General features: G+C 41.2%; 4 protein-coding genes across 8 annotated transcripts in view; 2 read left to right on the top strand and 2 right to left on the bottom strand.

Annotated features, from left to right (window-relative positions):
- Nucleotides 1-4,662: 4,662 nt before the first annotated feature.
- Nucleotides 4,663-18,617, bottom strand: EIF2S3 (eukaryotic translation initiation factor 2 subunit gamma). Its single transcript, XM_058018614.1, has 12 exons — nt 18,509-18,617; nt 16,240-16,303; nt 15,658-15,785; nt 15,420-15,541; nt 14,011-14,105; nt 12,655-12,813; nt 11,324-11,458; nt 10,341-10,435; nt 9,318-9,462; nt 8,727-8,896; nt 7,586-7,758; nt 4,663-5,408 (listed from the first exon to the last, which is right to left on the bottom strand). The coding sequence occupies exons 1-12, from the start codon at nt 18,575-18,577 to the stop codon at nt 5,345-5,347; spliced, it is 1,419 nt and encodes a 472-aa protein (XP_057874597.1). The 5' UTR covers nt 18,578-18,617; the 3' UTR covers nt 4,663-5,344.
- A 364-nt stretch (nt 18,618-18,981) lies between these two features.
- On the top strand, nt 18,982-44,158 carry KLHL15 (kelch like family member 15). Of its 4 annotated transcripts, XM_058045046.1 has the most exons (5): nt 18,982-19,123; nt 19,539-19,628; nt 21,629-21,725; nt 31,384-32,095; nt 40,523-44,158. In XM_058045046.1, exons 4-5 carry the CDS (start codon nt 31,391-31,393, stop codon nt 41,630-41,632), a joined length of 1,815 nt encoding a protein of 604 aa, XP_057901029.1. In that variant the 5' UTR covers nt 18,982-19,123; nt 19,539-19,628; nt 21,629-21,725; nt 31,384-31,390; the 3' UTR covers nt 41,633-44,158. The 4 variants fall into 4 exon arrangements, with proteins under 4 accessions (XP_057901029.1, XP_057901030.1, XP_057901033.1 ...); XM_058045047.1 differs by lacking the exon at nt 18,982-19,123 and having other exon boundaries at nt 19,443-19,628; XM_058045050.1 differs by lacking the exons at nt 18,982-19,123; nt 19,539-19,628; nt 21,629-21,725 and adding an exon at nt 23,096-23,152.
- A 12,493-nt stretch (nt 44,159-56,651) lies between these two features.
- On the top strand, nt 56,652-85,537 carry APOO (apolipoprotein O). 2 transcript variants are annotated; one of them, XM_058018979.1, is made up of 9 exons: nt 56,652-56,709; nt 61,143-61,250; nt 63,477-63,596; nt 66,204-66,258; nt 67,339-67,434; nt 69,368-69,459; nt 74,451-74,558; nt 82,362-82,457; nt 85,236-85,537. In XM_058018979.1, exons 1-8 carry the CDS (start codon nt 56,701-56,703, stop codon nt 82,428-82,430), a joined length of 657 nt encoding a protein of 218 aa, XP_057874962.1. In that variant the 5' UTR covers nt 56,652-56,700; the 3' UTR covers nt 82,431-82,457; nt 85,236-85,537. The 2 variants fall into 2 exon arrangements, with proteins under 2 accessions (XP_057874962.1, XP_057874964.1); XM_058018981.1 differs by lacking the exon at nt 85,236-85,537 and adding an exon at nt 83,470-85,226.
- An 18,248-nt stretch (nt 85,538-103,785) lies between these two features.
- The window catches only part of SAT1 (spermidine/spermine N1-acetyltransferase 1), a 2,701-nt gene continuing 1,209 nt past the window's right edge, over nt 103,786-105,277 (bottom strand). Inside the window, exons 4-6 of the mRNA XM_058045256.1 lie at nt 104,635-104,736; nt 104,506-104,546; nt 103,786-104,301 (exon numbers count right to left, since the gene is read on the bottom strand). Of these exons, the coding sequence (XP_057901239.1) occupies nt 104,131-104,301; nt 104,506-104,546; nt 104,635-104,736 (314 nt within the window). The 3' untranslated portion in view covers nt 103,786-104,130. The remainder of the gene's footprint in view (nt 104,302-104,505; nt 104,547-104,634; nt 104,737-105,277) is intronic.

The raw sequence follows: 105,277 nt of genomic DNA, 5'->3' as shown, positions 1-105,277 counted from the left end.
AGATTAAGTGCTGTGTAATCTTAAAGGTATTTTTAATTAGGTAGGACGGTTAATTATTTATTCTACGATTTCAAATAACAGCTCTTAGTTTGGACTCTCATTGGTTGTGGGGGCAGGGAGTGGGGGCAAACATTAAAAAATCCATGACTTCCTCCATAATTCTGTAAACTCACATTTCATTTACCTTATTTGCCCGTGAATCAAAGATACAGCCTGGAGTTGTTGGTGAGTACATGTAACAAAGGTAAAAGGACTGGTAAATGTTCAACTGACACAGTGTTAGAAGTCAGCACTGATGGATCTTGAAAAAGAAAAGATAGAAAAGATTTGGAGTGTTAAGAGTTCCTTTCCTCAGCTGGTGGAGCTGTAGATGGCCCTGAGGTTTATCTGCTTTGGTAACTATATGAGTATTGTGTTTTGGAACAGAAACAGCCCCTCCCTGTTTCTCTAGTAAATCCTTTAACAAGAGAGCAGGACATTGCAAACCAAACCATTACACTGAGGGACCAGCCTTCTTTTTGGGAAGCCTTCAGTGAGACAGCAGTGAGTTTTAGTGTTTGTCAGTTCAAAGCTGACAAAGTTCAATTAACTGTACTCCCCTTGAGTGGATGGGAGCAGCTTTCACCAGCCCATAGAGCAGCCAGGTTGCTCTGGAGTGTACCAAGAGTCCAGTTTCCTGGGATGTTATGTGTCTAAACAGACACTTTCCCATAAGGCTCAAAATGCTTTCAACGACAAAATGTCTGGTTTTAACTGCAAAAATAAATTCCCAGCATGAACACAGGTTGGTAGAACAGCAACAGTGTGAAGTAGCAATGAATTTAAAGGAGGAATTAAGCTTTTAGAAAAATGGAAGTAATTTAAGATCCCAGTTTCCAAACACTTAAAGCACAAGCTCACCTTCAAGTGCACAAGTGTCCCAGCAGTGTTGACAGGACAGTTTGTGTGCCTGAAGCACACAAGTGGATAGTTCACAGGGCTGTACCAATGTTTTTAATACATGCTAACAGAAAACAAGACAGGAGGCAAAGAGCCAAAACCATATGGAGAATATGTGAATGCTGTGATTGCTGTGGAAGGACTAATTATACCCCCATACCTCTTTCTGGTGTGAAGTATGACTCCATCTTAGATTTTTAAAGGATTAAGTTGTATACAATTACTGGCAACACAATAAATGGGAGACAATTTAAAGAAAAAAAAAGAATTGTTGCTAAACTTTGTTATCAAAAGCATTTTGGCTGTGTCCAAGAAAAAGTACAAAAGATTATTCTATTTCTGTATGCCCAGTGCTAGTCACCAAGGTTAAAAAAAGCTGCTTTAATGAAAACTTGCAAAAGCTGAGACTTAACTCTGTTGTGTGGTAGTTAGGATGATGTTGCAAATGAAGTATTTTGAGATACATAATAGATTACCTAATCAAATGGATGATTAAGCAAAACCGGGAAGAGAAATTATTTCAGAGAACCCTAAGGTGCTTTTGCAGGAGAAAACACTTTTCAGGTCTTCATTGAACAACAAATAAATGAAAATAACTAAATATAGAAAAGTTTAATGTTTGGCAGGAGAAGGGGTTTTCTAAATAACATAATGAATCCAGTCTAGTATGTTGGATTTTTTTACAAATGCCCACCCAGAGGCAAAAAGGGAGAGCTGCTGCCCTGATTCATTTGAATCCTTAGGATTGTGTAACATGAGACTTAATTAAGTGAATCTTGATTTTTTTTCCCCCCAACTCTACTGAAATAGTAAAAAAAACCATACTAGGCTTTAGAAAGAAAATGTTTGAACAGAAAAGCTGGTGTTTTATAAATGTACAGCATGCAATTTCTTGATGAAGCCTTCCTCAACACAAGTAAATAACATATATTAACATTATTCAACTAAAATATTTCAACAGTTTTCATCTGTGTTTGAGCACAGTGTTCCAGTGCCTTGTTTTATAAAAGACATTGAAGAATATGTATTTATTTAAATATTTGAGGTAATTCCTTGAACAAGATGTTTGTTCCTTGGTAACAAAATTCTCTTGCTAATTTTGTTCTTTCTTCATTGCATATATAGTGCCCATGTTAGGCGTTCTTGTTTGGTTGGTTTTTAATCCTTTCAGGGTAAGAAAGGAGAATTTATTTACATACTTGTATCATTTACAAAGTTTTTGACTATTACAGCTTCTATGTTATTCACCATAAACCAAAATTTCTGTAGAATTGGTTATTCTAGCTGGGTTTTTAGTCTGGAAAATATGAAACATGCACTTTTACTACACCATGGGGTGGACTGGAGATGGATGGAACATTGGACGAGCACGTACAGATGGAGCTTTACAGAAACAGAAGCAGCAACACGAAGCCAGAGCACGTTAGTGATTTTAGCACCGTGGTAAGGGAACATCAGCCACTAAGGCAGCTGTGCCAGAAGAACGGTGGCAGTGGAAGAGCTGATGAAGAAGGAGCGGTGCTAACACGGTCCGGCGATGTCAGGAAAGGGCAGCTGGACCTCGTGGCTGCCCACGGGCCGTGCCCGGCCAGGAGGGGCGGGAGCTGGGGCCGGCACTCAGGGCTTTGCCGTGCTGGGTCAGGGAGGGCGTTTGAAGCTTTAGAAATGTTTAGCCCCAGCCTGGCAGCAAGAGGTGACCCAGAACGGCACGGGCGGCGCAGCTGGGACTTTACCCGGGCAGAAACACCGATGGGAAAGGGGGCGGGACAAGTTTAAACCTTTCCTGAGGCAGGCTGGAGGCTCATCCACATGACTCAGCACGGAAAAACAGCAGGAACCCTTTCTGTAGCACTGAGCTAGAAGGTAGCACTTTTCAAAGTGCTGCAAAACGAATGCAATAAAAATATAATTTAAAATTCTTTCCGTATTTCGTGTATACTAGGGCCGAATCAGCAAAGGTGTTAACTGAAAGTTTTTTCTTCACCCTTTCAGAATAAAATCTAGTATTTGGCTGGAAATGGCATTTCCCAAATACACAGTGAAGTCTCAGAAATAACTGCTGCCACACTTCAACTCTGTACCACTGCACAAGCTATCTATATTTGTGTCTCCAACCCATTATAGGTGCAAATGCACACCTCTGTTCAGGTAGCTGAACAGAGTAAAAGAGGGTAAAAACAAAAAATCACACTGAAACAAATCCTTGGTAAAGTGAGAAAGCTCACAAGGCATCTGTCACTATTTTCATCCTGGCCAAGAAAATTAAAATAATTTTCAACTTCCTTAGCTGCACATGATATTGCTTTCTCTTGTCATTCAACATCTCAGCATCCCAGCTCAGTGATGAGGAGGGCGTGGTGCACCCATCAGCACCCAATGTATTTGCACTTACACTCTTCACACTTGTTCCCCAATGCTGCAGAGACACGTTCCATGTATTCAGCAGTCTCAAAATCCCATTACTTATCACTCATGTCAGCAGTGAGAGCTAGCATTAGAGGAAATCTAACATTTTGATGGCAGAAGAACTCTATATCCTGGTCTGACAGGATATACAGCAGGGTAGAAAGAGGTGATCCTTGTGATACCCTCACCCCCTCCTGGAAAAGCCACAGGTCAATGCACAACTTCTGCAACATTATGGCACTGGTGTTCTTTAAATTGCAGATCAAGAGAGACACAATCTCCAATATATCTGAATTTCTAAGAATCTCTATGGGTGCTTAAGCAGTTTCTCAGAAGCTTTCTGCATGTGCTTCATTAGAGCCAGAGGTGCAGTGCACTGAGAAAGGGCTCTGCACTGAATTTCTCCCTGGAGCTGGTGCCATCCAAGCACTCTGCTGTACCTCACATTCTCTTTCATGCTCACCCTCCTGCCACCAGACTAGGCAAGGCTCAGGTTTATCCAAGTTATAGAATTCAGTTACAGAAAGGAGTTGCCAAAGCATGGAAGATGCAATCCTTGAAACAGACACATTTAAGATTGTAGATTGGTCAAGTACCTGCAGAGTCAGAGAGAACTACAGCTGACTCCTGCTTTTAAAATGGAAAAGCACTACTCAAAAATTAATGCATTTACTCTCAACACCATGTAAGGTAGTACTTTAGAAATGGAAAAACTGAGTACAGGAATGTAGACAGAGTAAGGGAACACAATATAGTGCAAAATCAATAATAAAATGCAAGCTGTTTCATCAAATTCCAGCCTGATGAGTGAAATAATATTTACCTTTAGAAAGCCCTTGAAGATACTGAATAAAACCAAAACCAAGCTTTGAAAACATGCAGTACTTTGTACCAAAACATGTTAAGTAGCATAACTTGCTAAATAGTACATAAAACAGCTAGAACTATGTATATTAGTACAAATAAAGAAGTGAAATCTAAATGGATCAAAGTATTAGCACCCTACAGTAAGTTTATTATGTTATGTTTTATCCTGAGGCATGTGATTCAGAGTAGCTAAACAAAAGTGGGTTTATACCTTTTTTCCTCATCCTATTCACAATTCCACCACCATTACTCTGCCCCCACCCCAAATCATCCCTTTCTACAGCCTCTTCCCAATATTTTGTATTTGCTCAACAAAATTTTAAAGTCGTTTACCCCTACTGTATAAATAACTCCCAGGTCATTCCCACAGATTTTCATGATGACAAAGTTATGTTGCAATTAATCACATTCTTTTCATAAATCCATACTAAAATAGGCCAAAACCAGTACTGCCAGTTCAGATCCAGTTTACTTGTGGTTTTTTGGGGGGGATTTAAGAAAACATGTAGTAATATCAGAAATGACAAATTCAAGTCAGTCAATACTGCCATCCTAATTACAAAATGTAATACTTTGGAATCCTAAAATCAAGAACCATAGAAACAAAGAAATACAGTTTTTTGTTGGTAACAGTTGTCTAAACAAAACAAATTGTGCAGAAAAGGTACTAAGTCTTCCAAGAAGAGTTTGCTTGCTTTTAATTCTTGTACTTGAACAATCATTGCAGTCTTTTGTTACTCAGAAAAACTGTATGAATTAATGAAAATAAGCAATATTTTATTTCAATACCAGATTTATGGTTTGTGTGTTACACTGGGGCTGGTTTGACTGATATTAAACAGATATGTCTGAAACACAAAGTAACATAAATTAGACATGCCATGAGACATGTACAATTAATTTCTACTAAAAAGTAGATAATGAAACCCCACTTCTATGCCAATTCTTTTACACTTTTAATGGTGATAGTGACTAGTATTTTAGTAAGAGGGTAAAATTCAATAAAAGGTACAAGGACAGCCATACAACTCCAAGATAGTGTTTGCACAGCTTCCAATTCCACTGTGAAAATACACCCCTCCAAAATAGAAATAGGCACTTCATCTTTAAAAATGAAGCACTCTTTTGTTCTTCAGTCATCATCAACAGTTGGCTTGATTGTCACTCCTCTTCTGATCTGACCCCAACCAATTAAACTGAAATAAAAAAGAAAAGGTTTATATTATTTTTACCAGTAGTCAGAAATATCCTGTATAAGTCAACATCCTTCTGTCCTTCTTATGCCTTCAGTTCTTACAGTCTGAATTTTCTACACTTGTCTCCCACTCAAAACATTCTACAAGAACAAACCTGCTTAGTGGAAACACAGAATAGAAAAAGGTGAAGGACAGAGGACATTTGTGACCAGCTAAGTGTGTACTCCTGAACAGAAGCTGAAAATCTGAAAATATTGTAACTTATGTTGTACTGTTGGATGGTAAATCTATGCACAGCTTGATCTCTTTCACCTGTGTCTGAGGTGTTGCACTACTTTCAAAGAGAAATAACAATTCAGTAAGATTACAAACAGCTGTAACTCTCAATGATAGCCTGTGATGGTAACTCAGCTCTCAGATGAGTGCTGCTATTTATATTCAGCAAAATGAAGGCCTTTTTAATAGGCCACTATTGCCTCAGGAAAATACATTTGCAAAAAAAAAATTCAGAATACATCCATTTCCACAGTCAGCAGGCATTTCATATTATTAGTAAAACTGTGTTCAAAACCTTTCCAGTTCCTGGTGAGAAACCACACATGCATCTCAATTTACCTTGCAGTAGAGCCTGTCTTGGACACCAGAAAAGAAACTGAAGTTTATCAGAGCAGCACTTCCCACTTTTTAGTACCAAACCATAGGTCATAACTTGACCATCTTTGAATTCAGTGATCCTTGGAATCACTGCTGTATCCCATTTGCTGTTTAACCTCTCTCTATTCCTCTGTATATTTCCTTTTTACTTTACATCTCTTTTTAGTCTTGCTTTATGATCTTCCTTCTGTATTTTCAGTGCTCCATTGTCTCAGGCTGCAAGTTCCTTTTCACAGTACCAACTGTACATAATCTTTACTGTAATTAGGTTTTACTCTGCAGGTTTTCCCAGTTTGCCTTCTTTTCCTTTTCTCAACTTTCAGTTTCCTTATATTGTCTTTATCTTTTTAATACAGCATAGGAATCAGCTTTCAATAACTATCTTTACAGGAGGCTGCCACTCTGTGCCCACCTCATAATCCAGAGACAGGTGGGCTTTTGGGCAAAATTTAGTCAAGTTTTTTAATTGGGAAAGAATCTACAGAAGCAACAAAAGATACATTATTATTTGCACAGGCTATCAGTCTACAGCTTAAAAAAAAGGAAAAACCCCATAATTTCTAACATAGTTTCTCCTCTTCCTTCTGCTTTACCTGACTTAATTTGGGTCCTGCCTTTTTTTTTTCCCTCCTGTTCAAGAAATGTTATCTTTTGCCTTGGGTTTTTTTCAGAGAAATAATCTCTTCCCTAATTTGTCATTTTTCTCTGAGACAGCAAGCACTAAATTCCTGTCTACATTTTCTTGTCATCTGAAAAAGAAACATGCATCCATGGATATTTAAAACTTGGCTCCTTTCCATACAGTACAGACTTCTTGTAAAAATGGCTGTGCTTTCATACTACAAGAGCTGTGCAAAGCCAACAAATCAAAAAAACTTATATTCTTATCAATCCAGACATATGAGACCTGTGACAGGTACAGTATATGTAATCACCTAAAGAGAGTCTGGCACTGCAATAAAGCAATTCTGTTCATCATTTTCAGCCTTCAGATGCTTCTGCAGTCAGACATTTTATATTTGTAATTTGAATAGGTCAATCCAGTTGATACTTTATTCTTTCCTCTGTGCTTGTAGAACACAAAACATTCAAAAATCCCTCCTCAGTTCCCCTGTTGTTATTTCCAGGCTGCACTAGAAATCACATGCAGCTCCACAGCTAGAAACCCACTGAAGTGTGCATAAAGATGGCTATTTGGCTTAACATGGTGAGAATTTCCCAACCCCTCTGCCAAGATTCCCTACTGAGCTCAATTTACAGCTTGGCAGTTTGGGCAACAAGCACAAACCTCAGGTGTTTCCTTGGCTGTTAACTAATAGATGCCCTCTCAATTGTGGGGTTTGTTTAAAAAAGGGATAGCAATGAAATGAGGCACTCCACAACCATGATGCCAATCTGTCAGGAGAATCCAGAAGAATTTTTAAAACAGACACACACTTACCTATTCTAGTACAAAGCCAGATCCATGTATTTTTGTTAACAATGTAGCAAGCAGGTACCCTACCAACCTCACACCAACTTACCGCCAATGCTTCTCAACTCTTCGACTCAGAGCAATTTTTTCTCCCACTTCTGTGCACACAGGGTTAGTTAGCACAATCTTCCCCAAATCAGCCTTTACAGCACTGACTCTCCCTCCAGTAGATAAGGATCCTATGTTTACCATTAGAACTTCATTCTTCGATAATTTTTGCACCTGAAGACAGACATACAACACTCTGAAACCTAAGCTTTAGTACCAAAAACAAACAGCACAGACAGTACCAAGTTATCTTCTGTTACCTTCTTGCCACAAAAAAAGATACAGATGAGAAATACTATAAATACACACACACAAATTATGGGCAGCAGTCAGTAGATAAAAGTTTTATATGCAAAAGGACAAATACATAAAGATGTTGTACATGTAGTTCTGAGGTTCTTGGTATGATGTACTTTCTTGGGATTGATCTACATTTTCTATAAACTATACTGATGATTTCATGTAACATATTAAAAACACAAACAGTCAGAGATATTGTTACATACAACCTGTGATGTTATACAGATTATTTACTAGGATAGTGTATTTTCATTTCCATTATGCCTACATAAAGAACCCCACAAAATAATTAATTTCACAGGATAAGAGAGTGCTAAAGCACTTTACTCACTGTTGCATGAAGCAGTTTATAATTTTAAATGCTAACAGGGGAAATTATGATCTTTTAGTTGATTTGTGTAAAACAGATCATGTTACACAAGTTTGTCCTGTGCCTCAAGTTCAGTTTTTTCCAACCAGAGTATTTCAAAAATATTTAAACTTAAAAAAATTCTTCAGTGAAAAAAAAATCTAAAAAAAGCATGTCAGTAGGAAGTAGATAAGTACCACTATAAAACTAATTATTGCACAATGAATAGGATGATAGAAAAAGAAAACAACTACCAGCATGCTTAGAAAAATACCTAACATGACACATAAATACTTTATGCTGCTTTAAACCAGTGAGATGAATTTGTACTCCTCTGAAAACCATCCTATAGTATTAAACAAGCAGACAAGTTTTGTGACAAGCTTATATCAACACTGAGACAAAACACCTCCATATGATCACAGCAATATATTCACTAATGAAAATTAGCACAGGAAGCAAAATCAGTGCAAACAAAGGCAGGGGCACAGACCTTGGCAGCTTTCTTGTCTCCCTCGGTGCGCACGCCCAGGAGCCGCCTCAGCAGGAAGTAGGAGATCTCCAGCTCTGTAAATATTTCTGGCAGGGCCCCAACTGCACCAAGAACCTGGCCCACCATGCGGTCAGCCCGGCACAACGTGGGGTCAATCTTTGTGCCAACACCTACAGACAACAGGAGAGGCAGAAGGAGTAACTGAATTCATCATTTCTAATCATTTCTATGTGCTAAAACATTTGAAGATGCTCTTAAAAAGCATCTTCAGAGAATGTACTGGGAATTCCCTGCCTGGGTACACTTTCAGAATGTCAGCAAGACTGTGAGCTCTGTCTAAACAGATGGAGAAATATTCTGCTGTTAAAGCTGGTACAATTTACAGTGCAAGCTGGTCTGCACTGGCCAGTGACATTCAGGAAAATTATTTCATTCTTAAATACCCATTTTTCACACCAACCCTGTCTCTCTCTACATATATGAATTATCTAAAAATGCTAAAAGTGGTATTGTTGTTAATTACACTGAAATTCATTGCTGAATTTCAATAAGCATGAAGAAATTAATCTTTTCGTAAGACAATATTCTTACCTATAAGGCCTCCTGGAGCAGCATATTGTAGATCATTGTGTTCAGCAAAGAGTGACACAATTTTGGAAAAGATTGGCTTGCACATGAGTTTGCCTTCACTGTCCTTGGACACAATACCAGGCCTCACCTCAATTTCCTGGCCCACCTAATGACAAAAGTGAAAAAGTTTAACTGGTTATTTCACAGGAACACAAAGCTGACTAGTCACAGACAAGACTTACATATCCCAAGATCTATTTTTTATAAGTCCTTGGTTCTGGGCTACTGAAGAACTTGTAGGATTTCTGTTGCACTGTTTCATGCAAATTGAACAATACTTACAGCAAATGTAACACCTGATTTTCTTTTCAATACAATTTGTAAAACTGCTTTAGCAACAGATCTTTATCAGCAATAATTCCAACAATTAAATTTCAGTTTAATTTTTAAACACTGTATTTCATTTAGAAATATTTCAGCTTTGAGAAAAATTGAGTTAATTGACTCAATTGACATCAGTACACTGCAAACCAGAGAAAATACAAGCTGTATAAATGTTCAAAGATATAGTTTGCTCTCCAGCCTAACAAAGCAATTGTTTTAAACTTTCTGTCTATTACTAGCAAGCAAGCAAAATAAAAAAATCAAAATATATAGAACACTTAAATGGGGAAGTGGGACCTGTGAGAGCCCATACACACTTCTAAAGTGCTTTTAAAGTTCTTTTGCTCTCCTCTTCCTGACTATAATTCAGCAAGTGGTAGGACACAAATAGCTCCTCCATTTTTGTGAGGGATTAAATCTGTTAGCATTATTAGCAAACGTTAAGACTACAAAAATATATTTAAAAAATTAAAACCAGTGCTTCTTGTTCTGGTATTTTAAAGCTGTGAAGTAAAAATGAAGTACACACAGAAAGAATAAGTGCAATGTGACTGAATTAAAGTTTGAAAAAATCAATTACATAGACACATTTTGTAGCAAGTGTGGAAAAACTCTACTCATTGTCATTACAAATTTCAGTCAAGAAAGAGAAAAGTTTACCTTTAAAACACCCTTTAGAATACTGCCACCAGCAACACCTCCCTTAAGGTCATCAACTTCACAGCCAGGCTTGTTGACATCAAAAGATCTAATTACTGAAAAGAAGAGATCATAACCAGGTTTATATTTACCATCAGATTTTTAAACAATGTCTTTCTTCAGCAACTTTGACTGCATTTGTTCTTATGAAAGGATACACATATTTATAAATATTACAAAACCAGATCAATATTTTATTCCCAATTTTTAGACAGACAGTTAATTTTATTCTCAAAACCATTTTAACTACTCATATATATAAATGTTTCAAAAGACTTTTTCTGCATAGCAGAAAGTAACTTAAAGATCTGAAAAAGAAGGCAATGGTCAACCATTTTACAAAACCCCTTTAATATTCACAATGTTAATTGTGAATACCAGAACTTTGTTTTAATGTACTCATAGCTGAACACTGTAACCTTGATGTAATTTTTATGGTCAATTTTTATGCATTTATGCAATGTAGGACTTCCTTGGATTATTGGGAAAAAAAAGGCAAGCAAATGAATTCCTTGTAGGAACTGCATTTCATGCTGGACAAGAACTGAAACTTTGACAATTACAATCAGGAAACAGGAGACTAATACAAAAGATTTAACCAAGCTACCCAAAAATTTTCCATGGAAATAAGTGAATTATCAAATTGATCAGCTTGCCAATATTTTGTTCAACCAAAACTAAATTCATAACAACTAAAGGGATGTTTTTAAGATAGGCATATTTCTCACTTTTATTGCATTTTAGTGCTGTCATATGCACAGAATATACACAAAACCAACTAACACTGAACAAACAATACAGCTCTCAGAAGACATGCAAGTTTTAAAAAAGAGCATCCTAAATACTCCTTTTAAACCCACCTGTGTTTGGGCAGGTGCTATTCTAAGTGCAGACACATTCAGAAAATGTTTGGCCACCAACACCCAGGCCTGACTCTTACGTACCAATGAGCCTCGGCTCAGATGTGAAGTCTCGCAAAGGGACCGGGATTTTCTTCACTATGTACTCACAAACCACCTCTATGTTGTACTTCAGCTGTGCTGAGATTGGAATTATTGGAGCTCCTTCTGCAACTGTGCCTAAAACAAAGTGAAGTTCAACATTTAACTTTAATATGACCAAGTGTTCTGTCCTTGTTAAAAATACGAATCGATTTCATGGCATGGTCTGTGTGTATTTCCCAAAGCGACATCAGAGCATCCATCCCTCCCTTCAACATTTTAGCTCACATAGCCACAGCTACTTTTTGAGGCATTCTGAAAGTGTGGAAGATAATCTTCCATTCTAAGGGAGAATTCACTTCCTACACTGTGATCAGCAATATTTCAAAGATTTCTTAAGAGAGGTCAATATCTCAGTATTGGATACAGCAGTGTTAATTTTAGTCAGGTTTCATTATGACAAACTAAATTTCCTGTTAATTTAATGATGTATGTTTTTCAAATTTTGCAATACAAATACATATTTTAGAAAAATGCTTATTTTACAAAAGAATGCATTTAGTAATCCAGGTTTGTTAGACAATCATTAGTTTTAATTATGTCTATGTTCCTTGTGATAACTCCAGTTTTCAAACTCCAAATTTATATGTCAGGCCACTCTGACAGAGTTATGTACAGCTTCTGAAAGGCAACAATTATGAATTACAGGGAAAAAAAATAACAAAACAGGAAAAAAGGAAAAGAAAGACCCACTGGCAACTTCTGATGGTGACAATCTAGCTCTGCAGCTTGTCACAAAGCCCACCTGCTGCAGATAAACAGGGAAAACAATGGAAGCTCCAGGGAAAGATAAAACTCAAATCACTCTAAAGGTGAGCAGACCTTTAGAGAGTAAGATAACACTGCCCAAACTGGATTTGCACAGACAGATGAAAGAGCAGTCTTTTGTCATTAGTTAAAAAAATTAATATATTTAAACCTACAATGTGCCCCTAACAAGTACAGCCTCCTTCTCTCCTGCACAGCAGTAAAACCACAGTGAAATCCCTACCTAAGAAGCACTCCAGGAAGAAATCACAAATCCACTGAAAGCTACTATGTAAGAGTGACTGATGTTAGTTTTACATCTCCAGCTCAGACCCAGAGCCATAACACCGCTGTATGCAAGCAGGCTGAAAGAACCACAACCCCCATGGTCTAATTTCCACATTAGCAGACCATGTGCACCTGCATTGCCCAAGATAAGCTTTTCTATCAAATACAGAAAACCACTATCTCCATGTCTCAACACTGAATTTCCACCACTCATTGGATTTCTGCTCATGAAAACTTACCTTGTACAAATGCAAGAATCTGTTCATACTGTTCTTTAGCCTGGCTCTCTTTCACCAAGTCAATCTTATTCTGTAGAATCAAAATGTGCTTCAGTTTCATGATTTCTATAGCAGCTAGATGTTCTGAGGTCTGAGGTTGAGGGCATGACTCATTACCAGCTGAAAGAAAGAAGAAAAGTGAGTGGAATACAGAAACTATGAAGATAGATAAAACTGCTACAGTTAGGATATCTACTTCCATCTACTATCAATATGTAAAAAAATGTAAAAAAAGACAAGACAGTTATCTCTCAGTAATCTACATGTGAATCACCAAGTCAGTAAGCACCTCTTCTCCCCTGTAGCTGCTGGCTGTAGCCTCCACACAATGCAGGATGAGAGGCTGCCACAGAGGTTCCCCCATTCTGCCTGCTCCCACTAGGAACACCCACCCAAAATATCCAAAGATACCCACACCTAACTTGGCTTACTCCATCCTTTAGCTCTTCAGATATCTCAGAGCTGACTGTAGCTTAATACACAAATTACCTTTCAAGAAGTATCTTAATATTTTCTTATCAGTAAAGTCATAAAAATACCAAGATCCCCAAACTCTGCTATAATTCAATCAAGTATGTGAATAGAGCTGCTATCAGCATGGTTTAGACTTCAGCTAAGAAGCCATCATTGGCTGATGTGTTATTATGGTGGTTAATCTGCCTGAAGTTTGGTCTATCACACTTTCTGGAGATAAACAGGCAGAAGAAATGATAGCTCATCATCTATCTCAGACTTTAAATTACAATATCTGAAGCAGTTGACATATCCTATCAAGGTAAGGTAATTGGTATGTATCACTACAGAACACTAGAATGTTCTACAGACAGAAAAATCCATTCTACTCACTTTCTGTTGCTTGCAAATCAGAACAAAAGTCGTCTGGATTATATTAAATCTCCTGTTCTTAAATGTTGCCTATATTTATCTGGGCTACTGTTGGTACTGCTGTTTGTGAACTCTACTGCATGGCAAAGACTCCATGCATATTTAAAGGAAACTGAACCTTCAGAGAAACTCAAAATGCAGCTGATCTGTTTCCACAAAGTGATAAAATTTTACAGTACTGTATGACAAGAGGGTTTTACATTACCTATCTCCTATCAATGGGGCCAGCTACCAGACTAGTGGGTATGGATAGCTGTGTTTAAAACAAACCAGCTTGTTACAGTACAGTACCATTGTAGCACCACTTTAACACATCTCAAAAGCATTCACTTGTTTGCACTGCTCACCACATCCCAGGAGATTTTAAAGCCCACATAAAGCTGCCTCATGCTACTACAAAACAGAGCTCTGCATTTGGGGAGCAATCATTACCTATCAAGAGCAAAGCTGCATCCATTACTGCTGCACCGTTCAGCATGGTAGCCATCAAAATATCGTGGCCAGGGCAATCCACAAAAGAGACATGCCTGTTGCAGGAGAAGGTGAAAGAGAGATCCAAAAGCCCATTATCAGCAATTCCTCTGACTGATTTATGTCAGTGATTACCCAGACACAGAAGTTAAAAGTATCCTTAAAATAGTACTTTCAAAAAAGTTCTGAAAGAACACAAATGCTACTGAACAGCTACTGAATACTTTTTCTGAGTTTTCAGATTTAATTCCACATGTCCACATTAAGTACCTCTTTAATATTTCACCAATTTACTCTAAACTAGATTAAATGCACCAGGATAAAAGCCCAAAATCAAACCAACCCACCACCACCAACCCAAACCTCAACACACCACATGAGATTTCTCTCAACTCTTTTAACAGGCACCTCCCATTCCTCATTTTTAGGAAACTATGCATCTTTAATAATATGGTTATAACTGCACTTCAAAGATTTGTCTACAGACATGATGTTACATTTCCAACCTTATGGTTTTATTGTGCAGACCAAGACAGTTGATTCACTACATTCTTTCCTGAACCTATCTACTGAAGAATCCTTGTTCTTAGTGGCAGGCCATCAAAAAGCAAGGGACTAATTTGGTGTTTTGCTGATGATGTTAGGAATCTCCTACACGCAAGTAACCAGTAGGATAAAGAATGCAAAGCTTTTAAGCAGTTTTTTCACAATGACTGCCTGCCTGTCGCACTCCAACAGAAATTAATCTCAGTACAAGTGCTCTGCTGGCAATCTGAGAAAAGGACACATGGTTACACCACATGTATTGTGTCACAAACACAAACCAAGGATCTGGTACAAGTCTTCATGACTACTCTCATTTGAGCAATTGTTGTGCAGACTCACATCACTGCATAAAGACAGTGCTATACTTTATCAGAAATCAAGTAAATAAAGAACACCTGGCCTCCAGTGAGAGGCCTGATCTCACAATTAAGCATCAGGCTTTCATATATTCCTTTAAAAAGCTTTGGAAACTCTGCCCTTAGGAAGAAAAAGTTCAACAAAAATCACCCTTCCAAAAGAGATTTTAAAGATGTGTTTGTGAGGTCCACATTAGTTCTCAATCTGCCTGGTTTAAAATGTACCTCTATTAATAGCAGAAATATTTAACTTCAAAGTCCTGCAAGTAGCTGAGGGCAGCAAACACAGCTGTGCTGTACCATGGAGTGCTCACCACCACCAATGAATTGAGATTAGACAATGCCTTAGCCCAGGGTGCCCCATCTAAGAATGTGCAGTGTGCCAGAACCCGTTCAGCTCACAGCTCAATCCTGTTCTCATACAAAGGCAAGTAAACAGCATTTATTGCAGTAATTTAAAGCAGTTACCTGACTAGTTTAAAGTTCCCTTTGGTGCCAGGAATATCTGTAGGGAACTCATCTGGGGTGCTACTTCCACAGGACCGGTAGCACTCTGGTCGAGAGCAGCTTGGGTCATCCAGCTTGTAAATCTGGGATTTTTTAAATTGAAAAAAGGTTTAATTCCTCAAGGATTAGTTACCTGTAATCTTACATCCCCATGAAATATATTAGTAACAGAGATGCTACAATTACAGTGATGACTCACCTTTGCATTAGCATAACCCAGTTTGATTGTGATATTTCTTTCCAGTTCATTTTTAAATCTGACAGTGTGAACTCCAGATATAGCTTTGACTACTGTTGACTTTCCATGGGCTACATGACCAATTGTGCCTGTGTTGTAAAAGGAAATGTTTGTTAATAAACTAGTTTAATTTTGTGGAATGCTCCACTGCAACCGATTCACAATTACCCCAAATTCTTCACAGCCAGTAAGTCCATATGGTATACATATGGAATTTGTAATCATTTTTGTTTAAACAAACAAGACCTGAAATTGTGCTCCCAATGGACTGATTTTTGCATTTCAATGAATCCCATTTCAATCCTTTACTTCAAAGGTAAAAAAAATTCTGCTTTAGCAACTATTCCCCATGCCATTCAACTATGCTGAAGTAAAATTGGTGCTTTTCAAGTCAAAAGGGCTGGACAAGTCCCTAAAACTACTATGTAACTGTTTCTGCACAAATTTCTTGAAAGTGTTACCACATAGGCACCATCTGCTACTGCATGAGCATCAATAAGAGTCACCTTAATGCACCCCTCTTTTTTATAAGGTTTTTTTTACCTATATTAATTGTTGCTTGTCTGCTGATGACTTCTGGTGAAAGAGGCGTCAGCTTGGTAACATCCTGTATGAGGGAGATTTTAGAATTTATTCATCTTGTATAGAAATGTTTGCACAGTTAAAAATTAAGAACTTGAAAATTAACTGATTGTTCTATTCAGCAAAATCCAGTTATATTATGTGCACTCCAGTCTTTTAAGTGTGTGAAATATATGGGTAAAAGTGAACCAAGTCCTGCTTGTGAATCAGTACAGGCTTCAATTCAAAACCCATCAGTCTTGGCTACAAAGTGTTAAAGATGGGAGTAAACAAAACAAGAAACCTCAAAAAAACTTTTAATAAAACACCCCAAGCCCCTACCTATCCCTGAACCTAAGTTACACATAACAGACAAATCCATTTTCAACAGTCTACATGACAAACTGCACTAATATTTTATAAACAAAGCTTTGTCAATAAACAGTTGTTTAATTGGTGTAAGGTTCCATTACAGCCAATACTTAATTACAACTAACCTTTGGAGTCACTGGGTCCAGAGATTTCATTAGCACCATGGCTTTTAATTCTTTTTAATGACTGTTTTTTTCCTCAGATACTGTTATTGCTGCTTTAGGTACCAGACAAAAATTCTGCTGTCCTAAACAGTCTGTTGTGGGAACTTATTGGTAGCCACTGGCAACACAAAAACCTCACAAATACATTCTGTATAGATAAAGAAACAACTCTGAAAGAGTTGTTTAGGTTTTTTAAAGCTGTTTGACCCAATAATGGACAAGTGTTGAAATCCACTGAAATGTTCCTCTGTAAAGCTAATATCCATCCAACATTGAATTCATATGGATGAGCCACTCAGTTCAAGCAAAGATTCACGATGCCAGAAGAGTCCTCGGTGCAGGACAAAATTTTAGATACAAATAACACAAACATTGAATCACATATTGTTTACACTGTCACATGAAGGCTCTGTGCAAAATGATCAAACACATCTGTGTAAAAACGTAAGCTCAGTCATTCTGTTCTCAAGTATGACGTGAATAAAATGTTCCTCTTCAACACAAAGCAAGTTTTGAACACCTAAGACGCACAGATAAATTTATATTTCTCATATATCTAACTTTAAATTACTTCCCAGGGATGGGAACGCGACCTGCAGATGGCACCATGTGGCCGGGTGACCAGAATTTCAGCGTGATGCAATTCCTGCCACCAGGAGAACGCTTCCTGCTGCACGAAATCATGCACGCATGGAGGCTTTGCCTCGAGCCTGGTACAACGCTATTGCTCAGCAAGAAGCTTCACTCAGCCACAAGCACTCAGGGGCCGGCAGAACAGGCCTTAAAGAGAATTCCTGCTGATGTTCCAGCCAGTCTCTACCTGCACCTTTTCCAACTGGGAAACGCCATAGTCAACAATGACAGGAAGAAAAGAAGCTATCTGAAATAACTAACATGCTCACAGTAGGGAATTCCTGTGCTCAAGCCCAAAAACCATTGAATATTATTATTGTAAAGACAAATTAGCTGCTCCAGTTTAAACACCGGGCACACAGCAGGATTTTTGACTATGTACATCATAACACACTTGCATTTGAAATATACATTATAGATACACTTAGAGTAGCGTGTAAGTGTAATAAGTGAGGAAGCCCAGGTGAGATATTTCATAGGCAAGGAGACCACTGCAACTGGCTGCAGTGGTAGCTAGAACTGGTATTTCTCGGTAGTTGTTAACAGTCGAGAAAATTTTCTTGGCAAACCAAGACAGGGCTGGTAGCGAACTCCTCGAGCTTGCTGTAATGAAACACCTCAAATCTATGGTTCCGCTTCGGAAAAACAGAAGTCTTCAATACCACAGAACAGGCCAAACCCTACATGAGGAAAACTGCAGCCACCAGTGAGCCATGAAAGCTTCAGCCGCGCCGGCGGGACACGGAGCCGCTGAGCCTCGCACCCACGGGCGGGAGAAGCGCCTCGCCCGGCGCCCCCCACCCACCAGGGTGCACCGGCAGGACCTGCTCCCCGTTCCCTGCCCTCGGTCCCCGCTCCCTGCCCGCGTCCCCTGCCCTCGGCCCCGTTCCCCGCCGCCCCGCGTGCTGACCGCGGCTCCCCGAGGCGCCGCCGCCTCCCGCGCCCCTCGGAGCGCATCGGCCACGGTGGGGCCCGGCAAAAGGCTCGGAGCCACTCGGGCCGCAGCCCGAGCCCACCCGGCCGCCCCCGCCGAGCCCCGGGAGCCCGATGTGGCTCCGGGTCGCCCCGCGGGCAGCGCTCACCAAGGTGCCGAGATCCTGCCGGCTGAGGTGCGGCTGCCCCAGAGTCACTCCCGCCTCGTCCCCCGCCATCTTGGCCCGAGTAGGAAGTGAGGAGTCCCGCGCGGCCGCCTGACCGCCGGCTCCTCTCTGCACCGCCGCTGCCGGCCCGCAGCCTCCGGCCCACAGCGCGGCACCGGCCGGCCCGGGAGCGGACACCGAGCTCAAGGACAAACAGCGATCAGCGCCGGCGAGCCTCCACTGGCTCCGTGGCGGAGCGGCACGAGTCAGGCGAGTCACCGGGCAGCCCTGTAAAGGACCCCCGGGCGCCCTTACGCCGGGTGATGCAACCGGGGCCTGCGGCGGGGCCGCGCGGCGCGCGCGTGCACGTGCACGTGCACGGGGCGGGAGCGCGGCCGGCGGCAACGGGAGCGCGGGCACGGCGCGGGCACGGCGCGCCTGCGGGAGCGCGCAGCTCGGCCCAGCCGGAGCCCGCCGGGACGGACGGCCCGGACACCCCGCCAGGAGCGCCAGGAGCCGGCACAGGCCGCGGCGGTGAACAGCGCCGTGGCTGCGGGAAGGGGACGGGCCCGGTGAAAGGCACACCGACCGCAGGAGGCTTAGGGGGCCGGGCTCAGGGTTTGTGGCTGTGCGGGTTTATTTGGGGTCTCCCGGGGGTGCGGTGCAGAAAGGCACCCGGGGGGAGGACTGAAGCACGGTGCCCGTGTATGTACCGAAAGGGAGCGCATCGACCGCAGAGTCTGCTTGAACAGTAACGTGGTATAGCCTGTGGTATAGCATGTGTTATACCTGTGCTATAACCTGTGGTATTACCTGTGGTATAGCATGTGTTTTAACCCGTATTACAGCATGTGTTATACCTGTGTTATAACTTGTATTATAACATGTGTTATACCTGTGGTATAACCTGTGGTATAGCATGTGTTTTAACCTGTGGTATAACCTGTGTTATAACGTGTTATAACCTCTGCTGGCCAGCGGCATGAGGAGATCTTTCTAATTTCGGCCTTTTTTCTTGTTGCTGTCTTTGTAGACTGGGCGACAGATATTATTGTTAGGGAAAGCATGTGGATGTGAGAGCTGCCCCAGCATAAGAACAACCTGAATGTTTTGTATGAAACAGGTAAAAATCCCACCAAACACTTGCTGTTTCCAGACTTGGGTATGACAGAAATGCTTTTTAAATTGAATAAAATCCCTAATTCAGTGATGAGAGCCAGTTTAGAGGTTCACCAGGGAGTAAAGGCCAAATTCCCAACCCTTCCCTGTGGGAAATCAAGCGGACTTCTTCATGGGAGCCTCTTACAAGCACAGAAATGTTGCTGATAGTATTTCCTCCGTGGTCAGGGATGCAGGTTTCATTGCAGGTAACCAGTTATCTCAAATTCCTGTGTGTTGTGCCAGCAGCAGCGGCTTTGTCTGTTGGAAAACACGTTTGTTCTCAGACTTAGCCTGGTTTGCAGGTCAAAAAAGCAGGTTTGGGGCAGACAACCACGTGACTGCAATGTGACGATGGAAATCCGTGTGAAACTGGTGTGCCTGGTTTAACAATGTTTGTGACCTCCCACTTTCACCAATGCTACTATTTCCATGCTTTCCTGATCAAAAGCTAGAAGTGAGTTTTGCTGGATATACCTAGAGCAAGCACACTGCCACTGTTCTTGATCTGAGGAAATTAACAGAAACACATTGTAAGAAACCTTCCAATATCTATGAAGGTGTTGCCAATGACAAAATGTATTTTGTCTTGCAACCCTATCATGTCATACATTGATTTGGAAAATAAATGTTCATATCCAATCTTCTGTCAGGCCACATGTTGTTTTCAATTTTGTATTAAATATCTCACTGCTGGGAAAAACAACTGAGATGCACGAGGTGCAGTGGGAACATGATGCAATACTTGGTTGTAGTTGCCTCCATGTTCACACATGTATAATCCCTCTTTTATGAAAATGAACTGAAAATACTGGACTCTGTAGTTACTTAGCTGTTTAAATTATGCAATAAATGCAGTGCAGTGTGTGTAAAATCATGGAAATAGTTTTTGTCACATTTGAAATAGTCTTTAAAAAGAACTTAATCCTTGCCAAACACCCTGTCAGAAATATGAAAAAAATACACAAACTGTTGCTTCTATTTTAATAATGAGTTTGTACATTTTACATATTCTGAAGTACTGTTGCTATTTTGATTCACTTATCTGGAAATGTTTGTAGTATAAAGAAAACCCAGAAAAGTCTAAAGTCTGCAAATGTCCAATTATTGTAGGATCATAGGTTTAAGTTCTAAGGGACATCAAAGACCATTGAGTTCAAATCTTCCTGCCATGGGCAGAAACACCTTTCACTATCCCAGGTTGCTCAGAGCCCCTTCCAGCCTGGCTTTGAACACTTCCAGGGATGTGGCATCCACAGCTTCTCTGGAAACCCGTGCCAGTGCTTCACCACCCTCACAGGAAAGAATTTCTTCCTAGCACTAATCTAAACCTGCCCTCTTTCAATTTAAAGTTATTCTCCCTTGTTCTGTTACTACATACCCTTGTAAAAAGTCCATTTTCAGGCCTTATTTTGAGCCCCCTTTAAGCACCAAAAGCTTCTATAAGGTTTCCTCAGAGCCTTCTCTTGTCCAGGCTGAACAACCCCAACTAAAATAGGTAAGAACATTTCTAGGAGTTGACATTATGTCATATGTCAATATATTTGTATTGGACATTTATATATGAATTAAATCAAGTTTTAACTAGTATAACTAGTGTATTAATATAGCTCAAAAAATATATCCACAATTTTATTCATTGCAATAGTCTCATTTAAGCCAGTGGTAACAGCTTAGCCACTGACTTTGTAGAGATGCCTAAATCAGAGGGGTCAACCCAAATCTCAATTTAAATTCATATTCAGTAAGGTAATCTTGATACCAGTGGTCATTGTCAGAGGCCTAAGTGTAATTATTTAATTTTATTCAGGAGACTAGAACTGAGACACTATTAACATATTTTGATTTTTTGATAGAAGCAAATTGTTCTATGTGAAGGGGAAGGGGACGGGAGGGGTTTGTTGTGCTTTGAAATGTTGAGCTGTTTTAAATGTCAAAGCTCTTGTGGTTTTGCTTTGTGGCTAGGTTTGAGGTCCTCTTCTGTGACAGTGTGTAGGAGAGACCTGAAGATCATCTCACACCTCAGCTTGACACAAACTGCAGACAGCAAAATGACAGTCAGGTAAAACATGAAAGTCTTGCTTAGCTTTTTCCACCCTGGCTGACCTGTGAAGGTCAAAAGCCTGAGGGGTGCAGAAGGATGCATGAAGTTTTGCTTGTATCATTTCTGTATCTGATAAACTTGGTTTCTACTCATTTTTCTTTGTTGAAGCATTTGATATGGGTGGGTACATGCTTGCTGCAGCAGGAGATGTCCCTTATGGAAACGGGAGGGAATGCCTCTCCTTTGAGGCATAGGTGGCAGGAACACCTGGTGCCTTGGAAGAGTCAGTCCATAAAGGCTGGTTTTTTCACCAGAAGTGCACAAATAACAGGTTTTAAAACAGTAGCTGGGGAGATGGGGCAGATTTATTGCACGAGTGAATGAGATGGAACAGTAAGGAGTGGCAAAGGCCTGGCCATTGGGATGAAGGAGAGAATGGGAAGCTGATTGTAGCAGAGGGAGCAGTAGGTGGGCAGGTGAGCAGAGTGGGAATAGCATTGGGAAGTCCTTGTGAGGCACTACATGGAATAGCTGGTTCATTGTGTGAAGCCCTGAAAGGTGGGGAAGACATTCAGCTTGGGGGTGGCAGGTATAGAGATGGTACACTTGTTTTGTAAATCAAGAATGGGAAGGGGGTGGTAATGAGAGTCTGAAAATAGGCTGTGAAAGGGATGTGAACAGCAGTAAATTGGGAGAGGACGGCAGCCTGTGGCCTACTGTTTATAGCAGTGAGTGACATGGAAGGGTAGCAAATGGATTGCGGGTGGTAGTGGCAAACCAAAGGTCCACGTAGGTTAGTTCATCTCTTACAATAAAATCTGAGCTTGCCAGGCAAAGGCAAAATAGCGAAAGCTAAGGGGTGATGGTTGTGCTAAGGCAGAGCCCTGCTCACCCCATTCAGGGCAGTGCTCCCTGTGTACAGTGTGTTCGCTGCTCAGGGGCGGCTCGGATGCCCCGGTGCCCACGCGGGCTGGGATCAGCTGGGATCAGCCCGCAGCACCTGGGCTGCCCGGTGTCCGGGGAGGAGCCCAGCTGGCACCGAGCGGGGATTGCTGCAGCGCTACACCAGGCAGCTGCCGTGGCAAACCGGGGGCTGCCGTAGCCTCGGAGGAATTGGCCGCAGCCCGGAGGCAGCGGGTGGGAGAGAGCAGCGCAACTCGGACCCTCTGCAAGCGGACCCGTGTGGATGCGCGTCCTCGCGGGCCGGACGCAGATGATGCTTCTCGGTGTCGCTGTCTCCAGCCGCGCTCCTCGGGGCGTGCCCGGCCTCCGGCCTCTGGCTGAGCCCGCACGGGGCGGTGCCGGTGCCGGGATGCCTGTACCGGGGGCCGGTGCCGCTGCTCGGCCCGGGCCCGCCCGCGCCGCTCAGGTGCGGCGGAAGTGACGGCCGGCGCGGTGCTGCCGGGGGAACATGGCGCCCGCGGCCGCGCGGGGCAGCGCGGAAGGTAAACAAGCGTGAGGGCGGCGGGGACCCCGGGGCGAGGCCGGGCCGGGAGCGCCGGTGCCCGGGCGCCGCGGCGGGGGCGGCTCCCGCCTCCCCCCCGAGCGCGGACGGCGGGGAGGAGGGAGCCCAGGATCCCCCCTTCTTCCTCCGCCTCCTTCTCCTCCTCCTCCCGGCTTCGCCTCAGCCATTGCCCCTCTCCGCAGCCCCCCGGCGCCTCCCTCCGCCGCCCCCGGCTGCATGGTACTCGGAGCCAGGGCCCCTCTCCGCCGCTCCAGCGGGAGGAGCCGCGTCCTCAGCGCCGCCGCTGCCGAGAGGTGGGTGAAGGATCCCCCGGGCCCTCCCGCCGCCGCCCGCCCCACAGAGGGCGGCCCGGGCGCTCTCCTGGCCCTCAGGGACCCTCCTCCCCGGGCTGGGGCCGGCGGGCCGGGGGCCGGCAGGCGGGGAGCGGGCGGGCTGCGGCGGGGATCGGGCGGGCACAGCGAATGCCTGGCGGCTCCGGGGCGGCCGCAGCCCCGCCGGCCCCTCGGGTTCCTGCGGCCGCTCGTGGCGGACCCCGGGCCTGGCAGCCCCGCTTGGGGGGAGCTCGGCCTGCGAGCTCTGCTCCCAGCGGAGCGGGGCTCAGCGTGCCAGCACACATCTGAACGAAGTAGGTCATCCGAGTTCCTGCCCCGAAAATGGCCATTTTACCTGGCCCCCCTCCCCCCCTCGATCGTAGCTGATCGTGGAAAAAGTATCCGTGATCTGTACGAGTAGAGCTAGGCAGGGTTGGTACTGGAGCTTGGATCCATTTGGTAAATGCTGGAACATCACTTTAAAATTTAAAGTTCTTGCCTTTTTATTGTTTGGGGTTTGGGTTTTTTTCTTCTCCTTTAGAAGAGGAATAGGAGCATCATAAAGCTATTACTGGATGAAAGGACAGAACTACTGAAGTCTGGCTTCTGTGGACTTGTTACATAAACTTACCTGTAGAATAACCCAGCTCTTCCACCACCATTGCCCCAGATCCCATTCAGACCCCCTGAGCCTACCACCATGCACCAACATACTTCCTGTGTTTTCTCTTCCATCACCTAGAAAACCTGTTTAATTTCTACCACGTCCTATAAACTTTCCCACTGACACTCATCTCCTTTCACTTTCCATAATTATACCCTGTGGCTGCTTTGGATCTGCACATGTGTTGATTTACCTTTCAGCAGGCAGAGCACAGCAGATAACCATTGGGCTCACACTGGAGACATCAGACCTTTTTCATTCATCTAGCTGCCAGTTTGGGGGATATGTGTAGAAATGAAATATGTTTGAGATTTCTGTGTTTCTGACAAGTGAGTTTGACGTTTGCCAGTGAGGTTAAAACCTTGTGTGTCTTGAACAAAGGGCACAATTCATGTCATTTCTCAGAAGATGCTCAGAGTACTTACTAAGTTAGCAATAAGACACAGATAAAAAGACAAATGGAGGGAGTAGTTTAGCAATTCTCATTTAAATTTAAAATATTTTTACTAATGTAGTTTGAATATTACTTCTTGTCATTTTCAATCTTATTATACTAAAAAATTATAAGTCAGAAAAGATAGGATTTTTTTGTAAGTAACAGATACTTAGCTTGCTACTTTTCTGTATAAAATACACTATAATTTTCTTCATAAAAATCTTCACAGTGAGAGAATCAGGCTTTATTCATACCTTTTTCTTGCATTTGAAAAGATTAATCTTTCTATAAGACACAAATATATATATATATGTATGTGTATATATATATATATATATATATATATATATAAAAGAAGCACTGATATCATTCAGGATAGAGCAGTCCTGTCCACTTTGAGAGCAATGGCAAATCTGTCGTTTTCAACACCACTAATTATTTAACTTTTAGATATTAGTAATGTAAGTATTTCCAGTTAAAGATAATTCTCATTTTGGTGGATATATCAACTGTTTTATACAGGGCACCTGTTCTGGTTTCAGTGCAATTGGAAGAGCATTGAGCTGAGCTTGCTCTGTGTTTGGGAGCAGGTTTTCTGTGCAGGTGTTGTGATGCAGTGACCCTTCAGACAGATGGTTCAAGCTGCCTTAGTGTCTGTGAAGTGCAGTTGCAGGTCCTGGCACACAGAGTGAGGAATAACCATGCTGAGCCCAGGCACAATCCAGGCTGAGTTTTGGCAGCTTTGCTTGTAACTGCTTCTGATGCTTCTGCCACAGCAGTGGTGACCACAGTGACACCGAGTGCCACTGTTGCTGTGTGCTGGTTCAGCAGCACAGGCAGAGATGGTCAGGGGAGCTGTCCTGGCCAGCTCTGTGTCCCTAAGGAATGCAGCGTGGGCAGCTTGCAGTTCTGGCAGTCTGATTCCTCTGCCTGGCAGGGGTTTATGAGCTCCTAACTTCTCCATTCTCAGGTAATCTGCTGCTTTTGCAATTCTCAGGATGGATTGGATGAAGTGTTAAACATGAGCATACCAACGTGTTGAAGATAAAGTGTTTCCCAGATTTAGTGTACTAATGACAAAGGATTTCAGATAAAACACATGGAAACTGGATGTTTTGCTTTGTTCCCTACATTTGCAATTGTTGTAGCAATGGAAAACTTTGATAGCCACTGGTTATTGATCTATCCCACACGACATCACTCCTTCTGTTGCTGTTAGTGGGGGATTGTGATGAAAAATGGTGGACAAAATTTAATGGTTTTAGTTTTAAACCATGTAAACAAAGGTTTAATTAGGGGGATGAATTACTTATACTGTGTATGTTATAGTTGCATTCCTACTCAACACAGTACACTGCAGTTGTGAATGTTTGCTAGTGTGTTCAAATACTTGTTGTGTTGTATTTTCATATGTGTCTATAACATTTGACTATGGAGAAATGTCCTCTTCCTGCAGAAAAGCATGTTAACAAAAATAGGGTCAAAGAATTCTGCTCTAGGCAGCCTTTGCTGTGCACTCCACCAAATAAAGCATGCATAATGGCTTTAAAATTTACATTTAAGTGCTTGCATTTGGTGGATGGAAGAGATTATTGCATTTTAAGCTCTATTTTAGTACTTTGTGTAACCAAAGCATGGTTCTGTGTGTCTGGTGAAATATTTTTATGGAGTAACTCAAAGATAATAGTGTTTTAGTATGTGAAAATTTGTGATTCAGCCTGTCCACAAAGATGATTTCTTAGAATATCTTCTATGGGATAGGTAAAATGAACAAGTACTCCATAATTAGTAAACAAAACAAATCTTGCTTGTTCTGTCTCAGCATCCCAAATGAGTTACTAAGGAACAGCAGTAAAGGAAAGCTGAAATTTTCCTTTGAGCTGGTGTGCTAGACTTGGTAAAGGACAATAAATTTCTGTCTCTAATGCATATAAGGTTACATATCATATAAAAAGTGCATATTCAAAGGGCCCTTTTTCAGGTAGTACTGCTTTTGGAGAGGTTTTAAATCCAGGAGGGCATGAGTCAAAAGCAGATATTGTATATCTTGCTTCTCAATAGCCAGTGCATTTAGAGTCTGTTTCTTCTGCTTGTGACTAAGAGCCTCAGACCCCGAGGTCTGAGGAGGAAAGAAGGTTCTCCTTGTTTAGCAAGAAAAAGCAGTCTAGAGGAGGGCTGTCAGACTTTTATTACAGCTGCAGAATAAAGATGAGGAATCAGTGTTCCAAGTAAGTGCTTTTGCAGTTAGAGCACTGCAGAATCTAATGCATGATGTGCTTAAAGAGGAAAAAAATGTAAGGAACAGGTAATAAGGTTAAATGTATTTCTCTTTTGGCTTTTCAGCAGAGTCTTACTTCCTGTGCTGCATTATCCTGATCAGCTCTAATATGTGCAGAACAATAACAAATGTCAATGTACATTGCCCACCACCTCCCCTTCATTGTTTATACATTGGAATTTTTTTGTTCCAGTTTTCCTATAGACCACTGCAGGCTCCATGTCTTCCATTGGATTAAGTGTGCAGCTGTGATTTGCATGCATGAAGAAAATCTAACTGAATTTTCCATTTTTATTGAAAATATGAAAAAAAAATTGTTATGTATTGTCCTCTGGGAAATAAGTGCAGCATTTGAATAGTGCTCAGAATTACATCAAAGATTGCAAGTGTGTGTGTGGGAGGAATGGCATAGCTATGCTTTAGGAAAATTACTTGGTTTGAGAGTATTTTGTGTTGCTTTTTTAAATGTTTGAACTACCACATTGCTATTTGCTTTTGATGGAGGATGTTAGCTTTAGAAATGAAGATTTTTACCAATTAAGCATAATATGCATTTAATTATCTACTTTCCCAGTTTTTGTACTGTTTTAACCCCTTTGTGTATTTGCACTGGCAATGCATTTTTTTGATTTAAAGAAGAATTTATCTGCTGATAACGTGTATGGCTTTATGCCAAGAAAAGGATATTTACTCCTTTTATTTAATGCAGGGAGACAAGTAGTCCTTTTGCTTTTCACTCCTAGAATTCTGAAGCTTCTTTAGATGGTGTAAGGAGAAGTCTTACTGCTTTTGTGGCTTCCTAAGTAATCCATTAAATGCTCACTGCTGTTTAGGAGGAAAAATATGTTAATGTTGAAATCTGTAGATTTACTAAAAGTAATATCAGCAGGAATGAGAAAAGAAGGATTAAGTGATTTAAACACCCACATTTTTAAAACATTCAGAAATAATTGTTTCCAAGTGTTGACCCCTTTGTTACTGTTATGGAGATTTGTGGCTGACTCAGTGTTTTAAATATTTTTAATGGAATAGCCACTTGTAGTGAGATGTAAAAATTGCAGCCCTAAAGGGTGTTCCCTAAATACAGGTGGATTTTATTTCTCAGTATTTCAGTGATTGCTGCCTTGTTAGATTTCAAATTCATAGGACAATAACATATACATGATTTTTTTGTGTATGTATATTTGTCTTATTTTTATTCAATCAGAATTAAAAAGAAGGTGGCAGAAAAATCCCCACATCGTTGCAGTGTCTGTGCAAAAGCAACAGGATCACAGATTCACAGACTGGCTGAGGTCCTGAGGGACCTCTGGAGGTCATCTGTGCCACCTGCAGGGCCACCTAGAGCCAGTTGTCCAGGACTCTCTGGTGCTGGCTTGGTTGGGGTTTTTTTGTTTTCTTTGTTTGTTTGGGGGTTGTTTGTTTTGGAATTGGAGTTTTTCTTTGATTCTGTTGAGTATTATTTCCTTGTTTTGCTCCTTAAAGGCAACACTGGAGGTGTGTCTGCCATGTCTCTCTGCTTAACTTCACTTCCAACTTTTTTCCTTTTGCTTCTTTGAGGGTGGTGAAAGAGGCCTTTCTTTTAGGGCCATCCTGTGTACAAGTTAATTTGTCTCCTTTTTTTTGAGGAGTACCCATAATGTCATTACCTTTGTCAAGGTAAGGGCAAAGATCCTCCTGTGTTTGGAGCTTGCTGCTGTGGGTTTTCAGTGCTGTTCAGGTACACAGATGTGCACATACTCTTTTGAAGAGATCCTTTCAGTGGGATTACCTGTGGGATGGGAGATCCCATCCTTTCCAGATGAATATACAGTTGCTTCTGTCACTTGGGGAATGTTGCTTCATTTTTTACTTTTCTCCCCTGATACGCTGTTGTGTCATTTTGTTCTCCTTCTCACATTTGCAGATTCCAACTGTCCTTTCCCATTTTTAATCCTGATCATGGAACTGATGCTGAGCCAAGTCTTAGCTGGTCTCCTGAAGCTCTGTAACTTCCACAGTTGTACTGTCTGAGAGTCCTTGTGACCACTGAAGCTCTTGGCTCATTTCAGACAGCAGTGAGAGTTGCTTTAGGTCACTGTATGTTCTATGAAAATAAGTGGCCCATTTAAAGGCAAGTGATCATTAAATCTCTGAACAGGAAGGATGAGCTCAGCTATGATTTAACATCAGAGAGCTGGGCATGGGTGGAGAGGAGTTACAAGTACTCCAATGAAAGATGGAAGTAAGCTGATACTGGTTCTTACTTTTTTATTTGATATCAGAAATCCAGTTAGAAAGCAAAATCCTGTAGCAAAGTCAGGCTCCTCTTCAGTTGGGTGCTTCTTTCTGAGGTGGTAAAAATTCATGAAGTGGTTCTTTCCTCATCTGCTTTTCTGTAAGAGTTGGCAACAACAAAGAAATATATCTGATGGTATTTTTTCTTTCTGGTAGGCATTTGATGTTGAGGAATGAGAGACTCACAGTGTGAGGTTGCAGAGCAGTTTGCATGTTTCTCTTTGTCTTCAGTGACACTGAAGGGAAGGTGCTGTCTTGGATACTGGTGAGAAAGTGATTGGGTTGCCATCTTTGTTCTTTGCTCCTGCTCTTACTTCCAGGAATTTGAGTTCTGTGAGAACGCCTTAATTGTAAAGAGCACTCCCAGCATTGGCTTTCTCGTGCCCAGAACCCATCATCAGCTTTCAGCAGTGTGGGAGTGCTGCTGAGGTGTGGCTGCAAACACCCATTCACCAGATCAGTTTTGCACAAAGGGTATCTCCAGTTTGGTTTTCCAGGATGTGTGCTGAGGAGTGAAGGAGAGGAGGTGATTAACCATTGATGAGTCTAAAAAAATGCATTCCTGTTACAATGGCAGCAGCCAGAATGTGGTGCTTGAGGAAGTGGGGGTGAGTGGAAACTGCTCTCTGGGGCTGTGAAACACAGGCCAGCCTGGAGTCACTTCTGGCTCCATAGACTTGTGTGAAGTTTGAGAATATGCAGGTTTTTCTAATGTATGGTATTATTTAGATTTTCATGTGGGTTACCAGTACCAAAACATTATCAGCTTCATTTGTTATAGAAAATTCAGAGTTAAATGCAACAAATATCTGAGGGAAAGTTGAAGTGTAATTTAAGATGGGATGAAGTGGAACAAAAGTAGCTGGACCAATTCTAATAGGAAATGAATGCCAAGTAGGGAAGTTGTTGATCTTTCTCTCTCTTCCTGCACAAGTATGTGTCCTCCCCTCTGCCTCAGGTTGGTTCTTGTGCCAAACCCCACAGTATCAGGTCAGAAGTCAGCTCACTGGGAAGCAGAAAGATTTCTAGTTTTGAGGGTTTGTGTGTGCTAGGGAGTGGGGTGGTCATGTTTGTGTCATGTGTCTTTTTCACATCTGTCTCTCCCTGCTCTTAGTTTAATTTTTAGCCATGTTTATGAGTTGAATTGACTTTCTGGAGTAGCCCAATGAACCCCAGAAATGGCTCAAAGTAGGCAGCAGTAGCTCAGGTCCTGCAGTGTGACAGAGAAGGAGAAAGCAGCTGCTGTTGTCCTTTGGTGAATTGTTAATCGGTTCAGGCTGCATTGGGCAACTTCACCCTACCTAAACCCAAAGAAGTTGAGCAACATTTTGAGAAGTTTCTGAATTTTGAACAGGTTTTTATTTTGATTATGTAATAGACTTTAGCAAGGTAGGATCCTGCACCTCTTAGATTTTTTTGGTTTATTTGCAGTTTAATTTTAGCTTGCATATAAGTAACATTATATCTGCAAATGCTTAATGAGCAATCAAGCTTCACTAAGCCCACTGTACAGAATATTATTTTTTGTGACCTGTTCTTGTCAGTGTTTCTTGTTGCCTTAGTATTTTGCCCTTCATAGATTTCATAACTTAGTATCAATCACTATAGTAAGAAATGGGGGGGAACATGATGGGACTGTGTTGTTACAGGAGAAGTGAATCACACAATCTCAAATAGTATCTGTGAAAATGTTCATTTACCTACAAATAACTTTGGAGTAAATTGACATAGATTTTAAAGCATAATAAATGTTGGGGGTTTTTTATGATCATACCATGTACAGATCTACTGGAGCTTGTTTCTGAAGTTAAGAAAGTTTGGCTTCCTTTTTTTGAGACCTTTGATATCCAAGAGTGGGTGTTTTATTGCTCCCCTGAGATAAATTCTTTAGAAAGATTGACGGGGGGAGAGGAAAAAAACCATGACAACCTTCTTAGTTCATTATATGACCATGAATTAACTTGGAGTAAGGAATCGTTTTGGCAGTATTGCATAGTTATTTTTGTTCATTACCCTGTCTTTAAAATGAGAATATTTGGTTTGGGGAGGAATATTTAAAGTTTGTGTTTTAAGTTATTTCCTAAGTTGATTTTTCAGCTGGAGATAGAACAGAAAGAATGGTGAAAACTTTTAAGTCCTTCAAAGCAATCTCAGTTAGGATTTATCTGGTCAGGAAGAGCTTGTAATATGTTATTAGAAATTATGATTTATTTTTATTTTTATTTATTTTCTTTCTTCCCCCCAGGTGATTCATGGCAGGGGACGTGGAAGGGTTTAGCTCCTCCATCCATGACACCAGTGTCTCTGCAGGATTCAGAGCACTGTATGAGGAGGGATTGCTTCTTGATGTCACACTTGTCATTGAAGACCACCAATTTCAGGCCCATAAAGCACTGCTTGCCACCCAGAGTGATTACTTCAGGATTATGTTCACAGCAGACATGCGAGAACGAGATCAGGACAAAATCCATTTGAAAGGTCTGACAGCTACAGGCTTCAGTCATGTCCTCCAATTCATGTACTATGGAACTATTGAACTGAGTATGAACACTGTTCATGAAATCCTTCAGGCTGCCATGTATGTCCAGCTTATAGAGGTGGTAAAGTTTTGCTGCTCTTTTCTCTTAGCTAAAATCTGCTTAGAAAACTGTGCAGAAATTATGAGACTTCTGGATGATTTTGGTGTAAACATCGAAGGAGTCAGGGAAAAACTGGATTCCTTTCTGCTAGAGAATTTTGTGCCACTCATGTCCAGACCTGACTTTCTTTCATACCTGAGCTTTGAGAAGCTCATGTCTTACTTGGACAATGACCATCTGAGCAGGTTCCCAGAGATAGAGCTGTATGAAGCTGTGCAGGCCTGGCTGCGCCATGATAGAAGACGCTGGAGACATACGGACACCATCATTCAGAACATCAGGTTTTGTTTGATGACACCATCCAGTGTTTTTGAGAAGGTTGGTGCATTTGAAAAGCAGTAGGCAGGATTCTCCATTTAGCTAGGGCAGCATGCCATTAAATAGGTAAGATTCCAGAAGCTATGCAAAGGAACAAAATGATAGCATTTATTTTTCTAATAAAGAAAAGCAGAGAAGGCAAACATCTAGAAGTGTTGTCTTTGGTTATTAGACAATAACACTACAGTGGCTGGAGAACAGGTATGTTTGCAGTTCATGTTTATATGTGACTTAATATGGAAAAGATCTTTTGAAATAAGGTCACTTGTATCTAGTTTGATTTTTAAATGTTCTTAACTGTTTTCCACAAGTTGTTTCTTGCTTTCCAGAGGCTCTAGACCTGCACATAATATGTAGGGTATATGTTATGATGGTTGTTACCAATACAATCAAAAATAGTGACTGCAGATCTTCTGTGGCTTAAGTACAGAGGAGAGTTATTTACAAATGAAAAGTAGCATCTGCTCTTAAATCTGCAGTTTTCTTGCTATATCTTCAGTGCTTGTGCTATTACACAGCAGTTAGAAGTAAGCCTTGATCCTGCAAAGTTATTCATACACTTGGTTGTACACAAGACATAATACAGTCAAAAATTATTGATGGTGTCAAATGTAATGATTTACTTTAAATACCAGAGGACTCAGAGGACTCTTTGTAACAGGTGATTTATAGTTAACTTCCATTGTATGTAGTAAGAGTTAAATGAGAACTTGCCTTTTCTACTATTGAAGAACAGACAAAAAAAATTTGTTTTTTAGTTTTTCAGATTCTCTGAATATTTATTAACAGTACAGAGATTACAATGCTTTGTAAGCAGTTCTCTTACAGGCCAGTAACAGTGTTCAGGTTAGGAATTACTTGATTTGTGCTGTTTTAACAATGTTAATTTTGTGTTATAAGATACAACTTCAAGTTCTGTATTTTTCACCTCTCAGCAAATTAATAGGAATTCAGAACCCATGTTTTTGTTGTGCTTTTTACAAATTAATCTTCCATATATTTTTATGGAAGATTTATTTTAGTATCTAGTGAATCTACAGACAAGGTTGTATTGGTTTTAAGAGCCACTGGATCATCTAAACAGTAATTCTTATTTGTATTTCATATTATAAGAGCTATTAATTACTTCAGACTAGTGACTTTTTATATTTTGGATTTCTTTCTGTGTGTGTGAACTGAGTATAGGAAGTAATAATACATAAAATATATTTATTATGCTATATTGGATTATAGACATAAATAAAATAAATACCTGAACATATTTTAGAACACTAATGTAATGTTTCTATTGGGTTAAAATATTTTTAACTAGTAGGAGCTGAACTCTGCAGGATACTGTGTAGTGTCTTGTTTTAAATGGGTACTTCAACCATATTATTACATCATTTAAGCCCTTCAGTAATAAAACTACAGAATTCACAACATATTTTTTGAGGTTAATCTGATAAGGCATTATGAATTTTGGGGATGCAAGCTCAAGCATCAAGCTGTCTTCAGTTAAATTTCTGTAAGTGCATGTGAAAGTGTATGTTCAGCATTATATTTGGGTATAACTTCTGGAGCTGGTTTTGGGATCATTGGCATAAATCCTGCATACAGTGCTCCTCATGTTTTATCTTGACAGTGGCCCAATAGGTACAACTTCAGGAGAGCACTTGGTTTGAGCATGCATGGTTATATCCTACATGTAAAAGCTTTATCTGCCAATACCCTCTCTGTGAATTGTGTGTGGGAGCAGAGAAAAGCCCGTGCAGGTTATGGAGTGAGACAGCTCAGCAGAGAGAAGCAGAGCTAATTATGCCATTTGTTACTGCAGCTAGCAATGCATTTGTGTTCTGCCCTGGCTGGAGACTATTGAGTTATCCAGCAGGACAACTGCAGTTGGAGCCAACATCAGAATATAGAACACTTTATTTTTTTAATAAAAGAGCATGTCTGTTCACTGTTCTGGCAGTAACTCAGGGAAAGCCTCTTCTCTGTGTGCAATGGGAAAATAGTGGTAAAACTCCCTTTTTTGGAGATCCACAAACAGAATCCTCCCTTTTCCTGAAGCCAGGACATAATAAATGCATGGATGTACCAAATACAGTCTGAGGTGGAGTCTTCCAGTTCACCAAACTCTGTATTTACTGCACACTGGCTGACTTGTTATGTACTTTTGTGTAACCTTTCTAATACCTATTTCTCAGATGCCTGTCACTGTAGGGTATAAATAACTTCTATAACTTAACTTTGCAAGTTGTGGTAAGGATACTTTTGTCCTCTTAAGCCATTCTGTTCCATACATCATTTTTTTTGGAGAGATGTACAATTTAAAAATTAAATCAGTGAGTCTAGATTAATCCTGGAGGCTGAAGTGCATTTAGAGTGCACAAGTGGAGGTACAGCATGTTTGCTTACTACAGAATGTCCTGGAAGGATGACTTCTGAGCTATGACTAGGTACTCCTTTTGTTCCTCAGCCCTTAAGGTACATGATGTATGGGAAAAAATGGGAATATAAATCAGATAAGGATTTAGGGAATAGTTAGAAAGTAAAGGCAAAGTATTTGGGGAAAAGCGCAAGTTTCACTATCCATGTGATATTATCCATGTGCTTTCCTGTTTTTACTAAACCTATCCATGGCTCTGTAAGTCTTGAGGAAGTTTGCAGATAGGAGTTGGAGTGCCTTTCACCTGGATCAGAGTTAATCTCCATGTTACTGGAGGCAACTATGTCATGATGTCCCTGAAATATACTGTTTAAGCTCCATTTAGGTTCTGTGCACTACTCAGATTGAAATGTTGTTTCAAAATCTCTGTCCTTAAAACCCAGAGATTTTTTTTATGTCCAGTCTGTAAGGTTTATTATGACTAGCTCTTTCTTATTAATTGCTAGTTTAAATCAAAAATTTACTAATCACTAGGTTCATCAGTAGAGGTAGGATAAATAGCGCATTATATTTGAATATCTGCTGTCCTGTTCCTAGAAAATAGTATTTTTTTCCTGGGAAATAGTAATTTTTGAGAAGATGTCGTTGTAGTTTTGTTACTGTGACTTTGCCTTTCATAAATGTGTTGATTTTTTTTCTCCCGTTTACCTCCATTTCTAGTAATACATATGTATCTACTTACACAACTTTGTTTGCTGAAGTGTAGAATAAGAAGAGTGGATGAATTTAGGGGCCCCTTTTATTGTAAATAGGTGCTGGGCTCAATATTTTTGGGTGTTGGCATCACTGTTGATGTGAATAGATTTGCTAGCAGCATTTATTACATGCAGAGCTTCTTAATTGTGGCATATAGATTTTTGATTCCACTCTCATTTCAGAGGTTAGACTGAGTTAGACTCCAGCTTGATTTTGACAATTTCTCTTTCCTTCTAAAAAACTTCTAAAAAGGAACAGCTGAGTAATCAATTTAAGGGCATTGTCCTTGCTGCACAGAGGCTGTGCCTTTCTTTGGTTAGGCTGAAACACTTCAGTGATTTCTGTTCTTGCAGAATAGCCCTTCAAAGCCCTTCACTGGTACTGAGCAGTTCTCATACCAGCTTGTAATTGTGGTTAGAATGTGGCCAGAGATAAACAGATGTGAAAATAATAAGGATCCTTGTTAGTGGAATTGATGGGTCTTTGGTTTTGATTCAGGTCAATCTCTAGTAAAATAAGTTCAGGGTTTTGTTTTGAGTAAGAATTTGGTTATTAGAAATGTGATACAGATGCCACCATGGTTCATTGGAAAGGTGGAGCATTGCTTCTGTACTCCTGGTAGCTGAGTTTGAGCTGCATCACACATTCAGAATTGGCAGGCTTAGAAAACATAAGCAAAATAAGTTGGAATCTTTAGAACAATTCTCTGTTTCATGACTAGAGATGATAAAGTGACATTATGAGCCATTGGGATTTTTCTGTGCTTTTGTTTATGTTCGCCTTTGTGGTTTTTTTACGAGTTCTACATAAGGAAGCAAGTTAATAGCTACCCCATATAATCACATACTAAAATTTAGTTACCAGGTGCACAAATAATAGTTGTTTAGTTTGAGCACTTCAAAAGAAGCCAGTTTTCTGATTTTTAAAACTTTTTCTTATAAACCTAAGTAACAAGAATACAAACAGAGCAGTAGCTGTAAGTGGTTGTATGAGGAATTTTTTTTTAAGTCTGTATACTGAAGTCAGATGTGTTAGAGAACACTTACCTGGCATTTCATTGCTCTTCCTGCAGCTTATTAATTAGCATAATTGATTTTGGGGAGGGGGAAAGCTGATGAACATAATGTGGGACACAGCTGATCTTCTGTGGAGATAAGTTTTCAAATTAGAAAGTAATGGCTTAATTTTTTGTTTTACTTCTTCATATAATATAAATGGAAGATTCTGAGACTTCCATAGCTGCTACAACTAGAAAAGCATGCATTCAGAAAAATAGGCAGTGATTAATCACTGCATTAACTTGGAAAGCCAGCACTTTTTATGGAGTGTTTCACTGGTTTAAAATGAAGAGAGGAAATGCATTAAAGCTCAAATGCATTGGAGGGATGCCCCAGGGGGCAAGTAGAGGGATGGATGTTTCTAATTATTTTTACATCTTTTATTATGGAATAACACGTTTGATTTTGTTTATGCTGTTCTGTCTGTGTAGCAGAAAAACTGTGAACCACTGGTAGTTCATACACTGAGATAGTTCCCATCCTTCATCTCTGGAGATCTTGTGGAAACTCTTACATTAGGTTTTGTCCCAGCATAACCTCTTTAAGGGGATTTTCTCCAGAAAATTAAAGAAAGATTTGGAAAGAATGTAAAGTATGTAAAGAAAATCACATGAGCAAAGCTTTAGACTTGGATTAAATTCCTTTTTTAACAGGTATGACTGGGGTTGATAAGCAAGTCCAACTTAAAATGCCTCTGAGACCTTTCAGCAAGATAACAGAAGACTTTAAAGAAAAACTTTGAAAATGCTTTGAAGCATTAATATTTTTTAAAAAATTTGGAGTTGATGATGTACTCTTTAGGAATGCACATTTGTTTTACTTCAGGGTTCCTGACAATTGCTGTGCATTTCCACCTGTTCTGCTGAAATCCGTGTGTTCTGTTTGAGTGTTGTTTATTGTGGACACATTCCTTCCAGAGCTTCTCCATTTGAGCCTAACAGGAAAATTGGTCTGTTGATAAGGACTTTGATATTTGCTGATCAGCTCCTTGTTGCTCCTTGCAGGTAGTGGCAGAGCCTGCTTTTGAAGGCTGAGGGCTTTCCTTCTGCATGTTTTGGGTGTCAGATAGAAGTTCCTGCAAAAGGCCATGGGCATTCATCTGCTGACATTCACAACTTAGAGATGTTTTAAATACCAAACCACCTAAATTTTAATGCTTCTCTTTTTTGATAATATACACAAGTAATGAAAATTACTGTAAAATTAGTTGAAAGTGTAGGCAGAGGGTTTTTCTTACTAGGGACTGAACAGGGCTTTCAAATATTTCTAGAACATTGCAAATATTTCTAGAACATTCTAGAATATATGACTGAAAATGGGTCAAATGACCTACATTTGCTTTGTTTTCATTTGCATTAAGCAAGTGTGAGCAGTCTGTACTTTCCTATAGGCATGTCCTAACATTCATCATTTGAGCCTCAGGAGAGGTGCTGCCCCTGTATGGCAGAGGTTATGCTGGTGAAAGGTGCATGGTTGAAGGTGAATGGTTAAAAACAGGGATATTTTTCCTTGACAGCCAAGTCTAAGAATGCTCCAGTTAGCTTTTCTTACCAGAAGTGAGCAGTCAATCACTCTTGTTTTGTGGGATTTTTTTTTTTCTGCATATTGTAAGAATTGCTAGTGCTTGTGTATTTTCATGTTCAGCTCTTCCAAGCTGTGCTTGTCAAAGCTTCCCTGCGAGCTGCAGTCACAGAGGGTGTAAATAACTGGAGTTGCATTTGCTCCATCATGTCTTTGTCATTTAAGGTAAGAGCTTGAGGCTTGGCTTTGACATGAGTGCCTTTTTCAGGATAAGCAATAGTAAACTAAGAGATTGATTCCCTGGTCTTGAGGGTCCCTCTCTGGAATTAGAGATACTCCTTGTTTCCTTTGGCATGTTCTCATGGGGTGAGATTTAGGCTATGTGGAGGAGTACACTGATGAGGTTGTAGGCTTATTTTAATTCCAGTTTCTGGCTGGCATTCCAGTTTCTAGATCTAATAACAGAGTTGTAAATGCTGAGGGAGAAAGAAAAAAAAATTCCATTTCTGCCAGGTTCTACTGATAGACTTCACATTGTAAGCATGTTGATCCTGTTGTCTTCCATAATTGTCCAAGAAAACCTGAACTGCATATAGGTGGAAAAAAAGAGAATTTATATTTTTATTGAACTCCAAAGAGTTCCAGTTTGGGAATACATGAAGTAGTCCTGCTGGTTTAGAATTTGAAAGTTCCTTTTAAGGATAAAGGAGCCCAGCCACGATTCTTTGTTATTTTAACTTCTTTTTTCATTTTTTTCACCTGTATGTGTCACCATTTTCCTGTGCTGTGGTTCTCCCTGCCAGCATATTTTCTGTAATTTATGTTCAGTCTTTTCAGTCAGGCAAGGTAAATGGTTTCTTTTAACAAATATAATATGAGCAAATCTGTCTTTGTATGATATATTATTTATTTGCAACAAGAAAACAGAGCTGTTGTTCCCAGAAGAGTTGGGCCTGCTGTGGGTTTTCTGTGAGTACCATACCTGAGTAGACTTTTTTGCTCCAAAATCACTTTTGGTAAAAACAGTAGAAAGAGGCTGGACATTGCTTCAAGAATAATATATATGATCTGCATGTGACCATCCTCCTTTTTTTCAAACAAAGATAAGTTAAACTTGTCAAGATTTAAGTGGAGGAAAGAAAAAGTTTAAATAAAAACATTAAGTCACTGTAACTCTTGAGCAATACATCACTTTACAATAGTAGGTTAATATTTGGCTTTCTTTTTGAAATTGGGTGTTTCAAACTGTCTCAAAAACTGTGCAAGTTGTGTTCAATAATAGCAGTTCAAAACATTTTTTTAAACAATCATTCTTTGACAGCAGAATGCCCTAATTACTACACAAGGAAGATATGATTACCAGATGGCTAACAAAATTTTAATGGTATGTGTTTATGGAACAAGCAGCTACTTTATTCACAAGATATAAAGAACATTAATTTCCAAATTGCTTTCCATATATGTCAAAATTCATACCACCATGCCTGAGGCATTTATTCTTTGGGACAGAGGGTAGGAGGAGGTGGAGTAAAAGATACTTAAAAACAGTAGCTCCTGGTGTTACCTTGTGATCACTTGAAATTTCAGAGTGGCCTCTGATTTTTTTTCAGAGCATTGCTTATTCGGAGCTGGTGGATACTAAAGGCTTTTAGACTGTTTGAAAGCAATCCAATTTTATGTGAAAGAAAATGGCATTTAGGATCAAATCTGATTGAGGGTTTGTGGATTTGGCAACATCTAGCAGGTTTTGATTTGTTTTAGAAGTGTGATTCAGAATGCTGTGTTACACCACACTGTACAGGAAGAGTGAGGCCTCTGAAGAAATTCCCACGGTGAGCTAGATTAATGAAAATGTTCAAGACAGGAATATGTTTTGGAATAGTCTCAGGACCAGCCTCAGGCACTTGAATAGGCTCAGATAGTAGGAAGGGTCCCAGAACGAATTCCTATTTTCCCCTGTGCCTGCAATTCCAATAAAACTGAACAAAGATGGCTTTTAGGTTGTAACTCTCAACCTGGGAAGTGGAAGTTCAAACCTACCTCTGCAATTTGCCAAAGAAATGCACAACCAAAGGATTATAGGTGGAGACATTTCCTTCTTGTGTTCAAGGCATGTGTTAACCTGGAGACTCACACAAGGGAAACACTAAGGTCGTCACCATGATGAGTAGTTGGTGCAAGCACATATTCTGAAGGAAGGCAGTTGGGTACCTTCCCTTCCACCCCATGGCAATTCATAGCTGTGTGAGCAGAGCCTAGCATTTGGGAGCTCAGGCTTTGTTTGTGAGAATGCAGAAAAAAACCAGACTAGAGTAGACCTTGGTAACCACAGAATGGGTGTGTAGAGTGTCTTTGAAACCCAGGAAAATATGGAATTTTTAATTTGGGTACTTTATGGATTAAGCAGAAGATGAACAGAAGTTGTTTTCAGGAGAAGGAATGATTCTTAGACTTGGGGATTTCAGTTGTGCCTAATTCCAGCATAAATTCTGCATGTGATTATTCTGCTGAAAATGTTAGTCACTGCTCTTAATCACTAAATTGCCTTCTGGATTTTGGATAACAATACATCACTTTAAACCTTCATGCATAAATGCAATTGCTCTCAAGATTGCCTGAATGAAACAAAGTAAAATAATCTTCAAATGACATATAGTGATTTAGGTTTTCTGGATTGTTTCTCGTGGTCAGAATTTTAATATCTTTTAAATGTATTCATAGGTAAAAACATCAGAGTTTTACCGATACTCCCGGCAGCTGCGACATGAGGTTGACCAAGCCATGAATTACTTTCATAGCGTTCACCAGCAGCCTTTGATGGAAATGAAATCGAACAAAATTCGTTCTGCCAAACCCCAGACTGCAGTATTTAGAGGAATGATAGGACACAGTATGGTAAACAGTAAAATCCTTCTCTTGCACAAACCGAGGGTCTGGTGGGAACTAGAGGGTCCTCAAGTACCTTTGCGACCAGACTGCCTTGCCATTGTCAATAACTTCGTGTTCTTATTAGGTGGGGAAGAACTGGGGCCAGATGGCGAGTTCCATGCTTCATCCAAAGTGTTCAGGTACGACCCAAGGCAGAACACTTGGTTACGGATGGCAGACATGTCTGTGCCACGCTCCGAGTTCGCTGTCGGGGTCATTGGCAGGTACGTGTATGCAGTGGCTGGCAGAACCAGGGATGAAACCTTTTACTCCACTGAGCGCTATGACATCACCGAAGATAAATGGGAGTTTGTGGATCCCTACCCAGTCAATAAGTACGGACATGAAGGGACTGTGCTTGGAAACAAGTTGTATATCACTGGTGGAATTACATCCTCTTCAACTTCTAAGCAAGTGTGTGTGTTTGATCCCAGTAAAGAAGGGACGGTAGAGCAGCGAACACGGAGAACTCAAGTGGTCACTAACTGTTGGGAAAACAAATGCAAAATGAATTATGCCAGATGCTTTCACAAAATGATTTCTTATAATGGTAAGCTCTATGTCTTTGGTGGTGTTTGTGTGATCCTGAGAGCTTCCTTTGAATCTCAGGGATGTCCTTCTACAGAGGTTTATGACCCTGATACCGATCAGTGGACTATACTGGCTTCTATGCCAATAGGCAGGAGTGGTCACGGTGTGGCTGTTCTGGACAAGCAGATAATGGTTCTTGGAGGCCTTTGTTACAATGGTCATTACAGTGATTCAATTCTCACTTTTGATCCAGAGGAAAACAAGTGGAAAGAAGATGAATATCCAAGGATGCCGTGCAAGCTGGATGGCTTACAGGTCTGCAGCCTGCACTTCCCTGAGTATGTTTTGGAGCATGTCAGACGTTGCAGCTAAAACAGAATGAACAACCCAGTCAAATACAAAAGAGCTATACTAATTTGTTGAAAAAAATTACAAACCAGTTGAATTCCTGCAGAGACATTTCCTTGTGTATAAGAACAATGGCCAAATGCTCAAGAGAAACAGGATGTACAGGCAGTGTACTTACCAAGTTAATTAGAAAAGGTGATAGTTGGTCTGACCTTGTGAAAGCTTTGTTGTTTGTTTTTTTTTAAATAAATGTAATTGTAAGTATGAGAAAAAAATATATTTTTGAGTCTGCTTTTTTTTGGTAACATTTTATGTCCACAATGTGTTCTGTTTTTTTTAATGGCCATTATACCACTATGCTTTTGAAGTAAGTTGAGTTTGACAAAAATATTTGTGAAAGGAAGAGAAGGAGGATGATATTTTCATTTTTTTATTGAGCATCAAAATACAGTTCATCACCTGTACTTGGGTACAACCAGGTATAAAGTAACAAGCCAACCATTTCTGTATTTTATGTTGTCTTTTAGATGCTTTTCCTATTAACTGCAAAGTACTCTCAAATTTACTAGGTGTTTTTGTTTTTCCTTATTTACTTTGGAAAAGAATTTTGACCCTTTTGCATGACCCTTTTCCTGATTTTGTATAGCTGTACCAGTAAGTCTGCCAAAATGCAAATTACACATTTTCTACTAAATTTAAAACAAAGCATTTTTATATTCAAAACTCTATTTCTATGCTGCCTTCTATTGTCTGTGTTGTTTGTTGGTGAGTAAAAAAATGTATACACACATGTGCATACACTGTAAAAACTGTATATAAATGCATCTTTTTATGTGCAGTTACAATATTATATTTTAACTAGTGCACACATTCAGCCATATCTGTTGAATTTAGGGTATTCTTTCATGAGCTAAATAGTTCAAAGTTCCTAAGTGAAACTGGAAGCCTCATTTGGTATCAAAGTATCTTTAGTATATACTGATTGATCCAGTAACCTTAAACTCTTTATATTGTTGCTACATAATGAACTGTTGGTTATTTGTTATTTTATAAATTATTTTTTAAAAGTAAACTCATTTTACCTGAGTTTCTTTTTGGTTTCAATGTGCTGCCCAGTTTTCTTTTTTTGTTGAAATTGAAAACGTCAATAAGCAAACGCTCAGCACTGCTGTAACCCACAGTTATTTCTGGAACTGGATACTGGATATGCTACAGTTTATTGTCAATACTTTATTATACTCACACTTCAATATGAGTGCTCATATTGAAGTGATAAAATCTTTTTATTATTATTATTTAACTATTAAGTGTTAAGAACTACTGTGTTTGGAAAATGTGGAGTTAGGTGATTGGTTTGTTAATGTAATTTCTGCTTCTTTTATAAAAACCTCCACAACTATGGCTACTGACCTTGGAGTGCCTGAGTAGAGATGGCTGGTCCAAGAGGGCTTTGACTATTCCATTGTGCTAACTTGCAGGTATAAATGACAGTAGATTGATAAAAATTATCTGCCAGGACATAAATAATAACAGTATAGTCCAAATAACATTTGGACTATCTTTGTGGATGTAAATTAGCCACTTTTAGAACCCACAGGAGAGATCTGGTGAAGCTGAAGGCTCACATGTAGTTCAGGTGCTGAAACATGAGCTGCATATTTTGTAAAATCTTATGCTGCTGTGTTTCATTTTAAGCAATAGACTTTACTTTATATGCAGCAATGCAAAACCACTTTATTCAGCATCTTCCAGTCAGAATTCACTGTAGAAAAGGAATGTACAGTACTCAGGGAGTTCAAAAGAATGCACTTACAAAGGGACCAAAATCACCCTATATTTTCTATATAAAAATAACATCTGCTTGTGTAAATGAAATTTCAAATAATAGAAGTTAAAACAATGTGTAAAACTTCTCCTGTTGTGTTCCTGTATCTTTGTAGGAATTATGTTTTGGGTTGAAATGTGAGTATTTGGAGCTATATGGCAAGTCAGCAGATTTTTTTAGGGTTTGTTTATTGTTAGAAATGATTTATTAATCGAGTATATTCATATATTTTGAAGGAAGGAGGTAATGTTTGCCATCGTAGCTGTAGTGATAAGTTATTTACAACAGAAGGGACTGGACCAAATATTGATATTCAGCCTTCTGATGCAGACTAGTTTGCAGCTAAATTTTTCTTTTTTAATAAGAATTCAGTTTACTGAATTAGAAATCTAATTTACTTTCTTGATAGACTAACTTAAAAAAAATGTGGCTTACACTAAAACCTCAGTTTCACTGTGAGAGGTGTACATCACCCTACATGGGGAGAGATAAACTGACTCTGGTAGGAGCTGCCTGTGTGCTGACTGTACATAATTCATGGAATATTGGGACACGAGAAAAAAACACAGGTTGAGAGATTTTTGTTTGTTGGGGTTGGGGTTTTACAGTTGGTTTGTTTTAGTGGTTTTGTTATTTTTTTTTTTTTTTTTGTCACCAGCTCATTTCTTAATGGGGCAGCAAGCTAATCCTATGTGAGGCAGCTGTCAAGGGCACGTTACATAGAGTAGAGCACTTCACTTTGTGTGGGGCCAGTGCCAGTGTGGGAGCAGCCCTGGCTCTGGATATCTGGTGTTCAGGAGTCAGATGTCCTAGAGACATGGCCAAGACTTTTTTAAAAGTAGTGGTAAGGATAGGGGTGTCTCAAGTTACATTTTTGAGTCTGCATTTAAGCACCTTCTGAAGCTCTGTGTACTCAGCAGCTGCCACTAAAGTCATTGGTGAGTGCTGACACTTGAAAAATGAAGAACCAGATGGGTTTTGGTGCTCTGCTTTTAAGCTCATGTTTATCTTCAGGTGCCCAGTTCTGAAAGCTCTTGTTCAGGATTGTAGTAGTAATTGTTCTGTGAAATTATAATTGAAGTGTTGGTTTCAGCTTCCCTGAAGCTGTGTCCCCATTGAGAGGCTGGCTGTAAGCTTTCCAGCATTAGGGATGCTTGGGATTAGAGTGGTGGGGATAGGGGAGCATGTTTTGTCAGTTTACATATCTACTGTGCTTTCATTGTTTTGGACCTGAAATATAAAAATTAGCTTCTCCTTTATACTATAATGGAACTTTTGAGACAGTTACTTTGGTTACTTGAAGGGATTTTTTTAATTGAAATTTTTTTTTAATGTTCGCTCTTAGTATTTAGCTCCAGATAACTTAGTACCTTACTAGGAACAAACCTAAGATGGCTGATAAGAATTGCCTGTTACTATCAAATTTTGAGCGTTATGGTCAGATTAAGATGGGGTTTAAAATACATTTAAATGCCTCTCATTTGTGAAGGAATAGCTAAGTTGTGATCTTTGGTTATTAGATTTGGGAAGGTTCTCCTATTCCCATCCCATAACGGAATACCAGCAAATCTAATGTCACCCACATATTTAAAATGCAACATATGACTTGCTTTTAAAAGCAAATGTACTTGCCTTTTTTTAGAAGGGTGGACATAATGAGTTACAATCTAGGGGTTTTTTTTCACATCTATAGAAAAAATATATCAGCTTCATTTCTTAATTTAGCAACCAACTTCAGAAATAAATTTTCTTTTCAAACAAGACAATGGACAAAAAGCACAGTGTTCCTGTAAAGGGACTGGATACTGCCAGTTCCAATTTCACATGCTCCTAGGTCTGGTTTTAGGGGACAGATTTTTTTTTTTTTAAGTACTGCATAAGGAAAAAATAGCTCACTTTCTGCCACAAAGTGTTTGTTGGTAGTTTCATTGTGGGGAGGCATCAGCTGGCAAAAAGAAACTTTGGGTATTTTTTTCCCCATGAATTCAGCTGGAAGAAGACAGGCCTTGGTTTTACAGAGGTCCTGCTGTTTCAGAAAGCACTGCTAGCAAGTGGCAGCATATGAGCTACCTGGCAACCTGCTTTTATGTTACTTTTGAAAAATGTGCATGCCCTACTTCCTGCAGTATGATAGCAGTCCTGTTAGAACTAGCTCTGAGGGTTTGACTGCAACACTTCCCTGGTTCCTGGGCTTTGAAGCTATTGATTCTTGAGGCCCTCCTGCCTCAAGAATTCCTAGTGCTGCATTTCCTCATGCTGAGAATATGGTACCTACTTGTGTCAGGGATGAAGCTTCACTTGACACTCAGGAAACAGATAAAATTCAGCAGGTGCAAATTCAAACTGATGTAAAAAACCCCATTGCTTAACTCATGATGTCCATTCTTTAGCAAAGGGAGAGTAAGCATTGTGGGGAGACACTAACAGTTCTTTAAAATAAACTTGTAGTTTGTGTCAGCCTGCATTTGTCAAAGTCTATTTAGAAGTAGTTGCATTTGTAGAGGTATTTTGCCTTTTTAATATACTTTTTCTTAAAAAAATAAATAGTGAATTGGGCCCCAGATTCTTCAGATGTAGACTTCACATATGTGAATAGTCCAATACAAAGAAACACAAAACTCTAAGGTACTTAAAGGAAAACATGTAAGCACATGTGTTACTCTGCCTGTGCTTAAGAGTTTATAGGGTTGGGGCCATCAAAGAGAACATCCCTCCTGCTCTCCTGCTAATGAAAATATATATCTAGGTGGTGAAGCTACTTGAATAAGCATCTGTCACACATGGCAGGGTTTGCCGAAGGAGAGTAGGAAAGAACATAACTGGAAAACATCATAAAGCATCTGTTTAAACAGAGCGTGCTGGTGTCCTGTAGCTAACATTCTGAGATTTTCATGTTTGTTAAACACTTAAAAGCTGCTTAAAAGAAATGCTAATGACTACTTCTGCATTTGTATTCTATTTTTGAAAGTTGGTGAGTAACTTGAAAATTTCCATTTTGTGTGGGTAAACGTCATAAAACAGTTGTATGTGGCATGTGGCAGAAAAACTAATTTGTTTTGAGCACAGCTTTCCTGTGTGTCCCTCTACTAATTTTTTTACACTTCTCTAAGTTCAATTTATGTAATCTTCTAGAAACAGCTTTCAAAAATCAATTTTAAATACTTATTGGATTAATATTATGTTGGTAGCTAGGGGAAAATAATTTCTATGTGCAGATAGTTTTTATTTATGGCTCTGGTAGAAAAATCTTACTGTAAGTCTAGGAAATGAAGTGCTCTATAGGACTGTAAAGTTAGCTATATTTAGGGGGGCTTTTATTACCTCAGAGGGACCCACCTAACTTTTATGTCAGTGTTGGAGCAGGTGAAGGGAAGAGTGAATTATGTTTTTATGTTAAATATTTTTCCCTACATATTGTTATTTTTGTATATCTTTCTAAAATAAATTATTATATGCTGGAGATTGCAATTCCACTATAATATCCCACAATTCCAGTGTACAATATCAGATTGTTTGTATTGAAAAGAATGTATTTGATAAGTTAACAGGAAAAGTTATTTTCAAACTGTACTGTGCTTGTGTCTAGCCATTGGAAATACTTTTCCTATAGAAAATCAAAATTATTTGTATATGTCCTCATATATACATTTGGATTACCTGTCTAATGATTACCCTAGGACTGCTATAAACTTGTCTAAATAATTTAAGAATTGCCTCTTTTTAACTGTTTTAAAGCATTTTTTCTTGTCTTTTTTTTTTTGGCAGAAAGTAATTTTCCCTTGTCATGGATACAAGTATGCTCAGACTTGCATATGTGCTCTGTTTGGGTTTCAAGCTGAAAAAAATGTATAAAATGTGTATAAAGAAAAGTGTAAATAAAATATTTTTAATCTTTAAACACTCTTGTGTAAACTTTGTAGTACTCAAAAATGTAGTGGACCTGGATTATCTTCTCCAGGACTTCAGAGATGACTCAGTTAAACATTCTTCAAAACTGTCTTGCTGCAATGTCTGTGTAAGATTTTGTTAGTTGCCCCATCTAGTTGGATGTGCTTATATGAGCAACTTCAGGCTTTTCTCTTTAGCTGCATTTCACTGTGTCCCCAGTCTAATTGCTGTGGTGTGTTTATCTGTTCACTCTGCATTTCAGGCTTGAATCAATGTTTGGAGTTGACTTGGTTGTCACACTTGTCCCCTGGTGTGGAGCTCTGAATTCAGACTGCCGCGGCTGAAGAGGCAGGGCAGCCTTTGGGGCTGGTCAGCAGCCAGGACAGAGGTTCCCTGCTCTGGGCTCCCAGACCAGGTGTGCATCCCCCCCGGAGCTCAGAGTGCCACAGCACCAGGGTGTGCTTCTCAACATTGCCTGTAACAGGAGGGGGAAGCTTCATTTCAGGATTAAAGTGTCAGATCAGCATTCAGTGCCAGGGAGGAGGAGCAGGCTGGGAGGGCAGGTAAAACAGGTTATAATCCTATTTTCTCAAGCAGTCTGATGAAAGCCTTCCTTGTCAGTCCACTGCCACACTTTTACTTTCTCTGTCACTATTTTGTCAAGTCTCTCTCAGATCAAAGCCCCTGGTTTAAAAGTCTGAATATTTGAAGGTTGTCAAGAATATTTGAAAATAACTGTGATGTCTTTATTTTTTTCAATATTGAGTTCTAAAATAGCATTTTAATTTTATTTTAATAATTCAAATTACTTCAAACTTCATTTGCATAAAGTACCTTTTCCCACCCCCTCCTCCTTCCCCTCCTTTTTTAGCAACTTTTCTTCATCCTACACAGTGTACTGTTTAATGGGAGACTGCTGTGGATGAATTAAAGGGAGGAAGGGCCACTTTTAATTGTAATGTGTCCCCATTTTGAGTTCAAGAGGAGACTAAATGCATTAGACTGATACAGTGGAAGAGAAGATTACAATCTTGTCACATTGTAAATATTACTTACATTTCTTTTCATTTGCCTTTTTAGTTTCCCTTCTCAGTGAGCCAGGTGGAATTTTTGGCAATACCTTTTTTCCAAGATGTCACAATGCCTGACATTACTTGTTAGCACCTCTGTAGTTCATCAGGCATCTCCAACAAAGTTCCCATTATTTCACTAAGAGCTCTCACATTTTGACTGGTTTGTACCAAATTCTTCATTTTGTTTTGTTTAATATGTGGCCTTAATTTTGACAGTAGTTAGTAATCTGTGTTCATTTGTTCTGTATGGTATGAAATTAATGTTATTTTGGCAAAAAACTTGTTTGGTGAATGCTTTCTGTATTCTTTGCTATAAATTATTCTTGTTGACATGAAATTCCTAATTTCAACAGCTGTTCCCCCTTTGTTATAGGTTAGGGTTTTGGGGTTCTGCTTTTTGTGTTTGGGGTTTTTTGTTTATTTGTTTCTTTTTCTGAATCCATTATATGGATTCATATAATGAGTTCATTCATTGATATAATAATATGGAAAGGCAGAGTGTTGCTTTGGCCATTGCACAGATTCTGTATCAGTTCTGTACCTTTTGAGTCCACAATACTCTTGTGGATACATGATACCCTACTCACCTCTAGCCTGTCAAATCTTGCTGATGGTTCAGTGTCATCCTGTAACTGAGACACCACCTGGACCAAGGCAACTTCCTTGGCATGTGCAAAACCTTCATTCAAGGAAGAGGGCAGGGAATATGTGTAAAGGCAGCTTCAGTTTCTTGTTTTCATGAACACTTGCCACTGCTACATTCAGTTCTATAGTTGTGCTGACAGGTGCTGTGGGCAGTGTTTACAGGTAAAAATGAACCTCATCATGATGTCTGGTGAAGCCTGCAGTGACTGCTCAGTCATCTGTCCACTGGAATGAATGCATTAACACCATATGCTGAGCACCAAACATTCGAGATTGATGGTATGTGGTCTGTAAAGGAACTCAAAAATACTTTTTGCTTTGTGTCTGATGCCTTCAGATGTCTCCTGGTGGTGTCACCCTTGGTAGCATTTCTCCTGTACATTACAAATAAATGTTGTTCAGTAAGTGGTGCTGAATAAAATATCTGTTTTCTAATGAGGTAGAAGGCTTTTAATGGTTAACCCTTATATTGCACTATTTAATTTTACCAGACAGTTATGTCTGTCTTTGGCTTGAACTGGCAGCCTCCTTTCCCACAGACTTTTCCATATGTCCTCAGGCATGTTCTAAACATTGTTTGGACTTTGTTTGGACTTTGTCATGTGCTTCACCTCACAAGTTTGAGTTACACCATGCAATTTTTTTCTGTGTGAGAATCTTTTCTTTCCTGTGGTGAATTTTTCATGGTATGGGTCTGTTTATGGGTCTGTTTATTTACATCAATAGTACTTGAGTGCTATTGATGAGACTTCCTGGCTTTACCATCCTTTCTTTGTCAAAGGAATTACATCATGCCAACAGAAACCAAGTATTTACTCTGTGTTCAAGTTCTGTCACTTCAGGGTAAGAATTCTAACGTGGCCAGTGGGTTCCTCTTGTGTTTACCTTCCCAGATTGCCCAAGTCATACAAAATGCATGGGATTGTGCTTCTGGTGTCAACAGAAGGCATGCCTTTAGTGCTTCCCCTATGTTGATGTAGAGATGACCTTTATTTTCACTCCTTCAAGCAAGGAGTTGCTCTGCTATCATGCTCCACGTCTCAGAAAGCCCTTCTGGCAAATTTATGCCCAGGAAGAGTCCAAGTTCCTCAGGTGTCCTTGGTCAGCTGAGGATGTTCCATAGGATTTGCCTTGTGCCACACATGCCCTCACTTCTTCCTCTGGCTCTTACAGGCAGTTCTGCAAGGATTTTTTCATCTAACACAGGTGGCAACTTGATACCAAGAACTGAATTTTAACTTACTATAATGAAATCCAAAATACCAGTTTCAGAAGATGTTTCAGAGGGCAAAAACTTTTTTTAAAATCTATATATTTCTTCTCCTGTGGATTTGGAGTTCGTTTAATTGCAATCAGGAAGTTACTGTCAAGTAATAACTTTCCTAATCATTCTCCTGACAGATTATCCAAAGCACTGCAAAGTATTATGTAGTCAGAAGAAAAAAAAAGGTGATGATAATTAACTCAACTGTAGCTTTTAGTTGAGTGACTTTTCATGGTCTTAAAGTTGGGAACTGATCCAATTAACAACGTTCTTGGAAGTGTTTTAGCTGTTTTCTGAAGGAGGTGGATTTTGGATTAGTGCTGTTCTCTGAAAACAAGGGGAATGAGATTGACCCCTATGTAAGTTAAATAAACTAAATACCTCAGCCAAGGAAATCTCAGTACAAAATTGTTAACACACAAATAATAACCAACTGTACTCTGCAGAATATATGCTCCTTAAAAAGTGATCAGAGTTTCTCAATTTTAGTTCTGTCCCAGCTTTGCTGTGCAGAGATTTTTTTTTTCCCATGGTAAAATCAATTACAAGAATGTATTTTTTGCTAAACTTGTTAAACCGGAGTAGAAAGCCACAGAGAGATCTGCTCTCAGATCTGCAGCCTTGTTCAAAGCAGGGCAGAACACATTAAAGTGGCTGGATGGGTTAGCAATTTTCCAGTACTTTAACTTTTGATGATTTATGCATCTGCTGTGGATGGAAATAATCCAATATCCTCCAGAGATAATGCCTGGAACCAGACATACAATTTACCTGTTTCATATTCCCATTTTCTGTAACAATGGATTGATCCCTCAGGCTTTTCAGTTCATGAAATTGCCACTCTTGATGTTCAGCAAAGCTGCTCCTATTTGTAACACCCAGTTTCTGGGCCTGTGTGGTACCCTGCACTGCTACATGCACAGAGGAGGGAGAACCTATTTGATCACACTTGAGAAATGTGACATTTTTCTCATCTATACCAGAGCCAAAGCAAGCTAAGGCACCATATTGTACTAATTGATGAGTCTGAGGTAGTTTCAAATGCTGTACTGGATAGGAGCAGTTAAAGTAAAGACTGTCAGGCTGTGCCCCACTGCCCTGTGCCCCTCAGGTCCTGCACCACGAGCTGCAGTCATGCAACCATGGCCCTTCTCCAGAGGGAGTGGGGGTAGGCATCAGTGGTGTCACATGAGGAGAAGCAGGGGATAAAGCGTGTTAAACAGAAAAGGGGTCATTAGGGGAAACCACTGAAATGGGGGCTTTCATTAGTGATTGTGAGAGACCTGTCCTAGAGTTTCCCAAATGCACTTCAGGAATAAGCCTGGGTAAGGTTGGTGTTGCTCCCTTGTGGCAAATGCTGCTAGAAAGGAAGCAATAGTGGCAGCCACAAGATATGATGGGGTTTGGTACCACAGAGCAAGGAACTGCAGAAGGATTTCCAGACTAAGGAGTGCTCTGAACAGAAATAGATTATGTCCTAAAAAGGGCATTTTGCTTCCAGAAGGAATGTGTACCTTTAATTGAGAATTATTTGGTAGACCTAGAAACTCATTTAGGTAAATAATGTACTGCATTTAATAGGCATGCATATTTATGAATATATGTAAATCAAGACATTTACAGGCAAATGAGGTAAAGCTATTCACATCACCTTGCTAAGAAATTAGGGATTGCTGTGAAAATAATTTTTTAAGGTAAAAAAAATTCATGCACAAAATATATACAGACTGACAAAAGATGCAGGACCTTTCATCTTCTAGCCTCAGCTGATTTCCAGAATGTATCCCGTTCAACTGAAATCTGAGGTGCATTTGAATTTTGAAAAGAGTTGGATTTTGTTGTGATGAGTATTTAAGGGCATCAAAAAGCTGTTTGTATTTTCACTGCTACTGGTAGCTTATTACCTGTGCTTGACTAGGCAATCCACACATCTCTGTTGGTGGTATGAACAACTTGTTGATAGAATGACAGAAGAATTATTCATTGTGGCTGGAAGGAGTAGCTGGAAAATGAGGAACCAGAGCTCCTGGTGGCTGCAGCAAGAAGCCAAGGATTTGAATCATGGAAGGAATGTTTGGGTTTTTAACCATGGTATACCAGAAGTGAAATAGATGCATTTGGGTTATACTGGGGTTTTTGCATTATGTATGTCTCTCTTCTACCTGCCTCTTGTCTTATTTTATAGAATCTTTATTTGGAAAGCACAGAGTGTATTTTGGATGTTGTCAGAATGTGACAAAGCTGGTGAGAAAACAGGTGCTGAAATTCGTCCTGGTTTACCTCAGATGTGAATGCATAAAGCCTTTGCTGCAATTAAAGGTAGGTCAGTGGGAACTCACAAATAGCTCTGCAATGGCATCTGTTCTCAACAGCCAAATTGCTTTCTGAATGTGTGAATTCAGACCTGTAGCTGCCTTTGACAAACTTCGAAGAACGACCCACCTTAGCTGTGAAAAGAAAAAGCACAGGGTAAGTTTCACTCTAAATAAGATGGTCTAATTAAATACAAAAGCCTGTTCAATTTCTGTTTGTTTTTATTTCCTAAGTAAATGAAGTAGAAAGGATGAAGGGGTATTCCTATGGACATGCAAACTACTGAAGGCATTGTGAAAAGTGTCATCAGGCACCCAATAAAAGGCAGTTCAGTCAGCTGCCTGACAAATACGTGCTAGAAGTGACAGGAACCTGAGGAATTGATCGTGGCTCTGCATGGCTGTGCCTGCCGTGGCCCTCCCCCTGGGCCTTGTGTGGGCATTTCGAGCCTCACGGCATTGGGTGAAGCTGCTTAACAGCTGGAACTGAATTTACTGAAGCTCTTGTGGTTGTGTATTTCCTATTTACTACATGTTCTCAATGACCTTGAAGAGAGTGCTGCCAAACAGCATTCTTTCCACTTATAACACAAAAAGCTCTAAGAGGGGGAATAGCATTTTATTTCATAAAGACATCAAAACCCAGTTCTGAACAGGCTGGCAAAACTGTAGTGACAAGTCATGGTATTTTTAAAAATAATTTGTTTTAATGAGAAAAGGGGCATGGAGAAAAATGGGGGGTGTTGGGGTTGTTTGTTTGGTTTTATTAATATAAAAGAACATTTATCTTGAAGGAGAACATCAAAATAAACCATTCATCCAGAATTATAATGTTTTCTAGTAATCAGTGTGAGTAGGTAACTTCATTGGTATTTGATGGACAGATGTTACACACTCATATTTTAACATTAATGTGCAACAAATCAATTTTTCCCTACAATTGTACATCTATGGCAAAGAACTGTAAGTGTATTAGTCGTAAAAGACTGATCTTATTTTCCTGACCAAAAAGTAAACTGTAAACAAGCAATCTAATACAACATTATGAAAGCTCAGACCATAATGCCTAAGGCATTGGATTAGAGATCAAGTTCCTTAAATTGTATTTCTGCCTGTGATTACATAGTTTATGAACTGTGGTGACATTTTCAAGCATCTCTGAGTTTTCTGAGGGAAAATGTGTCTTTCACAAGTGTTTAGAAAAGCTAATTTTCTAAAATTACTGGCATGCAAAATCAAACTGAAATTTGCTAGAGGTCCTTACATTAGAAACAGCCAGGAGTCAATCATGCCAAACCTCTTTATTCTGTGGCCTCAGCAGCAGAAACTTGAGCTCCTTTTTAAGCCTGTCTGACAGTGTTTTGGACAGTGCATAATCCATTATGACATATATTATCCTTGTCCCAGGGAAATTTGGCAGGGACAACCTCCTCCAGTATAAGAGAAGAATACTCCTACATAAAAGCAAATATATTTGTATTGTTCTCTACAAAGGTTTTCCCATTTATTTTAATCAGTCTATCAGTAGTTTTAAAGATTTCTATCCGCAATGAAAAAAGTGCACTGAAGATATCTGAGCTAATAAAATTATTTGGATTAAATTTTTTTGAAACAACCATCTGTTCTTCAGATATTTATATATGTTACATAATTGTGTTCATAATTGCTGTATAGCCACTACATATAAATTGATGACAAAAATACATATTTGTAACATTTACACCATTTTATGTCCAGAAAGAATTGGAATTTTCTTTACTATTCATGTACCAAACTTAAAAAGACAGTGTATTTGAAATATTCTTACGTCTGCCCCCTACAAAAATTGAGGAGCAGTTGATCCTACCCATGGCATGGGATTTAGCTTTGGTTGAGAACTAACCAGGTTGGGTGCCATTATTCACCTTGAGTGATTCACATCGCTCCTCACCTGTAACTTTGAGCTTTGAACATTTTCTCTAAACTCCTTGAGAATTATTATTAAAAATGCATCAAGAAATGTAAGTGCTTTGCAAACTACACCATCATTCCACATCCTGACAAAACCTTCACAAAATGCTGTAAAATCAGTTTCCATATACATTTGCCTCACTGTGGCTTATATTCTGTAAATGTAACTGATTGTGCAAAGCATGGTGCAATGGAGAAAGAGGGCAATTAGTGTTCCTCACTGATTGGTCATTTAGGTACCCTTTAGGTTTAACTTCTCCATGCTAAAATCTCTATAACCAAGTCCATAATAAAATACCAGTATTGTCTGTGGGTACTGGAGCTCATCTTGTACCATTTGTTAGAGGTATTTCTGCTGTCCCATTAATTTGCCAGTTAAGGAGCATTGCCCAGTTCTGCAATGCAGTGGTTAAATTTCTTCCTGCTATAGCTGCTTCTGTTAGGTCTACATAGAATCTGCAGTAAAGAAATGTAGGAATTTTAAGAGGGAACAACAAAAATTATCATGACAAAGAAAATCGTGCAAGGGTGCCTACCTTGTCTGTCTTTCCACAGTACTGTTCCTGATGAAGTGTTTGCTAGCATATTCTTCAGGTGATTCACCTTTTGCATTAAAATTCTAACAACGTTTTCTAGGACTAACACAGTGCTATTCATATTCTAAAATCAGTATTAGCTTTTTTCAAGAAACTATGTTTCTTGAACATCTCCAGGGATGGTGACTCCACCACCTCCCTGGGCAGCCTGTTCCAAGTAATTTTCTGACAGAAATTCAGCACTCCTCATTTCTGATATTCATCTCCCACTGAGTTACAAGTCAGTCACTGTGGAATGTACAAAAGACCCTCCCTTGCTGCAGATGTGAGCAGAAAAAACTTTCACCTGTCCAACTCACTGAAGTGAGCTGGGAGATGCCCCAAGGGATGCAGAGATGAAAAGCGTAAAAATACTGAGAAAAGAGTGGTGGGTAATTGTTTTTGCTTTGTTTTGTTTTGTTTTGTTTGGGGTTTTTTAATATGAGATAGGCACAGAACGCTATCCATACACTAGTCCCATTGTGCTGCTTTTGGCTGGGGTAGAGTTAATTTTCTTCACAGTGGCTGGTATGGGGCTGTGTATTGGATTAGTGCTGAACACAGGGTTGATAATACAGAGAGGTTTTTGTTATTGCTGAGCAGGGCTTGCATGGAGCCAAGGCTTTTTCTGCTTTTTATAAGGCCACGCTGGAGAGGGGCCGGGAGTGCATGGGAGGAAACACACCTGGGACAGGTAACCCCAAATGACGAAAGGGATATTCTGTCTTCAACACACGAGTAACAACAACATCTCTGTATTATCAACCCTGTGTTCAGCACTAATCCAGTACACAGGTGCTGTGAAGAGAACGAACTCTACCTCAAGCAGAACCAGCACTGCCATCCACGTTATGCCGGCAGAGGCAGAGGAGCGGTGGAGCTGGCGGAGGGCCTGGGGCAGGGGTGCTGTGAGGGGGAGCCGGGGGTGTCCAGCCGGGTAAAGGGGCTCGGGTGCCTCCATCGCCCTCTCGGGCTCCCGGGCAGGAGGGCGCGGCCGGCTGGGGCTCGGTCTCTCCTGCCAGGCAGCCTGCGACAGGAGGAGAGGACACAGCTGTGCCAGGGAAGGGCTGGGTGGGACATCAGGAAGAATTTCTTCACACAAAGGGTGAGTAGGCATTGGAATGGACTGCAGGTGGAGTCACCGTCCCTGGGGGGGGTTAAGGAAAGGCTGGACGTGGCACTCAGCGCTATGGTCTGGCTGACAGGGTGGTGTTCGGTAACAGGTTGGATTTGACACCCTCAGAGGTCTTTTCCAACCTAAATGATTCCGTGATCCTGTGATTGATTCTGTGATCTCCGAACGGCCGAACCATCTTTAAAAAGGCCGCAGAGTAACACATGGAGCCATGCCGCGGGGCTGAGGGCTAGTGTATAAGCGCTTTCAGCACTCGGGCACCACGTTAGTCCCACACGAGCACTCGGGCGCCATTCCCCAGGGAGCCCTCGGTCCCCTCCGCTTCCCGGGCGGCGCCTGCAGCGGGGCGGGGCGGGGCGGGGCCGCCCGCGTGACGTCACGCCGCGGTGACGCCATCGCCCCTTCGCCGCGCGCCCGGCGCCGCCATGTTCAAGGTGAGGAAGGGTCCCCGCGCGGGCCGGGCCCGCAGCGCTCGGGGCTGCCGCGCCGCTCCGCTCCGTGCGCTCCGCTCCGCACCGCTCTGCTCCGCACCGCTCCGCACCGCTCCGCACCGCTCCGCTCCGCACCGCTCCGCACGCTGCTGGGGCCGCGCTCCTTGCAGCTGCTTCACCGCTCCTCTTAGCGCTTCGGCACCGCGTGCCCTCCGTGCTGCATGAACAGAGGCACAGTCCCGACTTAGAGTCGCTTCTGGGGCGCAGCGGTGCTGCCGCAGAGTGCGGAGCGGTGCGTGCAGATCGCATTCCCTCTTTGCAGTGTGCTGCCGCAGAGTTTGGGTTCGGGCAGTTGTCGCTTCGAAGTGTCAGCTCGATCTTGAAAAGTCTCCATTTTTGCGCCTGAAGGTTGTCTGTGGGACCTGCGGAAAGCACGGTCCGGCTCTCGCTGTCTCTGAGGTCTTTGCCTCTAATTAGAGGAGCTCCAGACGCCCAGATCAGGCTAAAAGCGAGCTCTGTGCCAGTCAGATCGCTGTTACGGCTGCTTGCTTAAAAAAAAAAAAAAAATCAAAACCTGGTGATGCTTGGTTCTTGGTGTTCATTTTCCTTGGTACCATTTTCCGTGTGATATGCTGATAATATCTCTAGATTACGATATACTGAGTATATGAAATACTAACATGTAATTGAAACTCATAATCTCAGCATTAAGAACTTCGTTACGTTGAGGGTGGCAGAGCCCTGGAACAGCTGCCCAGGAGGCATCCAAAGCTCACTCACCTGGACATGTTCCTGTGTCACTGCTGCTTCAGGTGACCCTGCCCTGGCACGGGGGGCTGCACTGATGAGCTCCAGAGGTCCCTTCCAACCCTGACAATTCTGTGAGTCTGTGGTGCTGATGTGCTGAGCCCTTGCTTGCTCTGCTCTTGTCACAAATTCCTTGTTCTTTTTGTGCTTTGATGTTGGAATTCTGTGCTCGGAATCATTGAGAATTCCATAATTGTCATTAGAAGGTTTATCTGTGAACCTGTGCATTTGGGCACTAAGTATGTTAGTACCTTTATGCTGCTAATGAGGGTTTAGGTGCTTCAGGCCAACCTGATGTTGTGCCTCCAAGAGCCAAAGGGAAGGTGGCTTTTTGTCCAGGATATTTGTGCTTCAGGGACAGGAGTGTTCAAGAGTTTGGATTTTGGTTTTACGTTTTTATAGTTTGGGTCAAGAAATAGGAGGGAGAATTGAAAAAGATGAGAGAAATTAAGTGTTTTCATACTTCAGGACCATATCAGCCTTCTCAAAAGTATGCTCAAGCTTTTCCTATCTGGTATCTAAAGATAAAGTTGAATTCTTAGCTAGAGAGGAGTAAATGTATCTTTTTTGCTTAAAATAACTGCAGAGCATTGCCAATGGAAAAGAATGTTGGCTCTGGTTTTCTGATACTGAGTGGCTGTAAGACTGGCAGGCTGAAGGCACAGCTCAATCAGTCAAGATATTTTACTAAAGCAATTGGTTTAGTAATATGTGGTTAGTATGGAATTCAAAAATGAGATCCTGAAGGGAGTTTTGGAAACAAAAAGTACAGCAGTTGATCTTTCATACTCCCAAACACTTCTGTGAATGCAAACAGGCAGTATTTCAGCAGCAGTTCTGTCTGTCCCATAAGGCAGTTCATGTAGGACACCATTGCAGTATGACTTGAACAGCACATTTAAGAAGAGATTTAACTTGCACTTTCAGAGATTAGTTTCATTTTGTTAAAAATTAAAATCAATGGAAAATGTCTGCGCTTCATTATCTTGGTAACATAAACAGTTAACATTTCAGTCTGAGTAGTTCTGTGATCACTGATACTGTTTTGTGAAACCCAGGTGCTTCCAGCCTTATGCTCTGCTGTTTGTGTCTTTATATAAAAATCTGAAATACCTAAAACATTTGGTTTTACAGTTTCTACTGGTGACACTTAGCACCATTTACACCGTTTGAAAACAGATTTCTGAAGGAAAATGCATTTAGATTTTTGCCTTTTCAGTGACAGAACAGTTTTGCAATGAAAAAAGGAAAGATTGAGGAAATAAACTCTACAGCTATTAATGGTTAGTAGCATTTGTTTTTGTCCTGGCTAATGGAAGTATGTGAAAAGTGTTTAAGCAAACACTATTAGAGATTATCCTTGTCTTTCCTTGGCTGTGAAACAGCTGATCCAGTCATTGTGGTGTTTCATTTATATTGATTTTGTAACGAGTCCATAAATTCAGACAAGGAAAAACTTCCATTTTAAGCAAGTTTTTCCACTCCTTTTGACCCATCAGATCCCTTATGCCTTCCAGAAGAGCAATCCTGTGACCTAGTTCTTGTGTGCTGTTTCTCTATGCCTAAACCAGCATTTTCAGGAAGTTTGACAACTGTATAGCCCAATTTTTAGTTTGAGGAGTCTATTGGTTACATTTAATAAACATTCCACCTGCAGGGCAGTGGAAGAAATTTAAGCTGCAAATGCTTGGCTGCCTACAGTAAGCTGCTGTGGTGTGGACAATTTTAAGGCTGTTTTCTAACAGCATGGAGGAGGGGTGGTGTGACCACGGCTCCAGTGCCACAAGCAGCTGGGTCAGTGCCACAGACCCTGCTAGCTGTGAAAAGTGTGAAAAACGCCAATCACTTGATTTTAAAATTTTTAAAGTTTAATAGTAATAAAGTGGTTATAAAAATAGTGACACAATTAGAGTAATAACAGTTTGGACAAATTGAATCAAGACAATATGAGACAATAAAAACAAAGAGTTACGGATGTCCGGGTACCTTTTCTGGGCAGCACGAGCCTGAAAAAGGACACCCGTTAACAAAGGATTAACCCTTAAAAGCAATAGCCTGTTGCATATTCATACACCTCGTACATTATGTATAAATTCCATTCAAACACAGGATTCTGTCTGGTCAGTGTCAACTTCTTCCTTCTAATCCTAACAGCGCCTCCAAGGCGGGAAGAAGTTCGTTTCTTCTGATAAGAGGGCAATAAATTCCCTTTCTCTGAAAGATTTAGGTGTCCTGTGGCTGCTATCTCGCTGCAAGCCCTTTCTGTTAAACAAAGCATCTTACATAGCATAGTTTCTATTTTAACAATTTTTATAACCTAAAACTATATTTAACACAGTACTTAAGAAAATTAATACAGCATTATTTTCTGACACAACACATACAATATTCATTTTAATATTTGCGAAAAGCCAATTATAAAATACACGCATTTTTCACAAAAGGAAGAGGCCTTGCTGCCTTCTCCTTTCCCAGCCCTGTCCCACAGCTCCTGTGGTGCTTGCCAGGCTATTCCATGGAAGGAAGGACTCCATTTGCTGAGCCACACAAAGCTCTCCCTTCTCCTGCAGGATTAATCTTTTTGGCCAGGTGAATTCCCTCACGGTGGGAGCCTCCAGTCCCCACAGCCAGGGCAAGGTGAGCAGCAGGACTGCTGGGCAGCAGTGCTGGAGAGGAGCCAGGCACCTCCAGTTTGGTGTTAGACCCGCTGGAGCTGTAACCTGATCCAGCAAAACACCGGCTGCTGTAACTGCACGTTACAGGAGTGTGAGACACTGAAAGCTTTCCCATTTCAACTGATATTTCTGGAGTTATACTTTGCTGCTAACAAAGATGGGCATTTGCTGGAAAAAATGCTCTCTGGGCATCTTGATTTACTCTGGAGCTAAGATTTTTTTTCTTCTTCTTTTTTTTTTTTTTTTTGTTTTTTAAGTTGAAGCAGACTTTCCCATTAAGAAATTCAGTTTAGCATAGGTCCTGAATATTGGAAGAACTATATCCATCCATCCACCTTAGTCATGGTGGTTGTGTGGTGTGATTGGATTGAATTTAAAGTATTCAAAAACAGTCAAGTAATTCGTGTTTCTTACAGAAAGTAGGAAACACTCCTAAAATTCTTAGAAAGTATTGATTTTGTTCTGGTATTTATAGTTGCAGGTCTCCTTGTTTTCCTAAGTCTATGTGCAGATATTAAGTAGAAGTAAAACACTGAACTTCTTGGTACTAACTATGGAAGAATGGAGGTATTATGGGCATACACAAAGTTGTTTAAAATATGAATATAATCTTGCTATTTAAGCTGAGAAAGTTAATACAAAAATTACTTTAAACTAGAAAAAACAAGATCTTTTTTGTGAGATGAAAACAGATGAGATTAGCATTTATTTCTACTGCCCCCTGTAGCCTTAGGTTTTTCCAATTACCACCTGAGTGATTTAGATGTTACCATGTCAGTGCCTGAGAGCATTAGACTGTGCACTGCTGACCCTCCTTTCTCCTAATTTCCAGGCATCTGTTGAGATCCCTCTTTACCATATAGGGGGACACACACACGTCTGCCTGGCTGTGTCCAGGCACGTTGCAGTTTTGTTTGCACACAATGATGTTCTTGTCCTTGGTGATGTTTCCAGGTAATCCGGCTGGGGGCCACCCCTGTCAGCCTGGGCTTGCTCTCTGTCCAGGTTTATGCTGCTTCCTCAGAGAAGGCTTCCAAGAAGGAGTTGCTGAAAATTGAGGAGGTGAGTGTGGTTAGAGTCTTAGTGCTCTCCTATCTAAAGAATTCTGGAAACATTGTGTTTTGATGTATGAAAGCATTTTGGTACATCCTGTCACCTTTTGTATTCTTGCCTTTAAATTTGCTTCTCAGGTTTCCTCACCAGGGATGTCTGTACAGTTTTGCTTTTACCTGAGCATGGCATTTGATGTTCTTCACTTGATAGGGCCAGGCTTGCTTGTGTGTAAAATATTTTTCCTACTTTAAAATCTGTTATTATTCATTCAGAAATTACATTTTCATGTTTGTAGATTTACTTATGGTTATATTTCAAGTCCACAGGAATATTTTCTTTGCTTTTTACCCAGATAATAGCACTTACTTTTTACTGTAAATAGTGTTGGTAAATTCTAATAAAAATTCATTTATGTTCTCCACTAAAACATAAATGTGAATCAGAATGTTTTATTTCTAAAAATATTCTCTTTTTTAAATATCTAAGTTCTTGTCTGGCAATACTTTGAATCCACCATAGTAGCCTGCAGAATTTTTTCAGTTTTCCTTTCTTCACAGTATTCAGACCTAAGCAACAACAAATACAATATGTAGTGGCAATAAGTACCTGTTATGCTTTCATTTCTTTAAGATGTAACAAATGTCTTGGTTATAAGTAGAGCCTTAAAATACCCTGTCAAACTGTAGATTCAGCAGCACTGTTACACAGGCTTTTAAAGGTTTCCAGCACTAAAAAATCAAAATAAGTAGTTCATAACTAAATCCAGCTTTATAGGCACGAGAGCATGCAGTTGTTTAAAAGTTTTGAGTACTTCAACCCAACCCAGAGCATTGTACCATAAGCACTGGAGCTGAACCAGGCTGTGTTGGGCTGTGGCTGGCAGTTCCCTTGAGCAGTGAGAGGAGCTGCAGGTGCAGGGGGCCCTGGGAGCCTCTGCTGGCCTGAGTCAGCCCTGAGGCAGCAGCATGGAGATCATGTCAGTGAGTAATGGGCTTGCCATCAGCTCCAGCTCAGCAGAATGTGCAAGCCTGGACTTCTGGCTGCCTTTCTTGCCATTCACAGGCTCTTAGTTTGGATCTCTATGTGTCAGCTGTCTAGTTTCATAAAATATATGGGAATTTCCTTATTTCTGTCCTCGTGCCAGGCATTGCTGTTAGGTTGTCCAACAGGATCAAAGTTCAGCTTGTGACTGTGATTGCCAGGGATGACCTGGTTTCCTAGGGAAGTGAGACTGAAAATCCTCATCTTTCAAAGTATTATGGGAAATCCAGCTGCACAAGTTACCAAATTATTGGATAAATTTGTTGTAATTTTATATTATGTTATGGTTAGCAGCTTTTAAAATTACAACATAGCTGATCTTGAAAAGAGAGCTGGCTACATTTTAATGCAGCAATACTTGTAATCATCAGATTATAATAAACTACTAAATGGAGTATAAATATGGTGTAAAATATAAGCTCTTTATACTGAACATCTGTCTAGTATATAAGCTGCTAGAAATTTTAATAGGTTTTGTTTTGAGCTTTGCTGTTCAACAGTACGAACTTGGATTTTTTAAATGGAATACAGTTTCAAATATGCTTAGATAATTGTAGTACATGTTGTGGTGATTGTAAACCCTAAATAGGGTGGTTTGGCTTTTATTATGTGAAGGTGCCCATTGCTCATTACAGTTCCTCTTTGCTCAGTGCCAGGGTACATTAATGCTGTCAGTTGCTGATGTGGTTATGACCAAAGGTTGGGATGTTGGACCCTTTTCCTGCTCAGTCACAAACAGACACATGTGTGTTGGATGTTACCTTTGTTAGAAGCTGCTTAGGCTCTTTAATGATGCCTTGTGCATATATAGAAAATGATTGATTGTCATTTCTAGTGCATTCAGTATGTTAACTGGGAACCAGAAGTGCTGATTAAGGTGGGAAACATTTTTCACAATTATGTTGTGTGTTCTTATTAAACTAGTTTAATATTAATTTATAACTTGTGACTTGGATCATATAGCAGCTATGAATGAATTGTATAGCAGTTAGAAGTCATCTTCATCATAATTATGTGCTGTATAATTAAACTTTGCTCATAATGGTTGTCTCAGAGCTGTGTGAATTTTTATTATGCATTGTTTATGTAGTAAGCACAGTGTTAGTTGTTCTCTGCTTAGACTGTTCATGCCCTGAAGACCTACTTACACAATTCCACCTTTGTTTTTAACGTCTTGTTTGCTAATATTCACAGCTGTCACTGTACTCCTCCCCAGCTCGTGAGACGAAATATGTGGAGAATCCCAAAACAGAATTGGAGGAGGGGGTTTCCCGTTTGCGACAGGTTTTGGAGCCATACACAGCCTGGTGTCAGGTACAATGGTTTGTATTGCACCCCTGATGCTTCAGGTGTAAAGTTCCAGCTGGGATTGTGGTTTGTTTTTTCTGACTTGGAATTAACAGGTAGCTGCAAAGTAAGAGCTGATAGCTGTTAACAGCATTTTTCAAAAATGTGCCATCACTGAAAGTTTTCTGCATTGCTTAAAATTTTCCACAGTTCAGGTCATAATGTTCACCCCCTTCTCACACAGAACCAGCTGTGTCTTTATACTAATTTGCTGAACTAAACCCTGGGTTTAGGGGTTCTCCTTCCAAAAGAATTAAAATCAACTAAAGCATGGAATTGTTTTCTGAAGTGAACTTAAGGCTTAAATATACCTAGACACATCTGGATTTGGCACTGTCAGGAAGATAGGAGAGTGGTATTTGCAGTTTTCATGCTCAAGGAGGCCTTAAATTATCAAGCAATGTGTTTTGGAGCAGCAAAACCAAATTGCCCTTACTGCAACTGTGACAAAACACAACTTAGCAAAAAATAAATCAGTATTAGCTGAACTGGAATGTTGAGGGAAGGAATGCAACTCTCTGGAAGAGAGAAAATCCCAGGCCACTAAGCACTGGTAAACCTAATCCCCAGCCCTTGCCTAAAAACTTTCTCATATATATATATTTTATTAGGTAGTATGTTTAGAGTAAATAGTCATTAAATACAAAAATAGGCTCTGTAGCAGAGAGGAAAGCCAATATTTTTGTGATCAAGGCCTAAATTGTTGGTGTTAGATTGCAAAGCCCCAGGAAATGGGGGCTTTGCTCTTCCCTGCCCAGGAAATGTTGAGGCTTCTTTTGAAGTGGGGGAACCCTTGCCCTGTGGCTGTCTCCTGGCAGCTGTGGGTGATTCTGTGCTTTGCCCTCTGCCTGTTGTGAATCCCCTTGAGCTGCCAGCTCTGTGCCCAGCTCTCCACTGAAAGCTTCTTCAAGCTGTTGAGATGGAGATTGGGGTGTCTTTTCTGCCTGGAAGTTCTGTGTGGTGCTGCCTTTCACAGGACTGAAACAGTTTTTCAGGGTTCCTCAGTCTGGTGTTTCAAGTGTCCCCAGCAGAGCCCTGGCTGCAGCTTGGCAGGGGAAGGAGTTTTCTCAGGATAGTCAGAGCTCTGGCTCCTGAGCACATGGGTTTGCTTGGTTGCCTGTGGTAGCCCTGACTGGCAGTGAAATTGCAGAGGAAGTTGGCCTCTAACCTTGCTTGGTGTCTCGCTGACCTGTTGGCATCCTGTTGGTTTTATTATTTTTGTCTGTCTGGTGATCATTGACATAAGATGTGCTCTTCTGCTCACACACAAGAAGCCATTTCCTGGCAGTGGTTTAGTGACTCATTTTATGAAGTGGGCATGTAAACTTTATGGGTTTGGGCAATATTGCTTAACTGTAGTCAGAGGTAGCTTTGGTTTTACACCCCCTGCCCATCCCTGCTATGTTGAAGAAAATAGTAATTAGGTGTGTTTCAGTTGTCTTTAAAATCAAACAGATAACCCAGGATAATCAGAATGAAATTGGTTATATTTGTATACCCATTTTACTTTTCCAAAATTACTTAACTGTAGTGGAAATGCAGCTCAAACCTCAGATGTAGAAATGAGCCAGTTATATTTCAGTTATGACAGAAGATCAGACTTTGTCTTTGGGATCTTTAGAGCAAGTTCTTCTTAAATTGTCTTTTAATAAGACCAGCATCCATTTAAAGTTATGTTGTGCGTCACGTGCTAACACTTTTTCATTTTCATGCTGGGTGGTTTTTTTACATCATTCTTGCCAGTGAGGAGATGAAGGTTCTAAGGATATCCCCATACAATATCCTAAACAAATGCTTTCACTTCTGCACAGGTGCAGCTCAGGTGGAATTGTAAGACTACTCTCTGCTTTAGCTTTGGGCATATATGTTTAAGAATTTGTTCCCTAATTTGTATACAGCCTCACACTGTTCCTCTGAAGCATTATTAGTGTAAATAACAATTAGCAGGGTTCTTTTTGAGATTTTTTTTCTATTTGGATAAAAGGCAATCTGCTTTCCTTTATTTCCTGAGTATTCTCAGTCTGAAAAAAATGTAGAACTGGTCTGTGGGGTTGATGTCTTTGATTTGCTTTGGACATCTATGAACATCTAATTTTCCAAGTCACTTCCAAATGCAGTCTTGTTAGTGTAAGACTGTCTCCTGAAAAGTGGAATTTATCACTTTGCAGAATGAGTCACATACCCCTTTGATTGCAGTGTTGTACTTCTTTTCTTTGCATCGCCTCAAGTGTTTTTGCAATACCTGAACACACTGAGAAACCCAAGATAATTCTGAGTTTCAGTTGCCTGATCTCAATAAAATACTGAGATTGATGTCTGTGTTTTGAAGTACTGTATTTTATCTCTCTCTGAAGAGTCCTTTGAGAAGAATCTGTAAGTTATGCTAAATGTAACATTGAGCAAGCATAGCCCTATAAGTGATGGGTGGAAGTGGGAATAAAAGGTATATTAGGGACCCATCACTTTTTTCTTTCTTGTTGTTTTTTTTCTCCTTTCTTAGTTAGCTCAGCCTATAGTTAATATTTTATTTACTTGGTATCTATTTACCCTTGTTCTCTTTTTTTGTTTTTTTAGGATCTTTATGCCAAAGCTGTGCCCAAGTTAGAAAAAGCTGTTGAGCATGGTAGAGGTAAATCAGCTTAGTTTTCTTAAGTAGCAATTTAAAATGCAGGACTGTACTGTATCTTCAGTTTACAGGGAATTCCATTAAGCATCATTGTATGTATAATTTCTAATGCATTTAAGACTAATTTATTTCCACTGTGTACCTGTTTGAATTTTCTTTTGTGGGTCACTTATGACACTACATTTCTAAGCAATTAAAATCTGAGAGCAGTACTTATGTTTATCAATGTCACTAAAAATTAGTTATGCAGGAGAAGAAGGGGAAAACCCCTCACAATTTATTCCCAGCCAGCAGTATTTGCTTGACCCAGCCTCCAGCAGTATTTGCTTGACCCAGCTTAGTAGCTGAAACCTCCTGGAGAGTTTATTATTTGTTGCAAGCATTAGGTCTTTTGTTTGTAGTGTTTAGCCTTTTCATTTTGGCTTGCTTCCATGGATCTCCTAAGAATTTTGAATTAATCCAAAATTAATTTGTTTTTATTTTTGGGATCATCCTTTCACACTTGGGCTTACCAGGACTGAGGATGGATTCTATGTAGAGCTCATTTCAGATACTGCACCTCTTTTCTTTAAACTTAGCAGTTTCAGTCTTCTGAACTCGTTAGCATGGAAGATTTTCCATAGTTTTCCATTCTCCCACCAGACTCCCATCTTAGAGTGCACTTTGTTTTTGCTGTGTCTTTGCATTGTTCTCTGGTTTGGTTTTTGTACAGTGTTTTACTGAAACTAGTTATTGTTAAAGTGTAGCTGTGAAATTCCATTTTGCAAAGGTTTTTATCACTAATTTGAAAAAGATACGATTGAGATGCAAAGAGCAAAACAAAACAGATGGCCCAGGAGCAAAGGCAAAGCTCCTGTGAAAATTGGTGAATACAATACAATATTCAGTTCCCTTCATGTGTCGCTAGAGAAAAAACTCAAAGGCTTTGAATTTTTTGCCAGCATATCTAAAATGAGCATGATAGTTAAATGTGTTTTGATAACTCTTTCTGTTTTGTAACAATTGCCAGCGTGTATTGATGATTCCTTTTCACAAAAACACTTTCACATTACATTAAAGCACTTTGTTCTGGCTTCTTTTCAGAGGGCTATGAATTTCTCCAGAAGCCTCCTGCTGGATTTTATCCAAGGCTTGGTGTGATAAGTTTTGCTGGAATTATTGGATTGTTTCTTGCTAGAGGTAAGTGGAAACCATTTGGACTGTTCAAGTTACAATTTTGGGTAAGTAATTTTTTGTGGGTTTTAGGGTACTAATTTTTAGTTGTGACAAGGAGATCTGAATTAACTGTTACAAGGATGTTTCTGCACTGTTCCTTATAAAGAAACTGCATGGAAAAGGTGTTTAATAACCAACAATTATTGTTTTATCAGTGCTGTATTTGTTACTAAAATCTAGTCTTCCATTTTCCCCAGCAGTATTTTAGTATAACAAAAATGGCAAAGGACTGGTTTGGTATCTTCTAGCCTAAAAATATTTTTAATTATTGAGGTTCTTCATCACATCTGTTACTGTAGAAAACAACTGTGGAATAAGTTATGGTAAAATACAGATGTTCCTGAACTATGGTATGTGTCCAATCAGGGGTATATTCAAGTTTTTTCAAAGTATTCTGTGTTGACATGCAGGGATGCTGCAGATGGTGATTCAGCAAATAGATTGGTGAACTAATTCTGGGTGCACTGTAAATACCTGCACATTTTGCACTACAGAAAAATGATGCAGTTAATTTCATCACACTTACTGAAAAAATGTTCATGCTTTCATAAATAGAAGCGTTAGTCTAAGAAACGTTAAGTGTGAAGAAGTATTTTGTGCTTACATTAAGATATTCTTAATGCAGTGAAATGTAGGTAACAGAACTTTAAAACTGTAGAATTTAAATACCAGTGAGGACATGGTCTGAACAAAAATAAACCTTTGTGGGGCCTGAGTGTGTTGCACTGGCAGTGTGTGCTTGGCTGTGTAGAAATTAGAAGTGCATCTCCAACTATTTAATTTTCTAGTGAAGCTGGTGGAAACAGTACTTCACTTTTTTTCCTTGTGTATTTTTTTAATGAAATCAAGGTAACTTCCCTGTTTGAAGTTCTTTTTCTTTGTATTCCTGCTTCTCAAGCAGCATGATGAAGAATGAGATCAGCTTCCATCATTTATAACACTTTGTAGCAAAGTGAGGGGAGAGGGGGGAGTGCAGTCTTGGGACTGGAATTGAAAGATTAGAGGATCCTAAGTTTAATGAAAATACCTCATACTAAAAATGTTACATTTGTGAATCTTTTAGGATGGGAGCCATAATTTAAATTTTTTTTTCTGGTAATAGTTTAAAATATGAGTTTTATTTCCAGAAAGTATTCAAACCATAAATGGAAGTGCCCCTTAATTTTGATGTTACTGAAAGTCCTCTTTATTTTATTCTTCCTTTCCTTGGTCTTTGTGGAGAAATTGCCCTCTTGGAAGGTACAGATAAAATCCTCCAGGTCAAATCATAACACTTGAATATGCACAGCTGCTCACTAAGTAGAAAATATGGTATTCAAAGTTTAATCATGTGAATATTGTGCAGTCATCCAGCTTGGTTTAAAATGCCATTAGAGATAATTAGTTTTAACTCGGGTTGCAGATGGAGTGATGCACTTCACTTGCAAGAGAGCAGCAGCAATGTGATTATTGATGTAAAGCAATGGTTTGAAAGGATTTGGTGGTAACTTGATCAGTTTCTGCATAGAGGACAAGGTCAGACAGACCTGTCTGGGGAGGATCCTCCTCTTGAGTCACAGCATTCAGAGACTTTCCTTGTAGACTCCTACTCAGAGGAGACTAGATATGTCCAGTCCTAGTCCCAGACTTGGTCAGCAGTTCATGTCCAAAGGAATTTATGTGCACAACCAATCTAAGATATGATCTTAGTGAGGCTTAAAAAGTTTAGCAAACTATTAGGGGAGCCCTTACTGATCAGAGTGATTATGTTTCTTAAGGAACTGGTAGGATGGAAGAGAAAATACACTAAAATGTATTTAAGAAAATGGTTTATAAATAAAATAGGGGCATTCAGCTGACTTGGCTAACATATACTCTATCAATGGTTTGTGGTTTTTGATTTTTTGTTACAAAACAGGCTCAAAAATAAAGAAGTTGGTGTATCCTGCAGCTCTCATGGGTATGGGTACCTCCATGTATTACCCTCAGGAAGCAGTTGCTATTGCAAAGGTCAGTGATGATTCCTTTCTTTGCATAAGTGTTTATTTGTTGCCTCCTAACTTCAGATTAGCTGGTCATCCATGTTTAAAAGCCATGTCAGTGGCAATTAACAATATTACTGTTAATTTGTCAAAGCAGATGCAGTCTGGGCTGAAAGATATTCAGACTTGTTCCTTTTAGTGACATTTTTTTTTCTAACCTCTGCAGTAGTGTCTTCAGTTAGAGGAATGTAATTTCCTTTCAAAACCTCTAACCTCATGTAACACTAAATTAACATAAATATGCTGAGTACAGTTTGTGTGCTTACTTACAATACTAAGGAAACATGAAATATCTTGTGAGCAAATGAAAACAGTGCTTGAAAGAAAAAAAGGAGTTTCTATAGACAAGTCATCATAACATTTTGAGATAAATGTTATTGACATTTTCTGCCTTTTTTTTGTTGGGACTTTAAGAAAGATAGCATGCACATTCTGGAACAGGGTAAGAATTCTGCTGCAAACTTACTGGATGCCTTCCCTATTTATGGATTTGTTGTTTCAGGCACACAAGAAACGTGTTAACTTGCAGTTGCTGAAATGAGTTCCTGTTAGAGAAAGAACTGAGGAGACCAGAGAATTGCTTACAGCCCTTACTGATGTTAGATCATGTGCCTTGCTGTCCACACTTAGTGCTGGCACATTCCTCAGTTCCCCACCACACTGTGTTTCATATCCAGCCCTTAACCACTCACAGTGCACATACTTGCATCTTTCACAAATTCTATTTCAGCCTTTGGTAAATTTGCCATCTAGTTACTGGCCACTTGTGAATAACCCTGAGATGTCAGAATGGTGTATGATATTCTCAAGAACACATAATGTTCTTTAAAAACTGAAAGGTCATTGACTTAGGGAGAGTCAAAACTGCTGAGTTTGAGCTCTGCCAGCATGGTGGTACTCTGATCTTTGGTGGAATCTTTTTTTACTGCTTCCAGGATTCAGACGCTCTAAATACAGATAATTCTCTTGGCTTATTCTCAGACAGTGAAAATTATACAAGTGGCAGGAAAAAGACCTATCAAAATTTAAGAAGCTTAGACATTTCTGTTGGAAACTGTGTATTAAAATTGTGCTTGCCTTCTGAACAGTGAAGTGGGAAGTGATTGAACACTGTTCAAACTGATGTTACTGTTTTTAAAGAAGCTCAGTTCGGGCTTAACTGTGGATTTGGTGCTAACAGCTTCACAATACCTAGTTTATTTTATGAGAACTTTGAAGTGCATGGTTGCTCTTTGATTAATTTACAGTTCTTAGTTTGGCTGTAATGAAAAATCTGATAGGAGATTGGAATGGGTTTAGCTTTGTTGACTTGGTCAGGACAGTAGTCCTGAATTTGGAAACTTCTGTGGGGACAGTAATATCCTAGATACTGTTTTGGTTCCTCTAATCTATCTTGTGCTTTCTTTTCTTAAAAAAGCAAAGTTTTAAGCATATCATATCTTACCATCCAGAATTTTTAATCTTTAATCTGAAATTGGAAACACTTTCCTGTCTATTAATTATTTTTAAATGCTTCATAAGCCTTTCACAAAATGTCTGTAAAGCTAGAAAGGAATGCCTGCAGTACAAAGCTCACTTGCTAAGTTCATGAAACAATGTAGAAAATATTCTGTAACATAAATTTAAATTATTTTTTATATTATATTATTTTTATTTTTCTTCCACACTTAAGTACTTTATCATTGCTTTTTCTTTTACACTTGTATAATTCCCTTCACTGGGTATTGTGTTGTTTTTGTTTTTTTTTAAGTTGTGGGGGTTTTGTTTCTGTCCCGCTTTTATTTCAGACTTTCTAGTGGAGAGTTGGAAATAAACACAGCAAAGGGTATTTGTAATTGAGGCCCAACCCTTAATTCATCTTAGGTAAAAATTTTTCTTTAATTAAGATGTATGACTTCCTTAAGTGAAGTTGTAGCAACAGAGCTCATCATTGGTAACAGGGAGTTTTCAGACACTAATCATCTAATTGAAGATGGAACAAATTCATAGACTATTATTTTTTCCCTGCTTTAGGAAATAATCTAATAAATAATAGATCACATTTTAATAAATCACAAATTTGTAAGGGATTTATTTCCTCACTGCCAGTATTACTATATTTTTAATAACTTTGAACAAAAGGTCAGACTGTATATGTGGTAGGAAACTGAATTTAATACTAAAGCTTATTTTATTCTGGTGGAACCCTACTTAGTGTTTTGAAATGTTATTGCTTTCCAGCTAATCATAATATACTCAAAATACTTTGTATTTACTGTGGCTTATATTCCAGCTGGAAAGAACTTTCCATTATGCAGTTATTTAAATAACTCTATAATTGGAATTAAATTTTGTCCTTTGTTATTAGAACCTTTCAATTTTACTAAAGTACTGTGTGTTATGCTTTCATTCTTCTAGAAAGAAAGAAAAGCTTCCCAATAGAGCTTTGTTTCTTTGACAGCAAACCACATTATTTCTGTGTCTTTTGAACCGGTACCTTGTCCCTTGCTGGGTTCAGTCTGTGAGGCATAAACAGCTGTGCTGAGAGCAGGACAGGGCTCCAGGAGCTGTGAGCTGGAAAGCAGGACCTGGGGTCCCTTCATCCATGGTGGCTGCTGGATGCTCCTGAAATGGCATTTTGTAAGTGCAGGAAAACCAGTGCACTCTCAGTTTGTAGTTTCAGAGTATAGATAAAGAATTGCTGATCAAGGCTCTGAATGTGTGATTGTGTGTGACATCCAGTGTGGTCAGTAATGCATGCTCAGGGTGCTGTGTGCCACCTTAGGCCTTGGAGAGCACTGGTGCCCCCCCAGGAGTGCCCAGAGTGGGTGTTGGTGGCCCATGGCCACCTCAAACTTTCAGAATCCCTGTTGAGAGCCACTCAATCTGACTTTTGAACTTCTTTGTTCAAACTTCAGCATACAGACCCACTCACAGTGCTGCATTCAGCAGCAATGGTATTTTAGCATGTTGGCTTTGCAGCTTGCACTTCCAGTCTGCCTAGAAATGCATTTTCCAGCTGTGGAAGCATCTGTGGGTCCTGGCTCTTGGGGGTTTGTGCCTTGGTGAAACATTGGTTGGTTTTGGCAGACTGAACTGTCTGGGTTGCTGTACCTTGTGATGGAGCTGCTTAATCCAGCAATGTGAATGACCAGTTTCTCATCTAATCTAATTCATACATTCAGCAACATGAATAACCAGTTTCTCATCTAATGCAATTCATAAATCACTTGGTCATGTGACTCCTTATATGACTATAAGAATATTTTTAAGTTTGTACTGTTGGGCATTTAGTGTGGTTTTAAATATTTTAATGGAGTATTTTTAAGCAGAAACAAAAATACTGCTTAAGGACAGTTGTTTTTTCTCATTTTATGTTGGGAGCTGTGTCTTCAGTGATATTGCAGACAAAACCAGCCCTTTGTTTATTGTCAATATTTTTCAAACTTTTTCAGTGGTAGGTTTGTACTGTTTGCACAAGAGACCACCATTTTTTCAGATGAGCCAGCTGGTTTGTTGAAGTGCTAGATGCTACAGAATGAACACTTATGATACTGGAAACCAAAATAACTGTCTATACCTAAAATATTTAAATTGGGCAGTTTTGGAAATTTAACAGGATCACTTGATGTGCTTTTTTCTGATGACTCATCACTTTCAGATATAGAGAAAACTGAGTGCATCCAATGGACTTATTTAAACCAAAATAATTGGTTAGATATGGTGACAAAAAGGACATTTTGTATTTAAGACAGCCTACATTTTGGATGTAGTTGTGACTTGGAAGTGTAGTTGCTGATTTGGGTTTGTTTTCTTTTAATTCTGGTTATTCAGTAGGCTCCTTTGTAAGGTAGCCAGCACATGGTGTCTGCCCAGAAGCACATCCTTGTGCCATTGTGCAGGAACTGCTGTAATCAGCCTTGCTGATTGCACATCAGACAGACGAGGGGAAGTGGCTCCTCACACCAGTGTACCCAGCAGCAGAACCACTTGGCACAGGGATGCTGAAAATCTGCACTTCCCCTTGAACTCCAAAAAAAGTTCATAGAAGGGAAATTCCTTGGGCCTCTTTACACACATAAAAATCAATTCTGGCTCAGGAAGTCTTTGAACTGTCTCTGAATTGATGGAGACTGGAAGAAACTGGAAAATGTATTTCAGAAACATCAGAAGATTGTTTCAGAAACATTTACACTTGTGCTGTTCTCAGAGTTTACATTTTATGGCTTTGCTGTAGGAGATAGGGAAATACCTTCTTAGTTCTTGATTTCATAAGCTTTTTAGTTTAATAGCTGTTTAGTTGGACCAATTGTCCTTTTTGCTGTTCCTCTTACAGAAACAGATAGTGATATGAAAGTCAGTATAGACCTGAGCCTGGCTATAAAAACCTAACACTCTTTAGTTTTGAAGGGTGCTATAAATACTACAATTCCATGTACATAAGGGACAAGGGATACTGTTTTATTAGACTTTGGGCCTTTCCCTGTCATAAAATACTTGCTGGTGTAATATAGCAAACACAGTCTTTCCTAGCTGTGTACTGTTTTGGGAGTTGACAGCTGGTTATTCATAACATTCATCTATCAGCAAATTCTAAAAAAATGAGAATAAAATCTAAAATTGCAAAACAATGACAACCCTTAGAAGAGTCTTTGAAAATGAGTCTGGTCAAATTAAGAAATATTTTGCCTATGTTAATTATGTTGAATGTCAAATACTAAGAAAACAGAGATTGTTTCCACACAGAAGCATTCCACTCCTGTTTGTACAGATGTATATTCTTAGGTTTTTAGCACATTATTTTTTCTTACTCCTCATGGGACATTATTTTCCAAGTTGTTTATTAATTCTGTGCATTGTGAGCTTGAACAGGAAGAGTTAAACGTCTTGTGTTATGAGACTTTTTCCACTTAAATAAGAAGCAAGGCAATATTCCCCAGGTTATTAAGTTCATGCTTTCTAAAAACTTTTGTTTCAAAGGTTGCTGGCACACAGCTGTATGACTGGAGTCTTCAAGGATATATTGCTGTAGAAGCTCTTTGGAAGGATACTCCTAAGAAGAAGAAATCAGGGGAAAAAGGTGATAAGGTAAGAAGTCTGAGGAACTTGATTTCTGAATTTACCACTGTCTTTTCAGAAAAAATTATGAACAACAGTGGTTTTGTTCCACTGTGACTTGGCCTTTATTTCTGAAGAGAAATTTTTCATTCTCTCTTTCTAAGCTGTGGAAAAACATTAGGCTTACTTCAAGCTAAACTTTCAGAAATCCTGTTTGGAAGCTTCCTTTAGTGTAATCAGATACAGATAAGCAAACAGAATTCTAAGAAATGTATTTACCTGGCTTAGTGAAGCATAGTGTGAGAGACTGCTGAACTGAGCAAGTTTATTAAATGTGTGCCAAAGAAAGCCTGCAAGGTTTTAAGGTGGTTTTTTTTAGCTGCTGCTTAAAGAAAGAAAAGTTCATGTGTGTTATGTAAAGCTTCTGTTGTTTTAAATTCGCTTCTAAACTCAGTATGACTGGGAGAGAGGTGTGTTGGAGACAAAATTGCACTTGGATGGACCTCGGGGATGGGACCAAGTTCCCTTGCTGAGGCTGGGTGTAGGACTAGTTCCAGACAAGCTGGGCTGGGGAAATGTTCGCATGTGCTGGCAGCTGCTGAGTCTCCTGAGAGGGAAGACTTTCATCAGTGGATGCTCACCCTGTACTGGCCCAAGGCACTTCAGTAAATGAACTTGGATAAACAAAGGTTGGTTAATTGTCCTGTAGCTTTCCTGAAAGCTAGGCTGTCAAAAAGAAACTCAAAAAAGAGAGAATATTAAAATATTTCAGAAAGACAAACTGACAGCATTAGTAAAAAATAGCTGAAGTTTTTCTTTTATTGTGTCCCAGGCATTTAAAAGAGAACACATGGTTGTTATTGGAAGGCAAAAACTTTTGACACTTTCATTTTGCTATAAGGCTTATTCGAGCACTTGCTACCTCAGCAGAAAAACAAACAGCCTGCAGAATTTCAGACCACTAAGTAAACACACTTCCTTCTCTTCCTCCTTGCAGAACCTTTAAATCACACCCCTTAGTTGCCAAAGCACATTACTTGCACAAAGGAGCAAAATGCTCATGGATGGGTGTTCTGCAAAACTTCATCTCATTGTTCAGGTGCTGTCAGTGTGAGCTGCTGCTGCTGCTGTGATGGATTAGACAAGGCCCAAAACCCCTGTGACTCAAATGAAGAAGCAGTACTTGGTCACTTGATGGAACATTTCCCATTACCACTGAGGCAAGCAGCCCTGCTGGGGCTGTGTCCTCAGAGTTCCTCAGGAGAGGCTCCTGTCTCCCTGCTGTGCACAGAGGCTGAGCAGCAGCTGTCAGGAGTCACATGCTTTTGTCTGGAAGGGGGAATGAGAAGTGATTCTGATGGAGGAAGTTTGTCCTGAGGCTTCCTTTGGCTAGGGTTGGTGAAACCAACACGCAGTTGGGAATCTGGGTGGGTAGAGATGGGTTTGGTTTAGGTTTGTTTCATGTGGAAATAATCCTACAGATTATCAGCACCACCAAATCACTATCAAATTTTCAAGCAGAAGAATTTACTATCAATTTTTCAAGCAGAAGAATTTCTGTTTAAGTTCCATTTTTTTTATTGAAGGCTTTTACTCATACAGAAGTGTCATGGAAGAAAATGCTTTTAGCTATCATAAACTAAAATTGGCAAAGCATTGTAGGATAGATTCTGTCACTTCTGTCTTAATTTGACAACCTTGTGGAAGAATTTGGTTGCTTTTGTACATGTATTTCTTATTGTCATTCTAGGCAGCTGGATTCCTGAACTAGTGAAGACAAGTCTAAATGTGACTCTTGAGTTGTTGTTGCAGCAGATGTTACCCATTTCATGAAGCTATGCCAGAGCAAAAGACATTATTTTTGTTTTTGTGACATTTACTCCAGCATTTTCCTGTTGCTACACAAAGGATTCTTGCAAATAGTCAAGCAGTATTTGGGTGGCTCTTCTTGGCTTCTGTTAATTTGTTACGTTGCTCATAATTTGTTTGATAGTCATAGGTACCACAGCTGTGCATAACTTCATGTTTGTGCAGCAATATGTCATTAAAATAAATGTGGTATGTTAATTTGCTGAAGGTTTTATGAAACAAAATCCTGTGCCAGATTGAGGTCATATCAACTGAATTCTGAGTTCTGCCAAGAAAGATGAATTCTGGGACCTTCTGTGCCTCCATTTCAAAACACTGTGGCTGCAGCCCCTCCACAGAGCAAGTCAGGCAGATAAATGTTTTTAACGTGCTGTTGAAGAATGGAGCTCTTCAGGATGTCAGGATAAAATCTCTCTGCTAGAACTGAAGCACAGAGAAAAATAATTTTCTTCTATTAGTTCTCACTTCATCTTGTCTCCATACCATTCAAAGACTTTTGCTGTATTTTTAACAATTTTGGATTCTCTCTCTTCCAGCAGCACTGAATTGGGCACCCCTTGTTTTCAGTGAAGAGGCCAAATTGTGTAAAAGCAGAACAGCACTACAGCTCTAAGTACACCCTTCTTTCAGCCCTTGTTCCTTTCTTCTTGTGTTTGCTCTTTCCCACTTTGGCCCATCTATTAATGAGATCTCACAGAAAACTAATTTCCCTCTTTCCCTTTATGACATATTATTTGGTTTTCCATCCTGACTGGTGTGCTGATGGACACCACCAGTGACTTAGCAATACATGATACATACAGTTTTTCAACCCGTATGTTTTTATTACACATGTAAACTATATAAATATATTTTATATTTATATATACATATATTTAAAGTGTATCTCTATGGCAGTCTCTGGGTATTTTATTAAGTGCTGGCTGGTTACAAAATGTCTCCAGGTGCAAAGAGGGCTCAGCTTTGGCTGATTTCCTGTACTTGCTTAAAACAAGTGTCAAGGAAATTGTGGACCAGAACCTTCCTCACCTGAAAGCTCTGTTGAAAATTGTGATGTCAGTGTTTTGACTGGGGAGCCTCGCTGTCAGCATCACAGATTGTGACCATAACAAACCTTAAATTGTCTTTTAAGAGAGTTTTGAAGTCCCATGTATTTTGGTCATCTTTTAAAACACAACATAAGCAGCTGAGGAAGCTTATTCTACAGAAAATGCTTGTTAGGCTTGGCTTTGGTGGGTTCTGAACAGGCAGGCAAAAGTTTGGTCATCACAGCTAAAAGATAAACATCTACTTCTGGCAAAAATGCTGTTTCTTGTCACATGCCCTCCTTTTATTGTTTGGTAGTAGGAATAAAAACAATATGAAACTTGTAAGAAATACAAACAGACTTCTTATGGAGCGGATCCTTAGTCTGGGCAGTGGGGAATTTAGATGTGCTAGAAGTGGATGGACAGAAAGAATGTACTCTGCAAAAAGTTGATCTCTCTAAGGGCAGCTTAAAGCAACATTTTTGAAAGTACTTCATATTTTTGTGAAAATTAAGTTCAAGGTCAAGTTAAGTAAAAGAAGAAGAAGTTACTGATTGACTAGGGGGGGATGAGTAAGGTAAGACAGTGATGTTTTCTTTATTCCAAGCAATACATTGCAAACCAAAGAGGAAAGAAGGTAAATTATTAATCTGTGAGCCCAGGTGAGCCTTTGTTTTTGTTTTGCAGCTTGCAGCTGTGTTGGTTTTTGTTTTTGTTTTTTTTTTCCTAGTGGCCAGACTTTCCCTTTCAAGAGTTTCCATAAGCACAAAAGATACACACCTATCTTACATACTTTTGAAGTTGTAATTTCTAAGATTAGTGTAACAGGGTCTGGCCATCTGGAAGACTTCTGAGGTAGCAACAGAAACTTGTGCACCTGGTTCAACTGTAATGCAAGGGAAGGAGGCACCTCACATTTGGGGGTTTGACATTAGCTGGTTTGCTTTGGGGGCTTTTTCTTTGTATGGAAGGAAAATTTTCAGAGTAATCATGGTGGGTTTTTTGTGAAGTTTGTTGTTTAAAGTTTAGGTCTCAGTGTATCTCTGTTAGATGCTGTGTGAGCTAAGTTGGGGTGGTTTTGAATCACTCATGTGCTGAAACTGTACAGTCCCCTTAGTACCAGTGTTATTTTTGGTTTCAAATAATGATTTTTTTTAATCCCAAGGAATCCCTATATATTGAACATTTGATAATAAATGTATTATGGGGATGTCTTATCAGTCACCTTTCACTTGAAACAGTCAGAAACACAAGAATGCAAAATATTTCCTCTTCTGCTGTGGAGTAGAGCTCTGATGTGTGACCTCGTCTGGCTACCCAGATTTGTTATGGAGTGGTTGTGTGGAGCCAGAAAGCAGAAAGACTGTCTTGAATATGTGCCTGCTTCTGACTATGAGAGGGTACCCTGGCACAGAGGAAGTCTGTCTTCTGAGTCATTGATCTAAACACATTTTGTGCTTTTGACCTGGTTTTGAGTGTGCTAGAGGGCTTTGGCACTTTTTTCTAAATGATGTGCCTGTGCCACAGAAAGTCCTTTTTAACTCACATTACTGCTCGAGCTCACTATTTACACTGTGGGCATATACAGTGGTTGGAGTTGAAAACTTCTTAATTGCTAATTCAGCAAATGACTGTGTGAGGAATGACAGTCTATCAGTGGATTGGCTTGAATTAAATAACTCAGGTTAACAGTTATACTGAAGGCAAGCCCTGTGATGAGATCTCCTCAGCTCATACAAACAAAGGAATTTAGCAAGACAACTCTTCCCTTGTGCATGTGTGTGTTGCTTTAGATTGTTTTCCTCTTTCAGGACATTAAAAAAAAAAAAAACAAACCTTACCTAGACAATAATTACTTTTTACAAGTTAAAACAAGAAACTGGAAAAACACAGCCTTCTCTGTGAGGAGCTTATTTTTACTTCATTTGTTCAGGATTGAGTAAACTCTGAGATGAGGCATCGTTAGTCAGATTATTCATTGTAAATTTTAGTAAAATGTCATAGCTTAAAAGTTCCTGTACAGGCAAATTACAGAGTAGATTATTATTTTGAAATGGGTGTGGTTTGTTATGGATGTGATTTCCCCTACTGTGAAATACCCAGAGTAGAAATGGATTTTTCAAAGAAGTAATTACATTTTAAATGTCTTGCTAGGCATTTTTTGAATAAGACATTTAAGAAATATCTTCATAATTGAATCTTGATATATTGAGTCCATGTCTCCAGCACAGCATATGCAGGATTGCCACAGACTTGGTGCCTTGTCATGTTTAACTGGTAATATATAAATTTGACCCATTCTTTGAAACATTTTCCAGTTTCTTCTAGCTTCCTTCGCTACATTTTCCATCACATTTAGTATTGCAGAATCACAGAATAGTTTGGGATTGAAGGGATCTTAAAGATAATCTAGTTCCAACCCCCTGCAGGAGCAGCTTCCACTAGATCAGGTTGCTCAGAGCCCCATCCATCCTGGTCTTGAACACTTCCAGGGATGGGGCATCAGCAGCTTCTCTGGACAACCTGTTCCAAGGCCTCACCACCCTCACAGCAAAGAATTTCTTCCTGATATGGAATCTAAACCTGCCTTCTTCCAGTTTGAAGCCATTCCCCCTTGTCTGTCACTACAGGCCCTTCTGAAAAGTCCCTCTCCAGCTCTCTTGTGGCCCCCTTAAGGCGCTGGAGAGCTGCTAGAAGTTTTCCCAAAGCCTGCTCTGTTCCAGGGTGAACAATCCCAACTCTCTCAGCCTGTCTCTGTAGAAGAGGTGCTCCAGCCCTCTGATGATCCCCTGGCCTCCACTGGATTTGCTCCAACAAGTCCCCATCCTTGTGATGTCCCAGGCCCCAGAGCTGGACACAGCACTCCTGGTGTGCTTCCAGGAGCAAAGCAGACCTGCTGCCCACACTGCTTTGGAAGCAGCCCAGGGTGTGGTTGGTTTCTGGGCTGCAAGGGCACATTGCTGGGTCATGTTGAGGTTTTCATCAACCAGCATCCCCAAATCCTTCTCCCCAGGGCTGTTCTCAATCCATTCTCTACCCAATCCATACTCTACTCAATCCATTCTCTTCCGTTTGTGCTTGGGATTGTCCTGACCCAGGTGCAGGACCCTGCACTTGGCCTTGCTGAACTTCATGAGGTTCACACAGGCCCATGTTTGAAGCCTGTAAATCGCTGTGGATGATGCCATCCCTTCCCTGCAGCATCTTGAGCAGCACACAGCTGGGGATTGTTGGCAGACTGATGAGGGTCCCAGGGTCCCTGCTGCTGGCTGAGGTGTCAGTGCCAGTCCCAGCACTGACCCCTGAGGAGCACCACCATAAAGATGGTGTAGAAAGTAATCTTACCCCTAAGGAGCTGCAGCTGGGCCAGTCATCAATGATTAGGAGCAGGCCTGACCTTACCAGGCCACAGCAGTAACCAAGGAGAAGAAGATGCTATAAAAGAGTGGTGTGGCTGGGTGAGAAGGGAACTGCAGTCAGTGGCTGCTTTGTGGAGAAGAAAGAGTCAGTGCTCTGAGGAGCTGTCCATGAGGCAGTATCAAGAAGATATGGAACTTTTGCAATAAGGAGATAACAGTATGGAACCCCTGCGAAAAGGTGACGCCACCACTTGTCCCTGGTGTCTCTCAGACATCAGAGTGACGTCTGCAGCTCTGAGTGTGACCATCCAGCCAATTCCTTATCTGCCAAGTGCTCCATCCATCAAATCAATGTCTCTGCAGTTCAGAGACAAGGCTGTCCTGCAGGACAGTGTCAAGCACTTGGCACAAGTCACAGATGACATCAGTCACTCTTCCTTCTCTTCCTTGTCCACCACTGCTGGAACCCTGTTACAAAAGGCCACCACATTTGTCAGGCACACTTTGCCATTAGTGAAGCTGTGTTGGCTGTCACCAATCATCTTTTTAATTAAGTCATGTTGGTAAAAATAGCCTTCTAGAACAAAGAGGAAATGCCATTTAATTTCCATGTGTAGAATTTAATAACAATTGAGGGTGGGTGCCACCTCTGATTATTTCACCCAAACCCCTGTTCAGAGCAGAGGCAGTTTCAAAATTAGATTTGGTGCTTCAGGCCTTATGTAATCACGTGCTGAGTATTTCCTGGGATGGAGATTTAGAAAGTTGTCAGGAAAACCTGCTCCAATGATCAGTGCTGTGATACATTTATAATTTTTTGCCCTTTGATCTAAGAGAAATCTGCCATGCTCCTCTGTCCTTTTCTCCTTGTCCTTTAGATGTGAACCTCTGAGAAGGACGTGGCTCTTCCAAACATGTAAATGCCCATTAGGAAATTGTGGATTGGAATTAGGTTCCCCCTTTGTGTGGTCCTCACCAGTGTGACCAGATCCTCATCTCAGCTGGTCCTGCTATGTGCTTCAGTCCCCAAGCCATGTCTGTGGCCCTTTAAGTATTTTTAAATAGATATCTATTTAAAGCTGTAATCAAATGCATGTTTGTTATAGCATCTTGGCAAATGGATAGACCAGACCCTGTAACAAGCTTCTCTTTATTCTTTGATTTCTGTCATTAATGTTGGGGAAAGTGTGAGAACACCCTCTAAAAGGGTATGTGCTAAAAGGGATCTATTGTATAAATCCACACAGAATTCAGAGAATGCAAAATAGCAACTACTCTATGGGTATTCATCCTCTGTTATTAATACAGGCAAAATGATTCAATTAAAGCACTTCTCTTGAAAATACTTGTTCTTTCAAACCCTTTAATTGCTTGGCTAGCTACAGGAAGACTAAAGTCTAGAAAGTGTTTGGTAGAAGATCATATTTGAGTGTATTATACTGAATTAGTCTCATGAAGCACTTGATTTTGTGACATATTTTTGTTTCAGCTTTTGAAGAGGATTTCTGTTCTGGTAAAAACATTAATCATGGATTGCCTCAATTGAAATGTTGTGCATATTTTTTTTCTTCCTCAAGGGTGATGCAGTGGGTGACAAGCCCCTGGAAGTCCATGCTGCTTCAAATAAAGAGCAGACCCAGAAGTAGAATGCTACATCACCTGGCATCAGACAGGTAAAGGATAAAGACTGGTAAGAGTTTGTGGCTAAACAGCAGAGTAACTGGGAAAAGCTGAACACTTTCAAGTTTGACTTGTAGTTTTCTTCATAATGATTAGGAGAGTACAGACAGATAATTTTATTTGTCCTAAAATTTGTCAAGAATATATGCACTCCCTAACACTGTTCAAGTTAAGAATTCTAAATTTTCATCTTTAGAGCATAACAAGTAAATACATGTGTGTTTGAAGGGTTCTGAATTAATTGAGGAAAGCCTTGTGATTGTGGTTTTGGTTGGTTTTGGCCTTTTATTTTCTTTTTTTGTCTTCCCATTTCTGCCTTCCTTACCAAAAACCTCTCTGCCTTTTTTGTCATACTTGCACAAGTATTAGGGTGGGGAAAGAAACCTCTTCCCTGCTGATAAGTTTTCCCTAAAGATTTGTGAGTGCCAGGGTGCAGCACTGCCTTACAGCCTGTAAAAGTCCATGACGTGCCTGACCTTTCACGTTAATGCAGCTCCCAAATGAGTCCTGTTGGGAGCAGAAGATGGAGGAAATGAAGGCAGCATTTTCCAGGCTCTCCAAGGCAGAAACTCGAGTTGAGATACCAGTTCTGACTTGGCCTCAGGGCTGTGTTCTAAACTCAAGCAAGTCCTATGGTTACAGTTTCTAGAAGAGCAAAACAGAAACATCCTCTTGACATTTTGTGATGGTTTGGTTTCATAGGATAAAAATTGCTCTGTATTTGAGGCTTATTACAAATAATTATAACATAATTGGACATAATTTAGCACAAAATGTCAGATGTCTGCTCTGTTATCAGTTGATAAAGAATGTCTCTTCTGAACATGTTTTCTACTTGCTTCTCTTTGCCCTCTATTATTTTTGCATCATGTTAAAAACTTACTTTTCATCAGAAAGTGATCCTGGCACTGTTGGTACTCCTCATCATTTTTGTGTGCAGTATTGCATTTACCAGAATAATCTTGTTTTTTTTCCTTGCTGCCAACCTGTGTAAATGGAGTCCAGATCTGGCAAACTGCCCCAGCATCAGTCACACATGTTTGCAGATGTGGTGGAATCACCCATCTGCTGAGCAGCAGTGTTCCACTGCCTCATGGGCAGCTTCAAAAGAAAACCTGGTTTTTAATGTTAAAGTGTTTTAATTGTTATTGCTAATTCTCACAACAGCAATGTGAGCTTGTTGCCTGGCTGATGTACTGAGTACCTTAGCTTTCCCTTTAGAGCTATGAATATAAAGTCTTTAAAAATACATGTTTTCCAAGTAGTTTGTAAGATAGTAATTGAAAATAAAAACTAAAAAAATAATGGAAGGATTATTGAATATTTTTTTCTGTAAAGAATCCCAAGAGAACTGAGAGGAAGAAAAGCCTCTCTAAAATTCACTGAAATATTGTTGTGCTTCTTGTCAGCTAGGACAGAGCTACTAAATGATAAAAACCCAAGAAAACTGAACTTCTGTTTGTGATACTGCACAAATATCAAGGTTCAAACAGAAATCCATAAATAGGTTTTATTTTCTTTTAGAATTTCTTGCTATGAATAGAATTTTTTTATTCGCTTTTTGAAATGTCAGCCTTTTGCTTCAGGCACATTTTCCTTGTTTGAGGAAGGTTTTAAGAGAGTGAAGATAAATTGCCCAGGAGCTTGAAGAACCTGAGTGCCCCTGGTTTTGAAACCTCCATGCTTCACCTCCTGTTGTTTCTGGAGGAGGCACATGAAGGGAACTGCTGGGTTTGTGACCTAGGGCAAGCAGATGGTGAAAGTTCAATTCAGTATCGAGTTCAGCTGCGCTGCGGGGGTGGCAGTTTGTTACTTGTGCTTGAAATCAAATCCTGTCATTTAACTCCATACCCAAGTCCAGATGTTTTGTTGGATTTGGGTGATCCCAAAGGTTGGAGAACATTGCTGTGATCTTTGAAAAGACACTTTTTTTTTTTTGGATGAGATCAGTCCTAAAAATCTCACTGCATTTTCAACTGTTGGGAATATTCCTAGTTGAATGTGGTTACTAAAATAAAGACAATGTCATTGCCTCCATGATTTGCCACAGCATGGGTCTCTGAACTGTGAATGGTCAGCCAAGGACAAAATCATATTGGGTTGAAGACAACAACATATTTCTCTGTTCCAAAAACCAGCAGCATTGCACCGCCTTTATTATAGTTTGTCATCAAAAATTATATGCAAACTTCAGCTCAAACCACATCCCACTGTATAAGAAAAAAATTTTAATTTTATCCAGCTGTTGTATTTGGGAGTTGCTCAGAAGTGACAGGGTTTTGTGTTTTTCCATGAAGATGGCATATCTCATTTGCACTCTGTTCCAGATCTATATTTATGTAATTCCAGTTCTTTGAGTTAAATTGCCCTAGTCTTGCTCCAGAGTAAAGAAGATTAGGAAAACATGCATTTGGTGGGAATTCAAAAGAATTATTTTTGAGAAAGTTGGTTTATTATACAAGATTCCAGTTGGTGTTCGTTTTGAAGTGTTCTCTTTTGTCTTTCCATTTAGTTCAACTATGGGAATTGAGTCCTCTAGAACAGACATGATGATTAGTGCTCTGATGTCAGTAATATGAAGAGTTAAATATCTCTACTGCAAGCAAATTGGTTTTGAGAATATTCCTCAAACAGATTTTGATCAACTTGCCACATCAAAGAAAAAAGTTTTGATTACACTGTAAAAATGAAAGGGCCTGTGATAAATTTCATTCTGCTTTCTCCCTCCATTCCTCTCCCCCTTAACCTCTGTCCCCTTTCTTTGGTTATAGGTGAATAAAAATATAGATATGAGCAACACTTTCCCAAGAAAAAGATGAAAACCACCTGAATCCATTTTGAATGTGACTAATCTGCCTTGTGCCCCAGGGCAGTCTGGTGATCTGCTGCCATGGCTGCTGTGAAAGGACGCCCCATGTGTTGGGTCAGTCCTGAGACTGTCCCCTGTTCTGCACAGGGACTCAAGGCTGCCCATGCTTGTCCCATTGCAGGATCAACATTGCAAGTAGCAAGTCTCAAAATCCCTCAGTCTCTTTATTATTTATATATAAAATAAAATTCCAGTTACAGAAAATGTCTGTTTTTTCCCCTCCTCCTGTCTTCTTTAAACTCACGGATGTGATGTTTGCACAATCTGAGAGGTTCTCTGGGTGCTGTTGACAGTGCCTGTATTTGTTACCATCGAGGAAAGCTGACAGTAGTAGGATGTTTTGGCTACCAGGAGCTCACAGAATTGGGAATGGGAACAATTACAATGCCTCTTGTGTTTTGTCTGAGTCCCCCCCCTCTTTTCTCTACACGTCCTCTGCCTCATCAGTGCCAGCAGGAGGTGTGTAATGAAGCATCTGTGAGTTCCTGTCTGCTGGATGGATGGGAATGGAGCTGTTAATGCTTGTTCTTGTTTTTGCTTGAATGAGCAGCACAATGGGAACCAGAACGTTACCGTGGTGGGAACCAGCTATAGAATAACTTGGCTCTTTCCTTATTCCCACCCAGGGGAGGGGAGGAAAAAGTGATGTGGAGGGAAATGCAAAAGGATTTCCAGCATTTTGAAATCTTTGCACAATAAAACCCTTTCATCATTTGCTGTCATTTCCATGAGTCTCTCTTTTGGGGCTTGATGCATTACAAGTTACTGTAATCCAAGTGGCTCAGAGCATTTAAAGCTGTGTTGGTGAACCTTAAATGCTCCTTAATTAATCAGTGAATATGAGGAATGGGGGAAGGATAACATGAAATACGTGTTTGTGTGATACATTAACTTTCTAAAAAGAGCAGGGAAGAAAATGCAAAGTAAATCAGATTCAAAATGCTTCTAAACATCTTTGTTATTCCATGGTTAGGTATTCCTGTTATTGCATGGTTAGGTATTCCAGCTGACTATATTCCACAGACTTCTAGAGAAAAACAAACAGACCTTGTCAGTGTGAATGCCAGTCTGTGTGGGCATTGTAAAGCAGGCCAACTCTTTTTTAGTACGGGCAATAAGGCATGTGGTTGCCTTAGGCAGAAAAACAGTATCTCCCAACATGTTCAGTGCATGTTTTTATGATTGTTTTAGGCTGCTAATGATGTGTGTTGATATAGGGAGCAGAGTTCTTGCATGGGGTTTGGGAGGTGTGTGTGTGTGGTTTTGTTTTTACTTGACACTTGCCAAGATAGTTTAAGCAGGCTTGGGAGGATCAAAGTAGTGTTTTTGTCAGTAGTGGGAAGGAAACTTGGGAAATAGAGCAGTAAATGCTCTGTTACACCACTCCTGTGCTACAAGCATAGATTTGTTTCTGCCCTTAAGATAGTTCTTCACTTATGCATTCTTGTATCACATAGAGAATATCTACCATAGAATTGGGAATACAGCTTTGGATGCCTGGGTTTTTTTCAGTATAATATTATTTCAATATTTGGAATATGCCACATTAGCATTTAAGGACGTGATTACTTGGTAATTCAGTTCTTTGTTTACATATACACATGTGCATGTTTAATAGCTTGGGTTAAATAAATATCACTTAAATGCTTTTCACTTGATCAGGTCTTAATTCAGCATATTTACACTGCTGCTTAAAAATGTCCCAAGTGATTGACATCAAACAGGAATGCTTTTATCTAGCAGGAAATGACTGCCTTCAGGCACCTGCATACACACATGATAGGGAGATGGTTCCAAAATGTGAGCAAGACAGCCTTAGCTGGAATCCTTTCCTTATGTCTTCTGGCTTTTATAACTACAGGAAATTAAAAAAAAGTGTCATGCTGGTAAGAGCCCAAGAGTTTGTAAACATTCAACTCTCTTGGCCCAGACGTTCCTAATGAGGAGCAGGAGAGGAGCTGACCACTGCTGGTGTCTATAGACATCTATATGTGTGTGTGTGTGTGCACATGGAACTAAACTCTGCATGCATGTGTTATCTTCTGCCAGACTTTGCTTGTGGGTATTACAGTGTAGGCTAAAAATGGTATATTCCCCACCCAAGTGTCATGTTGGGTCATCCTTCCACTTGAAGCTTTTTGGCTTGGTAAATGGACTGAATCAGTGTTCTGATCTCAGCATCCTTGGCTGCACTGGCTGCAGCAGAAGTTGGGGCAGTGCTCTCTTAAAACACTGTCTTTAATTGCAGCATGTGAAGGTTGTAGAACTGGAGGTCATCAGGGTCAGAGGATGGCCCTGCATTGGGATGAGGATTCCTGTAGGCAGCATGTCTCGTGTCAGAAGTGACAGTGAAGCCTCTCTGCTAGAAGGAGCATCTCCAGCCTGGAATATTCCAGTTAGCCCAGGTAAATGTGCACAGTCTTGCAGCCTTCAGTAAACACACAGGATTTTGCCACAAATATTCATTGCAAAAGTCTGGTTCAAACTCAGTCCTCTGACTGCAGAAGGCCCCAGACAGACTTCACATCAGTCATAATTAAAATGTTTTGGAGTATTTGTCATTGCATCTGTCACCTTCAAGGAGAGCAGTGAAGACCAAGATTGATGTGGAGGGCATTGCATTTTACCTTGTGAGAAGACAGTGCCCTGGGAATTGAAGGGACTTGTTAGTGTTCTTTATTGGCAGAAAAACCTCAGGGTGAGCACATTTGCTTCCGGACAAATAGAAACTGCTGCATTTGGTTCTTTTCCCCTTTTTTGTTTTGTTATGATTATTTCTGTACCTTCCTTTGAATTCTGAGCTACTTCTAAAGCCAGTTTTATCACAATAAACTGCTATTGACAGAGAGCATTTTGGCTTCCCACTGGACCTTCCTGGATGCAGCCTCTCACAGCGGTGTTGATGTTGCACCTGGGTGGCCTGGCAGCTGCCTAGGTTAACCCCCTTCCAGAGGGGTTTTGACAGGTACAAAAGCTTCTTGTTTACAAGGAAGACATTTGATAACAATATCTAAACTACAAAGCAGAAGTTGTTTTAGTAGAAAAAAAAATGTTCCTAATTGTGCAACAGCCCTCTGTCCTCTTAAGTCTGTACCATTAGCTGATTCTGGTATGTTTTGACCAGATATGGTACTGAAGTTGACTGGAGCTGGCAGCTTCCTTAGGGTCCCTCTGGAGAAAATGTTGGTGTATTGATGCAATTGGAGTATTTTCTCCTATTTCATGACAGTGAATACATCACTGGATATCTCTGCCTAAAGATGAATCTCTAAGGTGGACTTGAAGTTCATGGATTCCTCCAGTGCTGCTCTCACAGCCACATTTTCAAGCTGGTGTTCTGGTAGCCATTGCACTGATGTTGAAAGCTGGCAAAATCAAAGGTGGGCTGAGGATGTCTCACAGCTGGTTCCAAGTCTGCTCCCTCTAAAGGATTCCTCCCTCCCTTTGCTCCATTGCAAATGGACCTGCAGTGCCTGCAGTAGACTAAGCTCCTTGACTCCTTACCCTTTTTCTTTGTGTGTGTGTGTGTGTGTGTGTGTGTGCGTTTAAAGGTCTAAATCTACCAAGCAACCCACAAAGCCAGTCAGTCTCATGTGCTGTGTCCTGCTGTGGCAGGTGAACTGGATGCAGCGCTCCATCCCCAGCCTCGGTTTCTGGGGCATCATCCCATCATCCTGTAGTGGATGAGCTTTGCTGGATCTTCTGCAGGGAGGAGGATCCCAGCTGACTTTGCTTGCAGTGTGCCCGGGACACAGTCATGGCACAGCCTGAGCTGTGCTTGTGATCCCAGAGCCTTTGTGCCCACTGTGGAAGGAGCAGTGGGGACAACTGGACAGCCTGGTCAGGGAACTTCTCTTTTTGTTTATAGTGCAATTGTAAACATTCACAAGACTCAAGAATTTGATCGAGAGTGAAGCTAAAGGGTGCACTTTAGTGAGTGTCCAGCTCTTCCTCAGCAAAGCTAACCTGAGTTGGTAAGAGAGCCCGTGAAGTGACAGGATGGGTCATTTGCTCCATGCTTTTTGGCTGAGGGGACAGAGGCAGTGGCAGGAAGGCTGTTGGTGCAGTCCTTTACCCAAGGGGGCTGTGTAGACAAGTACTGGAGGGCTGTCAGAGAGCACCTCATCTTTTCCCAGGGGCTTGTGCAATGTGCATTGTAAGGCAGTAGTGAGTTCAGCCCCTGCGTGCCCGGATAAAAGAATAACCTCACAAGGAGAACTTAATTCTCTCTGCTTCGGCCGCTACAGTGTGAAACCACAGGACCCACCACGTCCCCTACCAAAACCTTCCAAAATCCGCTATTCTGTGTCCCACTGAACCTTGCATGTCTTTATCTGGAGTACCTTCGTTCAACTCCAGGGCGCAGCACCCGTGCCTTTGGGGAAGTTCAGTCGGTTTCTGTGAGCTGAAAGTGAGCCACAGGCTTGGCTGGGAGCGCTGAGGAGCCCCGGAGCAGCCCCGGAGCCTGCCGTGCCCCCGCTCCGCGGGCAGAGGAGGGAAGGAGCCCCGAGCAGGGCGATGCTCCCTCCCTGCCAGCTCACATCTTCACCCCAGAGACGGAGGAGAGCTCTCACTGCCCCAGGGAAGGGGGGAATGCTGAAACACGAAGCTAGAAATGTCTCCGTGGCTGTATGCACGTACCAGCCAGCAATCCCAGGGAGCCGCTGGAGACGGCTCTCACCACCACAGTTTTGGCCCCTTTAAGTTTTTTTTGTTATTGTTAAAAACGGTATACAGAAACATGGGGAGTTTGTGTATCAATCCTCAGTGAAAAGAGATTCTTCCCTTCCCCCCACCCCCTGCCCCAGATTAAGTTCACCAACGTCCTCTTTGTAAATTTAGCAAGCTTCAGACTCACTTCCTTTTGTCAGGAGACCTGAAAGAGCCATTTCCTGATTCGTACAGGGCTCTTGTATGCGCACACTAAGTGCTCATTCATGCCGTGAATCATAAAGGTAACCTCAGTTCAAAGCACTGCTCTGATACTTCGGCGTGGGACCAAAAGAAAAAAAAAAAAAAAGAGAGACAGGAAAAAAAAAGAGTTTTGTAATTCAGCGCAACGCGCGTTGAAGTCATCTTTGCATTTACTGAGGAGCGGCGCCAGGGGGGTTTTGCTCTTCTGTCTAAAAGGCATCGTTTACAAACTGGCCACACTGAAACGGGCTGGTGAAAGCACCCAAGGCAGCCCAAAGGATTATGTTTACTGTCGTGTGCCAGGCTTGACACATTTTTCATATCCTGCCAGAGACGAGGAATGGCATCAGGAGGTGCCGCTGAGTCAGGCGGGCCCCGGCCGGGCTCAGCGCGGCGCCTCTCCCGAGCCCGGGGATGGGGATGGGGCTGGGGAAGCTCGGCTCTGCCACGGGCCAGGGACTCGCTCTCCTGCCTGAGGTTCATCGGCAGGTCAGCGAGGCACGGTCTGTTGTGTTTATCTCTCCTGTACTCGCCTCCGGGTTCATCTGACAATGAAAGGGATGAGCTGTTACTGGCTCAAAGAAGAAAGAAATGCGCGCTACTCGCCTCTCTCTATCCCTGCCAAGAGGGAGCGCCAGCCAATTCATACATAATATCGGAGTCTTCTGCCATTTAGCAGCTTTTGCACAGCATCCAACTGTACAAGGACACGTCCCTGGGGTCAAACAAACTTTGGCTGTACTTCTGCCTTGATGAAGTAAGATCAGTATGATCTCTCCCTGTTCAAGAGAGCAAAACACACAGATGCTAAAATCAGCAACTGTGTTTTGACCAAGAAGAAAACAGTAAAGGGGAAGGAGGCTTAGCATGTGGAAAAAAAGAGGTAACATAAATGTGAGTGCATCCGCTTTTACTACCACAACCCTTCTTGAACTCTTAAAAAGGCCAGAAATTCACCAGTAGTTTTTAACCATTATTTCTTTTGCAGTATTATCCCATTTGCAGATGAGGTTAGCCTGCTGAGGAGAGTCCCTAGTTTGAGGAATGTTAGAGGAGCAGTGGTGTAAAAGCTCTCTCTGCCCTGGGCTAGCCAGCCCGGGGTGACTCACACTAAAAGTAACAGAACTATGGGAGCAAAAAACCCAAATGATTTTAGGCTCCCAGTGGGTGAGCTAAAGTGCCACAGAGATGTGCAGGTAGAACTCTTCATACCTCAGGCCACGAGTCTCTGAACTAAGATTGTGATGTGCTGTGATCAAAGCCTGATTTCTGTCCTGGAAGGCTACTACCATGATAAACCCATAGCCACCACTTGTAAGCAAACTGCAATAAATAAAATCACAACCACAAAGGAGGTGTGAGGCGCTAATTTTAATTGGTAGTCCTGTGGGGCTTTCTGTATGTTTGTGTTTTCCTTGTGGAGTGAAACGCACAAGAGGAGCAGTTTTATTTGCACAAGAGTTCTCCACTCTGCCTGCAGGAAGGCTGAGGAGCTTTGTGAGACCCACCTGACTGCTCCAGAGGGATGCTCCTGGAGAACAGGAGAATTCTGCAACATCCTTCCTGACTGGAAAAGTGGGACCCTTTCTGATCCATGCAGGGTCTCAGTGCCAGGGTTCCTGGGCAGAAGATTCTGTAATGTTTTCATACTTGATTGTTGCCTTAATTCTCTGCAATAACTTGTTTTCTCTCAGCTTTTTTGTCTTGCTGTGTTTGTGATCCCTCTCTCTGGTAGACTTTCCTGGCTTTTCCCAAAGCACCTCCCCGGCCTGGGGATCCTGCTGAGGTCTTCCTTACATTTCTTCTCTCACTTCAGTAATTTTCTTGAGGAATTCTGGCACCTCATCATCCCTGCTTTCAAGGTTTGTCATATACACATACTAAAGTTCCTCATCTATGATTATCACTTTCAGCTTTTATCACTTTGAAATTTTGGAACAGTGTTTCCTTAAAACTTGGTCAAGTAATATTTTGAGAGCTGGAAAACAATAGGCTCACTTTTTAAAAACGTAATTTATTTTAAACATCAAGGTTGTGAGCCAGGTTAATTTTTAGTGATGATGGCTGTGCTGACTCCATGGCTGCATGTGACCCAGTGCAGGGGAACACAGCTCAGGAGCAGCATGTCTGGAGCACTCCTGGAGCCCTTATTCCTACACATATGGTGTGTGGGGCCATGGGTGATGCCCCACATCAGCCAGGGCTGGCACAGGTGCCTGCAGGTTGTCTCCCCACTCTGGCACAGCAGCAGATCTGGGTGGCTGTCCCTAAAATCCTGGAAACAGCAGCTTTGCAGCACTGCTGGTGCCCTGCACCCTGGAAGGGTGTTGTTGTGCCTTGCATAACAGGGACCTAATCAAGGTTAGGAGTGTTTATTTATGAAGAGGTTGGCATGGTGTTTGTTTTTCTAACATTCAGTTTCCTGCTCACGTGAAGGCAGCTACAGGAGGCAGCTGTGCTGACTGGGGAACACTGTGGTACCCTTGGCCAGGTGAGCTCCTCAAACCTGACCTTCCCTCCACAGAGACTGCAGCCATGGGGACAAGAAACAAAAGAAAAGAAACGTCAAAACAAGAACGAGCAAACATGTTCATTGTGGTTTAAAAAGAGCACAGTGAAAACCTACAGTGGATTTTTTTATGCTTGCTCTCCATTGTTGATTTTCTCCCCACACTAGTAAGGATTGGTTTCTTACCAATCCCTTTCTCCTTTTTCCCCTTTCCTACTCCCAGCTCAGCAGTCCAGTTGGAGGGGACCACTCACTTCTCCCCAGGTTAAAGCTTAAGGGACATTTCTGTGGGGAACTTGCAGCTGTGGAAGAGGAAAACCTGTTTCTCCAGGATGCACAAAGCTGGAGGTGGGAAGGCACCCAGGGCACAGCCCTCCAAGCCCTGATTTCACTCAAGGTGCTACAGTAACACCAAAGTCTTGTTAGGAGTTTTATTTTGACTGCTATAGGTGATATATTCTTTAAACATTTTATTTTTTAAACATTTAAACTTCAGGAAAAGGAAAATACTTTGAGATTTTAAATAAATTTCATAGAGAACAACTTACTTGTAGCAAGGCAATCAAAAGGGGTCCTTGCTTCTGGGATGGAGATTAAGGCAGTGATTTATTCACTTATCTACTTCATTTGTCCTAAAAAAAGGAAGGAAAGAGACAAGCAAAACTGTGTTTATAAGAAAAAAGTTATCTGGGCCTTTTCAAGCATGCCTGTGCCATTACAGTGCCCTAATTCTCCTTAAGATTAACAAGCCTGAGCCATTGTTATCTTACTGAAAACATAACTAGACACAACAAATATGTCATATGATAATCCCAGTGCAGTGATGGTTTTGGATTGATAAATGTTATTAAACACTTTGCTGGAGAAGTGCACCAAGTGTTTCTCCTGGGGCATTCCCAAAGGATTCCTTTGATCAGGCTCAGCAGAGGTGAGGGTTTCCTGCCAAGTGCCAAGGTCCCTGGGCACTTTTTACCTTCAGATGAGACACTGGGATGAGGGGTTGTCACAGGGCAGGGAAGGACAGACAAAACCCAGTGTTGCAGAGCCTGTGACTAAAAACAAACTGGCAGGTGTTGGGTGCCCGACTGGAATTTTCAGGGCTGGTTTGCAGGAGGTGTTGGCAGCAGTGCTGGTGTGAGCTCACAGCGTCAGGCTGCACCGAGCCTTGGAAGGGGATGGCCCAAGGAAGGGTCTCAAGATGATGCTGAGCCCCCCACCCACACATCAGGTGACATGGGCAGCCCAGAGCCTTGTTCACAAAATAAAAGGCACGGGAAAAAGCCCAAATGGCACCCAGCACTGCCCTCCAGGAAAAGAGAGGAGATGGGCTCATTTCACTGGAGCTGTGGCTCAGCCATTAGCCAGCCCCACCACAGGACTCTGTGGGATGTGGGCTCTCCTGCCATGCCAAACCCCCTGTAACACCTCCAGGGAGGCAGGTACCAGCCAGTCCTTGCTGTGGGGACCAGGTCCTCACCCTGCTGGGACACAGTCAGGGACACACTGGGGTTCCTGGTGAAGCATGTCTTTTTTGGCTGGACAACGGACACAAAACATGGCACTTGACTGCAATGGGCAGCAATTTCCAAAAGAGAGGGTGTAATACATAATTCTTATTGGTGATTGTAACTGTCTCCTATTTAATTCTCTAGTCATACAGTTGTCTCAAGAATAAGACATTTACAATAAATTATTTTATATAAAAATGCAGTGTTTAGTGTCTTCAACACACTTTGTGTTGAAACTGTGAAACTGTTCTATTCTGCTCTGTTCCTTGTGATACAACAACACATCCTTGTGATCTAGTCCAGCAGCCTGACCACTTCAGGGTGATCAAAAGTCAAAGCAGATTGTAAAGGGCATTGTCCAAATGCCTCTTAACACTGACGGTCTTGGGCTATTGACCACCTCTCCAGGAAGCCAGTTCCAGTGTTTGATCACACTCCTGCCAAAGAGGTTCCTAATGTCCAGTCTAAACCTCCCCTGATGATGCAGCTTTGAACCATTCCCACACGTCCCATCACTGGATCCCAGGGAGAAGGGATCATCACCCCCCTCTCCAGGAAGCTGTAGAGAGCCATGAGATTGCCCCTCAGCCTCCTTTTATCCAGATATTGAACAGAACTGACCCTAGAACTGAGCCCTGAGGAGCACCACTGGTGACCAAACACATGTAGTCCCATTCACTACAACTCTGAGCCCTGCCCTTCAGCCAGATTTCACCCAGCCCACTGTAATCCCACTCATCCCACAGCTGGACACGAGCATTATAAATTCACTGCTGCACCTTTAATGGATACTACTCAAAAAATTTACCATGATCAGGTGCAACTCATGTACTGTTTCTGCACATTATCCCCTGGGTACTAACTGTATGTGCTGTGAATGAAGTCAAACTCCACTATGTCTGTGGGAAAATTCTTTTAACTATGGCATTAATGGGGCAGAATAAGGGGAACTCACTCACACGGATGTGAGTCACACATAACTCTGAGACTATGTGATTAAATAAATTATGAAAAAAAGGAGATTTAGTTAATGGTGTCAGCTCTGTGGATGCCCATGGAGGCTGTTCTCAGGTGTCACAAGGAAGGCTGATTTGAAGTCAGCCCTGGACATCCTGGCTGTACTTGTCTGGCCTGGCGTGGTGGCTGAGTTTGCAGTGTTTTGGTAAAAGAGACTCTCTGGAAAAAATATTGATGTTTCATGCAGCTGCATGGCAGAAAGCTGGTTTTGGGAAGACTTGCTGCTTCCCTGCAGGGTGCTGTATTTCTTCACTTCCAAACCCAGTGTATGTTTTACCCATGTGAGACAGGCAGCCAAGTGTGCTGCTGTCCACAGCACTGTAACACATCCTTGGCCTTCATGCTCCAGTCTGAAAGTCTCTTCAGACAAGACACTTCCCTGTCTGAAGGAGAAGTTTGAGCTTCCTTTCCCTCTGATGCAGAGTATCTGCTGAGGGGGCCCAGCAGGGAGCAGAGCCATTGCCAGCCCTGCTCTGCCCTTGGCATGCCCAAAAGCCTGGAGAAGAATAAACCCACCCTTGCCCCCATGTCTGCCTGTGGAGGTTTCTCCTCCATCGTGCTCCCACCATGTGGCCACTGAGGCCACAGCTGTGGCTCTGGCTGTGGTGTCCCAGCAGGCACTGAATCCTGACTGCCCAGCTCAGCCTCACCGCAGAGAAGCAGCCTCAGACAGAGCCAGGCTCTCCTCAAACACTGTTTGCCATGTCACGAGACTGCTGGGGCTCAGCCTTGCTGGAAAAGGGCGCAGTCTCAGCATTGGCTGCCGTGGTGTGTGCCCGTGTGTGTGTGTTGGCAGGTGCTGAGCCTGCAGGTGTCCCCCACGCTGCAGCCAGGCAGGTTTTGCTGGCTGCAGTCTCGCCAGAAACAACACTAGCAGGATGTGACACTTGGAGCTGTCTGTGGTTGTTTTCCCAGGCATCTCCTGTGGAGTACTCAGTGTGACCTTCAGTGCAGAGCAAGTGCTTGGGCACCAAGGGTTTGGGAACAGCTCAGGGACTCCTCCGTGCCCCTCTGTTCTGTGCCAGCTCCCACAGAAACTCCTCTGGAACATCCTGCAGCACCTGTGATGAGCTTGGTGCTACTTAGAGCTGTGTAAGGCCACCAGCTTGGAAAAGATAATGAAAGAGGAGGACCAGCTGCAAGTGCCCCTGTCTCCGTGGTGCTGGGGCTTTGCACGTGCAGGGCAGCCCAGCCAGCTGAGGGGCTGTGTCTGCACTCTGGAAAGGGGTGACGGCTGACTCAGCACAGCCCACAGCATGCTGGTGCTTCTAAACCTTTTATTGCAAGCTGCAAGAGCCTGAGGTGCATTTATATTTGATTTATATTCTTTACTTCTGTAAACAGGAGTACCTGCTGCTTTATAACTTCAAGGAAAGGACCATCATTGCTTGGATCCAAAGACTCAAGAGTTTCCTTAAGAACAAACAGGAGATAATGTCACATCCTCCTCTACACCTCTGCTTGCTTTTAGACCTGTGTGAAAGGACCTTTCAACTTTGCAGTCCTGTGCTTATTGCAGAAAATACCCCAGCTGAGAAGCCAGATGGAAGCCTGTGTAAGGGGAGCCCCAGCTGCCCAAACTGCTGGAGAGGCACATGGCTCTGGGTGCCTAGAAGCAAACCTGGCCCTGCCTGGGAGTGAAGCAGGGATGTCTGAGTATGTTGAGCTGTGGGGGTGAAAAGTAATTTGGCTTTTAACAGCAAAAAATAGTTTGTTGACACCAAGCCCAAATGGCAAGTAAAGGAGCTCTGGGGTTCTGAGTCCCTGCAGGACTCCTGTAATCAAATTTCAAATTGTGATGATGGCAAACCCAGCATGCAAATACAGAATAATTTTATTACTTTGTGCTGAGAAGGTCATCAACTCATGCCTATAAATCCTGAGTATTTGCTTACGTAATTTATTTTTGTTTTCCTTTGGGATTCTTTAGCCTTGTCCTGACTTCACTGTCATTTGGACCAGCTGTACTTTGTAAAGCAGTGGACTTTGGTTTATCACCCTGTTTTACAGTCTGGCAGCTTTACAGCTTTCAGAGAAATGTAGTTACATAAAATGGGTGTGCTTTCTTGCCTAGCTAAAGCATAGCCACCATTCCTCAAAATTTCAGCTAGTTTTGGTTTTGTTTAAAAGTGGATCAATAAGGTGTTATTTATTTGCTCCTAGCCCTTGTTGCTGCCTCCATCTGCCAGTTCTGCCTGTTGCTCTTCACCAATAAATAATTCCTGCTTCTACACCACCAAATCCAAAATTAGTACTTGCTAATCCATTAAGTTATGCCTAATGGCATCGATGGGAGGTAAAAGTAATCCAGAAATTATTAATGTATGCCAAGAATATGCCTCTCAGGCTTCTGAGTTTCTGAAATAAGTCTTACAGTTTGTTCTGATTACATTATCTGGAAAGAAAAAAGCCTAAACTGTCTCCCTTGATGCTGCTTCCTCTGCTGGGTGTGTGACTTCCTGTGGCAGGCTGTGGTCAGCCCCCGCACCTGGCCTCCTTCAATGTTGCAGGTCTCTTCTCCTGCCTCCTTTTTAATTTACATTTTCTGCCCCAGTGGCAAAGCTACACCTCTGTATGGAGGTTATGACCTCTAGGAGTGCTGAGGGCAGAGTTTGACCCATCTCTCTGTGTTAAATCTGAAAAAGGCCCGTGTACCTACAACTGTAGCTGAACACACTGAGGCAGGGGTTGGAAATGTTCTGGAACATTGTGCTAGGCCGTGGCAGGAAGCTGGCTGGGGGAGAAACCCAAATGCTGTCATGTGAACTGATTGCAAAAGGCACGAGACTACAGACCAAAACTACGAGTCTTGTTTCCTCCTGCTCAAGGTGTGTGGTGCTGTTTGTGCGCCGGTGACTCAAGTGGGCCAAATCTGGAAGTTCAGCGAGATCACAGAGAGCCCAGACTGGAGTTTGCTCAGCATGAGAGCAATAAAGAAACTCTACTCAAAGGTACCTCCACAGTGGTATCTGGGTGTCCAGTTATAGTAACCAGCTTTCCAAAGTCTCACTCTGAAGTTTTATCAGTGTGTTTAGAAAATAACACTGCAATATCCAGTTACTTGGAAATACTGAGCAACTGGATAAAGCTACCGTGTCTCTCACGTTTTTTTCTGTGTGGAAGAAAGTTTCTAGTATGAATTCCAGGGATTCATGTCTCATCCCTGCACAGTGGGTTCCTGGGAGGTGATTGTGAAGATGTAAACCCACCTCATCATACTGCACAGCAAACCTTCAGGAGAGGATGGGTGCCTGGTTTTGTCTTACCAAAGCATGTTATCTTTAGTCTGTTTTAGTGGCAAAGGGAAATAGTTCAAGAAAACGGAGGTTCCCTTTTCCTTTGAGTAGATGTGACCATCTGACACCTGCTATATCAACAATCGAAATATGCAAAGTTTGGAACAAAATAAACAGAACTATTTACATGAGAGCAGTTTCTGAACAGAGTGTTTGTTTTCCATCCTCAAAAGCAAATTATCCCCTGGGGCTTTTTGTTTCTTTCTTTGGCCTGAAGTAAATCTGTGAAATGAAACCGAAACTGGTCTGAAGATGGAATTTCTTCCCCCGCACTCACTCTTTTCAATTGAGGTGTGTACCTGTGCTTTATTCTGTTAGCAAACACAGAATGTTTCTGATCACAGAAGTCAGAGCTCAGCAGGCAAGGCCTGAGGGTGGGGAAGAGATGCATTTCCCAGTGCTGCACTGGTGCTGGGCTGTGCTCCTGCCCCAGAGCCACATCCATGTCCTCAGCCTCATGCTCTCTCCTCACAAGCTCCCTGTGGGAAAAGTCTGAGCTCCCGATGGGTTCTGAAGTCCTCCATCAAGGTTGTATTTCCCAAAAAACGTCTGAACAGATAAAAGTTAGCCAGGTCTTGGTGAGAGAAAGATGGTGAAGTTAGAGCCTGCTCTGAGTTTGCAGCAAGATTAAACACTAGCAGCGGGCTCGGTGCTGCTTTGCTGCTTGGTTTCAGACAGCAGCTGAGGCCTTTCTTTAAATTGCAGCCACTTCTCTGACACCTCAGGTTAAAAAAAAAAAAATAAAAAAAATTAAGCAATCCTGCCCAGGCAAGCAAAACGACCGGGCACAGCCGAGTCTATTGCGTGGGTGAATTATTTAAACACGCAGGTTTGGTCCTTTGGCGCTGCCGCCCGCCCGCCCGCCCGTGCATCCGTGTGAGGGCCCGAGCTCAGCTCAGCTTCCGCTCCCCGAGGGCCGCGGGGGGAGAGCCCGGGGAGCGAGCGCTGTGGGGAGGAAGCTTGAGCAAACCGAAGGAAATAAAGCTCCTGGTCAACTCAAAGAAAGGAGGCACCACTCACACCCTCGGGCTGGCCTCCAGCCCGAGGCAGCGCTGCCTGGCGGGGAATCAGGCCGAGCTTTCCCGAGTCCCGCTCCGTACGGAGCTGGTGTCTGCCCTGTCCTCGGCTCCCCCGGGCCGGGCTCCAGGACGGCGACTCTCCCAAGGCAAAGCACCGAGCAGGAATGCACTAAAGCCGCCATACGCTTTTTCACAGGAAAAGTTTGCATTGGCTTTTTGAATTACATCGACATCGAAGGCTCTTTACAAGAAGAGGAGAGTGGGAAGGGTTGTTTTTCTCACATATATTTTAACTTATGTAGATAAAAAAAGCCTCCTTCCACTATGTCGTCGCTATGGCTACGGCTCGGATCATTGTGCGGGAGCCTGTGAACAGGAAAAGGCCAAGCGGAGAGGGGGCGGCGAGCCCGGCGCTCCCCTGCACGGTCCTGACGCATCCTCCGGCCGCCAGTCTGTCCCCAAGGCCACCCTTCTGTCCCCACCCCATGGGAATGAGGAAACTGTGCCATTGCGAAACGTCCCGCTGGCTGGCTCAGCCCGAGGAGAACTTCCCGGGGCACGGGTTAGAGAGGGAGAGCGAGGAGGAGCTTTGCGCCTGGAGATGTTATCGGCGCTGTGACTCCCTCACTCTCGCCCGCAGGCAGGCTCGCTGCGGCCGGGCACAGCGCGGCGCCGGCTCACCTGCAGGGCCCCTGTGCCTCTGCTGCCACGGGCTCCCACTGCGGGACAGCGGCTGGTGTGCCTCAGCCCCCACACCAGGCTGGCTCGCAGCTTGGCCGTGTGATTGTGGTTCTGGAACCGAGGAAAGTCACAGCAGGTGAGGTTTCTCCAGCACCTAAAGCCACAGAAAGCACTCTGATGTATGTCTCAGTCGTAGTTCCAGAGGCACTTTGGTCCTCCCGTAGCTTGAGGAAAAGTTACTGAGGAAATTTAAAATTGGTCTGTTCTTGACCCATGGCATTACCACATGGCTGTTGGACACTCTTACCAAAAGTGTGAGAATATTTCTGCTGGTTTTAAAAACCCTGCCTCGGAGTAGGATCTCAGCAAAAGTCATATCTGAAAGGCTGGTCCTTGCATTTCCTTTCACGTGTGAATGTTTAAAATTATCCCCACTGGCTAGAAAAGGTCTCCTCATTTAGCACTGCCTCACTTGTTTTCTGTGACTGCCTGAGACTCCATTCCATCAGAATTCATTTAGAAAATGCAATGGTAAGCCACATAGAGAGAAGACGAACAAGATATGATAAACAAATTTAAATTGATTGAAATTTTGACTAAGCTGCTTACTTTTCTAATTATGATGCCTAATTAGTTAGCTTGTTCCATTCAGTCACGAAGCTTTGATAGCTTTATTGTGCTCCAGAAGTCTGGAGCCTGAGATTTAAGCAGGCCTGCCCTAGATATCTAATGAACTGTTAATTTCAAAATAAAACCACTCTTAAACTACTCTACTAACAATCACCTTCTGGTCTGATAAATGGAGCCAGAAGCACAAGCTTAAAATAACTTCAAAACAGATTGCACTAGGACTGAGATGCAGGAGATGAGATGAGGATAATGCAGCTCATGGAGTAACTAGTGAAGTTACTACATCTTCACCAAGGAGAAGACACAACACCCTGATGCTCAGTGAGAACTGCTAGAGACCATCTCCTCTTTCCCATTCTGCCTCCATCACCAGCTCTTGGGCTGGTTCCTTGGCTATGCTTGTTCTCACTTCTTTTGGCCTACTGAATTCCAGTAGAGAACAGGGTAGCAGCAAGGGTAGGGAGGTCTGTAGCCTGTCATTTAATCTTCATCCAAGTGAGAAACAGATTTCCACTCCCTTTGGGTAGGAGAAGGATTGAGCCTCAGGCTGCTGTGTGTGGTGTGAAGGCTGCCATAGCTGCTGAGGTGCTGCACAGACTGGGGCAGTCCTGGAATTGTCTTATATATTACAACAGTTCTATTATCATTATATGTTGCCTTATATATCAAAAATTCTTTTATCATTATGGTGCAAGAGTTCCATGTCCTCAGAGTTTTATATGGCCTCAGTGTTTCTCATAGACAGCTCCTCTGAGCACTGACTGTTCTTGGTCCTTGCAGCAGCCATCTGACTCATCTCACTCCTCTGACTTCTCCGACTCCTCTTTTGTACCACTAGTTCTTATTGGTTACAGGTGTGGCCTGTTATCATCCAGCCTGCTCCTAATCTTTAGTAATAGGGTCCAGCTGCAACTCATTGGGGGATAAGATTGCATTCTACATTACCTCCTACACTGGAAAGGGATGTTTCTTATGCAGAACCTGACCTGCTCAGTCAAGGTAATTTTCATGACAGATTCCATTCTCAGTCCAGCTGGAGTTAGTCCAGATAAGCACTGGAACCATATCACAGAACCATGGAATGGTTTGGGTTGGAAGGGACCTCACAGGCCATCTCCTTCCAAGCTCCTCCATGGTCAGGATGTCACCCACTAGACCACGTTGCTCAAATCCAGCTTGGCCTTGAATGCTTCCAGGGATGAGACATCCACCACTCTGGGCAGCCCATTCCAGTACCTCACCACCCTCACAGTAAAAATTCTTCCTACTAGCTAGTCTAAACCTGCCCTCCTACAGCTTAAAGCCCTCTTGCCCTCTCTAGATTTCCCCTTTAGGTACTGCAAAGCTGCTGGGTCTCCCTGGAGCCTTCTCTTCTTCAGACTGAGCAGCTCCAGCTCTTTCAGTCTGTGTTCATGGGAGAGGTGCTCCAGCCCTCTGATCACCTTCATGGCCTCCTCTGGATTCACTCCAGCAGGTCCACATCCTTCTGATGTTGGGGACCCCAGGGCTGGGTGCTGCACTCTGGGTGGGTCTCACCAGAGTGGAGCAGAGGAGCAGAGCCCTCTCCCCTGACCAGCTGCCCACAGGGCTTTGGATGCAGCCCAGGACATGGGCTTCCATTGGTTTTCTGGGCCACAAGTGCACATTGCCAAGACAATGCTGAGCTTCTTGTCCACCAATGCCCCCAAGGAAGAGCTACCTTCTGCTCTCCTCCAAGAGCTCCTGTATTTTTTATTAGTGTTTTCACTCTTGAAGCAACAGCTGACAGCCAAACCTCACACCTGGGCAGAGCTGGCACACTACTGACTATGCATCAGCTAAAAACAAAAACAAAACAGAAAATAAGAACAGTTTCATGCACAGCTCTCTGTTGACCCTGGGCAGAGTGATACCTTTTTCTTAAAATTAGTTCAGCATTTCCCATGGCTGAAGCAGTCAGTGCCCACTGCTCTCTAGGATGAGGAAACATCTTCCATGTGACACATGATTTATGCAGTGACCAACCGGTTTAAAACCTTGTTTTATTTAAACCAGTTTATGTTACAAGACAGCTAAGTCTCTTCCCTTCTTTGAAGTGAAAGCAATGCTGGCCAAAAAAGCCTTTTATTGCAGGGTTACCAGAGAGCAAGAGGAGAGCAGCACAAAGTCTGCAAGCATCCACTTTCATCATCAGCTTATGAGATGTGCAAACACAGTACTGCAAAGTTGTTAATTTGTTTCAAAGACAACAAAAATCTTGCTGAGCAGCATTGCTTTCACTTTCTACTGTACAAAGGCTAAAAAGCAGAGGGCTAGTTTCCTACTGCTTAACACAGCACTTACAGCTCAGCACAGCACTGAGGCTCAGCAGAAATGCTGAACCTATGTGAAATCATGATCAGAAACACATTCCACCTGAAGCATTTGAGTTTGATGGTTTAGGAATCACATAACTGAGCTGTAAATATACTTTCATTTCACCTGACCAGACAGAACCAATTTTTGGTTACTCAGGCCTTGAAACCACACAAGGATGGATCTTTCCCTTCAAGGCTCTGCCCTTCCAGCTGAGGTGGTCTGCAGGTAAGTCCCAAGGAAGGTAGTCCCAAGCTCTGGACTTTCTGGGTCAGCTGTCCAGAGAGCAGCAACCTCATTTAGGGACTCTAACTGTACCTAAAAATACAGGTCACAAGGCAGGATGCCCTGCACCACCAGGGGTTGATCTCAAACCCTTTCAAACAGTCAGGTGCTACAGGCACACAGGTGCCCCTTTTATCCCACTGGGACCATGGTAAACCATTTAACTTGTGAGAAGGCTGACACCAATCCAGTCTTTTGTTAACCTGTGTGTTTTTTGATGGAAAACTTTATATGAGAATTGAAGTCAAAACTACTGCCATGAAGTGAAAACACTACTTTATTTTTATAAAAGGCAATAATTAAAACAAACCCTACCAGTGTGTACATTGTACACATTTGAATGACACTTACAAGAATGAAGTCTCCATATACAGGGATTACAAGGCCACACTGGTAAAGGATGCACACAAGCACATACTGAACTTCACAGATGCCTCAGCTCCAGATCACAGTCCCATTGCTCTATAACCACACCTGCACTGTCATTATTAGCATCCACACTACTTTATTCCACTACAAACTGTACATACACAGAAAGCAAGAAGTTTATTCAGAGAGCACATATATTCGCAGAAAACATTTATTTGCTGGAATGAATAATCTCTCACTCTTCTGCTGCCATCTTCAAGAGATACTTCTTGTCAATCTTGAAGAGCCTCCAGCCCTCCTCGGTGGACAGATCCGAGGCGCCCCTTCTCTTGTAGAACCTGATGGAGGGCTCATTCCACTCGGCCACCAGGAAGTGCATGCTGCTGCAGCGGCACTTCACAGCCACCTGCAAACCAATGCCACACTGTCACAGTGCCCAGGCACAACCCGCCACGTTACTCAGCAACTCCACACCACCACAAGTCACTGAGTTCATGCCAGCAACCACTGAAGCATTCCTCACAGTTTACCAGACTCTAGGCAATGTTTTAAGCTGTCTAGAGTCCTGCCACCTCCTTTAATTCTGTTTAGACTTAGCTTTTAGACGTACCTGACTCAAGTTCTTCAGAATTTCTGACCCAATACCAAGTCCTAAAAAAAAACCAAAAAACAAGAAGCTTAAGTTTTAAATCTACAGAAGCTCTATGGGTAGTAACTCATCTAATTCTGCAGTAGGTACCTCTGTACTCAGCCATCACATAAAAATCTTCAAGGTACAGCAGTTTTCCAATCCATGGATCATAAGTGAAGTAATACATGGCAAAGCCCACAACGCATGTTTCTGAAACAAAGGGTGTAACTTCAGCCGGACAGAATTTACAAAGTAAAAATACTAAGTTTTACATGCATGTTTAAACATACAGATTCTGAGACATGCAGACATTTGATACTAGGTTACAATTAAAAATGAAGTTTGCAAAGAAGCACACAATTGTAAACATAAGTTCTGACAAATTGTTATCAGCCTAATAAAAAGATTGCTCTGTTCATGCCCTGAAATCCTCAAAAGCACTGTCACAGTAAGTACAAACATGGCCTTTTTGTACAAAATAATGCACACCCTACTGATTCACTTCCAGTCTGGAAGTACTTTACACAGCAGCTCACAGTCTAGATGATTGCCCCAGCTCTGCTCCCTTAGGAATAATCTGTCAAACCCTGATCCTTCCATGTATATTCCTCAATAACTACTGTACCAGAAGGCCTATTTACAGGCCACCTTCACAGCAGCATTCCAAGCACTTCCACTTATGCTTCCACTGAGCATCACGCTGTTTTCTTAGCCTTCTGCACCAGGAAGTCAAGATAAGTAAAGTTGCAGC

The sequence above is a fragment of the Melospiza georgiana genome, chromosome 2, assembly GCF_028018845.1.
Source record: "Melospiza georgiana isolate bMelGeo1 chromosome 2, bMelGeo1.pri, whole genome shotgun sequence".
In the NCBI taxonomy this organism is placed as follows: Eukaryota; Metazoa; Chordata; class Aves; order Passeriformes; family Passerellidae; genus Melospiza; species Melospiza georgiana.
The sequence above is the reverse complement of the archived record's forward strand: the minus strand, read 5'-3'. Positions and strand labels throughout refer to the sequence as shown.

What these genes read in the sequence shown, in the direction of transcription:
- EIF2S3 (XM_058018614.1), bottom strand. Translation starts at nt 18,577, where the DNA reads ATGGCGGGGGACGAGGCGGGAGTGACTCTGGGGCAGCCGCACCTCAGC. An exon ending in TTCTAAAGGGTGTTTTAAAG is followed by an intron (nt 9,463 to 10,340) that starts GTAAACTTTTCT and finishes TTTTGTCATTAG; the next exon opens with GTGGGCCAGGAAATTGAGGT. An exon ending in GAGACAAGAAAGCTGCCAAG is followed by an intron (nt 7,759 to 8,726) that starts GTCTGTGCCCCT and finishes GTCTGTCTTCAG; the next exon opens with GTGCAAAAATTATCGAAGAA.
- KLHL15 (XM_058045046.1), top strand. Translation starts at nt 31,391, where the DNA reads ATGGCAGGGGACGTGGAAGGGTTTAGCTCCTCCATCCATGACACCAGT. An exon ending in CATCCAGTGTTTTTGAGAAG is followed by an intron (nt 32,096 to 40,522) that starts GTTGGTGCATTT and finishes ATGTATTCATAG; the next exon opens with GTAAAAACATCAGAGTTTTA.
- APOO (XM_058018979.1), top strand. An exon ending in CATACACAGCCTGGTGTCAG is followed by an intron (nt 63,597 to 66,203) that starts GTACAATGGTTT and finishes TTGTTTTTTTAG; the next exon opens with GATCTTTATGCCAAAGCTGT. An exon ending in CAGGGGAAAAAGGTGATAAG is followed by an intron (nt 74,559 to 82,361) that starts GTAAGAAGTCTG and finishes TTCTTCCTCAAG; the next exon opens with GGTGATGCAGTGGGTGACAA.